At 40.8% G+C, this 121896-nt stretch overlaps 2 protein-coding genes and 1 long non-coding RNA gene across 13 annotated transcripts; 1 reads left to right on the top strand and 2 right to left on the bottom strand.

Moving 5' to 3' along the window:
* Positions 1-10931: 10931 nt before the first annotated feature.
* EPHX3 (epoxide hydrolase 3) lies at positions 10932-18904 on the bottom strand. Of its 2 annotated transcripts, none has more exons than XM_014055931.2 (8): positions 18768-18904; positions 17753-18007; positions 17342-17424; positions 16172-16347; positions 15794-15922; positions 14654-14757; positions 12393-12535; positions 10932-11859 (listed from the first exon to the last, which is right to left on the bottom strand). In XM_014055931.2, exons 2-8 carry the CDS (start codon positions 17990-17992, stop codon positions 11622-11624), a joined length of 1113 nt encoding a protein of 370 aa, XP_013911406.2. In that variant the 5' UTR covers positions 17993-18007; positions 18768-18904; the 3' UTR covers positions 10932-11621. The 2 variants fall into 2 exon arrangements, with proteins under 2 accessions (XP_013911406.2, XP_013911405.2); XM_014055930.2 differs by lacking the exon at positions 18768-18904 and adding an exon at positions 18473-18761.
* A 2-nt stretch (positions 18905-18906) lies between these two features.
* LOC148048113 (uncharacterized) lies at positions 18907-31422 on the top strand. The gene is made up of 3 exons (XR_015695979.1): positions 18907-19978; positions 25441-25480; positions 31243-31422. It is a non-coding gene; the product is annotated as an uncharacterized LOC148048113 (long non-coding RNA).
* BRD4 (bromodomain containing 4) lies at positions 29017-121075 on the bottom strand. 10 transcript variants are annotated; one of them, XM_014055918.2, is made up of 22 exons: positions 120868-121075; positions 95699-95784; positions 86980-87086; positions 70442-70796; positions 67414-67551; positions 65453-65588; positions 64557-64831; positions 62129-62491; positions 60563-60691; positions 59679-59888; positions 58224-58423; positions 54864-55165; positions 53521-53631; positions 41669-41721; positions 39869-40181; positions 37788-38321; positions 35372-35484; positions 35026-35182; positions 34735-34862; positions 33502-33713; positions 31421-31649; positions 29017-30434 (listed from the first exon to the last, which is right to left on the bottom strand). In XM_014055918.2, exons 3-22 carry the CDS (start codon positions 87066-87068, stop codon positions 30366-30368), a joined length of 4116 nt encoding a protein of 1371 aa, XP_013911393.2. In that variant the 5' UTR covers positions 87069-87086; positions 95699-95784; positions 120868-121075; the 3' UTR covers positions 29017-30365. The 10 variants fall into 10 exon arrangements, with proteins under 10 accessions (XP_013911393.2, XP_013911398.2, XP_013911394.2 ...); XM_014055923.2 differs by having other exon boundaries at positions 70478-70796; positions 120868-121074; XM_014055919.2 differs by lacking the exon at positions 120868-121075 and adding an exon at positions 120548-120638.
* Positions 121076-121896: the final 821 nt, after the last annotated feature.

Raw genomic sequence — 121896 nt, forward strand, 5'->3', positions numbered from 1 at the left:
GTTTGTTTCAGCCCACTCCATCACCAGCAGGTGACCCTCAGAACATTATATTCAAGGGAGTAGGCTACAATAACAAAAAATGGCCAACCCTGTTCTAAAGCAGGGACGTGCAGTCAGGGGAGGCAAAGCCTCACTATTGTCATCATGAAAAGAAAAAAAATGTAAAATGAAAAAGGCAAGAGCTGAGGTCAGGCTGACCTAGTTGCTGCCAAAGTCACCATGGATGCCTCTGCTTAGTGCTTAACTGTTTAAAAAAGCCTCTAAAAAAGTGCTCTCTATAGGAGGCGGCAGGAGAATGTGCCTCATCTAGTTTGACTTTTTATGATCACTCGAACAGAGTTAAGCAAGGGTTAAAAGCCGAAAAATTCCTGACATAGATGAGGCACCTCGTTCTCCTGCTTCCTGCAGAGGGTGTTTTTTTAGAGGCTTTTTTAAACAGTTAAGCAGAGTCATCCACGATGAACCTGACAGCAACTAGCTCAGCCTGACCTCAGCTCTTGCCTTTTTCCTTTTACATTTTTTTTCTTTTCATGATGGCAGGCAAGAGCAGAGTTGAAATCCTCTCTGAAACAGTTGGAAAAGGTACGTGTAGGTCGGAGGGAGGGGGAGGAATTCAAACTTCATCCTCCTGGTGCAACTTTGTGTGTGTGTGTGTGTATGTGTGTGTGTGTGAGTATGTGCGTGTTTGAGAGAGGGGGGAGGGAGCATATTGAGACAGTTCTTTAGTTTATGCACTATGTAACTCTCTAATACTATGCCTTTAGAGCCGAGGTGGCGCAGTGGTTAAATGCAGCACTGCAGGCTACTGCTAGATCAGCAGTTCAGCGGTTCAAATCTCACCGGCTCAGGGTTGACTCAGCCTTCCATCCTTCCGAGGTGGGTAAAATGAGGACCCAGATTGTTGGGGGCAATATGCTGACTCTCTGTAAACCGCTTAGAGAGGGCTGAAAGCCCTATGAAGCGGTATATAAGTCTACTGCTATTGCTATTGCTATTGCTTTGGATCTTCTGAAATTTTAATTATCCAATCATAAGCAAAAATTATGTTTTCAGTAGAATGAATTTCCACTTCCACTTCCACCTGCCAGCCAAAATGCTACTAGTGGTATTGCTAACATGGGTTGAGGAAAAAAACCTAAATTTTCTGAATCCTGGTGCAAATTTGTGTGTGTGTGTGTGTGAGGGGGGAGGGAGGGGGAGAGGGAGGAAGGAGGGGAAGGGAGAAGAAAAAGAAAGAAGGAAACTTATTTAGCAAAGGACAAAAACAAATGCTATCACTTTAAATTGGAACTGAGCATGCCTGGCTATGGAATTCTGGGAGTTGAGTCCACAAGTCTAAAAAAATTGCTGCCTCACCAGTCATAAATCTCATTGCATGTCACTGCTTGACTGCATGGGTGGACCATTGATGGCCTTATGTCTGATCATTTTCTTAGTTACCTGGTAAGTGCACCCACCTCTTGGACTAGCTACCTGGCCTCTATTTGCAAGGCACACTGTGTATCCAGCAAGGGATCACCCTTACCACTCCCTGACTAAAGCCCAATGGTCAGGAGTGGTGTGGGATCTGCTTTCTCTTGCTAACAAGATGGTAACAAGGTAGGGAAAAAATCCTGCCTGTTTTTCACACACTGGCAAATGTAGAAAAGGCACATTGGGCATAGCTGGGTGAATTGCACAACCCAGCTGGATCCTGTAAAGCAAAGATGGCTGACTAAACCTTCTAGTAACACCATAATATTGTGTTTCCCCCAAAATAAGACCGTGTCTTGTTTTCTTTTTGGCTTGAAAATAAGCATTTGGGCTTATTTTTCTGGAGGCCTTTTGTTTTTAGTTGCAGGAGGCGGCAATGGTCACTCCATGGCTGCTGAGCCCCTTAACCGCGGCCTGCAGATCAGCTGATCCAGTGAGGGCTGGGAGTTCTGTCTCTCTAGGTGTCTGGAGATATTTCAGCACACTCTTGCTAGCCCATGGCGCCAGGCAACACAGCTGAGGGCCCCTCTGTTCCGCACCTCACCTTGTGGCTATGTAGTAGGCAGCGAGCATGGTTTACGCTCTGCCAGGCCTGGAGATTGGGTGTTGCTTAGGCAGCTGCTGAGGTAAAAAGCCATGCGGCCTGTCGGAATTGGCTTTCCCTCGTCTCTACCCTGCTGCTGCTTGAGAAAAGGGCAGGCAATTGTGGAAGATTGTGGGAAGTGTGTCCCTACCATAGAAGCAAAGCCCAACCTGTCCCTTTCAAGCGATCAAATATCTCGGTATTTGTGAGTGAGAATGAGGGAGAGAAAGAGAAATGACAGATGGGAATTGCAGGCAACACTGTTTGAAAGGATTTCCTCTCCACCATTTTTCTTCTCCGGTCCACCCGCCTGCCTGCCCACTGCCCCTGAGCCTGCCAGGGAGGGGCAGGCACTGTCTGCCCCAAACCAAGTGAAGGAGAGGCTTCGGGACAGCACCCTTCTGATCCCCATCACCCTGGCAAAGGCAAATCTGAAGCAGGCAGGGGCTGCGTGGGCTTCTCCGATGGCCCAACCAGCCCAGCCCCATTGGGCGTGGCCCATACAAGAGGTATGAGTACGGGTTGAGTTTGGCATTTCACCTTCCTGCCTTTTGCGAACTTTGGCTGCATGAAACGAAAGCAGCAGAAGCAGCAGAAGTGTCTCTTTCTCACCTGCACTCCACCAGAAATTAGTCTTTGTGAGACTCATTGCGCCGCCGCAGCCTCTCAGAGCAGGACGCTGCAAGACTTGTTGTGCTGTTGCGTGAACGGCAGCACCACCGCGAGGTTCAACATACCGGCACAGGTGAGAGCAGCAGGACAACGGCTGCGCCAGTGTGCTGCTGTTTAGCTGATCTGTGGGCCACAGTTAAGGGGCCCAGCAGCCATGAGGTGACCTGGGAAGGGAAGGGCTACCTCCTGTGCTCACCACACCCACCCTTTTCACCATGGCTTATTTTTGGGGTAGGGCGTATTGTCAGGAAAACACAGTAGAAGAAAGAGGAATGGTGTGTATCTCACGGGGTAGAGACTATATGGTTTGTTTGCTTATTATGGAGCTTGGCAGGATGCAAAAATAAGAGTTGAAGCTGGCAACTCGGGAACAGCAGATTTCAGGCCTGACATAATCTAAACATTAAACAAACTGACATAATTGCTACCTAAATGTTAAAAAAATCCAGATGTCTCCTATTCTCAAAGCTGTGAAAATAACAGTCAAAAGTTCATTCATTCATGAAGATAGAAGGCAAAGCCCAGACCTTAAATCTTGCAGGGGAGACACACAAACACAGAATGTTTTCTTTGTTTTTCAGCGGGCAGATCTTATGATTCATTTGTTTTCTGTAGCAAAAAGTGATGGAGGCATTAGTTGGAACCTGACACCCACTTACCGAACTGTAATTTCTTCCGTAAGGAAGTTGCTGAGCAGAGACCCTCAACTGATAAAAGTAGATCCTACAGGTAGAAACCAGTGGTGAGATTCAAATTTTTTTACTACCAGTTCTGTGGGCATGGCATGGCTTTGTAGCCGTGGCTTTGTGGGCATGGCAGGGGAAGGATACTGCAAAATCCTCATTTCCTCCCCATCCCACTAACCTGCTTTCCAGCTCCATTCTCCTGTTCAGGGCAATAAAAGATCAATTGGGAGGCAGTGAGGGCGGGGCCAGCCTACTTGCCGGTTCTCCGAATGACTCAAAATTTCCGCTACCGGTTCTCCAGAAGCTGTCAGAACTGGCTGAATACCACCTCTGGTAAAAATCCTGTAGAAATATGTCAGAAGGTGATAAAACAGGTCGAAGAAGTACTACCAGCTTCCCCCATGAAACCATGGTTAGTCTGTGCTGGTATACAGCTAATTTTTGTTTTTAAATTCCCTTCAATGCCTTCTGAAAGAGTGTTAGAGTAGAGGCCAGTCTAATGTCTAACGTAATATAAATATATTAATAGTATTTAAGAGATTGTTTTTAATTGTTGCTGTGCATATTTATTGTTTATTTGTATTTTTTAATGTTTCTTTGGGAGAATAGCAGTTTAAAATGATAAAACTTTAATTTTTATATACTTCTTCCAAAAGAAAACATTTAATATTCATCTGGACTTCAAAATATAATATAAAGTTGAATAAAGCAGATTATTTCCACATCTAATGCCATGAAATTATATATTTAACTAATCCTGAGGTAAATGCTCCCCCTACTGGACAAAATGTATCATTGTCCAGCCAAACACCATTGTTGGTAAACTGATCTTGTCTGAACTCCAAAAACTAGCTAGGATCAAATTGGCTTAGTACACGGATTGGAGACCACCAAGGCTTACTAGGTCTCTAAACTAACTTGGAAAATTTTAAAAACATAATGTTGAATCATTTCTGTATTAACACTCAATAAATTACATAATGTGCCCATGAGGAAAAAAAAAACATGGAGCAAAATAGCTGTAGTGGAAGTAGAAAATAGAAACTGGTTGTTTGCTTGTCATTAACCATGGTTGATTGAATCACATAGCACTCAGCCCAATTTCTGTACACCTTGAACTCTAAATTATTTGCATTAATTAATTCATGTAATTGAAAATGATGCTAGACTTGGTTAATCAGTTTGCAGTTCAGAGTGCAGTTACTATATTGTGGTTGCAAAAACATTGAGTTTTTTTAGATGTTTGCAGCCAAGGATGGTAACAGATACGTAAAGAACAAATTCTTTGCTATCATTTCATGGTTGTGTAGCATTTGAGCAGCCCAGATATATGTGTGCCTAGTTCAGGAAACATGACTGTGTATTCATTTTGTTTATTTGTTATATTATTTTCTTCCAGATAACACCCTTTCCAACTGCTGTTTCTTGTCTTAAAGACAAATTTCCGTGGTTTTCTATATTTGGACAAAATATGGGAGCCACTGAGTTAACAGACCAATGCATCAATAGAGTCAGTGACTTTTTCTCCCTTGTTTTCTTATATATTTTAAATGGCTTGCTAGCCTTGGGAAGAGTATGGTTTCCTAGGATTTTAGACTTAATCTTGGTTTCCATATCCTACTAAGCAGTAGTCTATGTGATTATGGTATATAATAAAGCACAACTGACTAGGTGTGAGCAAGTAAACTCTAAACCCTAATAGCTATGTTTATGTAACATGGTCATATTGTCTGTTTGAGCAATATGGGACAAAGTCTTAGAGGTTGCTGTGCTGTCCTCCCAAAATTAGTTGATAACAAATCTAATATCTGATGCCATTTGACTCTAGAAGGTCCTCAGTCTTTCAAAGAAGCCTGGAAGAGAGAGACATACATCCTAGGATTGAAGCTCTAGAAATTTCTTCATCTGTAAGGTAGATCCTGCACCTCTCAGTTATCCAACTTTTGGTCATGCTGGTTGGCATTAATAACAATGGAAACCCAGCAAACATTTGTAGGGAGTATACAAATACCATTTTTTTTGAAAACTAAAGAGGTCTGTAAAAGAAAAAAAAACCTCATCTGGAAATTCCAAGCAACTGCTTCACAGGCTGTCCCCCATTGTCGGTGTATTGGGTTTACACAGCTGCCTCATTGGAGTCCAGTTATCAGTACACACAATTAATATCAACTCAGAAAAGTCACTTTCATCACAATTCTGTTCCACTTTTTTTTTCTATGCTCCTGGCTTCTCTCTTCAATCTAATTGTGTTATACCATATATCTACTTACAACATAACACAACACAAGCCCAGGTGTTATTGTTAATGCAATCTGTTTCTTAGGTCACAATCTGATTCAACAGTAGAACCAGGGGTGAAATTCAACAGGTGGAGAACCAGTAGCGGAAATTTTGAGTAAATCAGAGAGCCAGCAAATACCACCTCTGGCTGGCCCCAGAAGTGGGTTGGGAATGGAGATTTTGCAGTATCCTTCCCCTGCCACACATCCCAAGCCATGCCCATGGAACTTGTAGTAAAAAAAAAAAATGAATTTCACCACTGAATAGAACCCTCCACTGAGGAAAACAGAGCTGAAAATAAGAAAGTAGGGAGTCCACTTGGGTCCTGGAGATTCCCTTGGCAGCCAGAGTGTGTTGGGCCATTTTGGAATAATATTGACTAGGATTACAACTGAAGAAAAGAGTGTGCTTTTCTTGTTGTGTCTTTATAAGGACCAGAGTCCTGAATAACACCGCTGAGTTGAAAAACAAGTGTCCATTACTTCAAAGGCCTGAGATGCGAGGATCAGTTGAAACTAAGCTACATTTTCCTCTGGTTTCCACCTTGAACTCAGACTGATTCCTGCATTTAATGCCTTGCATTGTAGCAAAAAGCCTTATGCAGATAACACATTTTTCTCATTCTGAAACCCTTCCACAGAGCTAGGCCTTTGAACAATGCTGTTTGTAGGCAAATATTTCCTTCTTGAAAAATGTACATCTCCAGTCACCGAGCTAACACAAGCTTCTTTTAGGCCTCCGGGCAATGGGTATGCCTCCTGCAAACCAAGTTACTCTCCCCTCTCTCAGTTTAAAAGGGAGGGTGGCTTTTCTCATACAAGATCAGGCCTAAGTGATCCATTCCTAAGGCTAGGCCCTCCTGCCATATGCTAAGTGTTAGAGCCAAGCATTTCCGGTGCCTGAGGAAGATTGCATTCCCACAGTGGAACAAACTGGGGGGGAGGGAGCTGGCAAAGAGCCAAGCAAGCAGAGATATGGCTCTGTCTTCCAGGAGTTTAATTCACAGCATCCTCTTTGAAACAAGCGCACAATTTTGACCATCATTTTATTTATAGAGAGGGGTGAAGCTGCCCCTGCTCCTTCACCATCTCCAGGGAGCCTTTGGCAATACTGCTTCCTGAGCAGTCCTCTTTTACCTAATTCTCAGGGCTCCGACTTGTCCTTGGCCCAGTCAGCAGAGGTGGGTTGTTGCTGGTTCGGCTGAATCAGTAGTAGCGGTGGCAGGAGGCTCCACCCACCTGCCCGGATGCTTCTGCGCATGCGCAGAAGTGTCATACGTGCATGCAAATGTGCGCAGGAGCACACCTGAACCAGTAGTTAAAAAGTTAACAACCCACCTCTGCCTATCAGTGCTCCTTTCAAAGTCCCGGATGAAAAAGTGCATATTAGGAGCTTTAGGGGATGGTTTGACGTGGAATTCGGCATTAATTAGATCCTCCTTGATAGTATGATCAGGCTTTCCACTTCTTCAGGGAAGCCAAAAAGCCAAAGGGGCTTGTAGGAGAACAACTGCTTGGGGAATACCCCTTTTGCCCATATGTATGGGACATACTCAATTTCTGCCCCAGGTGTTATCTCTTATCCCTGCAATTGGGGTAAGAATACCAGATAGCTGAACAGGCAAAAGAGGACATGGTGAATTGGAATGGAGGACAAACGGGGGCAAAAAGGGGACACTCATTGTTTAACTTTCTTGACACCCGCAACCAAAAATACAGCAAAGAGCTGCAAAAAATGTACTTGGGGCTACATGTATTTGAGATTACTTTTTCCAGCATCAGAAAGACATCTGGTTTTTAATTTGCAATATTTTTCCCATAAGTCTTTACTTTTCAGAAAATGTGCTAGAGATAATATAAAATCAACATGCTTTTCAAACTTTGCCGTAGAAACATATGATAAGTCAATATGATCTCCAGACTACAGGGATAGTAGATTTGAAGGGGGTGGATTGTACTTGAATATTGGAAACAGGAAATGAATTAAACAACATAAATATTGGGCTGCGAAATCTGTCAAGGGATAAGGGAAGGAAAGAAGCAAACTATTTTAAAAGTCACAAAACATGAAAGTTTCCATGATTGCTGATGTGAAAACACTCCAGAAAAGTAACCAAGACTCTGAAAAAGATGGACAATACTTGATTTTAAGATTGTGTCTGCGAGATGGAGGACATGAGGACAATTTGGCTGGACATCTCATAACCCTAAATGAGGCCATTGCTGCACTGTGTGCCTATTCCTCTGATGCAGGAGCTGTGCCTGCTCCAAAAAACAGAAGAGTAGCTCAGTTTCACTTCTCACTTTAATCTACAAGGCAACCTAAGCAGTTTTCCTACATCTGACATGAATATCAGTGCCACTCTTGCAAAAAGTGTTATATCCCCCTCATAAGACTCAAAGCTACTTGGTAGACACAACCAGATGGCACTGTCCTCTCATGTTGTTGTTAGTTGAGAAGTCGTGTCCGACCCATTAGGACCCCATGGACAACGTTCCTCCAGGCCTTCCTTTCCTCTACCATCTTCTGGAGTACATTTAAGTCGTGTCCGACCCATTAGGACCCCATGGACAACGTTCCTCCAGGCCTTCCTTTCCTCTACCATCTTCTGGAGTCCATTTAAGAACAAGCCTTCTGCTTCGGTGACTCCATCCAGCCAGCTCATTCTCTGTCGTCCCCTTCTTCTTTTGCCCTCAATCTTTCCCAGCATTAGGCTCTTCTCCAGTGAGTCCTTCCTTCTCATTAGGTGGCCAAAGTACTTGAGTTTCCCTCTTCAGGAACTAGCCTTCTAAAGAGCAGTCGGGGTTGATCTCCTTTCATACCAATTGTAAAATATGGTCCAAAATCAGATGTGAAGAAGTTACAGGAAAACATAGACATACCAAGACATTGGTATACAGTTTGGAATTGACAAATGTGCAACAATGGCAACCAAAGCAGGCAAGGTCATAGAAGATGATGGAATAGAACTTGAGAATGAAAAAATGATAAAGGCAGTAAAACCAGAAGAAAGCTACATGTACTTGGGGATTTTAGAGGCCTCTGACTTAATGCATAATAAAGTCAAGGAATTAACTTCAGCCAAGTACATTCAACGAATTCGCAGGATATTAAAGTCCAAACTGAATGGAAGAAACATCATAAAAGCCATAAACACCTGGGCTATACCTGTGATTCGATACTCTGCAGGAATAATTGACTGGACTCAGATGGAGTTGGACAATTTGGACAGAAAAACAAGGAAGCGTATGACAATGAATCACGCTTTGCACCCTAAAAGTGATGTTGACCGATTATGTCTACCAAAAGCAGAGGGTGGTCGAGGACTCCTACAAGTAAAATTGTGGAAGAAGAAAAACACAGCCTGAATGATTACATCCAGAAAAGCAAAGAACCAATGATTAAGGAAATAAATAAAGGAGGCCTTTTAAAGAAAACTAAGTCAAAAAGTTGAATATAAGAAAGAAGTAATTGAGAAGTGAGCTGAAAATTGGAAAAACAAAGTTATGCATAGTCAATACTTGAAAAGTATTGAAGGCAAAGCTGACCAAAAGCTAACTTGGAACTGGTTAAGATCAGGAGCACTGAAAAAAGAAACAGAAGGCTTTATTTTGGCAGCTCAGGAACAAGCCTTAGCCACAAACTGCATGAAGGCAGAAATTCAACATGTTACCACCAACAGCAAATGTCGCTTCTGTAATGAGAAAGACGAGACAGTCGACCACTTGATCAGTGGGTGCACCAAAATTTCACAAACTGACTACCTACAATGCCATGACCGTATTGCTAACATCATTCACTGGAAATTGTGGCAAAAATTTGGATTTGAGTACAGCAAAAACCACTGGGAACATCAGGTTCAGAAGGTTTTAGAGAATGAGAAAGTCAAGATCTTGTGGGACTTCAGAATCCAGACTGACAGGCACTTGGCCCACAACACACCTGACATAACAATAGTTGAAAAGAAAAAAGTATGGGTCATTGACATTGCAATACCTGGAGATGCACGAATTGAAGATAAACAGCAAGAAAAAAATCACAAAATACCGGGACTTGCAAATTGAAGTTGAGCAACTGTGGAAAAAGAAATCGTGTGTTTTCCCAATTGTAATTGGAGCCCTTGGAGCAATACCTAAAGGGCTACCTCGCTATTTGGAAATTTTAAATTTATCAGACTTGAACATTCTGATTCTACAAAAAACCGCCCTACTTGGAACAGCTTATATCCTCCAACGTTACCTTAACAGTTCTTAGGTCCTTGGTTAGGACTCGAGCTGTTGAGCTACCAACCAGCCCCAAAGGCTGTGAATCTCACCAAAGATTAACCACATAATAATAAAAGTAATAAAAAGGGTATTGTTCTTTATGCCTTATTGTCTCTGGCATTTATATTCTCTATGCAGTGTGTGCAAATTGTGTCTCTTATGCAACATGGACTTACTTTCCAGCACAGTTCCTCTAACTTAAGGGGGATCAACATCAATTGGGCCTGGAGACTACTTTGTGCTTTGCTGTTCTTTTATGTGAGATTTTTTAAAGTTGCAATCTGTGATTTGAAAGTTATTTCCCCATTATCTCACCCAAACCTTTAAATGCAACTGCCTAAAGCTGAAGAGGGTTGTTATATGTTCTTTCCTTTTTTAAAACGACTAAGTCTTATTTCTTGTGACATTGGTCTATCAATCTATCCAAGAAGTTGCTCAAGAGCAGTGTTTTTCAACCTTTTTTGTGCAAAGGCACACTTTTTTCATGAAAAAAATCACGAGGCACACCACCATTAGAAAATGTTTAAAAAATTTAACTCTGTGCCTATATTGACTATAGGCGGGTGTTTTTCCCACGGCACACCTTACACTATGTCACGGCACACTAGTATGCCGCGGCACAGTGGTTGAAAAACACTGCTCAAGAGGAGCCATATAGCCTTAGCTGTCTGCACTGTCTACAGTATGTCAGCAGGTGGCAGCATAAGGAAGGATCATAGGCTGTATGTCTTTTCTTATCTGCCTTGACAAGGAAGAAATGCTAAGCAAGGCACTCCCTAAAAAAAATACTACTAAGCCACAATGTGGAATTAGTATGTGTCAATCTCAAAAGCTTCTGGGAAAGAAAGATTGGGGCTTCCAACCTTGCATTCTCCACATTCAGCCCTGCACCAGAGCCTGCTGACCCAAACAATCTATCAACTCAACCTTTTAAATAAATATCAGGTCCAAAATATGAGGATAAATGAAATCTCAACAACCCAAAAATCTTTTATCACAATTGCAGGCAACAATTATATTACCCAAATCTTGCAAAGGGAGCATTTATATTACACTAAAATACACACATCATCATCCTTTTACATACTGAATAGTCTCTTTCCCGCAATTTATCATATATACATACAGTATATTTGACATTTCCTGCTACAGAAAGTCTTTGCTTTTTCTCTGTTTAGATTAATGGAGTGTTCAATATTTTTGCAAATAAGCTCTCAGGTAATTTTATGATATCTGCCAGCATAGTCATTCTTCCAAGTCCTTCATGGATCGTGAAACAAATTCTTCATGAGGAATAGATAGTACATCCCAGGTTCATAGTTCAACAAGAGGCTGACTTCGTCATGAGAACTTTGATTTCAATATGATTCAAGCCAACAACTTCTTGTCTTTCAATCTTAGGCAGTAAGGAAGAGTTCAAGACTCAGCCACAGCAAGGCATGTCAACAAATATAGCTGAGACTTGCTTTTCTATTGTATTTTAATCCCATGGCGGTGCAAAATAGGAAGTGGAATCTGGGGAAATGCCAATTAAACGTTACCTGAGACTGGATTCCAATACAATGCAGACATCTCACACAAAACAAGGATCAGAAATCCAGAGCCAAGTGGCTGCTATTTCTTCACGCCAAGTAGTACAGATGCCTTTACTTTATAGAACAGTTACTTTAGCTCCTTATCACTTTTCTTCCCTTGAAGGAAATCCCATATCACTTTATTGACCTTGTCAGGCTGCTCCTCAGGTAGCCAATGGCTCGCGTCTGGGAAGAAATGTATGTGATAGCTGCCTTGGAGATAGGGCAGTATCTGATTCACCAGTCCTTCTTCCATGTATGCATCCTTCTGGCCCCAGAGCAGCAGAGTGGGCACCAAAATATCTTTGTGCTTTGGCGGTATCCAGCTGTAAAGGCAGGCACATGTTGATAATCATTAAAATGAGCCCCGTCTAATTAATAGCTTGCTGCTTTTACATGCTAAAATGCTTTTACATGCTTACAACACCCCCCTCCCCCAGGTTTCATGCACACCAATCACTAAGAAGAAGCTAGGAGGATTTGTTAAGGACAGCATGTTCATATTTTAGCATCACGAATGAAGGGAAATATACATGTCCCGGGATAATGTTATAGGATCCAAACTGGGTCAGTCACTGGGACCAGAAGTTTGTTCTTTTGAGCTTTTGGACTCGTGCTGGAGCCCATCCTCAGGAAACTTCTCTCTCACCAGAATGTGTACTTTAGCATCAGCCTACCACCCAATACCTCCCAATTTTACTAGAAATAAAGGTCTGTCAGACTGCCTTTCAGAAAACTAGCAGGATTTTCTCTGGCCTGACATATTAAAAGAAACTGGGTTTTAGTTCAGACAATCCCAAGGGAAGGAAGAAAGGCTGATAGTACCCAAGACCAGAGCCAAGGTGGAGTGTTCTCCCACCTGAGAATATTCCTGTAGTAGTTAATAGGTGGAGTCAAGGCGTTAGGCCTTGAGAAATTATACAAAGTAAGGCTGCAATTCATCTGCTCTGAATCAACACTCTGGATTCTTGTCTTCTCACATGGTGTGCCCACTTTTATCATCTAGAAATAAGACAAAACATGTAGATAAAGTCAGACACATATCCCTCTTGTATAACACCAGGTCTTTTGAGACAGAGCAAACCGTTGAAAATCCTTTTGAGAGTTTAAACATTTATGCATAACATTTATAGCCCTTTTTTCTTTCTGCAAGGAGTGTATGTAGCATTTGCACATCCATTTGTCCCATGATGTAATTTAACTGAGAGATAATGACTGGCCCAAAGTGAGCTTCTATGATTGAAGGTACTGTTGATTTGAACCTGAAACTTCCTGCAGCCCTAGTCCAACACCTTCATGATTAATACCCCACTGGAACTCTTGAAGCAATACGAACTTGTCTGATGTGTTTATCCTCCTGGATTCTGATTTAAAGGGACTAGATACCTGACAAAGTTGCTTCACTTAATCCAGAAGTATGGCTGCGTTGGTTGCAATTAAAGATTTATTAACACCCAATAAATCAAGGAAAGAATGCAATCTTGCTTCTAGAATGGTTCTACTATAAGCCTTCTACCCATAGCAGCCACAGGCTTCCATGAAATAAAACTATGTGTTACCTGCATTTCTGTCTTCCCCACCTGTACTATCTGTACGTGTCTGTACACTGGGAAGCACAGAGGAAGCTGTGTATACTCTTCAATGGGTTGCATGACCAGCAAGGATCAGACAAGGGGACTGAACAGAATGAGGATTTTTTTTCCTCTGGATCTTTTGCATTTTGAACTCAAACTTCCTTTTGCCAGCTTCCCCCTTTATTTGTTGTGGCTCAGCAACAGAGCTGGCAGCAGACTCAGACAGTGAGAAGGTTGGGGAAGAACATGAGCCAGTCCTGGAGTCTGGGGAAGGCTCTGATGAGGGCTCTGTGTCAGAGGCAGAGACGGGGCCAGGGCCATCTGACAGTTATCGGCTACCTTCAGAATGGGAGATAAGTGGGACTGAAGAACAGTTGGAGCCTGTTCCCGATGTGCTCGTGGGAAGAGCTGTCAGGAGGAGGGAACAATTAAGGAACAGAGGTCAACTCAGGAGTAAAGGCACAAGGGGACGCCAAATGGCCCCTCCCATAGGGAATAAATAGGAACAAAAGGCAAGTAGTGTTTGCAGGAGACAATTAGTTCGTTAGTGTGAAGATTTGCTTATCTGAGAGACTTCTTGCCAAATATTTCCTTGTACAGCATTGCATCTGGAAGCTACTGGCATGGCAACTATCCAAGGACTGATAAGGTCAGTGGTTGCAATTGATCCTTGAAAGACTGTTTGCCACGACTTTGCTGGATGTGAATGGTAGGAATTCACATAAGCCAAATAAAAAGGGGTTTTTTTTCACGACAAGGAGTCTGTTTTGTGATTTGGGTGAAGCCTAGATCAGAACACTTTTTATCCCCACCAAACCTGGTCCCATCCTGTTCAGTTTCTAGAGCAGTGTTTCTCAACTTTGGCAACTTGAAGAACTTGGCTGGGGAATTCTGGGAGTTGAAGTCCAGACATCTTCAAGTTGCCAAGGTTGAGAAACACTGCTCTAGAGTCTTCCTGCTGACAGATGGACAGGCAGGCCTGTCCATCTAACATTCTGTTGGGTTGGAAAGACTATTGAGGATCAGAGCAACACAACTCTAGGCAGAAATGCAGGAAAATACACAGCAGGCTCCTCCTTCTCTTTCTAAACATATCAGAATCTAAGCATTTCATAACATCTTTCAGGTAATTAGAGCTGTTCTTTGTTTATCCCCAAGTCCTTCATGAAACAAATTCACCTTTGCCTCACATTCCATGGAGTTCTTTTACCCCTGAAAAATCCACTCGTCTGTTCCGCGGAGACAAACTGAAAACATGGAACAGCTTCACGGGAAGCACTATGGAGGGAAAGAGTCTGATTTTCTTTTTTAAAAAGTAGACAGCATCAAAGGGTTCAGATAAAACCAGGAAACCTGGCAGAGGGACCAAAAGAAGAAAACTACCACCAATGCAGTATGACAAACCCAACCTTAAAGAAATTACCCATAATTCCTCCCAGCAATTACTATATGTATAATTTAAGATTACTCTTTTAGGAGAGTAAGATCAATGCTCTTTAGACCAAGAGGTTACAGATTTTCAGGCTATTCCCTAATCTTTACTCACATGGAAGTCATCCAAGGAACACAGGCATTCTGGTATCTTTGGTAGTTGGAACAGGAATATGTACTTGGATTTAATAATTTGGGAGAGATTTTTGGGGAAATAATCTGCAAGATTGAAAAGGAAAATAATCTGAGGCAAACAAGCAATGCTGCATATATATGAAACATCTAAAAAAGGCCTCTTTGAAGAGCTAAGAAGCCTCACTGGAGTTATTTAAGCTAATTTTCAGATTATGTTTCTCTTGACGCCCTCTTGATACAAACATCTTTAAAATAGTCGAAAATTCAAATATTCAGTTTGGATTTCTATTCTCAGCATTTGGATCAGCTGCCAGCCCAAGCAAGGGAAGCAACTGATATTTTACAATGAATTCTGGGCCAACGTGCTATGCAATTAAAGCTTCCATCAAGACTGAGAATCTTTTTTTTCATGCCCAGAAACACAACTCGATGTTGAAGAAGCACAAGTCACTTTAAAGAGGGTGGCTGACCCACAGGGTCAGGATTTTTATCCTTTTTGGGTGGATTGTTCTCTTTTTTGGTACAGAAGAATTTTCATCATTTTAAACAGGCCCATCCTATTTTAGGGCTCACTCTATAAAATCCCGTGCTGGAGATGACAGTCAGCAAACCTCAAAACGTCCTCCTTCTTCTTACTCCAAGTTCTTTGCCAAGAAAGATTGGCATTCCTGAATGTGATGGCATTGCTATTTGGCCTCCACTTCACTTCCCCTTGGCCTTTATTCTCATTCTAAAACAGGGTTTAGCACTGCCTCAAATCCCTCATACCCGGTTCTTGAATTCAAGTGTTGCCAAGGTGAACCAATATCGGTATCTATTGTCTCCTAGCTACTTACTCTGAGCTACAGCTACTTTCTCACATGTAAATGTGCCACACTCATCTGATGCATTTTTAATAACTTGGGCCAGAGACCTCTCTAGAAACGATAAACAGAGTGGTCTGGGCTCTCAGGTTGCCCAGCTCTAGCTTACTGAGATAGAATATCTGATTTAGAAAAGGCTTCCTTCCTCTATAAACAGTCAGATCCCAAAACCACTCACTATACAATTCCAATGGCCACTGAACCCTGAATAAGGAATCCCTTATGGTGAGCCCAAAGACACAGAAGATTGGACTTACCGAAGAGAACATGTGTTGGAATACCATTCATAAAAATCAGCTTCTCCACCATGTTAGGATAATTGGCTGCAAATTCACACGCAATTGCTGCTCCCCAGTCATGACCTACCAGGATGCACTTGGGACCCCCTAAAGAACAAAAGAGGAAAAACTTCCAGGAGGAAAGAAATCCTGAACAAGTATCTTCGCCATCAATTCACTCAGTCACAAGAAGCTCCCTGGAGTAGTTTTGAAATATTTTTGAAAGCTTAGCCAGGAAAGCAACAGCAAGCGTGCCCTTCCCACTCCCACACCCAAGAATAAAGGGCTACTATAGCCACTATTATAGCAGATCGGATTGTCCAATCGGGGGGAAAAAAACCTTCTTACTGAACTCACCATCTTTTTCACTGGAGCCCAGGGCTTTGATGACATCTTGTATGTCTTCCAGAATAATATCCCTTTGATAGCACTCCCAAGCCAGTGGTGCATCTGAAAGGCCATAGCCCTTCAAATCAAGTGCCACTACCTTAAAGGCTTGGCTGAACTCCTTCAGTTGATGGCGCCATGTAAACCTGTATAATATATACCGAAACCACATAGAGGTAAGGAAAAAGGACAGGGAAAGGCTCCCTTGCCATAACGTATTTTCTTAGCATAAGTTGATATCATTCATATTGACCTCCTAGTTCACTTGATTAGGAGTCATTATATTCCACCGGACATATATTTTACATTTCATTTGACATGTAGCTAACACTAAATAAATGGTGTATTTTGCAATTGTAATTAAAATTGAATGCCTGACAATGATTTAACTGCCAATCACCTCCCTACGACCAATTAGATCCCACAGATTAGGCCTCCTCCGGATTCCATCAACTAGCCAGTGTCGATTGTTGACCCCCCGGGGGAGGGCCTTCTCTGTGGCTGCTCCGGCCCTCTGGAACGATCTCCCCGTAGAGATTCGGACCCTCACCACCCTTCAGGCTTTCCGCAAAGCCATTAAAACCTGGCTGTTCCGGCAGGCCTGGGGCTGATGAGTTCCCAACCCCACTCGAAAGGTTGTGGCTGTTGATGAGTTTTTAATTTGTTTTTTTGTGTGTCTTCTTTGTCTTTTGTACTTCCCCTTTCCCTATTTGGTTTGTTAGCCGCCCAGAGTCCCCTGGGGGAATAGGGCGGCATACAAGTTTAATCAAATCAAATCAAATCAAATTTATAGTGTCTTTTAGAAATGTAATTCCAATTAGCTGAATATCAGTTCTCTCTGGGTAATTTCCTGTCCCAATTATGTCATGCATCTCTCCTACATTTGTAATATACCATGTGTATGATATCTTTGGATTTTTTTGTAGCTATGGACATGATTGGACACTTATTCATTTCCTGAGTACAGATGTGTTACCTTATCATATGCTTAAATCTAAATTTGAAGTTCATTATTGTTCAAATCCAAGATGATTGCAATTTTGGATTCCTGCACATTGGGTTGTTAACTTATGCCAACCCTCAGTTTAAAACTGTCTGCATGACCATGTTCTACCACTACCACACCAAAGTAAGACTTACCAGCTCTGGGGAAATCCATGCAAAAAAAGCATCAGGCAGGCCCCTTCTTCACCAGCTGTAACGTAGTGGAGCCGTATCCCCGACTTCTCAAATGTGCCAAGACAGAGAAAGATGTAAATAACACACCGTTATGCAAGAATCATGTGAGAAAGCACATTTTGCCTGCAAGAGATTTGATCTACAGCTAGAAAACTGGGTAAGAAGTCCTCTTCCTGCATTCTTGACAGCAGCTGCCATTCAGAACAGAAATTATTATGCTAAACAGGCAGGTAATCAAGGCTTAAGACATGCCCCTCCCAGCCTTTCAAATATATTTCTTCGCACTATGCTCCAAGATCTTATCTTCACATCTGAAGTGAACTTTGATTAATGTGATCTCAGTAAACTCTACCTTTACTTAAACAGGCTCACCTTGAGGGTCAGATACTTGTGTTCACCATAAGAGGAATCAGTGAGGATCTTTGGTGGGAGCCTCTTAATTTTCCGGAACACCCGTCTTGGGCCCTTAGTTAGTATCAGCTTGAACACCCACATAAAGTAGAAAACAGCAGCAATACAACCAGCACCATAGAAGGTCAACTGCATCACAATGTTGGAGGCCTTCAGCATTATGCGAGTGGGCACCAGTAAGGAGCGATAGAGAGATACCATTTTTTGGATATAATCCTGGGCAAAAGGGAAGATTTTTTTTCTTTTAGTTAAAACAACACAGTTTTAATTCCAAATAGCATTAGACACCAACAAATACTTCAAGCTACATCAATTGCAACAACTCCCAGAGAAGAAGGGATTCCTGTTTGCCTCTGTGGCTTAGGATGTGCAGGATGCAGAAACAACTGAGGAATAGAAAATGAAAATCCATATCCAAACTCAGTCTGATCAGGCCCAACCCTTCGTTTGAATGCTATGCAGCTTCATAAATGGCAGCCAGGATAATAAGAATATACTTTAGATAAATTTGCAGATAACACCTCTAAAAGGGAATAGAGAGCATCACCTGGCTGGCAGGAGAAATACATTTACATTAATTGACATTTTCCACAAGGACCCTAGTTGCTTTCTTTCAGAAAAGGGGAGAGCTGGAAATTCAAAAGTTAATAACGTTTCTATTTAGGTTTTGCAAAATGATACCTCTTATTCAGCTTTGCAAAAGCCTTCTCGCTTTCCTAAATTCTTTCCTTTTCCTTCTCCACCTCGAAACGATCTGACAGATTTGCCGAAATTGCTTCTCTCGAACCTCTTTACCCACAGGGTAAAACCAGGGTTCCCCCGGGGAGCTAAATCCACAGCACCGGTTGCATTCACATGAACTCCGACGTTAAAACGCGATTGGCTACAACGCGGGCGTCCAGACTACCGAATGCCAGCCGGTGTCAAAGAGCTTGGGAGCTTGGCATGCCCCGACCCCAATCTACGAGACAGTTACCCGCACAAACCGCAGCACGAATCAACGAGGGTCAAACGGCCAAAGCTCAAACGTCGCCCCAAATCCCAGCTCCGACCTTCAGAGAAGCGGAAGGACCGCGCTTCCTCCGTTTAAAGCCAACTTCGCAGCTCCGCCCCACCAAGCGAAGGCTGGCGCTATTCCTGCGCGCTGGCGAGGGCGGTGAGAGCGCCCACCGGCGGGCATCCTCCGCCGCCGGGGTTGGCAAAGGCGGCGAGTTGGTCGCTGCTCCGGGGAAGATTGGAGGTGGCGGCCGGGCCTGGATCTCGTCTCCAGAGCCCAATTGGGAGGGGTGGTGGGGGAGTGTGGGGATCGGCTGCTGCAAGATCGGAGGCGTTTTGTTTTTAAGGCGGAAGAAAACAACCAAGCTCAGGGAGCAGCAAGGACCCCCACAGCCTCTGGCAGGTTTGGGGTAGACTCCAAAATATTCTTGACTCGGGACAGGTCAGGATTTTTTTAAAATACTGGAATAACAGAATAACATAATAGCAGAGATGGACCTTGGAGGTCTTCTCTAATAGCATAACCGTGAGCTATTTATTTACTGCTACTGGAGAGAGCAGCAGCTTTGAGCTTTGCTCTCCTTTTCTCTCTACATTTATCCTTTAAAAAAAATATTCTTTCTACTTTTAAATCATTTTTTAAAGGCGCAGGCTCGCCCTTCCAAGAACCCCAGGAAGGCCCAGCTTCAAAATTCAACTAACGCAGCCAATGTAATCGAGTCTCTGGCATGCTGGGCGGTCGAGGCCTGTTTATTTTTGAAGGGGCAGCAAGCCGAGCAGGGCCAGATCTGCTACTGGTACGAGGAAGCCTCCGGGAGAAGGCAGCGATAAGCTGCTTCAGAAAACGGAGTCCAAGCCCACAGGCAGGTGATTTTTGGGGCCCTCTGGCTGCACTTTCTTAACAACAGCCAAGGAAGATGCGGCTCGGGGGATGCCCACAACATTAAGGCTCCCCCTCTCCGCTTAATGGGAGAGCCATTCCAGAGGTTTCCCCTGCTGACCTCCGCATCCACCCCGTGTAACTATAGGTAGTCCTCATCTTATGTTTGTGAAGGTTAAGAGCAGTGCAAAGAATAGTGGCGGAAGACTGAACTTCATCTCAAGGGTAAAGGGAAAAAAATACAATACAGCCAACCCTTGACTTGCGACCACAATTGAGCCCAAAATTTCAGTTGTTAAGTGAAACATTTGGTAAGTGAGTTTGCCTCATTTTATGAGCCTTCTAGCCACAATTGTTAAGTGAACTGCTGTAGTTGTTAAATTAGTCAAACTGTTGTTAAGTGAGTCTGACTTCCCCAATTACTTTGCCTGTCAGAAGGTCGCAAAAGGGGATCACATGATCCCGGGACACTGCAACGGTCATAAATATGAGTCAGTTACCAAGTGTCTGGATTTTGATCCTATGACCATGAAGATGCTACTATGGTCATAAGTGTGTGAAAACTGGTCATAAGTCACTTTTTCAGTGCTGTTGTAACTTTGAATGGTCACTAAATGAAGTGTTGTAAGTGGAGGACTTCCTGTACAGGGTTAGTACAGGGTTAGTTAGCTACCTGTATAGGGTTAGTTAGCTAAGATCTATTTTGACTTTGCACTGGACTATATAAACTATAGAATGAAGGCAGATATATGTGTTCCAGGATAATGTTGCAAGATCCAATCTGAGTGGGTCACCAGAACCAGAGGAATGGATCTCCACATCCTGGTGATTGAGAAGTTCCCTGAGGATAGGCTCCAGCATGAGTCCGAAAGCTTGGAAGAACAAGCTGCTGGTCCCACTGACTGACTCAGATTGGATCCTGCTATTTAAACTACGTTTGGAGCCTTCTTCAATTATGAGATCCGTGGCTAAGCACAATGTATGAACTCAATCCTTGTGTGCATTGTTTATGGGATAGTAAGCCACTAGGCTCCAAACAAGTCACTTTTAGTTTCCTGGAAGAGAACCATCTACCTTTCAGTTGTTGCAAAAACAGAGAGAGGCAGCTGATGTTGGATAAAATGCAATTCCAACAGTAATGTAGAAATAAACTCTATAAAGTATGCACATGACTGATTGAAATTCCAACTGCTTTACAGTACATAAAACTGCAAGGATCTTGTTTGATTCATACTCCAGCTACTTCCTAGGCAGCTGACCCTGGGGCCTAGTGCAAGCATGAAATCCTCTTTACTACCGGTTCAGAACCAGGAGCATGTTTGTTTGCATGCATGCTTCACTCATGCACGGTGCTTCTGCGCATGTGCAGAGCGTCTGATGATGTCTGGGCAGGTGGGCAGAGTCTCCCACCATCGCCACTACCGGTTTGCCCAAACTGGGGCGAACCAGCAGAATACCACTTCTGGCCTGCAAAAGAACTTATTTATTACACAGGTCTGATTGATTAATTAATCTGATTTGATTATTTTCATCTAATTTCCATGTATTTTGGTGTGCTAAAAACCAATAAAATATTGAAAAAACTCCTAGACGTCATGATTTGCCACTACATGCAAAATTGTCTTCAAATTTATCAATTTTTGGCATTTTTTTATATTATGGGTTTTTAACCAAATTTAAAGTCCAAATTACTATTAATTAATTCACATAAGTGCATTTAAGATATAAAATGCCCAAAAAACCCTTAAAGGGTTTGTCCGAGTTATGTAAAAAAAATATAGCACTGTAAATTTGATGGCCAGCAATATATACATAAGCTAAGTAAGTTTTAAGCAAGTTTAAAGCAAGAACTGATATGTTTCCAACCCAGAACTAGTAGAATTTCACTTCCATTCAGGGCAACATATTTTTTTTAAAAAAAATCTCAGATAATCTTAACTAAGGATGTATGAGTTTGTTTATTCAACTGCTTTCACTCCCATCGCAAAGAGGTTAAATACAGTGTACTCGGAATGCCACACAGTTGGCTAAGTTTATGTCGTATGTTTTGCCTCTGGGAAGCAGTGTTCCTATTCCTATCCTTCAAATCCCGCTCCCCCCGAGTGGCCAAACAATGGATGTGGTGAAAATACAGGTAGCCCTCCACTTACGACCATAATTGAGCCCAGAATTTCTGTTAAGTGAGACATTGCTAAGTGAGTGTTGCCCCATTTTACGACTCTGCTTGCTTCAGTTGTTAAGTGAATCACTGCAGTTGATAAGTTAGTAACTTGTTAAGTGAATCTGGCTTCCCCATTGTTTGTTAGAAAGTCATAAAAAGTGATTGTGTGACCTCAGGACACAGCAACGGTCATAGATATCAACTAGTTGCCAAGCCACTGAATTTTGATCACATGATCATGGAACTGCTTCAAAGGTTGTAACTGCGAAAACGTCAGAAGCCCCCCCCTTTTTTTCCAGGGCTGTTGTAACTGTGAACGGTCACTAAATGAACTGTTATGTTGAGGATTGCTTGTAGGCTATAGCTATTTTAGTGAGGCCACATTTTCAACAATGGTTTCCTGTGGTCTTTGAGATCGGAAACAATCAAAATCCAAATTACACTACAGTTTAACATGATGTATCAATTGACATAGTAGTTCTGTATGTGTAGCTCAAGATGGGCAATCAGTGACTCCCCACCACTACCAAAAATCGGAATGGTCTCTTCTTTTGTTTATTTCCCCGTGAGCACAAATCCAAAACATGAAATCCAATGAGGAAATAGTTTTTTTGACATCCTCCCACACAGGGAGATCTCTACAGAATCAGAACTAAGTCAGCTATTAGTGACTTCCTTGATGTGATATCATTAGGATTAGTGGAAGGTGTACACTAAAAGATTATGCAAAACAGTGCTGCCCTGCTGGGAAGGCCAGCCAGGATGCAAGGTGGCCGGGAAAAAGGAAAAAGCTGGAAGCACAAGTTTATGTATACAGGCAGTCCTCAATTTACAGCTGTTCATTTAATGACTGTTCAAAGTTACAATGGCACTGAAAAAAGTGACATGATCGTTTCTCACTCTTACGACCGTTGAACCATCCCCATGGCACATGATCAAAATTCAAATGCTTGGCGTGGTTCATATTTATGACCATTGCAGTGTCCCAAGGGTCATGTGATCACCTTTTGCCACCTTTTGACAAAGTCAATGTGGAACCATGTATTACTAACAATTTCACTTAACTACTGTGGCAAGGAAGTTCATAAAATGGGGCAAACTCATTTGACCAATTTTTCACTCAGCATCCTAAATTTTGGGCTCAATTGTGGCCATAAGTCAAGGACTACCTGTAATCAGGAACTCCTGATATCAATAAATGGTGAAAGTGTCATGTTGAAGGAAGTGAGGGACCAGCTGAATGTGTTTAAAGTAATAACTGAAAATGTTAATTCTGCTCTCTCCTGTAATCTCACTATTGTCATAGATTTGTGTCCCTCAAAGACCTAACATTACAAAAATCCTTCAGTCCTTCAACTCATCCCTGTTTTAGATTATCTTTCTTTTGCAATGTGCTTCAGACTGGAATCAGACAGTACAATAAAATAAAACATGGTTTGTCTAATGTAGATACGTTGTGTGAATCCAGTTGCTGATGAGCATATAAGATTCAGAATGTGCACTAAATTCACAGCTGTGCTTATTCAAAGAATCAGTATAGTAAATGATAACACAGCATGCTATGTGAGTATTCAAGGCATTGTGTCGATGCAACCCATTTTCAGCTACACAGAATGCACTGTTATTTGTTTGGATTTAAAATGTTGCCTGAATCCAGTCATTGGGGTTTGTAAGGGAGGACAAAGTATAGATCAGTGATGGGTAACCTTTTTGCCATTGTATGCCAAAAGCGGGAGAAGCGCAGGGGGGTCATGCGCAGGCGTGGCCACCCATAATTCTATGCGCATGACCCTTCACATGCTACCCCCGCCCTCCCCCGCTTTTGGCGTGCGATGGACCCATTTTTCGCCTTCCCCAGGCTCCAGAGGCTTTCTAGGAGCCTGGGGAGGGCGAAAACGGCCTCCCTCACCCCCCTGAGGCCCTCCAGAAGCTTTAGGAGGCTTCACTGAAGCCTCCGGAGGGAGAGAAATGGCCCTACAGGCAACCCAGAAGTCCGTTCCTGAACCTCCGGTTTGCGTGTTGGGTTGTTTTTTGCCCTCCTGCGGCTTCAGGGAAAAACGGCCCAACACACAAACCAGAAGTTTGGGAACAGAGTTCCGGGTTGCCTGTAGGGCCATTTTTCTCCCTCTGGAGGCTTTCCTAAAGCCTCTGGAGGGATAAAAACGGCCTAACGCACTAACTGGAAGTCTGTTCCCGAACTTCCAGTTTGCACGTTGGGTGGTTTTTTGCCCTCTGGAGGCTTCAAGGAAGCTGCTGGAGGGCAAAACACATCCGGAAATGAAGGCCGGAGTCAGCTGGCCAGTGCACACATGAGCGCTGGAGCTGACAGGACAAGGCCTCGCATGCCCTAGCAAATGGCTCCGCATGCCACTTGTGGCATGCTTGCCATAGGTTTGCCATAGATAGTCTTCAACTACAACCGCAATTAGAACCAGAGTTTCAAATGATAAGCAAGGTTGTTAGGTGAGTTGTGTCCAATTTTACAATTTTTTTTTGCTACAGTTGTTAAGCCAATCACTCCAGTTAAGTTACAATCATTAAGTGAATTTGGCTTTTCCCATTGACTTTGCTTCTCAGAAGCCAGATGGGAAGATCACAATTGATAATCATAGGATTCCTGGGATGCTGCAACTGTCATAAATACATGCCAGTTGCCAAGCGCCCAAATTTGATCGTGTGACTGCAGAGATGCCACGACAGTTGTAAGTCACTATATTCACTGCCATTGCAATTTTGAACAATCCTTAAGCGAATAGTTGTAAGTTAAGAACCACCGGTAAAAGTTTTTCTAAGTTAAATTGACCACTCTTACCAATTACATCAATAATGATATGCTTTTATACAATGGCTAATATAAGCCACGCAGCGTATTAATTCTGCAACATATAATTGATGCAATCACATTAATCATTGTATTTTACTTTCCTAATGTCATATCAGTCATATTGTTAGTTTGTTTATCTCTCTGTACTGTTACTCATTCACCATTTGAAAGACTTGGATTTGAATAGAATGTACTGTTAATGCATTAGCCTAGCATTTCCATTTTGCATATTGAAGGGCCCCAGACTTTAGTTTTGAAATGTGTGGCATTCCTAATGCAAATGAATCTGAGCCTAGAATTGCAAATTTTGCCTACAGACTTATAAGATATTTTGATGGCCAATAAGCACTGCAATAGTTATCATACAATGCCAGTACATTTTGTGCAGATGAAAGTGAACTGGGATTTTCACCTATTTTTTTGATGGGCTTTATTTCCCCTGCAGCTTTCTCATTTCCTATTTTTCAAGGAAGGAAAAACACAAGTTTTTAATGAATGGGAAGACTTGCAGCTTCAGGGCCTAAGTTTCACCACTTGAGACTAGAACCCAAGATATTTCAGGCAAATTGCAGATACTTTTTTATTCAATTTAGCCAGAAAGCCAACATATTAAATGGCATGATAGAAAAGTTTAGAGGGTTTATGGCTACATTTTACATTTTGTCACATGATACGGATTATTTTATTTTGTGTATCAATTGATTGATACACCATGTTGCATCAAACACTAGATGCTATCTTTAAATTTAGTAGTATTGTTGCGTTCATCTGCTAATTTTCTCATACAGGTACTCTATTGTTACTGTTTGGAATTTTGGATTTGGCCAGGTAGGTTTCTCATTTAAATTAATTCTCAGTATGGCAAGACCTGAAATGTTAGAAAAAGCTTCTGCAGCTTGACTTCCATCGCACTTTTAGAATAGAAGCTGGGATTAAAGCCTCTGGAAATGTTGGGACCCATAACTCAATGCAGTCTTATCCAAAACTTGCTACTAAAGAGTGAAAGATGAAAGGGAAAAAGTTTACTTCATATATTCAGTACAAATGTTTATTTTTGCAATGAGAACTGCACAAAAAACCTTTAGTATATAAGTGAAAACTCTATGAATTCCCTTCTACAAATGTCTAAAGTGTTTAATACAAGTTTCAAATTCACTGACATAATTATTTGCCAAGCGTTCCGTGCGTTAAGTACAGTGGAATTGTACATTTCATTTATTTATTTGTACAGGACTGGAGGGAGAAAAAAAATAACCAAGGTTACATCATTTAGGCTAGACCCCTACACTTAAAACTCTGTAGTTATTAAACTTATACATGGAGGAGGGGGAAGAAGGAGAAATTAAATAGATGTCAGTCTGAATGATAACCATATTATAAATTCAAAACATTTTATAAAAACAAAAATAAACCACACATATAGCCAAAAGAAAGAAAGAAAGAAAGAAAGAAAGAAAGAAAGAAAGAAAGAAAGAAAGAGAATAGCAATCCTTTGGCAGAAAAAAATGTCTCCAATTTAATGATACCATCCATGTTCATCATGTAGAAATATATAAAAATCAAAGACCAAGTACAGTTTAAAAAAAGAAAATTAAAGTAAATAAGTGAAGGCCTGTAAACATTTCAAAAAAGTTGTAAAACACAGAAATGATCAGAAGAGGAAAGCGAGGAAGAACAAGACAACGGAGAAAGCCACCAAGCTAAAAAAACTTGCTATCACAGTTTGAAACTCTCAACTACAGACAAGAAAGTTTGGCAAATGTTCAATGCAAAAAGAAGGTTAAACATTAAAATAAAAAACAACTAATCTCGCTATTGACTAGATACAGGGAATGGGGTGTTGTTCATTGCATACATATAAATTATTTATTTTAAATTTTTTACAACAGAGGGTGCTCTCTTGATAGAAGTTCCAGCATCTCCACTTCATTACGTTTTCATTTTTGTCAGTGTGGTGCGGTTTTGTTATGTACAATTGCAGTGAGTCATATGTGATCAACTTTCACAGCGGATGTGCACTTAAAGTACCCCAAAAACCCTGAGCATAAAATTAATAAAGGAGGGAGATGTTCATCCAAAGTGCTTTGTAAAAGAGGTGACTGGGGAGAGGGGATGGATAGATGGAAGGCCAAGGAATACTGTGAGAAATGACTGGCAATGAAAATGAAAGAATGGGAACATGTTCAGAGGAAAACCAACATTCCTACTTCCTCATCAAGGATCTAAACAAGAGCTAAGAGAAGATTAAGGCTAGTTAATTAGCTCATGGTAAAAAGACATGTGCAGTAACACAAGGACAACAAGAAGGGGATGCAAGGGACTTATTTTCATTCAAGTCTGAGCCGTTGCCAGAGATAGAAGCCCCCTTTCCTGACAATTCCTGGGATTAAGTAGAAGACTATAAGGGCTAATCCAACCATTAAGCCTTCACGAAGAAATTGTGTGAGCTGGTGATCTAACATTTCACCGATTCGGAAGTGTTAACACCCACACATAAGCAGATCAAGGGAGGAAACTAGTGTCCTATACAATCCAGCATATGGTAACTACCTTTATGTTGGTCCGGAAACAGAACATTTAGATGTTCTGTACGAGAGGTAATCTGAGGCCCAAGCGTGGTCCTCAGGAATTCAGATTTTCCGACCACTCAACTGCATTTTAATGTTAGATGTGGTTACTGGCCATGAGCCTAAGCCACTCCAGACACAAAAGTACTGCTTGGAGGCAAAGCACAACACTTCATGGCCTTCTCAAGACTGGCAACTCCCTGATAGAAGGAAAGCACAGTCAACTTTTTGTAATAGAAAACCTGATCAGCACTTAATTGCACATTCTTTTCAGCAAGAAGCCTTCAGAAAAAGCTGTCTGAGGGGTAATATTGCCCCTTCTAAACCTTCCTATTTATCTTTTTCAACAATTGAATACTTGATGGAGAAAGGCAGAGATCTTCTAATGTTGTAGAGTTAAAAGGCACCTTTAGGTAAAAATTCAGCGTGAGAACTGGCTGTTCACAAGACTGTCAAAGAAACAACTGCCTCTAGACCCAGTCTCATTTCTTCTGTACATGGCTACTAACCTGAGTTACCTATATTAATATGTGTGACCGTGCACTTCCAACTGCTTAAAGGCCTGGAAATTTTAACTGCACATTGGAAAGCCAAGGCCAAATTAGATTGAAAATAGGCAACAAATGACCTATCACTTGATCTTGGTGTTGTATAGCAGGTCCTATTATTCAACTCCTACAAAAAGACCTGAGAATGATGTTGAAGCAAATCGCAAGGTTAAGGGCAATACTATTTGGAGACAATAAATGTTTTCTTAGATGCCCCATTTCTCCTGATACATAACTATAATCATTTCAGGAGGGACAATTCAGGTTTCCCCCCCACCAGATGTAGGGGCCTGGAAGTCGACTAACAGAAATAGCTACCTTCTTTTACTCCATCTGGGATCTCTGCTCTCTTAACGTGAGTGTCTCTCCATATTAGATTAGTCATAATTAAATTGGGCAGATGGTGTAGCTGTTGAAATCAGTAGTCCAATATGATAAAAATGAAGGGTTGAGACATTGGCAGGACAAGAAGTTCTGTCATCAGGAAAAACAGAGGTGTCTTTGGCCGAGGGTGCAAGTACAAAGTTGGTGGAGCTACCCAAAGAACAGTTGCCTTCTCTACAGCTGCTAACCATACCATTCTTGACCAAAATAAGCACTCTGAATAACTTTAATTCACAGTCCAAACCCACTACTTAGGCCAATTAAAGTTTTGAAGCAAGCAGTCGTGTTTTTTCAAAAGAAGTAGCAACAGAATGGCAATTTGCAAGCTCTGAACTAGAAAATCCATGTCCAGCAATTCATATTGGAACACTAATTTTGACCAACAGTGCAGAAAAGTGAAGTACTATTATCTTCCTCTGGATCCTCACAGGGTCAACTACAATAGTTCAAGCGCTCTTAATTTAGCACAATACAGGAAGCTGGGCTAAATTTTATTGCTGGAAATTATGTTACATGTTGAGATTCGCCCCAAATGGGAACAAGACTGAAAACAATCAGTGTGCTGTTCTCCTACTTTTGGCTTGATGCTACAGTGTGAAACCAGCCATGCTGAGAAAACACTAACTGCTTGATATTTGGTGTTCATCTTTCTACCATTTCTACAGAATGCTGTTGCTCCACTAGTACGACTCCCAGGGTAAATATTAGCTAGCTTGCTGATAAGATGAAAATTGTATGAATTGGCTGGAGATTTCCCTGCCTGCTAGAGCAAGACAGATGAATGGAACAAGTCTCCTTACAGCCTTTCTCACTTAAGCCATTTTACCATAAGCAAGATTAAAAGAAATGTCAGTACGACACCAACTTTAAAAAAAAAGAGATGAGTTTATTCCATGATCAGTACAGACCAAATGCATATTCACCGTATTAAAGTAAAACCAATTAATTACTCCAGAGATTGGCCAATACTGACACACCAGTATTGTACTGTATAGTGGGTATTTATGGCACATAAACGTGGAACATTTGAAAGAGTAAAATGAAAAGAATATGCTAAAAGTGCTGAGAAAATGATTACTGCTAAAATGTGAAAGGACTTAATGGAAGACAACAGGAACAGGTCTTCCTTCCTGCCAATCCAAATCCATTCCCACCTCCCTCCCCAGAGCTGCTCTGTTGTGTATAAAAACTAATTTTAACAGACTTCATGACATTTAAAACCCAAAATGTAGTTTTCTGGTATTACAGTTAAAAATATAGACTAAAAGTCTGGAACTGAGCAAAATAGAAGCAGTGTCTTTACAGAGTATGGTGAGCTCACCATAAAACTCAAACAAATATATGCCAACTATATTCACTATACAATACAGCCACAGTCAAACACTATTGACAGGGTGGGAGCTTCCCCTGGTGTTAAGTTTTCCCCACTCCACTCCACTCTGTAATGAAGAGACAAGAATACCTACTCAAAGAGTTGAGCAGTGCCAATGTATCTGGAGGAAAAGAAACAGATTGAAAGAAACTGACTTTGGTTGGTAGTCTAGCTCAGATTCCTGTCATCCACACAATGCTAAAACAAAAACCTCACTCAAATGGCCAGTTACACTTACTTGACACCTCCACTAAATTATTCCCTTTTTCACAAGCAAACACTTACAGAGAATGGCTCCCAGCTAAAGGCTTGTGGGAAGTTTAGTTAAAGGCAAAGCCAGTGATGAAAGGACCCAAAACAGCTTGTGTGTCTTCCCTGTTAAAGCCCAGGCAGGGTCTTTCTGTACACAGCCTCTCAATGCAGAGTGTCTGGTGCTGCCAGCATACAGCACGGTAGCATCAAAGACATTCTGGAATTCAGAATGCTTTTGAATAGAAAAAGGGTAAACAGCATCAAGTTCTGGATATACTGCAAGTAGGTTTGGCATAGAGAATATCAAGTGATAGGGGGCACCCTTCCCAGCAACTGCATGTCCACTGATGCAAACCTAGTACAAAGTTGACTCATCTTGGTCTCGCTTTCTTCAGTGAGGTTGGGGGATGGGGTGGGGGTGGGAATTAAGTCAAATCGTAAGGCAGACTCTGCTGATCCTTCTGAGGCCACAACCGTCACACATGCAGAAAGGCTGCAGGAATGCTCTCCTCCCAGCTGCCAACAACATTATGGAGAGTCAAAAATTTGCTGGGAAATTAAGGAGTTCAGGTGAAGAAAACCAGGTGCTATTAGAAAAGATTCTCTTCAAATATTGCCAACAAATCACTCTGGAAATTCATGTCGATAGTAGATGCCATCTAAAGGGAAAGAGAAAAAGAATGCAGCAGTCATCCTGGTTCACAGGAAAAAAAAAAACCTCAATAGATTAACAGCAACTACCTGATCTAGAACTCTAGTCTATAAAAGTTTATCATGCAGATTAACATTAGCAGAGACCGAGGGGAAGCCATATTCACTTATCAGAAACCATTTCCCTGTCTTATAAAAAAAAAGCCCAACAATACCAAAAACATTATACACTGAGGAATTTCCTGTGAAGGGGTGAAAAAAAAGAAAAAGAAGGTAAAGGAAAGAAACTGGAATGAGATTATAAAGTGATGGCGGCAGAGGATCTAACTTGCGAGAACTGATGGTCCAGATATGTGAGACAGAGTTAAAAGAAAAAGGGAGGGGAGGAAGGTCAACATTTTGGGAGAAAGAACTGACAGACTTCAAAGTATATATGTGGAAGATATATATGTATTTATAGCATGAACAGCACAAGTTTTTCATGGAAGGCAAGTAGTTAAAAGAAATAAGAAACAGGGGAAGGTGGGAGAGAGAAAAGGTAGATATCTGGAGAGGAAAAAAATCAGAGGTGTAAAAAAGGTCTTTCAAATGAACAGTACAATGTACAAGTATTCTAATTTCCTCAGTATCAACTGGCCCTGCTTCACAATGATTATTTCTTCCTAAATTCAATAGAATCAAATTCTAATCTCCAAATACACACTGTGATCTTTCTTCAAAAGGATCGAGGTACTCATTTTACTTTGCCTAATTTACATTAGGGATGGCATGGGTATTTTGTTTTCCTGCAAAATTCCAATAATATTTCTTTTACAGAAAAGTTAAGTGCCATTCAGGTATGTTTACTGGAGACTAGCGTCACACTTGGGCGAAAGGCTGGCATTTCTGGCACTTTGAAAAAGACTTCAAAACTAAATTTCCAAGCACAGCCTCTTGCGCTACGGGAACTGTGAACCTTTTCAAAGCCCAGAGGGCACCGTTATCCTTCACTTACTGCCTCTCTGCGCCTTCGTTCCTGTTCCTGTTTTCTGAGTTCCTCTCTCTGTTGGTCCAGCATGGACTGCGAAGCCTGTGGCTGAGAGCTCTGTGACGGGGGAGCAGAGGCTGCCGCTGACACCTGTTGCTGAGCCTGGGGATGATGCTGGGGCTGCTGTTCCTGACGCCGCCGTGCTTCCTCGTGAACTCGACGTGCCTGCTCCAGAGCCTCCTCTTCTTCACGACTCCTATTCATGGATCAGGAATAACAGCGGAAATGATGATCTGGCCTCCGTTTCACAGCATTAGGGAAACTAGACATCCCACCTAGCCACAGGACATTGATTGGAAGGTACTGGAAGACCCGACATCCCAGAGAAACCTTGAACACATTGGCAGGAACTGTAGCCTGCAATACAGGTAGGCTTCATTTAGCTTTCACAATTGAGATTGACAACTTGGTTGCTAAATGGAACACTTGTGTCCACAACTGTGCTTATTATTTTATTTCAGCTTTGATTTGCTTTATAGTGACAGGACATGGCCCCAAATGGCTGGGTGAGCCCAAACAGTGGGAACATTTCCAAAACCTGACTCATGACGAAGAGGTGTAAACGGGCAAATCTCCAAGCCCCTTTTCCCCACTTCTCCAAACCCTGGCATTGAGATAATTCCCAAGAAGAGAATTAATGGATTACAAGAAAGGAAGCAGGCACACCATGGGGCATACACGTACAAGGGAATGCCCTGCCACTAGTTGTACACCTAGCTGCTCATTGAACAATGTAGGAGTTAAACAAAAAGCTGATGATGTGAACCTAGTTAAAGTCTTGTCTGTTACAGGCAGCAGCTGGGAGTCAACTAATTAAGATGAAAGAGCTGAGCTTGTTAACTTACAATTAGCATTTTGGGGGGAGGTTACAGCAGCTCAGGAAGAGATTGGTTGTTTAGGCAGTTTCTTCATTAACAGTGCAACATGTACTGTCTGACTGTAATGGTGAACAATGGGACTGAAAATGATGCCATGAAGGCCATAAATGCCAATATTTAGGTGGCAAAGTTACTTTTCCATCATCACTGTAACTGCTGAGGCAGTCATTAAGTGAAGTCTACTTTTATGAAATTTCCCGTATGGGACTGAAAAGAAATAAGGCATGGAGGGCCAGCAGAAAAGTGAAATGAACAAAATAAATAAATAAAGGAAAAGTACCAGTTGCCAATGATTTAACCAGTAGTAAATACAAGTGCTTATGTTGTTGGCTGCCTTGTCTTTGAGTAACATACTTTTCAAAAAGGATGAGGTCATGGCCAGAATATTTTGAGATTTTTTTAAAAAAATTAAATTCATATGCAACCTGACTCCCAGAGACTCTGGTATTTTACAAATGATTTAAATTAAAAAGTTAAAAAAAAACTGGACAATAAAAACAATTAAGCAACAATAGAAGGGTAAAGATGGCAGGACAACAAACTGGATGGGGGAAAAAAATAAAGCAAAGCAACCAAAATAAAAACAATCTAGGTTGAAAGGAAGTCTACAGTCACCCCCATCAAAGCCCTAATGAAAAGCTAGGTCTTCAGGCTCCTTTAAAATTCCAGCAGAGATATGTTTATATTAAAGTACTGTTTTAGTTTTTAATGTAACTGGCAATGTTTTTAAAATTAAATTAATAAGAAAATAAGTATTGTAATCCTTAAGATCAATAGTTTCCCTTGATTCCTCCTTGCTGCACTGTCTTCTTCCAGTTATGCCTTTTAATTTTTATCACCAAACTTCAAAAGCTATTAGCTATAGTCCCTGTCCAATGACAAGGAAAGAATGAATTCTGTTCCAAACCTTCACATGTGTTAAATTAAATTGATATGCTGACTGACTCCCAGCTACTCTGGGTAAAACATTTAAAAATGAGTTTCCTTATTTATTAGTTTTCTAGAGGGAAGGCTCAGAATTAATCTTGAAATCTTCCCAAATGCTTTCCTCCCATAATATGAGTTTGCAGAGACTTTAAGGATAACATAAAGTACTTTCTCTGTCACACAAACACAATGGAAGAATATAAATACACACACACACCTATCTCAACTAATTATGTTTCTCACCTCATTCTTTCCTGTTCCCTCCTTTGTCTCTCCTTTTCCTTCTCTGCTTGTTCAGCTTGAGCTTTCAAGGCTTTCTCACGCTCTTCCTTTTCCCGGGCGGCCCTCTTGAAGTGCTCAAAGCTGTCACTGCTGGATTTTACTGTTGAAGATGGTGTGGTGGGATGTTTCTGCACTAAGCTTGCCCAAGATCCCATATTTTTTATTTTCAAATCCTGTGGAGAAAAGAAGTGCAGGATCAATAACTAACTTGTAACATGATGTAATTGGTGCACATGAAAAACCAGAATCTTCCCTTGCCTTCAAGTAAGAGATGACTGAGATGATCCTAATGACTTACAATATCCATAGAAATTTAGCTGGTAACTAACAGGAAAAAAACCCTCCAAGCTAACCTAGGCTAATAATACCCATTTCTAAGGCACACAATAAAGGAGCTTGAATGCCAGTGGATTTTTCTGGATGTCTTTTGCATCAAAAATTGTGTGGTAGAGTTAAATTAGCTATTTCTTATGGGTGGTGAGGTTGGGAATATATTCACTACAGACAATCCTAGCCTTTTTGTACACCAAAGGCTAAACTAAAATTGTAAGTGAATATAAGCAAGGAAAGAAATATCCTCTGATTTCCCCAACTATTAAAATCAAGTTTGGTGATTCTTGAGACAGTATTTAGAAAATCAAAGATAGAAGTCAAATTGAAGCAAATATTTTCTTAGCTGATCCTCAAATACAACTTGGAATTAATCTAAGTATTATAAAATTGTACTTTAAGCAATGAATAATGAATGAAAGTCAATGAAAAGAAAACTAACTACTGCTACTATTGTGTACTGTTGTACACCCAACTGATTGCAGTTAATCAATAGATAAATAGTAAGTCTAACCTATAACTCAGAGAAATTATAAATAAGATGGGTTGGTAAAATGAGGACCCAGATTGTTGGTGGCAATATGCTGACTGTGTAAACTGCTTGAGAGGGTTGTAAAGTACTATGAAGTGCTGCTGTTATTACTAATATTTCTGTATAAACACTTCAAACAATAACATCCTCTTACAGATTATCATAATTTAATTAAAGATTTAATATTGATCACTAGAGTTCTAAAGCCACACTAGAAATTTAGAAATACTAAAGCTGCTATGAGGGTTCATTATAACACAAAGTGAGCAAATCTTATCAACCATTTCTGCTTTTTTTTCCCTATCGAGGAAAACAATATATAATTCAGTTACTTTTTTAGGTGCTACTGGTGTTTTTGGTTCTTGCTTCTGTCTCTCTTTGTCCTGGACTCCTGGTGGTGCATTTTGTTCTGAAGGTCTTATAACAGGCCGTCCACTGTCCACTGTCTTCATTTCTGTTCCTGAAATAAGAATTACAACTTTAACAATCTTTCTGTCTAGTCGGCATTATTGAAACAAACTTCCTGAAAATAAACTAAATTGAAGAATTGGGCTGTCCCCCTTAATGTAAACTAAATCCAACAAAACACATGGGGTTTCTAGACAAAGTGATAAATCACTTACGTTGTTGGATATGTACAGGTGGCTTGATGCTCTCTGGGTGTTTGGTAGGATCTTGCCGCAAGGCAGGGCTAAAGGTCTCATTTCGAATGACTGGGGACTGCATCTTCTCCTCTTTGACCATAGGCTGCGACTGAACTACGGATGCTGCTCTCAGTTCCTGGCAAAGAAAGATAGACAAACAAAAGACCATAGTAATAATAATGTCTTTTCATGGCTTTCCCTGTATTGTCTGAGCCTCCCCACCAATAATAAAAGTTCTTGAAGGAATCTGCTTTCTAATGGATGCTGGAAAAATGTTTATGGAAACAAACATCTGAATAAACTTTTGTTTATAAGATGCCTTTACCTGCTTTTTTGGCTGAACATTTGATTGTGGTGGAGACTGGTGCGGCAACCCCTGGAACGGTGGCATCTGAGGGGAATGCATCATGAGAGGGGAAGGTGCTTCTCTCAAGTGGCCTGGAATAAGTCAGCACCAATGTTTTCAGAAAATAATAAAAAAAACTTTGGAAAATGCACTTATGATATTCAGCTGACAACTTGGAGAAAAAAAAGCTTTTGAGTTATCTGAGATTTGCTCATTTAAACACCTATTTACGTTCAGTAAATTTTAATTTGCAAAACTGTAAATGAGGAAATGTCAGTTTTACAGTTATTTGAAAAATAGTGGTATAGAAATGACTATAATAGAATGCAAGGTCAAAAAGGCTATAGTCACTTTTGAATGGGACAAATTCCATCAAAAATATTCATGCATGGCATAAAAACAGGACTATATTGTGGCAGGCCTGGACTAAAATTCTAGTGTTCCAGGCAGTTGACTGGGCAAGAATTGGGTAGACAGAGAGCAAGCTGACAACACAGACAGTAGAGGCTTGGGGGTACAGCAAAAGAAACTGGGAAAATCTGGGGTGGACTACCTTGTTTCCCTGAAAATAAGACTTCCCCAGATAATAAGCTCAACCGGGCTTTTGAGCGCATGTGCTAAAATAAGCCCTCCCTGAAAATACTGCAACACAGCAGCAGCCATGAGGTGACCACACTTGCCGCCTCCTGCACCTCAAAAATAATAAGACCTCCCAGAAAATAAGGCCAAGCGCTTCTTTCGAGGGTCAAAAGAAAATGAGACCCTGTCTTATTTTTGGGGAAACACGGTAAGCTGGTGGAACAAACCATTCTGGGAATCACACTTTACTGTGAAGATTACTGCAGTCACGAATAAATGCACAGGATAGTACATTAACAGTGGGAGGGAGGTAAGAGCCTAGAAAGGTCAGGGTAGGGAGAATACATTGCATTGCCACATTAGCATTGGATCAGAAGTGAAGGAAAGGGAAAGTGTTAGGACAGTGGAGACAGCAGGGGCTGAAGCCAAGCAAGTAATTGGAAATACCACTTGTGGATCAGAGAAGTGGAATGTTCCCACACTAGGGAGCGCCTAAGAGGAGGAAGAATGCACACCAGAATTTTCTACTTGACAAATAAAATCATTCTAAGTTTTCTCTAGATTCTGCTTCATTTGAAACTTAGAAGAATTTAAAAGTTCTGGGGTTTCTCTCTGCCAAAATGTGCCTGACCCCAAAAAAATTCAGCAGAAATTTCATACACCAAAGGCCTCAGAACAGAAATAAAACATGTTACATGAATATCCCTATTCTATTTGAATATTAAAAAAAAACCAAGTTGTTTGACAATGGAATCAATTACTCGAAGATGTAGTAAAGTCTCTTTCATCAGAGATGTTTATTAAATGCTGAATCATTTTGAATTGGACTACAGAATGAGGGGTAGACTTAGTAGCCTAAACGGCCCCTTCCAGCAATTCAATTCTGTAATACCAGAGAGCAGGCAATGAAGAGGCAAAAATATCATTTGTGTATTCTGCAGTAATCTTTGACAGGTAGCTTTTCCAAATAAAGCGAGTCCACAAAGAGGGACATGGCACTGAAATGAAATCTAAAAATCTAAGCCACTAAAGAGTATTCTATTGTTCTACAAACATAACTGGATGTAGACCTGCCATTTTTGGAATTTGTAAAGCAAGACCAAATGAAGGATAGGGGAGAAACAAATGAAGGATATTTCACTGGACAAAGAACAGCAAGCACATTATTCCTCTTCGGGGATTTAGCTGAATGCATGGAAAACTAGAATAGAAAAGAGAATGGGGAGGAAAAGCTGCCCTGTCTTTTTCTGTCTCCAACTCCACCTCCAACTGAAGGTCTGAAACAAAAATAATGTTGCATTGGCTTGAATGCAAATGCAACTTTGTGCAAATCTGTACATCTCTTATTTTGGACTCTGGATTGCTTGTTGAACTCTATTTCTAGGAGGTTATGGAGAGGTAGAAAATAAAATGCATGTTAGCAAAATTTCAAATTTTTGGTTAAAATGAAATCAGCACAGAAAAAAATATTGAAAACCATGCCTTCAGCAAGTTTTTAGGTTTTGTATTTTATGAAGTCAGCCATCTTGAGTGTTCCCTCTGAATACGGAAGTGGGACATAAACTGAATAAGCAAGCAAACAAGCAAACAAACAAATAGATGATCTTAAGAGAAAAGGGAGTAATTTCCATCAGAAAAACCCAGGTTCCTTTAACTTGCTTTACTATATTTCCTCTTTACAGAACTCTCTTAAAGGCAACAAGCAAATTTTTCACAAGTGTTAAATCACTGTTATGACTTTCCTGCACCTATCCAGATGGCAAGCATTTATAGACCCATCCGTTCAGCTGCCATGTTTCAGGCTCAAACAACTCACCTGCTGCGTAGGGGTCTGGCTTGTGATGTCTTGGTGAAGAGTGGTGCTGGATGACTTGCTGGGGTTTTGACGACTGCTGTGGGACTTGAGGCTGCTGAGGGGGCAGATGCGGCTGGGGCGGTGGAGGAGGCTGTGGGATATGGGGTGGAAATTGCATGGACTGCATATGCACTGGCCTCTGCTGGGACTGATGTGGTAATTGTTGCCCTGGAGGATGAGGAGGAGGTTGCAAGGAGGGCTGAGGCTGCGACTGTACTTTCACTGAAGGGAGGAGAGAAGTCTGTGGCTGCGCCTTCTGCAACTGTTGCAAGTAGATCTGCATCTGACTATTACTCAGCGACAGGGTGTGGTGAGGAGCAGGAGGCTCTTCATCCTCCAGAAGCACCTGGGGAGGTTGGGGGAGTGGGGGCTGGGGAAGCAGAGGCTGCTGGTTAAGAGCTGGTGACACAGCTGGAGGCCGAGAAGGTTTGGGGGGGAGTGCTGCAGCTCGATTACTGGGTCTTGACGGTTGCTGAGGCAGGGCATTGTGCAAAGCTGAAGAGAAAAGAGTAATGTTATGTTAAATACTGCACAACAGGACCTGTGATATTATTATTATTATTATTATTATTATTATTATTATTAATGTATTTTTAATTGTTCAATTAATCAGTTAAGATTATTGTTGCCTATTTCAAAAGAGTCAAGACAAAATCTATACAAGCAGCTGAGAACTAGATAACTCATTCTGGAGTAAAACTGTAGGAAATATTATAAACTATTTCAAAGAAGGAAACTCCTCCTTCCCCCCATCCCCAACTACTTCCTTCAAACTACTTTTCTAATTGAGTACATTTAACATAAAGTGACATTAACTAGATGTTAGTCTCCATTTGGAATAATGCAGTCCATTCTATCATCTCAAAATTTTGTCTTTGCTCCATTAATAGAATTGCAAACATAGGAATGATAGTCTTTATAACATTAGTTATGATTGTAAAACATGCAACCCTGGTTGGCAAATTCCACCCTTTCCATCTAGTCTCTGTTTATGTGCTATTCTATGTAAGATAAATTACAATTACTGTAATTTATCTTATATAGAATTATTATTATTAATAAGAATTATTATTATTATACAATTGTATCACAGCGGCCAGTTGTTTCGCCGGATTTGGCATTGGTTACTAGTTGGGCCGCACCCAGGGGCCTAGGACGTCGTAACGTATTTTCGTAATATGCGTGCAGATCCAAGCAGTGATTTTGTCAATTTTTAACTGTTTTAAATGTAATTCCAGTGCTTTTGGAATAGCACCCAGTGTGCCGATTACCACTGGAATTACCACTGCTGGTTTGTGCCATAATCGTTGAATTTTGATTTTTAAGTCCTGGTATTTCGCGATTTTTTCATATTCCTTCTCGTTGACCCTGCTATCACCTGGTATTGCGATGTCTATGATAGTAATCTTGTTTTTCCCAACCAGTGTGATGTCTGGTGTATTATGCACCAGTATTTTGTCCATTTGTATGTGAAAATCCCACAAGATCTTGACCAAGATCTTGATTAACAACAACAATAATAATAGTAATAATAATAATAATTATTATTACTGGGATTTTAGTAGGCATATGCAAAACCTAATATTCTGGGAATAGAATTTTCCAGACTAACTATGGAATTTCAGCAGCAATTGGGCTCTCTTCAGTACCAGGAAGAGACATAACATTATATAATCTGCAGAGAAATTGAAGCATTCTAGAGTTCTCTGGAATGTTCTTTTCTTTGAAGGAAGATTTTCCACATCCCCAGAGTTTGGTTTCAGTTAAACCAAGATTTAAATCAGTTCTCTTTCCCAGGTAACAGGCAAATGTAGCCTCACAATCAAATCTGATATTACAATGGACTTAGTCAGCTGGAAATATTTACAACTAAAATTGTAGTGTGTCTCACTTTGAACTGCTACTTCGTTTATAGTATCCTGGGTTGATCTGATGCTCATTTACTGCAAAACTCAACTGGGAAAGAATGATGTAAGAAGAGGTAGATTGCCAGTTCTCACAAACTCAACGTATATGTTCTAATGCATCTAAAAATGGTTTACCTGGAGGGGACACTACTGCATGTTGATTTAAATGAGGAGGAGTGCTGTGCTCAGGCTGCTGAGGGAGATGAGGTGGCATCTCAGGTTGGGGAAGGTGCAGAATAGGCGTAGTGAAATGTGAAATAGTGTCAAACATGTTCCCTGGAAGTGGATGCTCCATAACCGGGATCTGCGTTGGAACAAAAGCTGGAGGAGAAGTCTTGATTGCAGGGACTGCTTGCTGAGGGACAGGTGGAGGTGGCGGGGGTGGTAGCTGTGGTGGTTGCACCTGCTGCTGCTGCTGCTGCACCTGTAGATGGTGATGATGATGATGCTGCAAGAAAAAAGCCAGTCCTTCAATCAATGCAAAGCAGTTTTGGAACGAGCCATTTTTGCACAGGAAATTAATAGTGGAACTTCTCCCTTTTGACAGGGGCTTTTTTTCCTGTACATTTCCTCAACCTCTGCTGTTTTTTTTGTAAATATGAATACTTAACCAATTCTTTGCAACCATAGAAAGTGAACTTGCTGGGGACTGGTAGAAAACCATGCCGTGTCAGCCCCTACACATTTTGTAAACATTTAGGAGGAAAACATCGAGGTTCATATATAAATGATAGTATAAGTTGTTGGAAGCAACAAAACAACAGATGGATTCTGCTATGAAAGGCAAGACACATGCAATAATTAAATATTTAACTTCTTGTCCCATCCAAGCAGCTATTTTATTAACTGAGTTAACTGAGTAATTACTTTTATTCAAGAAAATCATATTAGTAGTTCTTGGGAAAAACTCAATGTATAGGAAAGCCAACACCAGCTAAAGAACTGGCAATTGTGACTTCACATTGTTGTGAATAGATGATAATGATAATGATGATGATAATAAGTTTCATGTTTAGCTGAGTTTCATGTTTACTGAATAAAGTAAATAATAATAATAATAATAATAATAATAATAATAATAATAATAATAATAATGCCACACTTCTTGGCTCTGCAAATATGCTACACTGATTCATTGGAATATCCTAGGTTATCTAGGGAAGAATTTTATGAAAGCAAAGGGCAACACCAGTTAAAGAACTAGCAGGTGGGAAGGCATATTGTGTATATATAATAAACAAATAGAACACCCTTGAACACTTTTCACACTGATCAAATGACCATCAGTCTATTGCAAAAGGCAGCCTTACTTGGAACAGCTTGCATGCTGAGACAATACCTTTAACACCATCAAACGGCAACATCTGCCTATCTTGGATCCTCAGGAGTGACTCAATAGATGGGAAAAAATGCCAAATCCAGTTTAAACATCTGACTGACTGTGCGACCAGCTTTAATAAGAATACACCAACTGACTTTCAACTCTAGGCTGCTTATAACAAGTAAAAGAAATTACAGCAAAATCAATGAAAATAAAAGATGGCAGGAGTGATGAAGCAAGGTGGTTCAATCTCCTTTGGCACAAAGGTGAACACCCAGATATTTGCAGGTCTTCTAAATGGCAGATGTTGCATTTAAAAAATAATAATAATATTCCCGTTGTCTATTCTGCCAACTTAGTTAGTTAGTTCCAACAGTAAGCAAATTCTTGTCTGTGACCATGGCTAAGAGCAGAAATAATTAGAATAATTTGAAATTATTTAGAGCCAAAGCCCTGAATATAATGAAGGTAAACTATTCCTAATACCAGGAACCCTAAATAATTAAAACTCTTCCTTTTCCTTTCAGTAGGGCCTAAAAATAAATTGTTTAGCAAACAATTATCATTAATCAATGTGTTAATTTACCCCCTTAAAAATCTGTATTATAACATACCTTCTTTTGTTCTCGACCAGGATGTCCTTTTTTCTTAATTTTGGGAGGAATTTCTGTAGGAAAAAAACAATAAAAGATTACTGAATGGCAATGTTTTTGAACATGAATCATTTTATGATCAAGACACTAAAATCCAAAGGCACAACACTGATACTTCTAACATATACTGAACATTTGAATCTATTTGCTTACTTATTTTACAAAATATATATATTTTATAATGAACTTTATTAATTAGTGTAAGTTGTTTAGGCAATGCCTCAATAGTTCATTTCCCAGCATACCTCTCATTGTGTCTACCTTCCATGTAATTTTAAAGGCAGTAAAAAAAACCTGATTTTTTTGCATTTAATGGGTAACACCTGAATTTACTACATTATTTGCTCAGGTTTGTGCTTCATATAAATCATCCAAGGTGTTTTCACTCACACAAAAATTACATGTTGCTTTCATAACTTTGGCTGCTCTTTGGTACGTTATATACCAAAGTTTATATCGAAAAGGTATTTTTTCCTTTGGGGGAAAATTAGAAAGCTGAGGTAACATAACTGTTATCTGTTTCTGGAACGATAGTTAGGGCTATTCTGCTTAAATTCTTAAGTAGATATGAATAACCTGATAAAGCTGCACTGTATATGTCTCTTTTTCACCAGAAAATTTTACACAATACTATTATAAAATGATAAGAAAAATGTGGTCTAATAAAAGATAGTAATACTTGAAATTCATTTTGAAGATAAATGTTTGTGAGAGAAGAAAAGCAAAATTTCCATCTCTACTCTCACAAACTAAAGACAGTAAATATAGCAAAATATTTTATTTATAGTTTATTTTAAAATAGCAGTCACTCTTTTTCTACAAACAGAAAGCATTAAACCAAAACACAAGAATTTGATAATTCAAACTATATTATTACTTTGCATATTGTGCTTCCAGTCCTTCTGTTTTAATTTCTCTTCAGGTGAATTTAACTCATTATTCACAACTTATTTCAGTTTATTTTTTTAAAATATAGTGGCTAATTATATGAACTCAAAATATAGCATTAAGGTATTTTTTTTGGCACTAATGACAGCAACTTGCCAAAACTAACGGATTATTAATCTATTGTTACCAATTTGCTTCACTACAGAAAATTTACTATTATCTCCCTTTACTCCTTCAATATCCTTGCAATTTGTACAGATGCTAAAAATTGTACTATTTGTCAAATCTTTATTGTGTCACATTTAGATAATTTATATGTGCGCAAAAAAATGTGAAAAGTCACCACTGAAACAATTTATCCAGGAGGCAACAGCTATCTATGCACTGTGAGCCACAAAGTAAATTGAACAAAAGAATGATAGAGACTCAACACTGAAAACCTGAAACTGAGGGGAAAATAGTGTCACTAATTCTGACGAGACACCTTAAAAAAAGTAATACTTGGGCTATTTGTTAAATTTTAAAATATGCCCAATACACAATAAACAGTAACGTTTTGACACACTAACACTATGAACATTAAGAAAATATTATGTTATACATTTTGTTGGAAGAGAGTGTATATGTTAAAAACATAAATATATGAGCAGCCTCTCCAAAATATATGCTTTGCTGGCACTATATATTCACCCAAACATAAGAGCTAAGCAAAGAGCTATACGGCAATCCCATTTTATGTAAGAGAACAAAGAGGAATAAAGATATAAAATAATGATTATGGTTTTGATACCAAAATATTGAATCTGTATTTGCATGGATGAATAGCTTTATTATTGTATTTGGCAAGAATACTAATTGGCAACCCAATTAGTTCATATAAATAAAAAGTTTAAAAAAACTTGCCAAGAACTTTAAACTCACAAGACTTATATCAAGATTTTCATAATCTAGTTCATGACATATTTAATACGTAATATAATCAAATCTAGGTTAATTTCCCATCTAAAAACTCTACTCCTGTAAGAATGATACAGACTGCTTTTATCATTTTAATTATGAGATGATTTCTAAATATAGAATTACCTTGTTTAAAAAAGAAAACCTAATTTAAAAATAGTTGATGCTACTGTTCTATTGTATTGGGCAGACAAAATTAGGAAAAGCTTGGTGATGTGTTCAGCTTTTAAAAAGCAAAACGGCAGGCTCCTGATTTCTTCACAGAAATATCCAACAAGTTTTCTTGGCAACAAACATGGATAGATGGTTTGCTGCTATCTTCTTCAAGTATTTTACCACCACTCCCATTTTTAAAAATCCTGATCTAAATTATAACCGTGCTTCCTCAAAAGTCTCCTATTCAAATACTTATTTTGAGCCCGACGTGGAAGTAGCTTTAGGGGGTAAACAAGTTCGGACATGTGCTGCCATCACTTGAGACATTAGGCATAGATGTACACATTTAGTTTAAAATAAGAAAACATTATTGTAATGTAAGGCATTTTCAAGGTCAGTTTGGCAGTATGCCTTCCCTGAAAAATCACTCTGCTGAGATTAAATCACCAGAGACTATTCCAATGTCTTCATAAATGGGAAGCTTTTAGTAGTATATACTTTTATGTTTTTCCTTTAGGAGCTTCAAGAGGAAACATAGGGGATAGTAACTGCTTATCCAGTGAGCTCTCTCTGGTAAAGTAAGAATTTGACCTAGATTTCTCAGGTCCTCAGTGCCATATCTTAATCTCAACATTTGCTTTCGCTGCATTTTATGTTCTCTAGTGCTGTATTTTACAATAGGGCACTATATTACTTTACATTATGTTATGTATTATTTGTTAGCATTTCAGATTTACTGTGCATTCTCAATTGGTTAAACCTCAGTAGAGGTACACAATAATATAGTCAAGATACATTAGTGCTGCATAAAACCTCTAGAAGATTAAAAAAATCATATGGTAGTACAGGTACCTTGGTACTCAACTGCTTTGAAACTCATCGAATTTAATACTCAAAGCATTTTGACCTGAACATTTTCTCCTGGTACTCATTGTTTGTTTGGTATTCAATGCATGAGCTAGAATTTGACAGTCTCAGCTGCCTTATGACTCACTACATTATTCCTTATGAGAAAAATTTGTTTGGTACTTATTTTTTGTGCTCATCGCAACTCCCGGAACCAATTAAGGATGAGTAGTGAGATACCACTGTATATTGGTTGAACAAAAATGTAGTTTGGGGTGGAGACAGTTGTTTGGTTTACAAGAATTGCATTAAAACATAAACCAAAGTAAAGTTAGACATAGCTGTTCTATGGGAAATTGGACAGCACTATATATTTTTTTGTGATTGCGTAACTCTGAAAAGTTGCAAAATAACTTTTGCACAAAAGGGTACAAAAGATTTTTTTAAATATAAGTTTATATAAAACTTATATAAGTTAACTTTGGTAGGGGCAAATCAAATGAATAGTTTTCAAACAAAATATTTTGGTTCTTCTCCTTCCCCTCCTCTAGTTGCACTCAATGTGCATGTCCATATTTGTTTTAGATGATCCATCCTGTAATCTTCCACAGAAGATTTGGAGAGGGGATTAATTTCCCTAGCAAACACCACTGGATTTAATTCTTAAAATATTTCTGGCATCATTTGACTGTAGTTCATTTCTTGTAATGTGTGGTCATGCATTGCCTGAACTATTTCTCTTATATCCAAAGTATATTCCCCAAAGAATGCAACATAAGCCAGAATTTCACATTTTAGTGCAATCTAAATTACCATACACTAAATTTAATTGTAACAATTTAATAAAACTATCTACAACAGTGGTTCTCAACCTTCCCAATGCTGCGACCCTTTAATACAGTTCCTCATGTTGTGGTGACCCCCAACCATAGAGTGGCGTTTCGGTTCCTAAGACCATCGAAAATATGTGTTTTCCGATGGTCTTAGGCGACCTCTGTGAAAGGGTCATTCGACCCCCAAAGGGGTCGCGATCCACAGGTTGAGAACCGCTGATCTACCAGATCCTAAGTTGTTCTTCATTATAGGAACATGTAGCAACACTACCTAAACACAAGTTCTGAAATTAAGGAGTAGGCCAAAACTGAAGTGTGTATTTTGTTTTAATTGTCTCAATAGAAATCTTACTAAATACAGTTTCTCTCAATTTATGACCAAAATTGAGCTCAAAACTTCCACTCATAAGCAACATGGTTGTTGTGAATTTTGCCCCATTTTATGACTTTTCTCGCCACAATTGTTAAAAGAATCACTGCAGTTGTTAAGTTAGCAACATGGTTTTTAGTGGATTTGGCTTCCCTACCACTGACTTTGCTTTTCAGACGGAACACTGCAAGTGTCAATATATGCCAGTTGCCAAGTGTCCAATTAATGATCATGTGACCATGGGGATGCTACAATGGTGAAGTGTGAAAAGGGGTCTTAAATCACTTTTTTTCAGTGCCACTGTAACTTCAAATAGTTAATAAATGAATGGTTGTAAGTTGATAAGTATCCGTAGCATAGGAGTTTAGACAAAGTAAAAAAGAACATTTCAGAAATCTTCAAATCTGCTTAATCTCTGTTTTAAAGTAACATTTAATTAACATAACATTATTGAACACCTGTCACTGAGTGATTCAAGAATCCCATTTATCACGTGTTTGCCAATCCTTAACAACCCATTCTCAAGTGGGTTGCCTTGAAAGTAGTGTATGGCTGCTCCTGTTTATATAGGTGAATCCTTCTACCAGCCGCCTAACTATTATTCATAAGATACCTACAAAGACTGAAGATCTCTGTGAAATGCCTTTCCAGGGGGCATAAAATAGTCTTCCCTCAGCTGTTTATGCAGAAGTACTCTCTACACATAAATAGGGAGGATGATCCAAGTTTTGTTTTTCCTGCACACTTCAAACAAGGAAAATAAAATTTTGAATTCCTATTTGATAATCACACAATAGAATATTTATGATGTAATGTTTAAATAATTGTTTATTTCCTGTTGAACGTTTAAAGATAGAGAGAGACTACTGTCTTATTTTAAAATGGGGACATAAATATTCATTTTCAGATGTCAAAATTAAGTGTTATTACAATGTTAGTTATCATAGAAAAAGTAGGTACATTTTTTCCAGAAAAAATAAATTCTTTATTTTTATTATTCAAACAAAAATATAGTAACTGTACAATGACAGCAGATACTCAATTCATGATTAATGCATTTTGAACAGTCAAGGGAAAGAGGAATTACAGCTTTACTTAAACATGCAATTTATACATTCCAATCAAAAAAGGTCAATTTTTATCCCATCCCTTAATAAAAATTAAAAAACAAATGGTAGAAACAAATGCAAATGGAGAAAAAAATTAACAATATTAATAAAGACATTTATTTTAAATCCCCAAATACATATTTTTGTTTATAAATAACCTTCCCAAGTAAACTATATTTTTATGATGGATTTAGAGAATCAATATCTGGGTTTTTGAGTGACTAATTTCTTTGGAAGTTCTGTGTTTTCTTGAAACTGGAAGAATATAGCCACTACTCTCTCCAATATCAAAATTTATTATTATTAGATATGTAACCCAGTAAAACCGTGAAAGTTTGGATAGTAACAATTCATATATTATTCTTTTCACTGACTGTCAAGATTACTGTATGATTCTGCTCCGAACGATCATTAAATGTGGAACTTAATATTCAGATTCTTCTTACATGTTTATTTGGGTGTGTACAAAAAGGGCAGCCACATATTTCCATAAGTTTTGATATATATCACAGATTCATTTTATAAAGTTGTGTAGCATAAAAACTCATTCGTTTTTTTTTAAAAAAATACCTATTTAGAAACACATTTAATGCTATACCAAAATTTTGTAGATAATTGACTAAATGCTTCAAATCATGGCTATCTTTATATGATTTTCCATAAGCTGACACATCCTGTTAGCATTGTTATTTTCTAGTGTAACTTTTCTGTTTCTTTCATGTTCTGATTACTGAGCTGCTTTTAATGGAAGAAAATTTTAAAAGTTTCCCCATATAACAATAAAAGCAACTTTTGTATATAACAATAAAGTTTCTGAGTATATGCACACATACACAAGGTGGGGGAGGGAGAGAGAGATAAAATTTCTGTAAAAGCCTCCTCAGTCTGGATAATTCTTAATCAGGATAAAAAGGATTGATCTTTCCCCCCCCCCCAGGTCAGAAGTAATTAATAGGTTACAATACAAATTAAGATACAGAGACAGTAAATAAAAGAATAACAGATCAAGCACTAAATTATGCCATGCATTTAATATACAACAGAAGCGAGTTGCTAAGAAACTTTTTTTAAATATACAGTTTGTTTGCCATATATTAAAGCAGAGACAACGTTTTGAAGTGCACATTGTAACAGGTTGCCTTGCCTTGTGAAACAAGCCAGCTGATTTCTAGTCATTATTTAAAATTTCACAGCTGAATCATATTTCAACGAAAATGTTCCTCAGTGAATGCAATACACTAAGTTATGATGTAGATCTCAGGAGTAAGAGAGAATTTGAGAAAAAACATCATAGTTTTTCAAAAAGGCCTTAGTTTTATTCAAATAAAAATATGAACTAGATATAGTCAAGGCCGGGGCATGAACTTCCTGAAGGGAGAATTATGCAAGAATATAAATATAATGCAGGAAAGCACAGCCTCATTTATTCACCTGACACTGTATATAAGTTCACAACTGATTCTCCTCCTTACTAAGTCACTATTAATTGTAGTTTGAAAAAACTGTGAAAGACTTATTTATGTCACCTGCTTCTGGTGCAATCTATATTCCATGCAAACCAAAGGTAAAAAAAGCTTCTATAGGAGATCACCGACTTTAGGATTATTGGGACCAGAATTTTGGTTGCTAAGCAATGCAGTTGTAAAGCATAATGTTATGTGTCTGCATTGCTTAGCGACGGCAATCCTGACTCCTAATTTGCTATCCTAACTCCAGATGTGCAGGTTGTTAAGTGAGAAGTGGAGGTGGTCCAGGGGTAGCAATACAGAGGATGAGGACTGTGTAGGCTTCCTTCAAGGGGGTGCTGCAGTGTGGCATAAGCTCAGGAAGGCTGGGGCACACACATGCATGTGTACAAATGCAGGGAGGCCAGAAAAAGAATATGCTATAGCTCAGGGGCTTCTTGGAGCATTGCGTTTCTGGGTTTTCAAGAAATCCCTGAGCTGTATCAAACTGCAGCTGCCATTGAAAGCCTCAACCTGTCTCAACACCATGGTATACAGGGGCTTCTTGTTGCCCCAGAGCTGTTTTATTTATTTATTTATTTATTTATTTATTAATTATTAAAATTTATATGCCGCCCAATCCCGAAGGACTCCGGGCGGCTTACAAAAGAAGAAAAAAATAAGAAAAAAAGACAGTTTAAAATCACAAATCCACGTGCAGTCATTCTAATCGGGGCTGGACCTCAACAGCCCATGGCCTGCCGGAACAGCCAGGTTTTAACAGCTTTCCTGAAGGCCATGAGAGTGAATATGGTCCGGATCTCTGGGGGTAGCTGATTCCAAAGAGTTGGAGCAGCCACTGAGAAGGCTCTCCTCCGGGGGCCCGCCAGCCAACACTGTCTGGCTGACGGCATCTGAAGGAGGCCCAATCTGTGGGATCTTACTGTTGCAATTCAAGAAGCCTCTTTCTGCCAAGCTGCTGGGCCAGGCCTGTAGTTCTGGGCCTGAAAGAACCCCTAAACCACAGTGCAAAGCCTAACACCAGCCCTGTCCAGCAACGTGGTATAAAGAAGCTTCTTGGCGCACCACGGGTCTGGTATACTAAGAAGCCCCTAAGCATCATGCTGCTGAGCTAGGTCTCAACTCTGGGTTGCAAGAAGCTCTGAGCAACATAGTGCAAAACCTTTCACACAAAAAGCTCAGCTTCATCCGAAGCACAAAGGGGCTTCTGGTGTGCCATGGCTCTGGGGCTGCAAGAAGCCTGGGTACAAGTCCAGCCCTAGCCGGGCCCACTACTGGCCACACTGAGAAGCCACAGCTGCAGTTGTTCTGGCCACCTTGCATTTCATGGCTCCTGCTACCCTGCACTCTGCTGCCCCCACTTGACCTTTCTCCAGCGGCTAATGAGGCGTTCCAAGCCTGGTCCCCAGCAGCTGCTGACCGCGTGAGGCCATTTTCCACAATTCTCACAAGGAAGCCATTGTGCACAACCTGGGGAAAAAGTCTCATGTGTTCAGCAGCTGCCTTGCAAAGGGTCAGACTGGCATGCTTGGTCAGCTATGGAAGAAAGATGGTGAAGGTCAGCTAGGGCTGCAGAGGCTGCATAATGCAGAGAACCAAAAGGACATAGATGGGGTGGGGTGAAAAGATAAGTGGCTGAAGGGAATTGAAGCAATCCTGCAGGCGTTTAATTGTGGGCAAGCTGCCAAATGTCTGAATTTGGATGACATGACAGCAGGGGCATTGCCACAGCTGTAAGTTTGGGGACCAGTCTTAAGCCCCTTCATTCAGCACGGACATATTTGTGAATGGTCCCTGAATGAAGGGTCATAAATCAAGAACTAACTGTATTCAAGCAGGTATGCAATACAGGTAAAATATACAAAGTTACTGCATTATCATATTAATTAATTTGTTGAACTTCATTAACTGAATATTACTAATTTAAAATAAAAGGGTGAAGGTAAAGGTAAAGGTTTCCCAGCCAGTCGTATCACTCTAGAACACAATGCCAAGGGAGCCAGCATTGCCTAACGACATTTTTTGTGGTATTTTACCAGCATGTCTACACACCAAAGGCGCACATAACACTGTTACCTTCCCACCTAAGTGGTACCTACTAATCTACTCACATTTGCATGCTTTTAAACTACTCTGTGGGAAGAAACTGGGGCAGGACTGGAGTTCATCCTGTTGCACAGTGCTCGGGTCTCTAATCTGAGTTATCAGCTTTGCAGCTGACAAGCTCAGCGCCTCTAACCACTAATATACAAAACAACTTGTATTCAAACTGGTTCAATTATTTTTGGAGAGTTTTAATTATCAAACAACAACATAGTGTACTGTTTCAAGCTTAAAACACTCCCAAAGGAATTGAAATAACCATTTTGCAACCGAAATGGCACATTTCAAATTGGAGACAATTTAGACTCAAAACATACTGTACATTCATATATACAAGATACACTTTCTATGTTATGTGAAAAAACAGAAATGGATGAACAATTAAACTCTCTTTCTGCTTTATGCCCGACTATCTAGAGATGTGACATTGGGCATAGTTTAATAATATATCTTTTTTAATATTCAATCCATGAAGCCACGTTTGCATTTTAAAGTGAAATTTTATCCAACCATAGTTTTACCTATTGAAAACATACTTAGACCATGTGTGGAATGATCATTAGTACCCTTAACTACAAGCCCAGTTAAAACACAGAACAAGAGAAAGATCTCATTAAAAACCAATACTGACAAAAGACCAATATATTATCAGCTATAAGGTGGCATAAAATTTTATTTAAGCTGCTATCTGCCTGGTAAATACTACTGTCTTCTTTATAGTCCACTTCTAGAATAAACCTCTTTAAGACACTTTATCAAAATACAATCCATGCTAAACCATCTAATAAACAAGCATATCAAGCCAATAATTAAAAATAAGTAAAAAAATACCATTTTACATTGATAAAAAACAATAAAAACCTATTAGGAGATACTGTAAAAATGCCCTTAAGGAATGCCATGAACAAGGTAAGTCAACAGTCTAGTCATTTATGAAATAAATGAATAAACTCAATTGCTAACAAGAATATTAAGGTCTGATAATAAAGTAAAGAGCAAGCCCTCCCTTTCCCCTTTTTCTAAACAACAACAACAACAACAAAATCCTATGATAAAAATGAATACTAAAGGAAAAGGCAAGGCACATCATCAGAGCTATCTTCTGTGCTGCTGATGTTTTAGAAGGAAGACAAAATTAAAATGAGATTTTTCATTACACCAGTCTATGTAGACTATGTAAGGATTTGTGTCTCAGATCTGGTCAAAAACTGGTAATTTTTGTCTAGTATCAGGGTTTCAATCAAGATGACTTCAAAATTTATAAACAGCGGTTTAGTGCAGAAATATAATCAAAGTCAGCACTATTAATAAAAAATAAAAGCAGCATATAATATTGTTATACTCCTCTACACAGAAAGCTTCATTGCAGAATTGTGATTCTAAAGAACCTGTTTTTGAAATATATGGTAGCTTGAAGAAAGGAAACATGAAATGATACTGTGTTTCCCCGAAAATAAGACAAGGTCTTATTTTCTTTTGATCCCTGGAATAAGCGCTTTCCTTTATTTTCAGGGAAGTCTTATTATTTTTGAGGTGCAGGAGGTGGCGAGCATGGTGACCTCATGGCTGTTTATGTGTTGCAAGGGCTTATTTTCAGGGAAACAGGGTATCTATATCTGAAATTAATTTTAAAACAAAAAAAGCCTTTGTAAATTCCCTATCGCTTCAGCCAATATAATTTTTAAAAGTCTACTTGTATTATTTCCTTTTCCCTTTTATGAACCAACACCAACAGAAGTCTTTTTACAAGCAATATAAATAAAAAGAAATAAAGCTGCTTGTTTTCTTACATGAAATCCCAATATATTATACAGATTATTTTTTAAGTAAAAATTGAGCATACTGTACAGCAAAATTCCAGCTATTAATTCCACTAATTTTAGATCTATTTCCTTTCATGCAGCTGTTTTATTCTGACATAGTGTATATTGTGCTGAAAAGCAGCCAATTCCTCAACCTTCTGGAGAAAGTTCAGGCAATGAAAAAGAGGTAAAGATGAAAAATGGTTGTTTGAACAGCCTTCCATTTTAAAAATTCAGACTCAATTAAATATGTCTATTCAGAAAACTAGTTTGGTATAATGTTTAAGGCACCATTGTAGAAACTGGGAGTCTTTTGAGTTCTAGTCCCATTTAGGCATGAAGCTAACTCAATAACCTTGGGGCCAGTCACTCTTACTTAGCATTGGAAAGAAGCAATGGCAGGACACTTCTGAACATTGCCAAGAGAATTGCAGAGACTTGTGCAGATAGTCACCAGGAGTCAAAAATGGACTTGAAGGCACAATCACATTTGGAATAGTAGCTTAATGGATAAAACTATTCTTTGAATTGGCCAATACTTAAAAATGCTGTAAATGCCAAACATCTACAAAATTAACTGTGTATAAAATTTTATGCATTGTAAATACTTGTTCATTAAATTGTAAAAACTGTTGCCTCTAAGAGGATTAAATAACCATGTATGTTCTGAATTATACAAATATCAAACTTTCAATTTAAAAAAAATTACACATACAAGTATAATCCTAACGTTATTTTACAATGTTTGTATATTGAATTATGTGAAACTGGTAAAACCTCTCATAGCTAATATAAGTTAATATAAAGATTCTATCTGGCAAAACAAATATAATTGCCCTGCTTCACCTATTTTCCTCAAAAATCTTATTTTCTCTACATTATTTTTCTTACACAGACACACATGCAGGCTTTTATCTATTTGTTTTTTCTTTAAAACTAGTTTGACGTTCTGTACAAAAAGTGTTATTTTAGGCAATAAATCATTGTTTCTCTTAGCTTGTGAATTTAATTCATTACATATAAAACTGTATTGGCATAAATTATAAAAAGGTTCTGTCAAATTAAATTAATTACAATGTATAATGTAGTTTATATCAATTATATGGCACTTGTTCAACATATTATTTGATCCAAACTGGATGATTCCACATACATATACATACATATTACTTTAAATACAAATACCAAAATTAAAAATTAAAAGACCAAGCCAGTACTAAAAATACATTTATTTATACAGGAAACAGGTATGGGACTGAGTCTTTAAATAATCTGCATCTAACCTGTTTCTGAATCTTCACTGTCGGAGGAGCTGGACTCACTGGTGCTCTCAGACTCTGAAGAGGAGAATCCCTTCATTTTAGAGGAACCAGCAATTACATCCACTTTCTCTGCTGCAACAAGGTAATAGCATTGTCATTGGATCAGACAATAATCCAGAATCTATTCTTGTGCCGCGAAATATTCCTATTAAATATCAGACGTTTCAGTATCTGTTCATACAGTGGGACTTTATCTTGTTTATCTCCCCCTACCCCTGCTTTAGAAAATAAGGGAACAGGAGTTTGAAATTCTCAAATAATGTAGCATTTTCATGCTCTTACTATTTTGAAATCTGGCTCACCCAGTTCTGGTCATCAACTGATCGCACAAGTCATTAAATGGAGAATTAGGGTGAGGACCCTCTGCCCTGGTATGCCTGGGAAGTCCTTTCCCCATCCCGCCCAGGACTGTCCCCCCTCACCATACCCATGTCCACTTACCTTCGATCTTTTCTGGCTTCATTCTCGCCATTGCTGGAAGGTTTCTCCTCCAAACTACACAGTTTGGAGAAGGGGCTTCCAAAGTATTACGGGGAAAGATTAGAAAAATATTTCTAGTCTTTAGAACAATGGCATTTGCTAGTTTTCCAGCACTCTTCCATGTGCAGAAGAGGACCCTTCTGCCAAGCTGCAGAAATGGATGCTCAGATCTTTAAGATCCGAGCACCATTTCTGCAGCTCAGCAGAGGGGCTGTGCAAATCACCGTGCGTGGAAAGGAACTCCTCTGCCAGGCTGCTGAAATGGGATCAGATCTTCAAATTCTGAGCAATGTTTCCACAAACTAGCAGAGGGAGTGAACTCCATTTGGCAGGCAGTACTTTCCAGTCATCCTCCAAGAGACTAGTTGTCTCAGCAGGTGATGGTAACTTGCAATCTTCCCTGCTGGTTTCCCATTGACTTTCTGGAGAAGACAGGAGAGAAGATTGCAAATGATAATCACCTGATTGCAGGGCACTTGGCAACCTGTCATAAATGTGAACAGGTTGCGAAGCACCCAGAGTTCAGTCATGTGATCATGTGAGAGTGCACAACTTACAATAGCCAGAAGTGCTTTACAGATCATAAAGCGACCTTTCTGAGGCCGTTGTAACAACAACCTGTTATATGTTGAAAACTACTGTTTACTGTTCTGGAATAAAAATAATGTATTAATTGTTGGAAAGAGTACAATTTCAAAATGACTGACTCTTGCATAAAGTTTAGCATGCTCCAATATTAGTATATTTTCTATCTCTGCACCATAGAAAGTGATTTAGTACATACGGCTGGTATTTGAAACAACTATTCTGAACTTGAAAAATACCTTGAGGTTTCCTTTTTTTCCGTAAACAAGATGTTACATATCGCTCCAGCTCCCGCAAAGTGGATGCCTTTAATGTTTCAAAGTCAATTTCAATCTCATCAGGATTGGAGTTTTTGAGTGAGGGTTCTCTTGATTGGATGATATGGACAACCCGGCCTAATTTTTCACCAGGGAGCTTGTTAATGTCCAGGCTCAATTGTCTTTTTTCTTCATAAGACATTGGCTTACATTTCTCCTCCTCCTCAGACTCATAAACTGGAGGCGGCTTGGTATTCTTCACAGTCACAGGCTCCTTCTTATTACTTTAAAGAACAATTATAATACATTATTATATGGAACAAAATGATTCCCTAGTTTCATACAAAGATGTTATTCTAGAATGTATTTAAATTTTATTAGCATGATGTTCAACATTTGCAGAGCCACGGTAATGTCTATTTCAATGAGCTATAGCTTAAAAATCCAAAGTTTAATTTTCAAAAATTATTAGGTAGCCCTTCATAAGCAATTATAACAGCAATGCAAATCATATAGAAGGCAATCCATATTTAAATATCTTCTGAGCATTGATACAGATATACTTAAGAGGATCAGAAAAGACTTTGAAGTAGCTGAACTGAAGTTGTAAGGATTGTGCTCGCTTTTATATTTCAAACTGCAGATTCAGAAGGTTCTTTTTTGAAATTCCTGTATAAATGACTAGGCTGAGCCCAAGGGCAGGGTCAAATGACTAATCAAGGCAAATTGGCGTTACATAAAAGCCAACTGAATTCAAGCAGTGGGGACACAATGAACTTTGGGTCTCTTGTGGAAACATAGTGACTCCAAACTGATGGAATTTCCTGACAGTGATAACAATTAATCAGTGGAACAACTTGTCTTCAGACATTCTGGGTTCTCCAACACTGGATGTTCATAAGAAGAGCTGGGACAAATATCTGAGATGGTATAGGCCAAGTCTCCTGCTTCAGCAGAGGGTTGGACTAGAAAACCTCTAAGGTCCCTTCCAACTCTGTTATTCTGTTATTAAATTTGACCCTGCCCTTTAGCTCAGTCTGGTCATCTCCTACAATTTCCTTCTAAAACCCTCTGGCAACTCTACCTATTTAACAGACATACAATTTAAAAATACTGGTTTCATCTACACAGCTTTGGTGAGATGCTACAGCACCTTTAAATGTAAAATCTTTAATATGACTTCCATTTTCTAGAAGCACAAAAAGTGAATAGAGCTACCTGAATTAAAACAGAATTCCTGTTTCTTATGCAATACCCTGTATTTTGTATACATTATTATACTTTAAATTTGTTTGTAAAGCCAATGTAAAACCTGCTTTTTGTGTTGTGATGTTCTAAGCACTGAATTAGGATGTGGATGGCTGGATAGAAAGGAATAACCACAATAATTTTCCTGCATATATTTCTATTTCTTAAACAGGCAGAAGAATATTCCCTATTTATAGAGAATCCCCTAACAGGGTAACCCCATCCAATAGGGTTTGTCCCTTGAACCTCTTTAAAATGAATGAAACATTCATGGATAAACCTTCCAGACTACAACTTTTAGAAAGTGGTGTTGCTGAGGTAAAACTAACACTGAGATTGTAATTCCCAAAGGTATGCAATAGACCAGTGATGGCTAACCTTTTTTGGATCCCGTGCCAAAAGGGGGAGAGTGCAGAGGGGCGTCTTGCATGGGCATGCCCACACTCATAATGCTGTGGGTGTGACCCACCACGTATGTGTGCTCGACCCAGCGCACATGCACGCTTGACCAGCACTCCCCCCCTGCTTTCGGTGCAGTTTTTTCGCCCTCCCAAGGCTCCAGAGGCTTTCTAGGAGCCGGGGGAGGGCGAAAACAGCCTCTTCCACCCCACTGGAGGCTTCAGGAACTTTCCTGAAGTCTCTGGAGGGCGAAAAACAGCCCTATGGGCAACCTGGAAGTTTGGGAACTGTGACTTTCAGTTTATCTGTAGGGCTGTTTTTTGCCAAAACGTCCCTAAGGACAAATCGGAAGTCTGTTCCTGAATTTCTGGCTTGCCCGTAGGGCCGATTTTGCCTGTACAGCCTTAAAAGATGGCCAAAATCAGATGGGCAGCGCGCGCATGCATGCTGGAGCTGACAGGACAACACCTCGTGTGCCCTAACAAATGGCTCCACGTGGCACATGTGACACGCGTGCCATAGGATCGCCATCAAGGCAATAGACAATCTTTATTCTGAGAATGTTTTGAAGAATGGACTGCAAATTGTAAGACAACAACAATGTAGTGAGAAAAGCCTCCTATGACTGTAATTTTGCTTCTTGATTGGGGTGGTCCCAGTTTTTTTTAACCTAACAGGTTCTGAGGCCTACAGGAATTTTTTTGGGGGGGCGGGGGGGAAGTGTTCTAGAATAATTAAAGGACTGCTTGAAATTGGACTCTCTGAGAACAGAAGAACGGAGTACAGCCAGAATCAATTTATATAACAAATAAATTACCCAATTATATTACAAATAAATTGCAAAAATGGAGTTGCTGAAATGGTTTCTTTAAAATGTTGTCCTGTATGTGCCTCTTTCAGATGCTATTCACTATTGTACTACATTGAATTGACTTAGGGATAGAAACCTTAACTATCTCTCAAAAAGTGGAAACAGAACTTCTACCTGAAGTGAGGCAATGGGCACTATCCAGATAGCTTTAAAGGAAGTCCCATCATTCACAAAGAAAGACTGGTTATTTTAAAAATATATTCTAAGTCTTAAGAAATTAAAATAGTTTATCAGTTTTGGAAATTTCAATACTATAAGCAAAGAATATTCAATTCCAGAGAGAACACTACTGTAGAATTAGACCTTTAATATTATAGAACACATCTGCTAAAACCAAAACTGTACTTACACCTCAGTTAGCTGAAAACCAAGAAAGCATACAGTATATAATTTTGGAATCTTAAAGGTCAAATGCATGGCAACATCCTGATTTAAATTACACTGTTTCTAACCATATAATAATTACCCTTATTATATGGTTAGAAACAGTTGTATGCAAAATGTTCAAACTTGTAATGTCCTGCATTCAAAAATCTAGGTTTTAATAGCAGTTCTGATTTGACCAAAGATACCAATATTCCAGGAGTGATCCAAATTGGAAACATTTGCTAAGGTCAGAATAACTGGTTTGTAAGTGTTTTAAGCCTGAAAATTTTTGCACACTTTGTTTAAAATTATGTAACTTCTACCAGGAATTTAGATAGATAAAATATAGAAGTTCTATATTTCTACACAAAAAAGGCCTCATACTACACATAAAACTGTAAAAAAAAAACCACCACCCTACAGATTAGCATATACATGGATATAAAGACGGAACTGACCTTGAGCTATTGCTATTGCCATTATTCTTCTTAACCTTCTTAGTTGGTGGGTCCTTGGCTTTATTTTTTTTATTTTCTTCTACTTCTTCTTTCTTTTTGTGCTTCTCTTTTTTCTTTTCTTTCTTGTCTTTCTCTTTTTTCTTTGGTTTATTCTGTTGTGGCTGTGACAGGGCAGCCAACTGTTCATGCACTGCTTTAAGCTAAGGAGCAGACACACAGATCAATACAATTTTGTTTTTTAAAAAAAATATTGTTTTACCCCCTGTCCTATGATGTGATGACCCCACACTCACTTTGGTGTGCAACACCTGAACTATATGTTCCTTAGTGCTGTGCATGCTTCAAAATGATCTGCAGTTGATTTGGACCCACACCAAGCAGCAAAAGTGTTTCCAGTTTCTATGCAAGCCTACAAAATTTCCCCACCTTCAAGTGTTACACAAATTTCAATATGTCCATACTTTTAAAGCAGTGCCGTTTTTTCCAGTCAAAAACCTGAAAAATGGCCTGCTTTAAATGAAACAGGTGCTGTGTTCATATAAGACCAAAGGTCTTTTTTCCAAATCATTTTCCAAGAATGCACACCTCCGTGTGTGCGTGTGCATACATACAGACATATGAGAGAAAGAAGAAAAAGTGCAAAACAGCACAGATGAGCAGGAATATATTCAAACAGCTATCAATAATGCTGCTTAATTATCAAACGGCAGTAATTTGCTGTCCTTTCCTAAGACTGGAAGCAACAGAGTCAAGCTTCTATGATAGATTGAAAGGCAGAAATTGTATTGCTGCCAAGAAACGAAATATACATATCCGTATTATCACTAGTGACTTCAGCTTGGCTTAAGGGCATCTTTATCTTTTTCTGAGTGGGTTATGATACTGAAAGTTTTCCTTAGCATTGTTAAATGTTGAAAGGAGAGCCTAGTGGCTACTATGTCCCCAGCACAGGCAATAAAGAAGCTTCTGCTAGTCTAATACTATCTGGTGAGCTTCTGTCTTGGAATTTCTCCCCTTACCCAATCAAGATAGGATAGATAAAAAAAGACTCAGGCACAGGCCCAACCAACTCCTCTTGTTATTCATGTATGTAGTGAAATATTAAAAACTGGAAGATGTGGGCTAGAACAGGGGTCACCAGCCCCTGGTCCGTGGACCGGCACTGGTCCGCATCATGTCAGAAACTGGGCCGCACAAACAAGTGAAGCCCCTTCTGCAGGATGTCGACAGCACAAAAAACTATGTCCCTCCCCCAGCTCCATGGAAAACCTCTCTCCATGGAACCATCCCTGGTGCCCAAAAGGTTGGGGGCCACTGGGCTAGAACTGTACATGTGTAGTGGGTATGGAGGAAACCAAGCAAAACCTGATTCCCATCTAAAAACTAGAATTAAGAAAGTAACTGTAGAAAAGAGGATACAGTCAGAATCAAAAGCAGGATACACAAACGTTTTACCTGTTCCTGGAGCTCTGCTAGCCGCTGAGCTCGTTCTTCTTCAGAATCATCTGATGAACTGTCACTATCAGAAGAACTATCACTGCTGCTGTCACTGGATGATGGTGGGGGCACTTTGGGTTGTGGCTGCACTACTACTGGAGAGGAAGCTGGAATCACAGGTTCTTCAGGTTCATCTGGCATTTTAGCAAACCGCATTTCAAAGACATCCTGGCAAAATACAGTGGGCATATGAATGCTATGCTTGTAAAAACATATCCCAGCATTATTCTGAAGAAGTCTTCTTGTGGTACACACCAAAATATTGGTATCTTCAAACAGAATTAATTCATAAAAATACTCTGATTTGTTCTTATCCTGAATATCCCCTTTCCTGGAGTTTATCAACCTAGACACTTTCTGATCAAAATCAACTTAATCTTGAGGTCCCGTTATATGTAAGAATAGGTGAAAGGTGTTATCCTATTCATTTGGCCATGGCGGAATGCAAGATGCATGATCAGCAACATAATAACATAATTGCAGGTGGGATTTCAAGGATTTCAGAAGTGTTGTTTGGATATTAAACAGGCTTATTAATGCTGACACAAGTTTAATTTTTTCATGACTATTCCTATTAAAAAATTAGGCCAAAGTATATGAGTGTTTTGCTTCTACATTTCATTTGTGTTTGAGGAGGGGAATCAGTAAACATCAAAATAAGGTACAAAGGCATTTACCCGATATTTGGGATACATATTTTAAAGATTGAGTAACAAATGAATTGAAACCCCCCCAAATATAAAACATTTATAAGTTACTCTGAAAATTACTCTATGACTTATTAAAAATCATACATTTATGCATTTAAAGTGGGACATGGTTTTAAATAAATTTTAAGTTACCTGTAGTTTCCGTGCCATGGCCACTACCTCATGATCTGGAGGGTTATATTTGTAACAATTGGAAAACATCAATCGGACATCAGCTGAAAATTCCTGAGCATCTCTATAATCCCGGTTCTCCAATTTCGACTGAAGATTAAACAAAGAACTTTAATTATAAATAAATTTTAGATCATTTTAAAATACCATGGGTATTGTTTCCTATAAATAGAGCAAAATATTTTGGCATTTCAGAGATAAGATTATCAATTCTCTATAGAAATACTCTGCATGTTTTCTGAATGTATATAAAAATAACATTATTTTCAAACCAAATAATATTTTAAAAATGACAGGGTATCTCATTTGTTGATAATCCTGTTGGTTTTCTGTTTTAGTTTGTATATTCCATAAGATTACAAAGAAACAGAAGTATCTACCCATGGAAATTAGCTCCACTTTTCAAATTGCTTTATTTTGTAAGAACAGAATGTGAACAATAAACTAATATAAAATATATATTTGAAACGAGAAATATTGCTTTAACAATAATTCTAACACAGAACGTTACAATTTGTGCAACTGCTTTCTTAACAGTTGATCCCTGATTTACCACTATTGTCTCAAAACTTTAGGTACATGACTAATTATTTACTAAATAATTCTAAAGTGTTTTTGATGAGAAATAATGTCTAGAAACTATATTTACCCAATTTGGGATAATTTACTCAGGTTTGGGAAACACTGCTATAAAGATAAATGAGAATCCCTGCGAGGAAATGACTGTTAATACTTCCGCAAAATAAAGAATAAAATACTCTGCAAATATATTGTCAAACTTGTATGTTAGATTTCTACCATCTGTCAATGTTTTAAATCTGCCTAAAAGGGTTTCTGTTTTATATTATCCTCTATAAATTAAATCAAATCAAATCAAATTAGAAGTACAACTAAAGCCATCCTATTGTATAAGGCAAGGAAGACGCAGAAAAGACAGAGTAAGCATTGCCACAGATATTGATACTCTGTTTCAGGCTTGCACAATTCAGAGGGGAAAGGCCCATATTAATAATTAAAAACAATTGCCATAAAGACTAACTGCACACAGATCAGCTGTTTGGCAGCTAGCAGCTTGGCAACAGTGATGGAGCTGACAGTGTCAATGAGGTTTGGAGGCTCTCAACCATACAACTTCAGGACCACAAGTGTTCCTTCCTGGCAGTGGCAACATTTGGCAGAAGTAGATCTATGGTGGGCCACAGAGAAGGCTACTTTTCAGAATGTAAGAGATCCATGGATGTTGTGTAGACTTGCTCTATTTGGTGCTGTAACAGAGTAGATCCAAAGTTTTATTTCCAAAAGGAAACTGGACTTTGGTATTTTTTTTCTTTGAAAACATTTCTTCAATGAACTGAAGAAACTTCCTCAAATGAAGTAAAGAAGCTTCTTGGATGAGAAATGAAATATTTTCAAAGAAAAAACCAAAAAAGTCTAATTGTCTTGAAAAAAGGACCTTTGGGACAACCATATTTTTAACATATGTATTTATTACCACATGAGAGTTAAAAAAAATACACCCACACTTACTTTAATTGTACTCAGGTCCATGGGATGCTTAATGATCTCACGATAATCATGAAGTCCAAGAGCGTCCACATCCACAGGTTTGTAGAAGGGCCACGCATATGCAGCATGTTTCTTAGCAAACATCTCCTTTATGATGCCACCACAATACTTTAATTGCTCTGACACTTTGCTACTGTTACTTTTTTCTATTACATGTTGCTGAGAATCCGGAACATCCTTCTTTGGAGGTTTCACAGGTCGGCTTTCCCTTCGTGGACCTGTCTTGACAGACTTGGGTTCAGCTGGCAATGATGATGATTCATGAACTGGGTCTATTGTAGTAGGAGTTGTAGTGTCTGCTTTCCTCTTCACTCCCTTTTTTGTCTACCAAAGCAAACAGACATTCTATGTAGCCTTCTGTTCTTTATTTGCCACAATGTATACGTGTACATGAGGTTATGATTCCTTGACATAGGAATATGTTATTATCTATATTTTTAATTGTTGATTACTTTTGTTATCTTAACCTTGTTTATGCATGGTGGGAATGTAAGCCGCATGGAATCAGTTGACAATTGTAGCGGCATATAAGCCTATTAAAATAAATAAAATAAATGAATGTACCATGGAATTCTCATAACTAAGCAAACACTCCATATATATGAAAATAACCAGACATCACGTATAAGTATCTAAAACACTATATAAGGAACAGAAAACAATCAGAAAATCTGGCATGGAATTTGTAGTGAAGCTGAATTTGATGAAAAATCTGAGTCATGACTTCACTTAATAGTTTAATAAATTCAGAATATTTGCAATTTTTTTTGCTGCTATTACTTTTGTATTATTGTTGGTTGTGTTATTATTATTTCAGGGATGATGATGATAATGATTAATATTATTATTATGCATCTCAATGAATAGAAGGATTCCTTCCCCTGGTAAAGAAAGCAAAGACCAATAGGAAATCTTGCTGAGGGAAGAACTTGGAATAGTTACCGTATTTTTCAGAGCATAAGACGCATCAAGATTTTGAAGAGGCAAATTAAAAAAAAAAGTTTTTGCACTTTGCAGCCCTCACGAAAGCGGGCCCATTTTTTTGGTCAAAAAAGGGCATGTATAGCCTTTAGGAGGCTTGTAAAGTGCTCCTGGGGACAAAAACCAGTCTGTTTTTCGTTCATTTTTGCCCTCCCCAGCCCCCAGGAGCACTCTGGAAGCCTCCTAAAGGGTATCCACGGCCATTTTGGTGAAGGGGCGGGGTTTCAGACCAAAAATGCTGTGTTCAGTGTATAAGACGCACCCAGATTTTCAGCCTCTTTTTTTGAAGGAAAAAGGTGTCTTATACTCCAAAAAATACGGTATTTCTGTCAATTCTTTTTATAGCCTTTCTCAGACATTATTTCATGATCGTTCTACTATTCAAAGTAGATTTTCCACAGATTTTCCATATTCCACAGAAGACAAATAATTTAAAATGTGTAAATAGGAGTGGAATTCCAAAATTGAAATGTTTTACATATCTATTATATCAATGCTATATGTCTTTATTTCAAGCAGGTTAAAATTGGATGTTTGCAATGACTCTCTCAACAAAAATGTAATATAGAAAAACTTCAGATTTAAGAATAAAGGGTATTTTAACTTCAGCCAAATAAATTTGGTGATCCTTACATCCTATACATTTAAATGTTCATATCCTAATAAGGAACACATTATTCATCCATATAATTCAGTTTTATCTACCATGTCTCCCTGAAAATAAGACAGGGTCTCATTTCCTTTACCCCCCCCCCAAAATAAGCGCTTGGCCTTAGTTTCGGGGAGGTCTTATTATCTTTGAGGTGGAGGATGCGGCAAGTGTGGTCACCTCATGACTGCTGCTGTGTTGCAACATTCTCAGGGAGGGCTTATTTTGGGGGAGAGCTTATTTTAGCGCATGCGCTCAATAGTCCGATTGGGTTATTATCCAGGGAGGTCTTATTTTCAGGGAAACAGCAACTATACCTAATTTCAACACTTTTTCTTATCTACCTAGAAGTTATAACAGTGAATCTTATAATTTTATAAGCTAGGATCTCTTGTCCAAGGGTTTCTGCAATAATAATTAATCTTAATAAACCCCTGGTGTTAAGAGTCCCTAAAATAATAAATGTCTTGCTGAGTTAACGTTTTCATTTAAGATTTTCTTTGAGCAACATTTAAAAATTGAATTTCTTGACAGCATACAAACTGTGCTAGTTATTGGGAGCCCTGCAGAAATAGACCATTGCAGTGTCATAACATATTCCTGCTTCCTAACTTTCAAAAACAGAAGAATAAAAGCTAAGAATTTAATGAAGCAGTCTTAAGGAAAGCTATAAAGTACCTGAGCACTGTTTTGTATGACTTACGGCAAGTTTTTCCCTTAGGTGAACAATTAATAGAAGAGGAGTTCTAATGTACGCACCTTCATGGGTTGTGCAGATGTTGGGATAATCGGGGTGTGTGTCTGAGAGGGCTGAGGAGCTGAGGCTGAAGGTGGGAGGGGAGGAGGCAGTGCTGCAGGAGGCTGGGGTGGCACCACTGTCATTACTGGTGTCTGAACAATTAGGTCAGGGGCTAGAGAGGGAAAGGAATGAGTTGTTTGCACCGGCTGAGAATTTTGGGGTGGAGCCTGCGTCTGTGGTGGGGATGATGCTTGAGTTGCATTCTGTACCGCTGATGCTCCTGGCTTTGATGTCACTGTAAGAGAGTCAATGTATATCAAGTCTCTAAAAATACAAAAGGACATTTTATTTTATTTTTTCATTTCAGACTTTTTCGTCTGAGAACTCATATTTGTATTTGAATTACAACACCATTTCTCAATGACTACATACTAATAAACTCTGTTATTCCATTAGACCATCCATTTGAAAATACGTATTCTTTCTTTTTTCCTTTCTCCATTCTATTTTTGTTAATTATGCCCATTTCCCAACTTTCAAACTAAACTGTCAGGGTAAAGCTTTACTTTCTGGAAATATATACCGTTTCCCTAGATTTAATAATGAGCCAGCTTTCAGGCTGCACTAATCTATGGGTTACTTGAACATGACTTATACAATATAAAATATAATTGGCTGGATTCACATATGCAGAGCAGTAAACTACAGTTTATACTCACAATGCTTGGATTCACGCTACACATTAAATCAAAACCAAACAAATTGTATTACAACTGAGTACAATGTACAAAATTATCTTTTATCTGAAATATTATTTTTCAAGTACAATTACAAACATACATACACATAATATTTGCTAGTTCAAACAAAGTACAAAAACTGAAATTACAGAATGCAGCAAATGAAATATCAATACCTGTTTCCTTTCTACCACGTCCTCTCCCTTTTGTTTGGACTACAACGATTTCTGTTTCTTCCTGGGTCATTTCAGAGATTTTTTGTAGGAAGAGTTTTTCTAGAGCTTCTGCCATCAAAACAATATCATCCCCTGGCTGAACAAACATATGTATATAAAAATAATCACACATATTAGGAGTCATCAATCTGAAGACAAACCAGCCATATTTTTGCTATTATATGACATTGTAGAAATATACCATGAAATATAGAGTTACAATGTAATCTGCATATGATCTTTGTAAGTAACTTAGAACTCACAGTGCGATGCAGTTGTTGCTTAATTCATATGTCCTCTGCATTAAGTGACTAAAGTTTTATTATGTTGCTCTTTTATGCATTGCATCTTAAGCTGTATATTATATTTTGATTTTTTCATTTATATGTACTATGTTAGTTCCTCTTTTGTCATTAACAGATAAAAAACTGCAATCATTTTAGCTATCAACCATAGAGGAGGACTATTCAACATACAGCTTTATACATTTACTCTATTTCATGGTTACAATTACTAAAAGAGATATATTTTGTGTGTGACCGAGTGAGAGACAGATACCCCGCACAATTAATTTACTAAGGTTTTTTGTTGTTGTTATCAAATGTAACAGTGTTCTGGATAGAAATTTAGGAGACTTCAAAGCACCTTTTCCCATTATAATCTCTAAGTATGAAAAACTGTGGAGGACAGATTCATGAAAAACTTATGGAAAAAACTTGGATCTGACCCTTTTTTTAAAACTCACAACTCTACAAATTCTTTGTTTCTTGGTTATATGTCACTCTTTCTTTGTATTAATTTTTGCAAGGAGAAAACTATGGTCTTCTGGATGATCATCCCCACTCACAAGGAAAACTGATGCCCCTGACTGATAGCTTTCCTAATGTAATGCTGAAGAACATAGCATTTTAAATATAACAAAATAATGATTCAGCAATCACGAAAAGTTTCAAACCATTTTCATTCTACTATCAGACTGCAAAATATGCATTCGTAATTGGCTCTTTCAGGGAAATAGTGTGAAATCAAAATTTGGAGGCATTATTTTCTATTTTTCATCAGTACAGCATATTAATATTATACTCTTGAAAGGTTTATTTAAAATATTTAAGATTTGTATTAAGGAAAACTATTGTTTTAAAAATGCTTACAATAATAAACTACAGTTGTAAAGTAACAGAAGTCATGGCTAGTGAAACTCTTAAACAAAGTAGCATTGATAAGTGTGGAATTCTTAGGTTTTGTCTAAAGTTTGAATTTTAAAATAAATTATATTTATGTAAACTAAGAAGTGTGTAACCTGTTATCCAGGGTTACATAAGAAACTTTTGTTACATTCATGCATCTGTCATCAATTTCAGACCTCCTCTGGAAGAGTCTGTTTCAAATATCAGGCAAGAACAATCTGTTTCCTTCCTGTAACCTGCTCTCAACAGAGGAGGTACATTCAAGGTTGTTAGACAGAAAAACACAACTTTTCTCATTTCAGTCCAACAGGTCATCCCTTAGACATTATGGCCTTTTGAGTGAGTGAGTGAGAGGGGTGGTGGTGGAAAAAGAAAACTGTCCACATCTGAAATAAATACACCAAGAAAGGAAAGAAGGAAAAGAACAACTAATATACCCAGATTTAAGTCCATTCTTAACCACAAAACTCACTACAAAATTTAATTATTTATTTATTTAAGTGATGATGAGCCAGTCACACACTATTAGTCCAATATAGGTCACATGATTGCTGCTGGAGAAAATGGGGGGGGGAAGAGGAGCAGCATGCACCAACTTCAGCTCCTTTAATTTAATAAATGTATTTAAAATTTAAATTTAATAAATACATATGTACAAACTAAAAAACTGAAATCTCAAATTGGAAATACATAGATGATATATCATTTGAAAGTCCAATTTATGAGAAAACTAACCTTATTATAGATGTAACAATTTGTAAACATTGTATTGAAGTCCTGGATACATTCTTGAGCATTCCAGTAGTAGTTATTCTCCAAACGTTTCTTTATTGTTCCCATGTCCATAGGAGTTTTAATAATTTTGTAATAATCCTATGGGAAAATAAATATAGCCAATAAAAATTCCTTCAAGCAGCAACATATTTTCAAAAAATAAAATTTAAAACATTTTTCATATCTATTATGAGTTGTTGATGCAAATTATTTCATGACTGAGAAGCAAGCAGCTAGTCCTCAATTTGCAACCATAATTTGAGACCAAAATCTCTGGTCATTGAGTGAAACGGTTGTAACAAATAACAGTGTGACTGCTTCATTCAATAACTGCAATCTCGGCACTCCAACTTGTAGTTGTTAAGTGATCTCCTGTGTTGTTAAAAATGACAAAGCACAAAAGTTGTATGCTAGAGGAACACGGAAACCCTCAAGCAGGCAGCCTTTTCACTCTCAAAGAGCTTGGCTAAAAAAGATCCATCTCAATATTCAAGCAGGATTTTGGTACACAGTGCTTGTAGCATGGGGTATTTACAACCAGTCTGGAAAGACAAGAGGAAATTCTCTTGTTTATAGATATAGCATGCCATGTAAACAAAACGTGTGTTTAATAATGAAGGTTTATGATATAAATTACATTAATCTAGCCACTGTTGCATTTAACTGGGTGAAGGAAGGATTTAGTGAGTTGTGCAAATTCATCCAATCATCCTGACAATTATTGTAATTGAGGGGGAGTCAATTTTAGTTTAAAAACATTTTTAGCACTGTCTGAAGCTAAACACACAGTCAGCTACATCACATAATCAACCAGTATCAATATAAACCAAAGGAAATCCTTTTGGCAGGTGGCAGCGGCTTCTGACATTCTCTGGTAGTGTCCCTTGGGGAAGATGGAGAGAAGATCACAAATGGAGATCACATTTGTGAAGTGCTTGGAACTTATTGTACCACATTTTCCCGAAAATAAGACCTGCCCTGAAAATAAACCTTAGCCTGATTTTTAAGGCCTACTCAAAAAATAAACCATAGTGAAGATCGTCATCAGCCTGGGGGTGGGGTGTTTGTGACCAGCACCAGAGGCAGTGAGGGTGCAGAGGCCGACAGAGTCGGGCAAGAGCCACAGCCTGCACTGCACAGCAATGAGTTGATTACCTGTCCAAGCAGCAGACAAAGGCAGAGGGGGGGGGGGGAAGGCAGGTGATCCAATGCACCATGCGGGCCACAGGCAAGCCAAGAGATGAGAAGATGAGTCTCCCATGATTGGCTGCCCCCTGCATCCCATCATCTCTTGGTTTGCCTGCTCATTGCAGCCGCAAGCAGCAGTGGGTCGGCAGCCATGTGGGGTTCTGCTGGATAGGGCTGCTGGAGCCACTGCTGCAAGGATGGCTTGGCTGCAGGGCTCTCATATGGGGCAGTGCCACATCCCCATTTTGCAGTAGCAGTACTGGCACGCCGTGTGGCCTCTTGGGCGATTAAGATCACGAGCAAACAGAAGTGGGCCTCCCCATACATGGGGAAAAAATAAGGCATCCCTGAAAATAAGCCCTAGTGCTTATTTTGGAGCCACCCAAATATAAGACAGGGTCTTATTTTGGGGAAAACATGGGTGAAGTGTGAATAGGTTGCCAAGGGCTCAGATCACAATCAGGTGATCTTGGGAGATTGCAATGGCTGTAATTTCTGGCACTGCTCTAAATGCCTTCAGTCAGTGTCACTGTAATTGTGAACAATCACTGAACAAATGGTTGTTAGGCAACAACTGCCTCTATCTTGATCATCCGATAGTCCTACTTAGACAAAGTATGGAATCTGTATCTAAAGTGCCATCAAACCAGAATTTTAATTATACTGACTAGACTGGGCGTTGCCAAAAGTTTCAGCTCTTCTCCTAAACCAATAGTTGAAAATTGGCTGTTGGCCAATTCTTTTTTATTACTTCTACCTTACTATATCTACCTTAGGGTATGTGTGTATATATGTATATACATAATTTTAATTCACTAATTTAAGAAAGATAAAGAAGCAAAGAAAAGTAAAGAAGGTATCTTTTTCAAAACTTCAAAAACACATAAATGGTCCCTTTTCCAAGTAAAGAGCAGGTAGTCCTTGCTTAGTGATTGCCTGGACAGCAGTTACTATGGTGATGAAGAAGTAACTCTGCAACCAATGTCCTCATTTACAACTTTTTCACCATCTCTTTCGGTCACATGTCAATCATTAATCAATTAATGCGTATTGGCCTGAGTAAGATCATAAGCATAGTTGCAGTCATGATTTTTCACTTAGCAAATGCTTCACTTAACAATTTGTGTTCTTGGCCCCAATTGCAATTGCTAAATAAGGATTACCTGTATTCACATCAAAAACTTTTCATTTGTCTAGAATTGGACAATGACTAAATCAAATGCATTTTCCCTCTGCAGTAAACTTCAGTAAGAACACAGCTTGAGCAGGACAAGGAAAAAGAATGGTCATGTCCAGTCAAGTCATAATAGAAACAGATTTCTAGTTGGAGAATACAAATCACATATGGCTGTTACTATGACTTTAAATACACTTTACACATCTTTCTGTTAAGACAATATTGTCCTTATAATAAATACTTATTTAACACTATTAATTCAGAGTGTAGAATGATATAACTTCTACTCAAGAAATTATGTATCTAAATTAGACAGACACGGTCGAAGAACTGAGGAATTGCATATCCCTGTACCTATTATGGCAACTAATATAATCTATCTATATTATTATCCTTATTTTACTATAATCCTCTTTTGCTTCATATTCATATTTTTAAAAAGTAGCCCACAGCATGTTTTTGATGGTTTCCAATTTATCAGGGACTCTGAAGAAAAACTAACACATATTTTGCTTTTTCATCCTCATAAAACAGCATATTTATAGTTTGTGGTTGTTATATCTTCCAAAACAAACCCATTCTTTGTTTGCTGTCCACAAATGGTTTTTTTAAAAATTCACTTACGTTTAAATTTCCTTTCCTCATGTTAGGTGTACTTACAGGGAGGTTTAGCTTGACAGCATCCACAGGCTGCTGGAAAGGCCATGAAAACTGATGTTTCCATAGTGTCCTGAGCACCACTTTGAGTAGGTACTGTAGTTGGTTGGTCATGCGCTTGGGTTTACTAGGATTTGAGGTCTCAGGTGGAGATGGGTTAATGGATGAAGGATTGCCTTGTTGGGGTTGGGTCTGTGCCTGTGTTGTAGACATTTGTGTAGCTTCTAGTCCATCCCCCATTACTGACAAATTTCTCAGTCTTGTCCCAGGGCCACTCTCTGAAGACATGCTATCGATCCCATTGCATTCTGTACCAGTCACTCTGCAAAGCAAATTCATAAATTAATTAATTGTATATTCTGCCCAACTCCCAATGATGTTACAAATTATTAATACATTTTAAACAGTGAACAATATAAAAAGCACACAAAATAAACAATGGTAGCAGAGAAAACAAAGGTAGATAGGAATAAAGAAAATATGGCTTTAATCACCTTTGCCTGGGGAAATAAGGGAAAATTGATGAGTGGCTGACAGGCTCTAATACTAAGCAATAATATGGCTGAGTGCAATTTTGAACCAAGGTGAAGTCAATCACTAAACTGAGATTCCCCAAGGATGTTAAGTACTATATCACTTAGAACACGTCACAAAAAATATTAATATAAGAAAAGTGCTCTGGTTTTCAATAAAAAGAAAACCAGAGCAAGCCAATATGCATTCATTTTTCTTCTAAAGAATATGAAGATAGCTGATGGTCCAACACTCATAAAGGTACATTTAAAAGTTAAATCCTGACTGTTTTCTCTAGAATTATTAGTATATCCTTAACTTCATTCTTGCCCTCCCCCCCCCACCCCAGTGTCCCTTTCAGAAACATACCGGAACCTAAGATTCTTTTTAATAATTCACCAAACTGAAAATATTATTTAATAGTAGAATAATAAATATACTTTGGGGGAAAAAAGCAGAGACATCAGTTGTGTTGTGGCTATCCTAAATTCCACATTTATTCATTTTACATCCCTCTAATCCAGTGGTTCTCAACCTTCCAAAGCCGCGACCCTTTAATAGTTTCTCATGTTGTGGTGACCCCCAACCATAAAATTATTTTCGTTGCTACTTCAAACTGTAATTTTGCTACTGTTATGATTCATAATGTAAATATCTGATATGCATGATGTATTTTCATTATTACAAATGGACATAATTAAAGCATAGTGATTAATCACAAAAAGAATATGTAAGTATATATTGTGAAATGGTTTGCTAATGAAAATAATATATATGATATAACCTCTAACCTTGTTACAAAAAGTCCATGAAAATTTCAGTTGGTAACAAAATAAAAATAAAACGGAGCAGACAGACAGTAAAAAAAATGGGTCAAAAAGAAATACAGTACTAGGTTGGATATTCCCTCCTATTTTTCATCTTGTTCTACTGGTTCTTTATGATTTATCAATTGTTGTTTGTAACTATTGATTGTAACTATTATTATGACCTATGACCTATTGCTGTTTATATGTACACTGTGATTTGGTGCACTGGAGACAAATTCCTTGTGTGTCTTATCACACTTCACCAATAAACATTTCTATTTCATTCTATTCCTATTTCATTCTATTCTATTCTATCCTATTCCTATTTCATTCCTATTCCCATCCCATCCCATTCCATTTTCCTATTCCATTTCATTCTATTCTAAGCATGGAAGCTTAAAACCTAAAACTAAAAAGATGTAGTGCTTTATTTTTTTTTCAAAGCGGCTGCTGAAGATGTTTTGGGACTGCTACCTTTTTCCCCCTCCGCCCCTAAACTCCTGGAATCCTCTTGCTCCCAAGTTTTCCAACCACTCATTAATTCATAGATATCGCGGGAAGGAAACGAAGGTGGGTCTTCTTGTGAATGGACAGAAGTTTTTACAGAAAAGGGAAAACCCGAATGTCTGGAGCCAGCTGTTGCAGAGCACCCGCGTAAACTTCCGAGCCTCCGAGGAGGTGGAAGGGACATCGTCACCATCCTTCCCGCTTCGGTTCTCAGCTCCTTCTTCTCAGCGTCCCCTCCTCTCCCTTCACTGCTGGGAGACCGAACTCAGCCTGGCCACCTCTCAGGGCGCTGCCTCGCTGGTGCTCAGGCACTCCATTCTCCCCCTCCCCTCATCAAGCCCAGCCGTCCGATCCGCCCACCGGTGCCTCTCGTGTCACAATTGGCTGGGTGCCGGTTGTCCTCGTGCCGCGGCTCCTGTCAGGTAGCCCCACTCTTTCTCAAGGCAGCGCTTGCCGCCGCCACTCCCCTGGCTCCAAACACTGGCACGCAGGTGTCTCGGTTCCTAAGACCATCAAAAATATATCTTTTCCAATGGTCTTAGGCGACCCCTGTGAAAGGGTCTTTCGACCCCCAAAGGGGTCGCGACCCACAGGTTGAGAACTGCTGCTCTAATCCCTTTTATCAGTGGAGTCAGGGTGACTGAAAAGAGCTGAGTGCTTACTGCCTGGATGCCCTTCTTGACACCTATGCAGAGTTCGCAGCAGATATTTACTCTTTGTTCCCTGATAGAAAAACATCAGTTGCTGCCTAGGATTGAACTCTCAGCCTCCTGAGTGTGAGGCGACATCTTCACCTCTAGGCCACTGCGCCGCTCATCCTGAATTTAACTTATATCTAAAATACAATTTTTAGAAAACAAAACTACAGTGATCTGCAATTCAGTATGAAGTTTTATTCATAAATGCATGGCACAACATAGAAAAAGAAACCCATCAGGACTAGATTCAGCAGTCCATCTGCATTTAAAAAATAGGGCCACTGGTTTAAAAGAGGGGTCAAAGAGGCCATATATGTCAAAATTGAACAACCCTCTCTCAATATAGGGGGAGGCATAATGACATCAGCTGTCTCCCGTCTAAAACACAGTCCGCTCAACAGTTCCGAGAATGCTCCACACTCATTTGCATCACTCAGGTGACCCTGAGGACACAGATAAACCTCCTGGTGGCCTTAATCAGTGGTCCCCAACCTTTTTATCTCCACGGACCAGTCAGCCTTTGATAATTTTACCGTGGCCCGCTGAGCGCGCGCAGGGGTGGAGGGGCATTGTTCGCGACGACACATTGATTGTCGTGGGGAAAATAGTGGGTGGGAGTATTAGGTATCTTCACTACCATATATAAAAGGAGATACTATCTTAAATAACAAAGTGGGCCCCCACCTTCAAAATATACTAAAAGAAAAAAGATTCCATGTGCTCAACTAATTTTTTTTTAAATCATCACTATATTATGGACTACAGATATATATATATATATATATATATATATATATATATATATATATATATATATACACACACACACACACACACACACACACACACACACACACACACACACACAATGTCCAAATAACAGGAAAAGCGCTTCAAGGACCAAAGTATATTCCTTTTTTGCAGCCTTAAGAGAACTCTCGTTTTTTGAGGCTCAGAACCAGGCATTCTCGTGGGCTGCAAAAAGGAAACGCGACCCGGGAGCGCAGCCTCCAAGAGTCCATATCGCCAATAACTACGCGTGGGGGGAAAGGAAATGTGTTTTGTGAGGAAGAGAAAGAGCACGCTTCACCGATGCCCGTTGGCGAAATTTTAGAAGAGAGGCAAGAGACTTCAGGCACCGAGCCCCCACCCCTGGCTGCGGCAACTGCAGCGGGCGGGAGGCAGGGAAGGGGTGGGCAAGACCGCCGCTTTTTCACCGTGCGCTGCCCCCCATCTCCCCTCAAAAGACCCCCCCCGCCCTCGGCTGCCCGACGTTCTCTCTCTCTCTCTCTCTCTACCTCTCCCGCCGTTCCTTCTCACAAGCCAAGGCCGGGCGGGGAAGCTGCCAGGGCCTCCAAGGGCTCCGCTTCCAGCGCATGGTCCGCCCCCTCCTCGCCTCGCTTCCAGGCGAGCCGACTCAGGCGAGAAAGGAGAAAGAGGCGGAGGCGTTCACTGAGGGGATGGCTGACTCGGGGAGGGGGCGGAGGTGGTGTAGTAGCGGGGGATTCTTCCTCCTCGCCTCACTTGCTCCTGTGCTTCCGCGTAGCTCCCCCCCTCCGGCAACGGCGCTGCATGAGTGAAGAGTCGGCCGTTGCATGGCCCCCGGCCGCTGCGCGGCCCGGTGCCAGGTACTCCGCGGACCGGGGGTTGGGGACCACTGGCCTTAATGGCTCTCTAAAAAGAATGCAAATTTCCAGCTGTCTGCAAGGAGTATAAATCATTCCGTTCCCCACCATCCAGTCAGCGCTGAAGAAGCTTCTTGGATGAGAAGCTAAACGTTTTCAAAGAAAAACCAGAAAGTTCAGTTGTCTCTTGAAAAAGCACCTTTGGAATACTTTGATAAGCGATGCAGTGGGTTTTTAAAAAATGTTATACTCAACTTTCAATGAGAAAACTAAACAATTCAATGCTTTTAATATTGCCATCCTAAAATAAACATTGATAGAATTTGAGTATTTTATTTTTATAATCTCAATAATCTATGCTACTTAATAATAGATGTTAATACATTTTAAACATATTATACAAACATACTTTTAGAGATACATTACTGGTATGACTAGTATATTGATTTTTATTCATTAGTCATTTTATTCATTATTTTGTTATAAGTCCTAATTGGTCATGTTTTAAAAGCTGGGGGGAAAATTATGAAATGCTAAAATCATGAACTTAAATTTGTTAGCAGTTAATGGAAAGTGAATTTTTTTCTCTTTCCTATGCTTTAGTCTTGCATCCCAAAACAATATTTTGTACTATAAGAAACTGCAGTGAATACTCTTCTTACAAAGCACTGCAGTATAGAAGACACCCAGGAGAGGGTGCCAAAAGAATAGAAAATATTACCAAGGACATTCAAGTTCACAGTTCAGAATTCTGTGTCTGCTAGCTACAATTTACAGATACCCATTTTAAATGTTTCACTATATCGTTGGGCCTTAACAATAAAGCAATAAAACAATAAGCAATAAAACAAAATCAAACTAGTGTTTAGGCTTTAAGAGAGCCAATTTCAAGGAATTTAGGATTGGGAAGGATTCCGTGAATGAAAATCTTAAAGGAGAAAATAAATGAAAAGGCTTGGGAGACTCTGAAAAATGGGATTATAAAAGCCCTGAAAAAATAAAAGAGATTCAAGAAAAAAACCAGGCTGGTGGCATAAACAACACCCAATAAACTGAAAGTCAAAATGGATAAGTACAAAAAATGGGAGAGAGGGGCACATAACTAAGGCAGAATACCAACAAAGAGGCAGAACTTGCAAAGATAAAGCCAGGAAACCTAAGGGTCAAAACAAAGTAAGACTTGCAACAAATGTCAAATAATAATAATAATAATAATAATAATAATAATAATAATAATAATAATAATAATATCACATATTAATATTAATATCACATACTCAGCTGCTGTAAAAAAATCGCGCAGACTGATTATAAATTGCGGCACAATTCAGTAGCACAAATGATCCATTGGAATTTGTGCAAAAATTATAATATTAAAACAGCAACAAACTGGTGGGAACATCAGCCTGAAAAAGTCACAGAAAATCAGATGGTCAAGATCTTGTGGGATTTCCGTATACAAACCGACAAAATACTGGCGCATAATACACCAGACATCACACTGGTTGAGAAAAATAAGGTCACAATCATAGACATCGCAATACCAGGTGATAGCAGGGTCGCCGAGAAGGAACATGAAAAAATCGCAAGATACCAGGACTTAAAAATCGAAATTCAACGACTATGGCACAAACCAGCAGTGGTAATTCCAGTGGTAATTGGCACACTGGGTGCTATTCCAAAAGCACTGGAATTACATTTAAAACAGTTAAAAATTGACAAAATCACCATCAGTCAAATGCAAAAAGCCGCACTGCTTGGATCTGCACGCATATTACGAAAATACGTTACGACGTCCTAGGCCCCTGGGTGGGGCCCGACTAGTAACCAATGCCAAATCCGGCGAAACAACTGGCCGCTGTGATACAATTGTACAACAACAACAACAACAACAACAACAACAACAATGGTTTCTTTCAACTTGTAAAAAACAAGAAAAAAGAAAGGAAATGTCCACAGCAGGAAGAAAGTAGAATTGCTTAATTCATTCTTTGCATCAGACTAGAAATATAAATTAAAATAGGCAAGAAAATGGTAAAATAATACCTGCCTATCCTAAAGAACTTCAAATAACCAGGACCAGATGGATTACATCCCAGAGTTCTCAAAGAGATGGCAGATGTAATCCCGAAATCACTGAATAATATATTTCAAATATCTAGGAGCAATGGGAACTACTAGAGGTCTGGAAAAGAGCTGATGTGGTTCCTATCTTTTTAAAAAACGGAGAATAAAATGGATCCAGGAAACAGATCTATCAGTTTGACATCAATCCCTGGGAAGATTCTGGAAAAGATAATCAAGCAATGGATCTGTGAACACCTGGAACCATAGCTATTACTAGAAGCCAACATGGGTTCTAGTAACAGATCACATCAAACAGATCTTATTACAAGGCTCCCTTCCTAAAACTGGGACTGAGTTTATAAGGTATAGTCAAATGTGCTTAAGTAAAGCTTAATGATTAGATTTGTTTAACTATGGAGGGTAGGCAAACATTCCAATCACAACCACAAAAATGATGGCATGATTTTCCAGCATTTTGGCTGAAAAATATCTTAACACTGTACTGTACCATAGATTTAATATACATTAAAAGTGAACAAACAAAACACCCCTCCTTTTTCAAGAGGAAAAAATGAAAATCGTATCTTCCAGAAAGTCTTCTGGTCTCAATTTCAATTATAAAAAAAAATATCAACGAAAACTAAACTGTACTACCATATTAAAAGATAACTGATTTGATTTGTTTGAGCACAGCATATTGTAGGAGTTGTGTAATTATAGTTGGGTGAAAAGTTTCTTACTATACAAGTGAATAATTAATCTATGAACATTCCTATGCCTCCCACCAGTTCTAGTAAAAAAAATAAAAAGCTGTATTGCCAGCTCATGCAAGAGAAATTCAGCAACACAAGTAAAATATAAATGTTCTTAAGCTAGGAAGTGGGTAATGGGGAAGAGAAATGAATATGTTTTAATAGTTCTGCAAAACCATGGCTTTGTTGTTTTCTATTGCATCATGTCATGGCTTAGAAGTACCAATATGTGTGCGGGAAGGGAAACCTTCCCAGAAATAATGCATATTTGTAGTGTTAAACATGTGAAGAAGTCACAGAAATAAATGAATTAAAGATCATGCCTAACATTCAACTAAAACACTTTGGAGGTTAATGCATTTTGTGCATTTACCCAACTGCATAACTTGTTAAACAAGGCATGGTTTAAATAGATGTGTTTTACAAAAACAACAATTACCACAGTTCATTGTTTGGCTTAAAAATATGAACATTTACCCAGAAAAACAATGCATTTTAAACATTACAAATAACTGTATCCTGGAGACTAAAGATGGAAAAGGGAAATATCCTCATTAGTTTGCTGTTCTGGTACAACAATCCATATCATGTTAAGTGCCAACAATATGCTCTTAAGGCAGGGGTCACCAACCTATGGCCCACAGCCCACTAGTGCCATGAGGAAATTGCAACTGGGCCACAGAAACGACCAGCAAACACAGGCAATCTCACTTGTGTTAGTAGTGATCACATGCTGCATTTGAGTGAGCAGCAGGCGGGTGTGCAAACGCTCGTGTAAATGGAGCGGCCTGCATGTGTGTTTGTCGTCCACTTGCATGAAACAATCCACTTCCCCAACAGTCTGAAAAACTGGAAACATTGGGGAACACTGTCTTAAAGTGTTAAACATAGTCCAGAGTGCAAAACACTTGAGGATTCCTAGTCCTGGTATTTCTCTCATGTAAATACAAACCACTTCCAACATTAATGATTGTAGGGTTTGAAAAATATTCAATTCGTTTCAACAGATATAGCATGAAAATTGATTTATCAAAATATATTATTCTGAATCTACTCTCTGCACTTGGCAATGCTCCAAAGGAGAATGGATGGTGTGGCTCCTGTTTATCAGAGCAACGTGCAACCTACCCTGCTGTCCTTCCACAAGCAAAGTCAATGTGGAAGCCAGCAGAGAAGGGTGAAAATGGCTATCACATAAACGTGGGGTGCTGCAACAGTCCTAAGTGTAAGTCAGTTGCCAAGTGTTGCAACTATGTAATCATGGGGGTGGCGTGGCATGAGGGTTGAAATTTTGTTAGGCAGTGAGATGGGGTACTCTAGCTACACCATCATTCTGCTTCCTCTGCCAGCTCTATCACTCTGCTGCATGCATCCTGAGGCTCTGTCTTCACCCAGCATCTTTATCCTGGGCCAGCATCAGGAGCAAGAAAGTTGGTGGCAGGGGGTGACAAAGTAGGCAGTGGAGTGTGAGGCACTCAAAGGACAAGATGGGGAAAGAAAGGTGAAGTAGAGCCAGTTAGCACAGGGAAGAAAACATGACTATGGGATGCTGCAACAGGTTGTAAATGTGGATCATCACCAAATACCCAAATTATGCAGGGGTACTGCAACACCAGGAATTTTTTGAGAAGTTGTAACTACCATTTGTCCCGTGAGGTTGTAACCCTGAATTGTTACTGAACAGATGGTTGTAACTCAATGACTACTTTTAAGTTGTCTAGTAACATAAATAAACCATGCAGAACTGAGAAGGAGAACAAAGCAAAAGAAAAACAATAGATAGCCACTGGAGTGGCTAAGGTGCTGGCCTAAACACCAGGAAACTGTTGATTGTAAGCTTCTCTTAAGCATAAAAGGCAGCTGAGTGACCTTGGACCAGTCATTCACTCTTGGCCTATACATACATACATACATACATACATACATACATACATACATACATACATACATACATACATCTAATAATAATTAGAATGGCTGAAGCAGGAAAAAAATTCACATTTTGGAATGATTGAGCGAAAACTCCTAACCTTAGTCTGAACTGGCTGCTATGGCATGAGCTGAACAGAGCAGTTCATACAAGACAGCTAAAATACCGTATTTTTCAGAGTATAAGACGCATCTTTTTTTCCTCAAAAGAGGCTGAAAATCTGGATGCGTCTTATACATCGAATACAGCATTTTTTTGCCTCCCAAAGCCCCGCCTCCTTCACCAAAACGGAAAACGGCCGTGCATACCCCGATGAAGGCTTTCAGAGAGCTCCTGGGGGCTGGGGAGGGCAGAAATGAGCAAAAAATGGACCATTTTGCCCCCCCCCAGCAGTAAAACGGGCTGTTTTTCGGAGGTTTGCAGAGTGCAAAAACTTTTTTTTCCTTTTGGAAAGCTCTTTAACTGATGAGAATTACAATGATCAAGAGCTGTGCCAGCAGAAAAAAAGTCTTAAGGTATGTCAGTGATTTCCTTCTCCAGCACATGGATAAATACACCTGGAAACATCTACCTACCTACTCACTCTCTCCCTCCCTCCCTACTGTATTTCTCTCTCCGTCTATCCCTCTATCTACCTACCTACCCACACACCCTCTCTCCCTCCTGTATTTCTCTCTATCGCTTTACCTGCCTACCTACCTACCTATTCTCTCTCTCTCTCTCCCTATCTACTGTATTTCTTTTTCTATTTCTCTCTATCCCTCTACCTATCCCTACCTACCTACTTACCCACTCTCTCCCTACCTATCTACTGTATTTCTCTCTCTCTTTCTATTTCTCTCTCTCTATCCCTCTACCTACCTACCTACACACTCTCTCTCCCTACCTACCTACTGTATTTCTCTCTCTCTCTATCTCTTTATCTACCTACCTACCTACTCTCTCTCTACCTACCTACCTACTGTATTTCTCTTTCTTTCTCTCCCTCTCCATCCCTCTATCTATCTACCTACTTTTTTAAAATTTGCCTCTTCAAAACCTTGGTGCGTCTTATACTCCGGTGCATCTTATACTCCGAAAAATATGGAATATCAATGAAGATGCAGTTCTGTAGAGCAATTGGCCAAAATGCTTCCTAATCAATATGTGAAACTGATGAGGTAAAGGAAACATCTGATTGAAATTGCTCATTAAAGGAGGTACTAAATCTTATGAAAACACTAATAGTACTTTGAAAGTAATGCCACAATTTTCAAATCTGGTTTAGTTCTTTTGCTTATTTATCTAGTCTGATTGTGAGAACGTATGTAGAATAATCATGCAGAGTGCATTAAACATTTGTAAAAGATATCCCATGATTTCTTAACTTAAAGATATTTATAGTTGGTTCTTTTTTACTGACTATTCATTCAATAACTGTTTGAATGGTACTGAAAAAATAACTCTACGGCTCATTTACAACCTTCAATCCTTCAGAGAAAATCTCAGTGGCACCTGGGGCTAGGAACTGCAGCAATTACGAAAATAGCTTACTCTTCTGAAATCACTTTCTCTTCAATCTCTCTGCTCTGCAGAGGCAATGGGAGAGAAAAAGCAAGCAATTTCTGTAGACAATCTCTCCTTTGCATGACCTTTTTCCACTATCAGCATGATCACAATGCTTTCACTGTGCAGAAGAGCAAACAGCTTACTCATTCTCCAATCTCCCTGCTCTGCAAGGGAGATGGAAGATAAAGCAAGAGAGAGATTCTCTACAAAAATCTCCTGGTATTCCATCCACCCCTGCAGAGTACAGATATTTGAGAGAAAGAAATTTCAAGAAAATAAGCTATTTGCTCTTCTATGCATTTAAAGCAATGTGATCATGTCACATCAGTTAGGAAAGGATCAAAGAAAGGATTCTTCCTACTCTCTTGCAGAGCAGAGAGACTGGAGAAAACAGACTGCAAGTGTCTATGGAGATTCTTAGTCATCCAGGTCATGTTGTCGCAAAGGTGCTTTTTCAAGAGGCAACTGGACTTTCTGATTTTTCTTTGAAGATGTTTCACTTCTCATTCAAGAAGCTTCTTCAAGATTTCAAGAGAGTAAAACACATGCTCTTTTAAACTTTGAGAGGATGTGTTTATGCTGACAGTAGAAAAGTCAAGCAAAGGAAAGATTATCTATTAAAATTGCTTGTTTTTTTCTTCCCAAACTCCTTGCAAAGTGGATTGGAGAGCAAAAGATTTCAAGAGAGTACTGTAGCTATTTACGTAGCATGCCCATGGCTCCCAGCTGCAATATGATTGCATTGCTTTAGTTTAAGACAGTAAACAGATACTCAAGTATCAAAAGGGTGGGGGAGTGGTTAGGAGGCAGACTTAAATCTGACTAACTTTGTCTCTTTAGGAATGGAAAACACAGATTTTCCAATTAGCAACTGCTTCACGTTGCAGCGGAATTGCCAGTCCAAATTAGGGTCATTAAGAGAGGACTATGTGTACATAAATTTAGTTATGAAAACCTTATGGGGTGTGAATTAGTTTTCCCTGTTTTAAATTTTGTAGTCATCATATATGCTCTTATACTTCTCCCAATGACTATAACAAATGGCTATGTATGATGTTACAAACTTAAATGCCTTTATCTATGCAGGTATTCCATGAACAAGAATATGTATTGTTACAAACCCCAATAAGTAGGGAGAGAAGCTGTTGACTAAACAAAATTTGTTCATATTCATCTTGGAATAATCCTCATATTTTGTATTGTCACTTAGTGCTCCATGTATCCCCACCCGAAACCCTAACTTTAAGAATGAGATAATTATTTGTACATACTTGTCTAATTCTGGCATTCCAGCAGTATGAAATAATGGAGTGGCATACAGAAGTAGCAGCATGAAGTTGAAGAAAGGATATATGCATTAAATAAATATAAGTTGCTATTATGAAAAGGCAAAATAATTGAACAATATTTAGCTGATGTGTTTAACTTGAATTATATTTTGGTCAATTCTAAGAAGTATGCAGATACAAATTGGTAATGTGCTTTTAAAGCAATTAATGACATCTATTGATAATCAAAATGAAGAGTTGAACAAATGTAAAAATCGTTCTGAAGATAGTTTTTTCCTTACAATAATTAAATTATTGAAATAATTCTAATAATTTAACATAAAACTGTTGATGATGCATCAGTCTCACTTGATGTAAACAGTAAATGGCCATATCTATGCAATTAACCCACTTCCAAAGGTTCCACCACAAAACCACGTTCAACTAAACCGCGCTCGACAAAACCACGTAGCTGACGTCATCAACAGGGCGACAACAGCACGGAGACAGAAGCTAAACCTAAAATTAACCCCTAAACCTAAACCTAACCCCCCTAAACCTAATCCTAATCCTAACCCTTAACCTAACCCTAAACCTAACCCTAAACCTAACCCTAACCCTTACCATAAGTTGAATCGGCTTGCTTTCAAAGCGCTATTTAAAGCGCCCTTCTTTCTCTGCGCTGGCTGTTGTCGCCCTGTTGATGACGTCAGCGACGTGGTTTAATCGGGCACGGCTTAGTCGAGCGCGGTTTTGACGGGTCACGACTTCCAAAATCAATTCCAAAATTAAATTGATATTTCTACAGACTACTGCATGATCAAATCGCCAGAATGATCTTATTATCTGGGTGGATAATGCATAAGTCCTCCCTTACTGATAACGCTGCTAACTCTGAAATTCTCCTGGCCGATGTGATAGCTATGAGAAAGGTGGTCTTAAAAGTCAGATGCCGGAGGCTAGAGTATCTCAATGGTTCAAACGGAGCAGAAGTGAGTGCTTGTAAAACAATGGAAAGCTCCCAGGTTGGCTATCGATGAACTGCCTGGGCCAATGGGGAGTGACTAGAAGAACGTCTACCCCTTCTGCTGAGATCTTTCTGATCACCCTGGGGAGAAGAGGGAGTGGCAGAAAGGCGTACAGGAGACCCCAAGGCCAAGGGCAGCAGCGGGCATTGACACCCTCTGCTCTGGGTGACTAGAACCTGGAAAAAAACCAGGGAAAATGGGTGTTCTCCGGCCACGTAAATTGGTTGACTGTTGGTTGGCCGAACCTCAACGACAGCTGCTGGAAAAGGTCTGGAATGCAGGCGCAACTCTGAGTGATTGATGGTGGTCCTGCTCAGCCAATCCGCTTGGGTATTATCTATTCCGGAGATGTGCTGGATCTGACATACGCTCTCTGCCCACAGTCCTAGAGCCTCTGCCTCCTCCATGAGGGACTTTGATCGAGTGCCCCCTTGATGATTGACATGAACTTTGGTTGCTACATTGTCTGTCAATAAAAGAACATGGCAATCTTGTATTTCCTTCAGGAAGTGGCGGAGGGCCAGCCACGCTGCCCTCAGTTCCAGCCAATCGATGTTGGGGGACAGGTCCTCTGAAGACCACCTGCCCTGAGTTACTCGAGTCTGTAGGTGGGCACCCCAGTTAAATAGGCTGGCATCTGATGCAATGATCAGGTGGTTGGGCTCTTTGAAGAGGCAGCCCTTCTTCATGGCCAGAGACAGCAACCATCTGAGGGAGCGGATGACCTTTGGTGGAACACAAACTGTTGCAGTGGAGCTGCTGGTGCTGACTCTCTGCTGTGGTGGGAGGAACCACTGGAGGGTTCTTGCGTGCAGCCAAAGAACTACTGTGATACACGAGATCATCTTCCCCAGAAGATGAGAAAGAAGGATCACTGTCAACAGTTTGCGACCTCCGAACTAGGGTCACAAGAGTTTTGATACTTACGTTCCTGGGAGAGAAAAACCTTGCAGCCCAAGGTGTATATCACTGCTCCCAGGTGGAACAGTCTGGTGGTGGAAGTCAGGTGACTTTTCTCCAGGTTTATGGAGAAACCGTGGGCTTGCAGTGGTTGCATTGTAATCCGGGAGGTCTTGTGATGCTTGTGGTAGGGACGACGATTGGATGATGATGTCATCCAAGTAACATTGAAATCTTACTGGCCTTGCCCTGAGGTGAGCTGCCACTGCGGCTAACAATTTAATGAAGGTCCTGGGCGCTGATGACAGGCCGAATAGCAGGACCTTGTATTGATAATGGTGCCCTGTGTAGTAGAACCTCAGGAATCTTCTTTGGGACAGGTGAATTGGAATAATAGAGATAACATTTTAGATCTATTGATGTCAAGAGGTTGCCCTCTCAGATGCATCCCAGGATCGTTTGAAGGAATTGCATTTTGAAACATTTGTACGCCAGGTGGACGTTGAGCTTTTTCAGATCTAGGATTGCTCTACACACACTCACACAGACACCAAATTATTTGGCCCTAGAAAGAAGATGGAGTAGAAGCCCCTCCTGTCCTGCCCTACAGGAATTGGTTTTATGGCCCTGATCTCTAGCAGATGCCACATTTTGGTTCCCATGAGGCTGTTTTTGGAGAGGCAGGTGGGGGTGGGACAACAGAAAAAGTGCCTTGAGGGCAAGGAGTTGAACTCCAAGGTAAGACCCAGCTTTATTGTCTGTAAATCCCACACGTTTGTGGTGATCATCTCACATTGGACAGCGAAAAGCTGTAACTGCCCTCCAATGAGAAGAGACAGTTGGTGGTCACTTATTTTTATGGAAGGGTCTGTTGCCTAACCATCCACGAAATGGCTGTCTTGTGGCAGGCTACTGCCTGCCTCTGTCTCAAAATGGCTGTCTGTCCTGAGGACGATCAGTTCCCTGGGGGTAGGATCCATTGAAATGAAGGGGAATTATTATTTGTGTCAGGTACCCAAAAGGATTGCTACAAAAGTAAGTTGGAGTTCTGCGCTTCACCCCACTCCACTCCATCATGTAAGGCAAAGCCTTCCTCTTTTCCTTGGTCTCGATTAGAATGGGATCAAGTGAGTCCCCAAAGAGGTTACCTCCCTTGAAGGGAGCAGAGTCAAACTTCCATTTTGACTTCATGTCCACGTGCCAATGGTGAACGACAGAAGGTGATGTGAAATAACGTTGGACACTAGGGCCCTGGATGTGAACTTAGGGTAGCATCTGCAGAAAACTCTGCTGCAGCTATCAACTTGTTAATGTCCTGGCACAGCCTGGTAACCTCTGGGGGCAACCTAGCCTGCATTTGGCGAAGCCAGAGAAGGAAACTATTGAAAAATGAGGCAGCAGTGGTAACCTTGATGCCCCAGGCAGCTGCCTGATGTGTTTTATGGAATGATTTTTCTTCCTTCTTATCCTCTGCTTCAAACCCTCCATCAGATCTGAAGGGAGAATAGATACTGAAGTCAAAGATGCCACAGGAGCATCTACAGAGGGCAATTGCAGAAGCTCTTCTAGGCTAGGACTGACTGTATAGAGCTTCTTATCACTGTCACGGGGGGCTGCTAGGGAGCAGGGCTGTGACCACTGAGGCTGGATCACGTCTTCAAACATCTTAGGAGATGGAATAATCTGCTGTGCCTAACAGGTTTGTTAAATAGTCCCTCACTGGGATCCTGAAGATCCGTGGTTATCTGTTCAGGGGTGACCCCATATGAGTGGTGGTCTTAGCCTTGTACAAAAGAGACTTGAAAGAGCCCGGCTTAAGGAGCCCCGTGAAGGCAGACTTGTCCAGAGTAAGACCTTTGTCCTCCAATAGGTCTTGGTCAGCCTGGTCTTCCTACCCCACATGGATTCCTCACTGCATAAGGAGGGACGAGGCCTTGTGGAAGTGGCCATTTTGGAGCTAGTCTGGCAGGACGCTGGTCCCTTTGTTGGAGCCCCTCAGCGATTCATTGGGAAATGGCCTGAGAGATGACATTGCACATCTCCTCAGAAAGGGCAGGTCCCTGGTCTTCTAATTGACGCAGCCCCGCTGCAGTGGGAGTGAATGTGGCCTATGGGGGTGACCATCTGATTGGGCCTGTTGCCTCCCTATCTGCAGGGACATTGCAGTCAAAGGGTACAAACTCCTCAATGGAGGGAGCTGGGGAACCTAGGGCTCCTGTGGTGCCATATAGCGACCAATCTCGATGTTCCTCTTCTAAAATGGGGGGGGGGAATGTTCCAGTTGCAAGAGAACTTCTATATCCACCTCTCCAGGTAGGCTGTTACCTTGGGCTCCAGCTGAGATCTGTATCTGCACCTTAGCAAATTGTTTCTCTAACGCCCTCTGGCGTCTAGCAGCATCCTTGTCTGAGCCCCTGGCTCCCTTCCAAATGGGGGAACGTTGTAGCCTAACTCCCCTCAAGGCCTCTCTCACTGAAGCGCTAGCCTTCCTAGGGCCGGGCCTGCATTGGTGGCTAATTGAGAGCTCTGCCTGGTTGCTGTTCCCTACTAGGTCTTTCTCTCTGCAATCCTGGAATAAGTCCAACTGTTTCACTATCTGACTGAGGGAAAAGTGGCTGAATACAGCACGTCTTAATGTCCAGAAGGGTCCTGCGCCAACCGTCAAGGGGCAGAGTCCGCAGAAAGAGAGGTCCTGGAGGTCGAGGACCACTCACCGATGGCTGCAAAACTGGATACTAAAATTGCACAAACCTCAATGGCTCTGCGGCACTCAGGTTAATCAGTGGGCTGACTGCAATAGAGAAAAAGAGTGCAAATCACCAACAGCAAAGATCTGCGCCAAAGCAGATCTGTAACTCACAGAGTATGACCAGTGTTGGCCAAGAATCCGACGCTGCTGCGGTGATAAAAGGTGGTGGCGATCCACTCAGCGACCCGAACAGGATCCATCCACTCACCCGTGGCGATCTGCAAGGGAAAACAGGTGAGCGACAATCTGGCAGCCAAAAGCGCATGAAGGAAAAAGTTTTGAATTTGTCGCTCTCAGTGCAAGGGAAAAGCCTGCCACTGCATCTGCAACGTGGTCCGAAGTTCAGAACCAACACCAAGGCTACCTGACCAAATTGGCGGTCGGCGATGGTGACGGTCCACTGGCAACCCAATTGGGCCAGTCACACCCCAGCAGCTGAGGTAGTTTTGCCCAAACCACACACAGCAGAAGGGTTAGGGCTGCATTGATGGAGAACCCATGTGACTAGAGAGCTTGAATTGTGAGGGAAAGATCAAGGCCTGCCCGTTCCCTCGGGACTGATTGTACCAAGATGTCAGGATTGGTATGTATGACCTTAGCAGTCACCTTCAAGCTCTTTTGGGGCTTAGAGGTCTTGCTGGCCTTGGAAGCCTTATTGTGGGCTCTGGTTCCCTCTCCACCCTGAGAAGTAGAGGGTCTCGCTGGAGAGAAGGGAGCCTGTGCTGTTGCTATGAAACCTGGACTAGCTTCGAATGGCCCAGACATGCTGCTGTCTGCCATTGTGGGGAGACTCAGAGCGCTTGACAAAATGACGGGCACATGTCTCTTGCTGCTTAAAATAGTGTTTTGTGTTTTTTCCGACCGTCTCTTATTGTGCCTTGAGGTGCAGAGAACAATATGGTGCCCCCCTCTCTCTGCCGCCCGACCGCAGTCAAAAATAGCACTTTGCGCCATTTTAATTTCCCGTCGCTGTTAGAAGCCTCAGAAGCGAGGCAAAGGACTGCCTGGGTGAAGGTGTGCTGTGCACTGGCTGTGGTGCTCCTCCGGCAGCATAATCAGGCTGATAAGCCCTATCGTGCTACGTGACTGCAAGGGATCCGGTGGAGAGGGATCGAGCTGTACGCACCTCCGCTCATCTTCTCATGAGCGGCCACGACTCAAAACACTTGATAGAAGACAGCTTGCTCCACGCTTGCAGAAAGGTCTCGTAGCTATTGCTACAGCAGCAGCCATCAAAGAAGACTGTGGGGGAGCAGGTCACTCGTTACTGCCAATGATCGTCTGAGGCTGTCAAAACTCCGTTTTCCCCCCACCGATAGACCCAAAGCTGGTGCCTCAGCGAGGCGTGGATCTGACAGGCCTAGGCCTTTGTGGCCCAACATGGCCAGAAGGACCGCCAGAGTTATTAGACCTTTATGATAAGATATATCAGCTGTACCCACAGAAGATTTACTGCAATTTTGAAATAATTGAGATAATTTTGAATAAATTGAGGTGAAGACAAATCATACTAGAGCAATAGGATAACACAACCATCCTCATAGTGGACTGAGTCGAAAGCTGGGTGGAGCTACCCATAGGGATGGGTTATAAAGGGTATTAATTAATTATTAATCACACTCAGAGTGTGGACAGTGTTAACCCATGCATGGATGCTATCTCCACTGTATTGAGAATTCTTTGGATAGATCCTTACTGGGCTAGACTGAGATGAAAACTAGATGCAGTAGAGAACAGGAGGTATAGCCAAAGAATTTACACTCAGTCTCTGGGCAGATAGACAGAAGTTAACCCATGCTTGGACTCTCCAAGCAGCACACAGGAGGTGGCCAAATAGCTCTCCCTTCCACAGATGAAGAAAAACTATAAATTTTTGATACTACCGTGTTTCCCTGAAATTATGACATGTCCTGATAATAAGGCCATGCCATATTTTTCCTGTGGGCAAAAATATACGCCCTCCCCCAATAATAAAGCCTCTGGACACCCCCTCCAGCCAGGCAGAGCGCCACTCGCCAACCTAGCGATATCTTGAAGGCGCAAAGCCACAGGAACTAGGGAGCAAAGGTGCTCACATTGCTTGACGCCTTTGGTATACCGCCAGGTTGGTGGGTGACACTGTGCCCAGCTGGAGCGGGGAGTTGCCAGGCAGCTGCTCTCATGAGCAACCGCCCGGCAATGCCCCTTTCCAGCCGAGCAGAGCGCCATTCATTGACCCAGTAATATCCCAAAGATGCTAAGCCGCATGGTGCTCTGTCCAGCTGGAGAGGTTGCGCGATCACTTGTTCTGCCCCCAGCTCGCGTGCCTCCCAGCCTCAACATGCCCAGCTCTCCCTGCATGGTGGCCCCACTGCCTGGCTTCCAAACTCCCGAGATTCACTGCCGAGTCTTCCGGCAGCGGCCGCTCAGGGACTACGCTTCCCACAGCCAGCCCACAACCATAGAGCTCTAGGCAGCGGATCTCCGGAGTTTGGAAGCAGATTATGCTTGGTGCATGGCGGCGGTGGCGGCAGCAGCAGCGGGGCTGCGGCACCCTGGCCTGGCCCTGCAGGGAGAGCTGGGCATGTTGAGTCTGGGAGCCACGTGAGCTGGAGGCAGAACAAGTGCTTGCACACCCTCTCTTTCCAGCCGGGCAGAGAGCTATGCGGCTTAGCGCATTTGGGATATTACTGAGTTGGTGAGTGGTGCTCTACCTGGCTGGAAAGGCGCGTTGCCGGGTGGCTGCTCATGAGCGTAGTCACCTCATGGCAGCTTTATTGCGTTGTTGTGACAACGCAACACAGCTGTTTGCCCCTGAGGCTGCGCCCAGCTCTTCGGGCGCCCGCTCGCAAGAGAGCAGCCACCTGGCAACCCCAAACCAATAAGACACCCCCCGCCCGATAATAAGGCCCAAGCAAAATTTGGGGGGGTCAAAAGAAAATAAGACCCTGTCTTATTCTCAGGGAAACACGATATGAATATCTGGTTCCAGATTTTAGAGACACCCTCTGCCCACCCATGCGGCATAGTTTCAGTCCTCTGATGGAATTACTACTTGAAGCAGCAAAATAGATAAATGGTGCAGAAACATTAGCTTGCAAAGTTGCCTTCAAAATATCTACAATTCATTTCTACTTGCCATCTCATTAACAAGGGGATGCTGGGAACTTGTATATTGCGTGAGTCATCTATTTTCTCTGTACTTACTACAGTCCAATTAAAGGCAGTGACAGGACTGGAGGAGGGAATCAACTGGGCACAAGTATTTGCCTGATCATAATATGAACTGGCAACAAACCTGACTGAACTGGAACTCTTCTAAATAACTACACTAACCAGAAATACACACAAACAGATAGGTATTCTATTGTGATATGATGCACATCACAATTAAAAAAATGTGCTACTTAATACACGTAGACCTCTATTTACAACCACAATTGAGCCCAAAATTTCTGTTGCTACCGTGTTTTCCTGAAAATATGACGTGTCCTGATAATAACGCCATGTCACATTTTTCTGGTGGAAAAAAATATAAGCTCTCCCCCGTAAATAAGCCCTCTGGACAACCCCCCCTTCCGGCCAGGCAGAGCGCCGCTCACCAACCTAGTGGTATCCCAAAGGTGCCAAGCCACGGGAATCAAGGAGGGAGGTGATTGCGTTGCTTGATGCCTTCGGGATACAGGCGCTCACGCGGCTTGGTGATACCTGTAGGTCAGTGAATGGTGCTGTGCCCGGCTGGAAATGGGTTTTGAAGGTGGCTGCTCGTGAGTGTGGTTGCTTCAGCGCCACACAGCTATTTGCCCCTGAGGCTGTCCCCGGATCTTTGGGATCTTGCTCATAAGGGAGCAGCCACCCAGCAACCCCAAAACAATAAGCCCTCCCCTGAAAATAAGGCCCAAGCCATATTTTGTGGGCCAAAAGAAAATAAGACCCTGTCTTATTTTTAGAGAAACACAGTAAGTCAGACATTTGTAAGTGAATTTTGCCCCATTTTATGACCTTTCTTGCCAGTTAAATGCAATACGAATTATACTAGTTAAGTTAGTGACGTTGTTAAGTGATTCTGGCTTTCCAATTGTCTTTGCTTGTCAGAAGGTCATAAAAAGTGGCCATATGCCCTGCAACCCTCACAAATATGAGTAAGTTGCCAAATGGCCAAATTTTGATCATGTGACCATGGTGAGACTACAACTGTTAGATGAAAAACTTTTCAGTCCTGTTGTAACTTTGAACTGTCACTATGCACATTTTGTAAGCTGAAGACTCTTTACTGTTGAAGTGTTTGCAGACATGAACAAATAAACAAAAGAATCCTGATTTACTGTACATCATGCAACTTTTACATAAACCCCTGATAATAATTTTTTTCCAAAGCATTTGAGTCCAGATGAAAGTATTAAGGAGATCTGGATATGTTATTTCCTATTACTTTTCTCAATGGAAACTTTCATCAAATGCAGAAGTTTTTGACCAGTTAAGCATTACCAAGTAAGAAAGACATCTAGCAAATAAGGGTACAAATATCATTCAGATAAAAGTTATCTTATATGCCAGCATTACTTCGGTGTGCATTATTGTCACATGAATGACCATTTTGCACACATTGGTTGCAAAATTTGGTATTTGGTATTTTGGTATTTTATTATTTGTATGCCACCCTTCTCCGGGAGGACTCAGGGCGGCGAACAATTCAAAGGGGAAAAAAGGGGGAACATAAAAGACAAAATACAAATAATAAAAGTAGACAACAGTCGCACAACCATACATGTCGAGAGGGGAGGGAATTCATCACCCCCAGGTCTGCCGGCAAAGCCAGGTTTTGACGGCTTTTCAGAAGGCCTGGAGAGAGGTGAGGGTCCGAATCCCTGCGGGGAATTCATTCCAGAGGGCCAGAGCTGCCACAGAGAAGGCCCTCCCCCGGGTAATAGCCAGGTGGCATTGGCTGGTAGATGGCACCCGGAGGAGGCCAACCCTGTGAGATCTAATGGGTCTGTGGGAGGTAATTGGCAGCAGGCGGTCTCTCAAGTACCCAGATCCAATACCATGAAGGGCTTTATAAGTTACAACTAGCACCTTGAAGCGTATCCGGAGACTGATCGGTAACCAGTGCAGCTCGCGGAGGATAGGTGTAACGTGGGTGTACCGAGGTGCACCCACAATCGCTCGCGCGGCTGTGTTCTGGACGAGTTGAAGTCTCCGAATACTCTTCAAGGGCTGCCCCATGTAGAGCGCATTGCAGTAGTCCAGTCTTGAGGTCACGAAAATTAATACTTACCATCGTATTCGCAAATAGTTGCTAACGGAGGTACTGTAATTGTTAAATAAGAGCAGGTGTACTTCATTTAAAAGTGTATCCATAGGAAAAATAAAGCAGAAGAAAGCTGACATTTTGACAAGTATTCTAGAATTCTAAAGATAATGGTAGTAAGTAATTGCACTACTGCAGTCTGGCCACATTCATTAGGTCAGTCATTTAGTCCAAATCTCAAACATGCCTATTAGTTAATTCATGCTATTTATTTAAAGTATGGGTGGCCAACTCTAGGCCACAATGATTGAAAAGGAATTATCTTGGGCTACATATAAATATATACAAATAATCCATGGGTTACGAGCATTCCTTTGGTGACTGTTCGAAATTACGCGATAAGCATCCCTTTAGGCTTGCGGCTTTCTCAGCGCCATTACAAATCGTGCAGGGACTGCGGCCCTGATGCCCAGCACCTTCCACCCACATCAGCTGCCTTTGGAGGCAACAGAAGCAACTGCTTTTCTTGGTGGGGTGGCTTGTGACCTCCCCTTCTGCTGGGCCAAAAGCAGCTGACCTGCGAGGGTGCCCTTCCTCGCCATCATTTGCGGGGCTAAAAAGCTGCATGAAACAGTCTCTCCCACCCCGGCTCGCCTGTCTCTTTAATTCGCACCTCTTTGTCTCCCCCTGAAATGACCTCATCCTCAATAGAAAGCAATTGGGAAAGATATGTGTGTGTGTTTATGTGTGTGTTTGGGAGTGGGGAAATAAGGTAAGGAGGAAGAACAGAGGCTTCTCAGCTCGCTCTGACCTCCCAAATAGCAGAAGTTCCTGTGTTGGGATGCCCCGCCTTTTCCTCCCTTTCCCATGTTGGGGGGAGGGTGCTGGAGGGTGGGAATCTGATGTCTGTAAGGAGGCAGATGAGCCCAGAAGCAGTGCACCCATGAACCCCAGCTGGGCGGAGGGATACAGGGTCTGGGAGAGAAGAGAGCGCCAAAATGCCTCCCTTCTTCCTCCTTATCTTATTCTCCCCCCTCCACATCACATAAACATACAAATCCTTTCCCAATTGCTTTGTCCCGCTCTGACCCTTTAGGCAAAGAGGCACGATTTAAAGAGACAGGCAAGCGGGGGGGGGGGGAGGAGGGAGGGAAGCGACAACAGCCCCGGCACATATTCCTCCTCGCCCACACATATTCCTCCTCGCCCATCGTGGCTGCCAGGGCTTCTCCTTCATAATGGGCTCCAGGAGGAGGAGGGAACCCCATCTCCCCCATTGGGAGCTCTGCCAGAAAAGCCATCTGGGAGGTGAGAGCGAGCACACACTCTCCCTCCCTCTTTCTCAAGTCCATGGAGGGAGATTTCAGAGAAGTTCTACGGCCAGTGGGGCGCCTCAGCCCAGCGCTGCTCCCTCAGTGGGCTTGAAGGGAAAATAAGCCCCCCCGCGATGTCAAAAATGTTCACCATCACTGCCCTAGCATTTATGAACAAGTCCTGAAACTACAAATTTTACAGCAACACGGCAGTTGTTCGCCTTTACGAACAACTGCAGAAGCTCTTCAGCATTCATCCAGCATGTTGCATGTCAAAATGGAGCTTCCAAGCCCCCCCCCCCCCTGGCCCATTGCAGGCTGAAATGGAGCTTCTGGGGGTGTATTTCCCCCTCCAATACTCCATTCAGGCCTGTGTGGATCGCCTGAAAGCTCCATTTCGGCCTGCAACGGGACAGGGGATGCCTCCAGAAGCCCAAACAGCGCATCGGAGGGGTGCATACAGCTGTGATGCTAGAGAGGAGATTGCTTGCTAGATCTTCACAAGGTCAGTGACCCGGCACAGTAAGTTGGGTGGGTGGGTGAAGCAATTGTGGGGAGCATGAAGTATTTCAGTGGGTTGGGGAAACCTTGAATGGCCTTAGGCAGGTGCCCTGTTCCATCACTAGGTTCCCCCATGGCCTTCCCCACCCTGAAATACCTCATGTGCACTTAACAAGCCTCACATTTGATTAGAGAATGCGTGCGCGAAAGGACGGAGTGATCCCATTCAAGGTACGAGATTCACTCCCAAGAATCTTCGGGTTACAAATGGAATGGTCATTCCATCCGTAACTCAAGGACTACCTGTACAATATAATCAGGGGTGGGTTGCTGCCGGTGTTACTGTCGGTTTGGTGCGCGCTCTACATGTGTGCACAGTTGCCTGTAAATAGGTCTGCACATGCGCAGAACATTAAAAAACGGCAAAACAAATGCTGCGGCAACCTGGGAACCAATTCAGAGGCGTGGCCAGCCTGGATTGCCGCTAGTTCTGCGACCCAGGCCAACATTCCACTACTTGTTCACCCAAACCAGTGCGAACCGGTAGCAACCCATCTCTGAATATAATTAATAGTATATAAATAACTTCCTTTATTTTAAAATATTTTTAATGATCTTGTGGAGCCAGATTACTAGCTATCCAGGGCCGCATGCCCCCATTGGCCATGAATTGGACATGCCTAATTTAAATTACAAGTAGTCAATGTAAAGTCCAGAAGATGGTTTGAATGGTCATCTAAGTAAGTAGTACGTAGTCCTTGCTTAAATCATTCAGCAACCATTCAAACTTCTGATGGCACCCCACAGTTACATGATCAAAATTGACAAGCAGCTCACTTTTATAACTACAGTGTGCACTTCATCTGCTCCATCCCTCATCTTAGTCCTTTTGGGTACCCTGCCTTTTAGGCCAAAAATCTCTAGGTCATGCAATGGTTTTGTTTCAGAAACTATATCATACCACATGAGTAAAAAAGCAATTATGTAGTCTAAATTATATAAGTTGGAACCTGAGCTTGTTTTAACCATCTAAAACAGGGATTGATAGGCCACATGTCTCCTCTGGCCACCAGCTATCTCTGTTAGTGCCTACCAAATACCCTAACATGATTTTTTTTTAAAGTTGAAAATAGATTTGTTACAAACTTGAGCCCCATCTATTTACAAAGGGGATGGACAGTATGTGATTTCAAACTGCTCAAGCTGTAACTTCCATTATTCTTTATCACTGGTCATAGTGATTGAAACTTATAAATCTCAAAAACATCAACATCTAGAAGACCCCATGTTTTCCATCTTTGATTTACCATACTGCCCCAGCCCTGAAGGAACATCATATAACTTCAAACAAAATGTGCACCTACAACAGAGAATGTTGACTGCAATGTTTCCACCGTCACTACTCCAAAATCAAAGATATAATGTAAAATATGAAATGTTTAGGCTGGAGGAAAATTATATATCCTTGGAAGGAAGCCAAACAAACTATTATTTGGTAAAAAGTTTCTTTTTGATTAATCCTAACCATCACATTATTTATCAAATGTTTATACCACTCTTCTCATTATCTAAGTGACTCTGGGCAGTTAATAGATTAGAACTATAAAACTTTATTAAAAAGACATAATGAAAGATATTTGGAACAGGAAACTTATGGAACTAAAACTTATTTTCAAATGTGCTTTCTCTGATAAAAGACTAGATATAGTCGATCAACACAAAAAAGCCCAAGATACACAGAATTAGCAAGCCAAACCTTCCAATGCAAAAAAGAAAGAAATATTACCTTGAAGCAGAGCTTATCGCTGATTACTTCCCTCTAGTAATTATGCTCTAATATCCATTTCTGGCATAGAACAATGAAGTACAACTCTGTAAAAACAATGAATTAGATCAGTATCAAAATAAAGGTGTGAAAAAGAAAAATATTCTATTCCTAACATTTAAATTTGGATAATGAATCTAAACTTGATTTTTCAGCCCTAATTCCAGTTTTGCTAAATACATGCCTTAAAAGCCCTGATTTTTTTAAAGGTGAAGGTTTATGATAAACTAGTAATTTATTTAGACCAAAGATTTATCTATTCTCAACAAATACTTCTTAAAGCTTACAAGCAGGTATTAATAAATTGTTAAACTCACAAGCATTGAAATACAACCTTAGTAGCTAATTCAAGTAATCTGACTATAGCTGTAGATAGTCCTCTTCATGACTTTTGTCTTTTAAGCTCCTTCCTTGTTTATTTATTTATGGCATTTGGGTCATTCCATATCAAGTGGTCTGGGGGTCCCTGCTCGACAATCATGGATTTCGATGAAATTTTGTGTGAACATCCACACATATTCCCAATGAACATTGGTAAAGTGTTACATGTGCCAATGCAATACTTGCGGAGATGAAAGTAACCGTCCCCTTCATCCCAGGAATTGAAAATAATTTTAATAGCTTATTACCATCTCTTAATACAACAGATACTATCTTCTCCTCATAATTCATCACTTAGTTAAAAAGCAAAAAGCATAATGCTTTTCATTTGTTCTTTATTAGCAAAAGTCTTTCAACAAAATATTGCCAGAGATATTATGTCTCAAAGTTGCTGGAGCCTCAGAGTCATACTGTAGAAGGCTGTGGTATGCGGTCAAACAAATGACTATTTCTCCCTCCCCTTTGAAACTTGCTTTCTTTTTCTCCTATTTTTTTGTAGTTTGTATAACTACATTTGTAAAGTGTAAAAGTATCTGGAAAAAGAATAAACCAGTAAATCTGACATAAAATAAGGCACTGTAATTACTGTTAGCTGTTTCCGATAATGCTGAAACAGGGCTATGAATAAAAGAAGTAAAATGAGTCAATTAAAAACTCATGCCCTAGTCATCTGGCAGCTCTCTATGCTTCTGCACACAGAAGTAGCACTTCTGCTTCATGAGCTGCACTAGCTGCCAATTTATTCCAAGTGTGGTTTTAAGATTCTGGTTGTTACCTATAAAGCCTACATGACATAGGGCTGTCTCCCATAACCTAGTTGATTCAATCCTGCAGCACTGGTGCATTCAGGTTCCTTCAATTAAAGAGTGTCATTTTTTAGGACCCTAGAAGCACATCTTCTCTGTAGTAGCACCTGCACTCTGGAACTAGGTTCACCCCAAGATCTGGATAGCTTCCACTCTACTGTTATTTAGAAGAGTCGTGAAGATTTGGCTCTTCAGAGAAGTCTTAGACAAAAGAGAGTGAGACTCCTTACTTCATGCTTGCCATTTAAAAAAAAATGCATATATTGATTGTTGTGAGCTGCCCAGAGCCATTGAGAGTTAATACAAGCTTCATATATCACTATTATTATTCTAGCAAAGCCAGCCCATAGAAATTAAAAGAAAATTATTACCCAGCATATTTGCATATAATGTGTGATAAAGTATACAACTTCCTTCATGCTATGTAGTAAGGAGTTATATAATCTTTTTGACTATTTCTGATCCCTAAAGCACAACAGAAATCATCATACATTTGTTCCAATCTTAATTAAGAGTTAATTTTATTTTTATGTACATGACTTGTTCACATATTACCTAAATTTTCATGATAAAGCAAGTTTGATACATATCATCTGATTATTCCAGCTTTTCCTCTTTTTTCATACTGGTGTATTGAATAAGCAGCTGAACTAGGTGTTTCCTAGTTTGTTACTCTTAATGCAACAAGAAACAGCTCAAAGGAACCATCCAGAGTACAGTACTAATCTCATAAAAAAATCTTTTCCTGATCTTTTCAAACAAGAATTATATTAAGAATTCTTAGGTCACATTCAGTGCTCAATAAAAAGATGTACTTAATGCGAAACCACAAGTGCTTCTCAAATCTGCTTTGTAAGATTGAGAGAGTCCATGGATCAAATTTAAAAATAAAAATTTAAATACTATGAAAATATTTCATGATTTCCATTATCAATGATCAATACCAGAAATTATAAAATAGGCTATAAAAATTAACTACAGTACCAACATTAAACTTTTAAAACTGCAAGTGATTTTTTTCTACTCTATCTCCTTATATTGAAAGACTGTATCAGAACAAAAAACTCCTAAAAATTACTGCCTAACAAAAATATATTACAACCCAACAACATTTATTCCATTTATCACATATATAATAAATCATTTAAAAATAAAATTGATCCTTTAAAGATTTTAAAATAATTTACAGAATGACATTTTGGTGCATGAGACACAATAAAGCATTGTTTGTTGTTGCAGACTTTAAGCAAAACTTGCATCAAATGTCTGATGTTACTATTAACATTATATCATTTATTAAGTTTTAATAAACTTACAAACCGCAGGATGATAAATTGGGCTTGTTGCAAAACCATGTTTTTATTGCATAGAGATCTTCAATCCTACTGGTAAAGACTGAATGCTATGCAACTTGTTTTCCATACTAATACTATTGCTGTGTATTTCATCATCTCAGTACCAATTCGTAGTGTTAAAAGGACAATTGAGGATCCCAAGATATCTCTGCTTTGTTAAATGGGAAAAAACTAAATGAAAGCATTCTGTGTGAATCTCTAAAACCAGAGAAAACTGTACTTCAGAGTTCCCATGGCAGAATCACCATAGCCCATATTTTTTTGAATTATGAACCATCTAGAGTCAACCTAGAGTTTGATGGAACCAAAATAGAAATGAATAGTTCTCTTTTACATATATACTATTATATGATTTGAGATAGCCTATTCAGCTGAATTAGCCCACAACAGCACACAATTTCCAACTACGTTGGAATGTTTTAACCTTTCTTCTTTTATGTCAGCTCTGTCTGTAATAAAGGTTTCCTCATCCATGATTTTGATTATAGATAACAGGGCAAACCAGGTATATGTAACTGATTACCTCCAGCTGTAGAACTGGTGTAGCTTAGAATAACAAATGCTGCTGACAAGTCTATTAAGATTTCTTAAATGAAATGAAGAATCAAATAGAACTTCACAAAACACAAATTTGTGGGTGTGAATCAGAAAAGCTAGAATGCAAAAATTATGCCAGAATGCTAATTATTTTCTATTCTGGCAAATTTTCTTCAGTTTCTCCAGTATACTGCATTGGTCCTTATTTGAGACTTCAATGATTGACATTTTTTTTACAACCACAACAGATGGTAACATAATAAAATGCCAAATTTATACCGTTTGGAAAGACTCATCTCTATGATTACATCATCTCATTTCAGCAGAGTTGCAACAGGCCAAACCATATCAGCATCATCCCTTTACTGATACTTTCTTTCTGCCTCTTCTTCAAGCATAAAAAGAAATCACTCAAGTAAGAAAAGGTGGTAGTTATTACTCCTCTCCTATTGAGTTGAGTCTTGGATTTATGTTGACATTGCTGAGGAAAGCCTGGTTTGGGTTACCAACATTAGAAAAGTGCCTTCAGAGCATTGGAAGGGGTGTTGGTCTTACCTGATACGCTCCTTCTTCTCGCTGTTCTGAGAGAGAATCCAAGGAATGGGTTAACTTTCTGCTCGGAAACTGAGTCTATCTAACTTCTGGCCATGTCTCCTTTGCCTGTGCGTATCTCCAGTTTCGATGAAGGTGTAGTGATAGACTTGATGCGTTTGTGTCTAGATTTTGGTCACTCCTGTACTTTGGACTAGATGGTCACCAGGGTGGGGTTGAATTATCCCTCAGCACACTGAGAAGGAGCGTATCAGGTAAGACCAACACCCCCTTCTCCAGTGTGCTGAGTGCAGAATCCAAGGAATGAGACATACCAAAGCCATCTGTCCTAAGGGTGGGTAGCAGTCGGTCCTGGGTCCCCAAGTCCGTATGCACTCTCTAGAATACCCCTCTTCCAAAGGTCGCTTCAGCAGAGGTGAATGTGTCCAGCTTGTAGTGTTTTACTAATGGGGATGGAGGACCATGTTGCTGCTCTACAGATTCTCTTGATAAGAGGCCCATGTCGCCCACGCAGCTGTTGTGGCCACTCTTCTGGTGGAATGGGCTGTCACCCTACTAGGTAATGGGAGAGCCTGAAGCTCAGAGACTTTGGCGATGCATGCCCGTATCCATCAGCCTATGGTCAGTACTGTAATTTTGTTGCCCAGTAAAGAGCTGAAAGGAAACAAGCAGGGACTCTGCTTTTCTAAGATAGGTCACCCTCTTAACGCAGGTGCGTAGGATCCTCCTAATATTCAGGGTGTGCCACTTTTTCTCCAGGGCATGGGTCGGGTCTGGACAGAGTCAGGCAAGATTATTTCCTGTGCTCTGGGGAACTAGGAATTCATTTTGGGAAGGAAGGAGGAATCCAATCACAGCATCATACTGTTTGAATGGAATATGCATAGGTGCTCTCTCACAGAGAGGGTCACTAACTCACCTGGCCTAGGTGATGGCCATTAGGAAGGCTACCTTAAGAATAAGGAAGCATAGGCTGATTGACCGTGATGGCTCAAACGGACTGAGTACAGTATTGGGGGACAGTGGATGGCTTTCTAGTGGCTTGATCGTCCATATGACTGTTGGAAAAATTGACCTCTGCTCAAGTACCAAGTAGTCAGTTGGAGCCATTGCGGCTCTGCATGAACTATGGCCTCCTGGCTGAGGGAGATTCTGTCCTGCAGAATCCTCAAGGGCCTGGACATCAACAAGTTTACTAGGTCAGCAAATTATGGTCATCTGGGCCAGTGCAGAGTCAGAAGGATGACCTCTGCTCTTTCTGCCAGCACTTTCCTGATTACCCCTGAGATGAGGGGAAGAGGAGGGAAGGCATAAAGTAGCTCTTGGGGCCATGGACTGCAGAGTGCATTGACCCCTTCTGCCCCCGATGTTGTGAATCTGGAAAAAAAACCTGGGCAACTGGATGTACGATGGAGTGGCAAACAGATCCAGGATTGGAGAGCTGAACTGCTCTGAGATTTCCCTGAATAAGGCAGGATGTAGATGCCACTCTGAGTGGTCAATTGTGATTCTGCTGAGCCAGTATGCCTGCATAATCTTCACTCTCAAGAAGTATTCTTTCTTGAGGGACAGATGTTTTTCTGCCCAGAGGCCCAACTGTTCAGCCTCTTGCATGGGGGACCTGAGATGGGAGCCCCCTTGGCGGTTAATATGTGCTTTGGTGGCCACATTGTCTATCAGGATGAGTGTATGTCAGCCACATTCCTTGCATGGAACCTGTTGAAGGCCAGGTAGGCTGCCCTGAGCACCAGTCAATTGATGTTGTGTTCCAGGTCTGCAAGAGTCCACTGACCTTGTGTCATCAGGGACTGGTGGGGCGCACCCCAGCCAAAGAGGCTGGCATCTATGGTGATGGTTAGGCGTCTGTGGTCCCTGAAGGAGTATCCCCTGGCAATCGCCTGGGACATCTTTCTGGTTAATATTTGGCTGTACTGGGCCCACCTTCTCTTCCCCACTCAGATAAGCACCTCATGGTTCTCTGAGGCAGCAGCATCCTCCATCCTTTGTTTCTCCTGCTGTATTGGAGGCTTTTTGGTGCCTTGCTGGGGAGGCACCAGGGTATCTGCCACAGAAAAGCGTGCCAAACGCTGGCTCTGTTTGAATGAGTTGGAAGATGGCGGTGGTGCTAGGTGGAACAAAGACACCAGCTATGTTGCTCTATCAGCTATCCCGGTCACAGAGCTTAGTCATTGCATAGGCTGTTCCGATCAAACAGGAAGTCAGCTGAGTAGTCACAGCAGCTATATCAATTGAACGGGAAGCCAGCCGGGCCATGGCAATGACTGTGCCGTTCAGATCGGGGTAGTCACCTGAGTCGTTGGGTGGCTCATTTCCCAAAAATTAGCTGATAACTACGGCGACAATATTGCTTGCTTGCTTGCTCTGTTAAGATACGGTTCGCCAGGGCCTGTAAGCTTGTTTGGCATTCCTGCAGCAGGGAGACCTCACAAAACATAATATCTATGACCGCCCCCAGGTATTGCAATCTGTCAGTCGGAGCCAAGTGGCTCTTTTCAAAGTTGATGGACAACCCTTGATCCAGAAGGACCTGGACTGTGACTTGCAGATTCCATCACCTGGAGGGGAGAAGAGGACTGTATCTATATATCGTCCAGGTAAAATTGAACGAGCACTAAAATCGTCCTGAGGACAGTTTGGTGAGTCCTGGGCCCTGAGGATAAGCCAAATGGTGGGGCCTTGTACTGATAATGTTAGCCCGTGTAGTGGAACCATAGGAACCGCCGATGGGATGGCAGGGTAGACGTGGAGGTATGCCTCTGTCAGATCTACAGATGGAATCCTTTTTGGATGCTCTACAATATTGACTGGAGAGACTGCATATTGAATCTTCTGTAATTAGAGGTCTGTTCAATCTTTTCAGGTTCAGAATTGCTTTCTACCCGCACCCTCTTGAGGTCTTTGGGACTACAAATAGGATGGAGTAGAACCCGTCCCTGTTGGCCCTTTGGGACCGGTTTAATGGCTTGGATGACGAGCAAGTGTTGGGTTGCTGTCTCCATGAGGCCTCTTTTTGCCTTGTCCTTTGATATGGAGAAATGTATGAAGAAACTCTGGGTGTGGAGAGTAATTTAGGGGTGAGGCCTAGTCTCACCATATTTAGGACTCAGGTATCCTTCGTGGTTCCCTCCCACTGATGGGCGAATAGGCTTAGTCAGCTACCAATGGGATGGTTGGATCTGTCGTCACTTGAAGTGGTGGAAGGGGCAACTACTTGTGTCCTGAAATGGCCGCTTGCCTTGGAATTGTTGTCTACTTCTAACCCTGAATCCGGATCTGTCCGGTTGTTGATCTTGTCTGCAGGACTACACCCTCTGGGGGTGAGGGGTGTAAATCCCCATGTCTGTAGACCAAAAGGAAGGCCTATGGAAATAGAGTGAGGGACGATGGTCAGCTCGCCTGTATAAGGAAGGCAGGACCTTTCTCCTGTCCTTAAGTCTCCACCAGAATAGGATCGAGGGCTATTAACTTGTTAAAGTCCTGGTTGGAGCGGAGGTCACCAGGCGGAACCTTTGCTTGCATCTAACAAAGCCAGAGCAAGGAGGCTCTATTGAAGAACGAGGCAGCTGTTGCTGCCTTGACTGCCCAGGCAGCTCCGCCTTTCTATCTTCTGTTTTCAGGGTGTCATTCTTGCTTGGGGAAGGGCAAACCCCTGGTTGGACCATTATCTTTGGATTATTTCCCGGCATAGAGGAGGGGATTCCTCACTCTCTGAGGTTGGCGCTGAAAGAGCAACTCACTTGGCTCCACTAGATCTAATGCTGGCTCCATTGTAGCTGGTCAGTTCCAAGTGCACTGTGGCTTTGGCGACTCCACTTGAGAGTCTATTGCGTGGCAATAAATTGTCTGACTTACCTGCTGGGCTGGTAAGAGTGGGAAATTTGAGCCATTTCCACTTCCGGGGGATTTCCTCCTCTTCGCTCTGCTTCCCTCTCAGCCCTGACAATTCTTTTGTCTAGGGCCTTCTGACGCCATCAGGTGTCCTTCTCCTTGGCTCTTGAAGCTCTTGGGGGGGGGGAGGCTTTCACATTTAGTCTCCCCGCCACTCCTTAAGTGGCCGATTTTGGCTCTGCAGAGCTTTTCGGGTGAGTCTGCGGCTGGTCCTCCCAACATACTTCTGGGATTCCTGGAGTTACAGGATCCACCATTTTTGGCTTACTACCCTTCTGGCCAAGGCAGGCTTGTTCCTAAAAGGAACCCTGCTGCTGGGGTTTTTTCCCCTCAGCTGCTTTTGAGTATGCATCAGGATTAGCTGGGCAGTGACTCCAGTCCCCTCCGCTGCTCCGGGTCTTAGTGAGGGACCTCGGCTTCATCCTGGAGCAGGAACAAGGATGTTATGCTGGACGGACCAGGGGAACCAGTCTAGCTATTCGCTCCTTTGCGAAGGTTTACACAGAGCCGGAGACCTTAATTGAAACTTCCAGAATCTAAGGAAAAATTCTGTTCTTCTGTTCTAAGAGCACTTTTCCACACATCTCTTCTGGGTGCAGACTGAATCGAAAACTGGGGATACACACAAGCAAAGGAGGCATGGCTGGAAGTTTGTTAGACACAGTCTCCAAGCAGAAAGGCAGAATTAACCCATACCTTGGATTCTCTACTCAGGACACTGGAGAAATTCTCATTCCTGGAATCAGCTGTGCCAAGAAATAGTGTTATGAAAATCTGCAAAGCATACTATAATCTGCCTCACTTAAGTCAGAAAATCATTTTTATATCCTAGAGATTAACTGTAAAAAATTTCCTGCCAATCCTTTTGTTTGTGTGTGTCTTTTTGTGTGTCTTTGTGTGTGCACGCTTGCGCATAGTTCCAATGTTCTGAAGGTAATTTTTAAGGTAATTTTTTAATGTTAGTAACCAAAAGCAGGCTTTCTTCGAAAGTGTTACATTATTCTGATAGTTATATGTTTACCCTTCTTTTCATTTCTCTATTTTATTGCTGTAAGCTGCCCAAAAGATGGTAGTAAATAAACAACCAATGATAGAATGAAAAATTAAATATTTCCATTTGTAAGACATGCTAATCAAAATTAATAAGCAATATAAAAATATTATAAATTAATTACCAGAAGACTCAAAATTAATAGGAATCAGTGCAACATTAATTTAACCTAAAAATTTCTTTGATTAATAATCAGAAATTAAAAATAATGTATAGACTGATATTTAAAATAATCAGTCTTAGAATAATTCAGAAATAAATACACAAAATGAAGTTATGAAGCAAATCATTAAAATCATACAAAAGCTAACACATTCAGGAATAGCTAATACATCAAGTAGAATAAGTAAATATGACATATATGAATTAACCACCTGGAGAAAATCACCTCCAAACTGTATTTCTAAAGGCAGGTAAGCCCCCCCCCCAGCATTGTAATCACAATGAATTTGTCCCCACTTGAGATTTCAAATAAGAAAATGTTTTTATATTTACAAGTTATTTCATTAAAAACAATATCTAAATGCTTTCTTTTTTGTTCAAGATAAAATCTATAGTTAATACACTTTTTAAAATCAATTTCAGCTATTTTAAAGACACTCAGAAATGTATAGATTTAACATGATATTTGAGGAACAAAGGTGAAAGTCAGAAAAGCATATACTATATACTAAATAATATCCCAGTTGAGGTATAACAACAACAAACCAATGTTTTTTTTAAATCAAATACAAGTTTATGATGCCATTAAAATTGCAATAATCAAGATTTAAAGCATTAGTAAAATATATTAAAATTTTATACAAAACAAGAAAAGATAAACAAAAACAGAAAATGAAAATGAAAACAGTAATAAAAATCAGAGCAACATAAACTACAAAAAAATTATCTCTGCCTGGAGCAAAAAAGTCAATTAAGGACAGCAACTGGTACACTTCACTGACTTTCTGAAGTTAAAGGGCTACCTCTGAAAATGCCCGCTCTATATGTTGCACAGATCAATTCAGGGTTTAAGCTGGAACATGGGGAAAGTTGTGGTCTATTAGATACTGTTATCCAAGCTGTGAAGAATTCTATATATTAACAACAGAACTTCTATGTTAAATTGGAACCCAAAATTACTGGGAACCAGGAAAGATAATTATGAATTGGTGAGATGTATTCCTGTCACCCAGTGGCAGTCAAATACTCTTCCTGCAGCATTCTGTCCCAAATAAAAGTTTCTAAACTACATTCAAGCGCAGTCCCACATTTTGCAACAGTAATATAAACGAAATTATATCATGGCATAGATTATTACAATAACGGTATGCAGAATGTGAGCGAAGGTGATGCATGCACGCAGCCACCGCCCGATGGTGGCTGAAGAGACCTTGCGGCCCTGGGATGCTGGTTGAAGGGATGCGAAGAGCGATTTGGCCATACGTCTTTCGTAATACGTCTTTTTGTATTTTCGTAGTGCCCTATGAATGTCGAGCATGTGCCATTTTTTTCTCTTGGATATTTGGGGCGCGGAGAAAAATCCGGAAAGATGACCTCCTGGGCCCGGTGAAACCAGGAGTTGATCTTGGGAATAAAGGCCAGGTCCAAACGAAGGATCACTCTGTCAGGATGAATGAGGCATAGATCCTCCCTAACCGACAGGGCCAACTCCGAGATTCAGCGCGCAGTGGTGATGGCAATTAAGAAGGCATTTTTGATACTGGCGGATCGCAAAGGTTCAAATGGTGAACCGATAAGCACTCATAGAATGACTTCAAGCTCCCATGTTGGCTATCTGTGGACAACAGGGGGCCTCAAGTTGATGACTCCTCTGAGAAAACTATGAATAGTTGGATGACATTTTAGGGATGAGTGCTCTTCAGGGTACAGGATCGTGGACAAGGCCACCACTTGGCGTCTGAGCATGTTGGGCGCCAAGCCCTGATCCAGTCCGTCCTGCAAATAGTACAAGATTTGAAGAACAGTAGTCGAAATCACCTCCACTTGGTTCCTTGTGCACCATTTTGAAAAGGACCCCAGGTGGAGTCCTGGATGGCTTTCTGGAAAGCCGTCTGGATGGTCTGGATGACCTTGTTGGGGAGCCTGGCCCTCTTCAGGAGGTCCCTCTCAAGTGCCAGATGGCCAACTGTAGCCACTGGGGCTCCAGGTGGTGGAGAGCCCCCTGGCTGAAAGAGACCTTATTCTGTGGAATTTGCCAGGGTGGGTCAACTGAGAGGCTCCCAAGGTCGGTGAACGAGGCTCGTCTGGGCCAGAAGGGAGCCACAAGTAGGATATCCATTTCCTCCATCAAGATCATCCGAATTACCCTGGGGAGAAAAGGCACTGGAGGAAATGCATATAGCAGACCTTGTGGCCAATGACAGTGAAGTGTGTCGTCCCCTTCCACTTGTGGGGTTTGAAATCTGGAAAAGAACGTGGGAAGGTGTGTGTTCTCTGGGGTGGTGAATAGATCGATTAGCAGTCGGCCTAACCTCTACAACAGTTGGTGGAACAGATCCAGATGCAGGGGCCACTCCGAATGGTTGACTGTGCCCCTGCTTAGCCAATCTGCTTGGATATTGTTTACCCCGGAGATGTGCTCAGCTTGAATTGAGCACAGGTGTTTTTCTGCCCACCTTCCAAGGGAATCCGCTTCCACCATCAGGGACCTGGAACGGGTTCCTCCTTGGCTGTTTATCTGTGCTTTGGTCGCTACATTGTCCTTGAGAATCATCACGTGGTGTCCCTGTATGCTACTTTGGAAGTGAAGAAGGGCAAGTCTCGCTGCTCTCAACTCTAGCCAGTTGATGCTGTATGTTACTTTGGATGCTGACCACCTGCCCTGTGCTATTTGGTTGTGCAGATGCGCCTGACAGCCAAAGAGGCTGGCATCCGTCATGATGGTCAGACGATCTGGTTTCTTGAAGAGACTGCCTTTCGCCAGAGCGGGGGAGAGCCACCACCTGAGGGATTGACGAACCTGTGGGGGAACCAGAATCAAGACGAGTGAGGTCCTTGCGTTGGCACGTTGATGTGGTAAGAGATGCCACTGGAGCTGGCGAGAGTGAAGCCTTCCCCAAGGTATGATGTAGAGACAGGATATCATTTTGCCTAAGAGCTGGGACAACTGCACAATTGAGGCTTGATGTGACTGCTGAACCAGGCCCTTGATGCTTGCTATCCGTTCCGGAGACAGGGAGACCTGACAGTTCACAGTGTCTATGATGGCACCAAGATGTAGTAACCTGGTGGTTGGGACCAGATGACTTTTCTCCAGGTTGACAGAGAACCCGTGAAGGGTTGAATCTTGAAGGGTTCTCATTGTGTATTGAAGATCTTGCATCACGTTTAGGCAGAACGACTGGATGAGTATGTCGTCCAGGTAGCATTGAAGCCGCACTGGACGAGATCTGAGGAAGGGCTACTACCACTGCAAAGATCTTTGTAAATGTCCTGGGGGCCGATGACAGGCCAAATGGCAGGGCCCTGTACTGATAATGTTGGCCCACATAGAACCTCAGAAATCTGCATTGAGCCTTATGGATTGGAATGTGGAGATATGCTTCCCTGAGATCTATAGATGTTTTGGGCCTGCTGCAGCCCAAAATTGACTGGAGGGACTGCATCTTGAATCTCTTGTATGCTAGGTGGCAATTTAGCTTTTTTAAGTCTAGTATTCCCCTCCAGCCCCCAGAGTTCTTTGGGATGAGGAATAGTATGGAGCAAAATCCTGTCCCTTCCAGACCGGACGGTACTGATCTATGGCCCTGATGTTCCTTAGATCAAGGATCTCCTGTTCCATGAATGCCTTCTTGACTGGGCAGGAGGGGGTGGGGCAATGAATGAAGTGGTGAGGTGAAGGTGAGATGAATTCGAGGGTCAGACCTATGCGAATCGTTTGCAGAACCCACTGGTCTGATGTAATTCGCTTCCACTGGGCATGTAATTCGCTTCCATTGGGCATGGAACAGTTGAAGACGCCTTCCAATGGGAGCCGTCCGATGATGGTCACTTATAGCACCGGAATGGTCTGGAGCCAGACAACACACACACCCCGCGCGAAAAGGATGTGTGGAAAAGGCCTGTTGGTGGCCTCTGTTGTGAAAGGGCTGACGGTCCTGGGACCTGTCCGTACTCTGAGAGTAGAGGCGCTGAAAGAACACTGTGTTAGAGGTCGGCTCTATGGCCCGAAAGGATTGCTTCCTGTAGAAGGTGGGACACCTACGTTCAGGTTTCTTAGTGACCAAAGGCATGACTTTTTTCTTGTCCTTATTTTCAATAAGGACCAGGTCTAGGGCCTCCCCAAAGAGCTTGCCTCCCTTAAACGGGGCAGAGGCCAGCTTATACTTGGACCTAATGTCAGCGTTCCAATGTCTAAGCCACAAGAGGTGACTGGTGGTGACGTTGGAAGCTAAGGCTCTGGATGCAAACTTAGCAGTGTTTAAAGTGGCATCAGCTGTGTATTCTGTTGCCGCTATAATCTTATTGACATCCTGTCATAATCTGCCTTCCCCAGCCGGGGGTTTGGTAAGCAACTGTCTAAGCCATAGGAAAGAGGCTCTGGAAAGGAAGGATGCAGAGACGGACATCTTAATCGTCCAAACCGCCGCCTGATGTGTTTTGTGGCAGGCTTTGTCTGCTCTATTGTCCTCTGCCTCCAGGAAATTAGGGGGAAGCACTGAGGATGATGTGAGCGCACTGAGAACAGACGCGCCCACAGGAGGTAACTTCAGTAAGTCCTCCAAACTTGCATCTACGGTATACAGCTTCCTGTCGCTACCACTGGGAGTGGCCAGGGTGCCTGGCTGTGCCCATTGCCTCTGCACTACATTGAGGAATAGTTTGGGAATAGTAACAATTTCTTGAGCCTGGACCGGTTCCTCTAAGAGGCCATCACTGAGATCTGAGAGATCAGGAACTGCCTGTTCGGGGGTGGATGAACCCAAATGAGTAGAGGCCTTTGCTTTATTTAAGATAGTCTTGAAGGCGGCATGTTTGAACAACCCAGCAAGGGCGGATTTGTCTGGAATAGTCCATTCATCCCCTGAGAAATCAGGCTCAGGTAGAATGTCCTCCTCCCAGGCGGAATCCTCACTGTCCAGTGAGGAATGGGGAGAGGAGGGGCGTTTGGCCTGAGGAGCCTCCCTGGAGGGAGCATGGGCCAGGGTGGGCTGGGACTTGCGCGGGTGCTTAGCATGCTGTGGCATACCCTTCAATCCCCTGAGAAATGGCCCTGGCAATGACTTCCTGCATTTCAGCGGAGAAATTGGGTACCCGATCCTCTCCAGGGCGGGTCCTGGCGGAGAGTTGAATTAAAGGCTGTTGGGGTGCTAGGGGTCCTACAGGAGTTAGCTCCTCCTCCGCCTCTAATTGATATTCGAAAAGGTCAACATGGTCAGCCATTGAGGGCCCAGGAGAACCTGCCACAGCCAGCGAAGCATCAGGGGACAGTTCCTGCCCTTCTCCTTCACTTTCAGAAATGGGATGTCTTTGCCTGGCTGGGACCTTGGGCGAAAAATCCCTAGGGGAAACCTGCCTGGTAACCTGGGCCTGTTGTTGGGCCTTGTTAAATTGCTTCTCCAGTACCTTCTGGTGACTGAGAGCATCCCTATCCAGGCCTGACCCCTGCTTCTTTCCCTGCCTAGAATAGCCTGGAAAAAGCCCTGCTGGTGGAGAGGCCTGGCTATATCAGCTCTTCAGGGGCCTGGTCTGCCATCCCAGCGATCCTTGTGGAATACTTGAATGAGTCTGGGACTCCTCCACTTACCACCTTCACAGCTGTGAAGACATATGGCGTAGCGCTCCCAAGGCAGAGACAGTGAGGGCAGCAGGAGATTGAGACTTGCCAAGTTGATGAGAAAAATTCTGGTGTAAGCCGGATCGCTTCCCAGCACCCATGCAGATCTAATCACCAGGAGTATGACCCAGGGAAGCCAAAGACTCTGCTGCCATTATCCCTGATGACAAGGAAAAGCCAAGGAGCAGACCCCCCGGAAGACCAAACAGGAGGCTTCAAGCGGCGATCTGTGGAGAGGAAGGCAGTTCCGGGCAGCTGCAGGTAAGAAATCATGGGAAAATGCAAAAGCAAAATGGCCGCTGTGACAACGATCTTCATAAAATAGCTGCTGGAATGCAAAACGATGCCTGCTGAGGGTCTGCACCAGCCGTCGGTGCTTCCTGACAGACACAGAGACTGCAGAGTCCTCAACCATGAGTCCGATCGCAGTGGGGATCACTGCGATTGCGTGGGCATCGGCACTCCAATCCACATGCCTCAACTTACAGCTACCTCCAACCTCTGAGACACCCGGGCGAGCCCAGAACACCGTGGAGGCTAAAGAGGTGAAAGAAGGGGAAAAGACAAAAAATGTGGAAAAGCTCACCAAGCCTGCTCTCTGAGAGAAAAAAGGGAGGAAAAAAGGTTAAAAAAAGCAATGGAGAGTCAAAGCTAGCTGTCCAAAGACTATAGGAAAAAACCGGAGTCAAGTTAGCATCAGAGGTGTGGCTAATATTTCAATTCAGTCCTGGGCAGATAGGCTGAGTTTAACCCATGTTTGGACTCTCTAAGCAATGCAAAAGAGAACTAATATGGAATGGCCTACATTGTAACCAGCTCGCAATCTGTTCCAGAATCAGCCCTTTGCCATGTTTTTGTCATTATATCTAAAATTCTTTGCTTCCTTCTATCAATTAGATTTCTATGCATTCATCTGGAGTTTATGTATCTACTGGCTTCATTCTGAAGACTGAGTTAGCAGTGAAAAAATCACTGGTTTGGCAGAAATTGGTACAGAATTCTACTGCTTCATTTCTGTTTCCTAGGTCATACAATCTTACTAGGTTTTCCTTCCTACTATTTCCAATTTGGCATTTCAATCTCCAGCCATAAGCAGACTATCTTGCTGGCGTGTTAGTTTGTATTGAACTTGATCATAAAACTCATCAACCTCTTCTTCTTGATCAATAGCTAAAGCATTAATTTGTGTAATTGTCATAGTAAACAACTATCTATGAAGTACAATTGATTTGCCCAGTCATTGATTGACTGTATTATATTCAGGTAGTGATTCTATTATATCTTTCATGACTAAGCACAGCTGCTCTTTGCTTTTCTTGTCTTAAATAGTAAATATGTATGATCGTCTCACTGAAAGTGTCCAATTTAGTTGCACCAATAACACCATTCCAGGTAGTCCTGACTTATGACCATACTGGAGTCTGCCCATTACAATTTAAGTCATTGACAGTCATAAAGCAAGTCATGTCATAACCAGACCTATTTTTACAAGCTTTTTTGTGGTAGTCATTAAGCGAACACCATGGTTAAGCAAAGATTCTAGTTGCTAGGTTTGTTTTGGGTAATTTCTTGCCAAAAAACCTAAATGTGGGCCAGATGCCAAGTGCCCAAAATAATAGTGTGGCTATTATAACTTCAGAACTGGATCATAACTTCCTTTTGGGTGGTCTGTCATAAGTCTGAATGGTAGTTGTTAAGCGAACACCACAGTTAAGCAAAGACTCTAGTTGCTAGGTTTGTTTTGGGTAATTTCTTGCCAAAAAAATTAAATGTGGGCCGGATGCTAAGTGCCCAAAATAATAGTGTGGCTATTATAACTTCAGAACTGGATCATAACTTCCTTTTGGGTGGTCTGTCATAAGTCTGAATGGCTGCTAAAGCAACTAGTCATAAGTCAAAGATACCATAGGTTCTCTGAAAGCTTCTCAGCTCTCCCTCAATAGTATGTTGAATGTCACCTGACTTGAGGGGATTCATCATCCAGCACTGTATTAACAATTATTATCAAGGCTATATACATGGTTTACTTGGGAAAATACAGGGGTAATCTACCATTGTGTTCTGTTATGTACAAGTGGGTCTTGCTTAACAACTATTTCAACAACCATCCGAAGTTACAACAGTGCAAACAAGTTGGTATTCATGATCAGTCTTTGAAGTCCCAGCCATCCCAGTGTTCCCAATCATATGTTTAGAATACAGCCAATTAGCAACCAGCCTGCAATTACAGCATCAGGGCCCTGTAGTCACAATTGCCATTTATGACCTTCACTGCAAGCAAAGTCATTGGAGAAGCTGGTGGGAGGTTGCAAATGGCAATCACATGATGTTACACTTAATCACAGAAACTCGCTGAGCAGTGCAGTCACTAAGCAATGCAGTCATGTGACATCATACTTTATGATCTGGTCAGTAATCTGCACAATTCCAGTCCCAATTACCAGCATAAATTGAGGATTGCCTATATGAAATGATGCCTTTGTCATTAATGTGATAACCTGACTCTATTATCCCCCATATTGATGCTGCCCAGTAGAGATATGCCTGCTTGTTTTAGTTGAAATTTGTGATGATCTTCCTATGTAGATGACTCTCATGAGAGTACATACTTTTGCCATATGTTCCTGGCATTCTTTGTTCCTTCCCAGGAACACTACCCACCACTACTCTATAATGAAGCAGCACTGCGGTTACCAAGGTTGATCTAAAATTAATTTTTCCCCAGTTTAAAACAAATCTTGTTTCTGCTTTGTGCACTTATATTGTGAAGTGAAAATGAAATATGAAGTGTGATACAGTAATAATTCTATAAAAAATGTTGCATCTTGACTACATTTAAGAAACTGAGAATTGTATCCTACCCCTAAACTATCCTCAACGTATCAACTATACTCATAGTAAAGGCCATGAAAGGAATTCAGATTGGAGATTCAGAGGGAATCCAATTAAGTTTAGACAGTTAATTTTAGACAAATCTAATTAAACCTGCTGGTGGTGTGGTCATTTCTGTTCTGAAAGCAAATAGTGGAAGCATATGGAACCATGTACAGGTAGCCCTTGATTTATGACCAGCTGCGTAGTGACTACTCAGTTACAATGGCCCCTGAAAATGGGACATGGTCGGGATGTGGAGTTCTGATATCTTGCAATTACCTGACCACAACTTATGTTTTTGCCAGAAATCAGTGTTTACTTCCAGTCTCCAGGAAAAAAAAACTCATCATAACAAACAATAGGTTTACTTAATGACCACAGTGTTTGCTTAAAATATGATAAGCAGGCACAGTCACATGATAATCCACTATATCACCATCATAACTTATTACCAAAATTGTGCGCTCAATTACGGTCATAGTACTACCTGTAACTACAAGGTTAAGTAATGAACAATGTATTGACATGTTATGTATTAGCTACTTCTTAAGGAAAACAGAAAGCAGTTTGTCAATATTTTTCAATGGAAAGTCAAATTCTAGTACATTGAATGATATTATGAATATTAAGACCACTCATTCAAGGGCCGAATGATTCAATCTAGTGAGGGAAGATGCATATGTGCAAGTATAAAATACTCAAGTACCTAGCTGTAAAAATATTTGCACGCTAATAGCAGAGAAGTTTCTATGAGCACATTTGATTACCGTATTTTTCGGAGTACAAGACGCACCTTTTTCACTCAAAAGAGGCTGAAAATCTGGGTGTGTCTTATACACTGAATACAGTATTTTTGCCTCCTGAAACCCCACCCCCTTCACCAAAATGGCTATGCATAGCTTTTAGGAACTTTGCAGAGTGCTGCTGGAGGGCAGAAATGAGCAAAAAACAGCCCATTTTTAATCAATTTTGCCCCCCCTCCCCCTGGAGCATTCTGCAAGCTTCCTAATGCCCTTTTTTTGACTAAAAACGGGCTATTTTTTGCTCGTTTTTGCCCCCCCTTCCCCAGGAACACTCTACAAGCTTCCTAAGGGCTATTCATGCCCCTTTTGGGGGGGAAAAGGGGGGGCTGTTTTGGGAGGTTTGCAGAATAATAAAATAAAAAAATTATTCTAACAGAATATTTTTTTTTAAATTAGACTCTTCCAAACTTTTGTGCGTCTTATACTCCCATGCATCTTATACTCTGAAAAATACGGTAACTAAAATTTTCTGCTCCCCAAAGTTTGAAATGAGAGACAAGGAATTTCTCCACATTACCATACTCATTTTTAGTTTTTATTTGATAACATTTTATCACCAAGCCCTCTCTTGTATTTCAATATATTTCTCTTTTTCAGCCAAGAACTTCACTCAAGCAGAGTGGACAATTATTGTTTAAAAATTGAGAGAAGCAAGCATTAAGTATATTTAGAAAGTCAGAGGTCGTTCAAATCAAAGGAGTCTCTAAATATTCATCTTCAAAACCTAATGGATATAAACTTTTAGATAACTGAATCACAAGAACTCATTTTTTTAACCAAATGTTGAAAAAGTAGCCTATTTTGTATTGAATAATCTATTTATTCTAACTTGACTTTCTTCCTCTGAGAAGAGATAAAAGAACTGATAATTAATTTAAATAAGAGTAATAAAGTATCAACTGTCATCTAGAAAACTTTAAATTGGTAAGATTTACAGCACTCCTTTTTCTTCTGCAAGCACCCCAAATTAAATACAAAAAAGTTTTAATCCTGCTGATTCTGTCAGCAGCAAATGGATGATAGGAGCCACCTATATTACATAGTCAAGAAATCTATGTTAAAATCTTTGTTCTAGCACAGGTTAACTGTACTGACCTACATTCCAGTAGACTATATGTATAGCAAACTGAAAACAATGAGAAATGCAATCTGAGATTTTCTTAAAGAATATCACTGTCCAGAAAGCCCTTGGAGGTGTGGAGGAGCAACTACTGTGGGAACCTCTTAAACTCATGCTTTTTGATCAAATGGACAGGTGGAGATCATAGTCAAGGAGGCTTTTGCACAGATAAGGTTATGCTGATGTGCCTACAGCAACCTATCTTGAGTGAAAGGTTTTTATGATTGTAGCTCATGTCCTCATAAGCATTTACCCAATTTACTGCAATACCTTTTAGATGGTGCTGCATTTGAGGACTACTGAGAAATTTCAATTGATCCAAAATGTAGCAGCGTAATTCTTGGCAAGTACTTGTTGACATGACATCCATGTTTCACACCCTATAATATGTATCATTTTACTTGTTGAAGAGTTCTCAAACTCAAAAACACTGCATGTTATTAATGCTAGTTTGGTTGGATAGAATGGTGGCAGGGTCTTCTACGGAAGCTGGCAGCTGGACCAAAGCAGCCACCACCTGGTTTTCTCCTGCAATGTAAGCATTAATCAGGGACACTGAGATCTAAAGTAAACAATTCCCACAGACTAAATATAATTAAAAACCACAATACTAGCTGCTGTAATCAATTAACTATAGAACCTAGACTGATATTAACAGATACTAGAGGCATTTGCTATAGCATCAGCTACACTTCGTACAATAATCCACTTGCCTCTTAAATACAGAATTGCTTAGAAAAACAGGCAGAGGTCTTTCCAATTATTTGTTCTGAGTCAATAATACAAATACATTATATAAGGCACGTTCATATGACAATTTAAAAATGTCCCTAAGATATTTTCAATGCAATACCTATAATCTTGGGCAAATACAGCCAATCCAGAATAATAGCTGTAATTTTAAACAATAGGAACAATATTGTTTCTATTTGGTGCTCTTAAGCCATAATGAATAATGAAACATAATAAATGAAGCCATTCCTAGCTTTGAATTTTCTTGAAAAAGCATGGGGGAAAACTACAGGCACTTGAAGACATGTGTAGAATAATGAATTTTTAAACAAAAGATTAAAAGGGAAAAACTTGCAGACCAAAGTCACATTAACATATGTATCTGTAAAATGGCACTTTTATTAACAGTAAACTACAGTATCTTTCTTAGCTACATTTTTGATGGCTGATTTGAGTGCAATAAACAGTTCATATTCAGGTAAGATCAGAACTTTAATTAAAAAGGGCATTTCAGTTAATAATCACAGGTATGAACTCCAAAATTCTACCTCACATATTACTTGTATTGGGTCATCCAATAGAAGTGACACAGTTTCTTAAAAAAACTTTTCACTTTTAAAATCCTAGAACTGCAAACTTTCCATATTGCCACAACTGCCAGGGCTACCTACTTTTCATCCTGAACAAGAGAAATTGATATGTCTATTAAAAGATATACTGTTTGGACATGAATTGGAATGAGTATCTCTGGGAATTTCAAAGATAACTTCTCATAGTATTAGAAGACTCAAGACATTTTAAAATCTGATTCATAAGACAGGAATGGGGAAAAAATCTATGCACTTCAGCATCTGAAATATTGGCAACTGAAAAAATGATGCCCTTCACCAGCCGAGAATGAGCAAGAGCAGCCACAATGAAAGGGGAGGGGGATGACACCATAAAAGCATGTCCTGAATCATCTTCATATTCTACGATAAGGATAGGAAAGTTGATGGATGTAAAATGTGTTGGACTACATGCATCATGTGTTGGCTCCACCTCCGCCCAGTTTAGTGAAGAGGGGAAAAAATCACGATGTCACATGATGCTGCCATAATGATGTGAGTTTGTTACCCGTGTTGTACAATAACAGCAACAATCCCCGATCATCTGTCATACTGCTTGGAGGACAGCAGGTTCTACACTGCTGCTCTTAGGAACAATTGGCTCAAAACATATATATGGATCTAAGTCTAAGATCTCAAATCAGCAAATCAAATTTGTAAAACCACTACTAAATCTTTCCATTTATGTAAGAATCAAAATGTGAAATAAATTCGAATTTTACTGCAAGAGATTCCTATATTTCCAAAAAATCAAGCAGAAACTTCCAGAGCAAATTGTCATTGTAAAGACATATTCTAGACCAGTGTTTCTTAATCATGGCAACTTTAAGATGGGTTGATTTCAACTGCCAGAAGCCCTAACTCAGGGGGTTCCCAACCTTTTCTATACCCCACATCCCTAAAATGCTTTTGATATATTCTTGCACTCCTTACAAAAGTAAATAATTATATACATATAATTATGAATATACATTATAATTTTGAAACTTCTAAATCCAAGTTTTCGCACCCCCTGGAATATCCTCTCGCACCCTGGTTGGGAACCCCTGCCCTAACTAGTGTGTCAGCTGGGTAATTTTTAAGAATTGAAGTCCATGTGTCTTAAAGTTGCCATGGTTGAGAAACCGTGTCCTAGGTTTTCTTCTCATTTTCCATCTATTCCCCCATACAAACAACTGTAATACTGTAAACTTCCAAGTATTGATCCCAGAGTTCTAAATATAGTGAAATCATTATTAGCACCAATTACATCACTGCTACTTCTTTTACTACAGGTAGTCCTCAACTTATAACCCTTTATTTAACATCTATTCAAAGTTACAATGACACTGAAAAAAATGATTTACCACTGATCCTTGCTCTAACTACCATGGCCATGTGATCAAAATTGAGGTGCTTAGTAACCAGCATGTATTTACAACTGTTGCATGACCCCATGGTCATATGAACATCATCTGCCACCTTCCAAGTTTGTTTCTGTTGATGAGGAAAACTGGATTCACTTAGCAACGGCAATAATTCATTTAACAACCATGGAGAAAAGTTGTAGCATCAGGCAAGACTCATTTAACCACAGCTTTCCTTAACAACAGAAATTGTAATCTCAATTTGTGTTTGTAAGTCAAGGACTTTCTGTTGCTAAGCTCCTGAATTTTGATGACTTATTTGACAGGTTGGATTTTAACTCTCATCTGTTGCCACATAACAATATATTTTAAGAACTGCATATTGTAGGCCCACCTCCTTTAGAATGTAATTCATATAGACATCAGATATATTCGTGAATATTGACTACTTAATGCTAAGCAGTCGACCTTATAATGATAAGTGCTTAGGGCACTTAGGAATTGATTATTAATTTGAGGAAAAGAATACTCCACTGATACCAGATATGACTCATATATTTCATATGTGCAGTCTCATATATTGCCCTGTGTAAATCTCATTAAGGGTTTAGTATACTTTTCAAAAATATAATGCAAAGGAAATTTTAACCTATACTCAAAGCAAATGAATGGCAGAATTCTCTCCCCAAATATCAGCTTTGCCTACATGACCCATACAGTCTTTGTGACTTTTTTTGCCCAGAAAAAATCCTAGAGAAGGGTAGCTATGATACAGGCAAATCTGCAATGAAAATGGAAAATGTTCATGTATGATAAGCTAAATTGTAATTGTAACACCTCTGCCAATCCTAAAAGTTTCTGATGACAATTTTAATAGTTTATATTTTTCAATTATGCACAACTGAACTATCTAAACACTTCTAATTGAATTAATCTTTTCATCAAAAAAGGGTATTTCCTTGAGTAGCAGCTCCTTTTTTAGTAATCTGCAACTATTTATCCTTCAATATAGTATACAAACTACTGTATCAGATAGTATTGATGACAGAAAGTTAATTTAAGTAAAACTCTCTAATCTCTACTATTATCTTTGCTTGGGGTGATGTAATTGAGAAAGGGAAAAAAAACAAAGTACTTTCTTCTGCAGAAATATTTACTTCAAGAACATATCTGAATTCAATTTCACAACTATCACATATCAGCTGCTGGAATCAAACAAAATTCCTAAAATAGCATGACATAAGGTGAGTTGTCCATTTCTAAGTCTTCTAAATAAGTTGCAAACAAGTTCTTACATTTATAATGTACTAAGAATCAAGATGAAAAAAGTAAATTAACTACTTTCATACAAGGTGAGTAACTGCACAGTCAGGGAGATACCTGATTAGGTCACTATAAGTATATATATATATATATATAAAATCAGTGAAAGCTTGAGTGATTTTAATACAAACGTACATATAATAATGAACTGAATCACTTTGATAGTTGACCAGGATTTCCAACTTTTATTTTATTACTTACAAGAAAAAAACACTGTTTACTCCAAACCAACCTGTCAGTTTAGAGGCTGATTAATAATACGGAACAAAATCTTTGGTATTGTAAATTTTATTAGCCACCTAAACTTGCAACATACCTCTAAACAAAAAACAGGAGCTGATTATGCCATAGCATAGTGAGCATCATGCGGTTTACAGAATCCAATGATATGTTAAATAAAAGTATTTCTAACTATCTAGGTAACTATTTATACAAGAATTAGTGGCAGTAATCTCCGGTTTATTAAAATGGGAATATTTCAGGTTTTGAAACGGCTGTCGAAGGTGAGACAGCTTATTAAGAATCCCATTCATGGAAATTTTATTTTGAAAGCCCTACTAGGAAAGGTATCCTTCAGAAATTAAGTAACAAGATGCAATAGTCCCTTCTACTTTTTCCAAATATTTGGATTGCAATCCATGCTTACATTTAAGACCACACAGAACCTTTCGCCTCGTACTAGGCGTTTTATTTGGCCGCCTGGGAAAAGGACGGGAAAAGAGAGAAGGGTAAGGCGTAAGAGAACATTTGAAGGGAAGAGAAAGTTTAGGGGAATCACCAGGTAGGCAGCTGAGTTTTAAAAGCAGCCGTTAAAGGGTCAACGGTCGGCAGCGCGGACCACCCGGTCACAAGCTGCTACCGAGCTCGACACGGAGACCAATTGCGGCCTGGCTAGTCAGGATGCCGCTCCCCCCCGCGCCACTTCAGCCTTCCCGGTCAGGTTACAAAACACGAGAAAGGCTGTGCCCTGGGAGCCAAGAAAGGCGCCAGTCCCCAGCCAAAGGAAACAGCCAGCAAAGGCCTCCGCTCTTGGGGAGTCTCTGCGAGCCAAGGCACACAACCCCCGAGCTCTCCTGAAATGCCAGGTGGGGGCGGCGCTAGGAGAGGAGCAGCGCCAGGCCGGGCCTACGGGAACCACCGCCTTCAGCAGGCGGGCACGGCGCGAAAGGCGGAGCGGCCCAGAGGCGCTCCTTCCTCCAGAGCCAGCCAGCCTTCCCGTTCCCCCTCCACCAACTATCGCTGCCTACCAGCCGGCTGCCCTTCAGGCCCGGGCCGCAGCCGCTACCACCACCGCCGCTTCCCCCTGCTCGACGACAAAATGGCGGCGGCAGGAAGTATCATCAGCACCCGCCCCGCCCAGGCTCCCTCACTGCGCCACCCGCGCACTAAGACCGGACTCCCCGGGCGCCGAGAGTCTCCTCTCTTTCGGCGCACGGACGGAGATCTACCCCGGCGCGCAGCCATCCAGATCAGCCGGCAAAGGCGGGAAGCGCCCTGGAAACGGGAGTCCGACTTCCTAGCGGTACGCGCTGAGGACACAGACACGCTTACGACAATCACGTATCCTACAGGGGGGAAACGACGACGCTTTTACGCAAACTCCGCATCCTCTCCAAGCCCTCCTCAGCACCTACCGCAATCCGCGTAACCGTGCAAAATACCAAATCGACTACCACGCAATAGCTCCCGCAGATAATATGTCCGGTAGCTGCGAAATATGCATAAAGCCAGATGGAGAAAATGCTCCTTCCACTCTCGGAAAAACTAGGAAAACCCCCATCAACCAACGGCGCAGATTCAAAAGACCTTTGCGCAATAGGCCCCGGCGCAAAATACGTAATCCGCCTGACGCAACGGTCACATTACGCAATGCGGGTTACGCCGGCAAGGCAACGTAATTACCCAAGGAGAATACCAACCTCCGCAGCCTCTCCCGGCCCGGCCCAGCTCTTACCTGATAGCAAACGATAAACCGCAAGCAGGCTGTGTTGCCAGCAATCTTCTTATCGGGGCAAATACCGTATAACCCCGGCCGCAGACAAAGCTCCACACTCCTCCTGGAGGGCCGAGTACCTCAAGAAAAAAACGACTAAAGCAGACCGAGCGACGGGCAGCGGGACCAGCAACGGCGGCACTACGCTGACCTCACCGCGCAGCGCGTTACGTCATCACGCAGCAAGCCCCGCCTCGCGTAAAACAGAGGACTTCGAATTCTCAGCCACGCCTCTTGAATCGAACGGCGGTGGGACTGGCGAGGAGAGTGAAATTGCCTTCATTTCTGCGACAGGACTCGGGAGCGAGCGGGAAGTGGAGTGGATGACGCCTCCGTATTTAAGAGATCCCTATTGCTAAGGACGCTGCCTTTCCTTCAATAATGCCGCAGTTTCGAGAGGGTTTTTCCTCCCCTGTCATTGCCTCTTAGCTTTCTCTCCAGCACGACACCAGCACCAAGAAGCCAGGTGATCAAGGTCCCTCTCCCTCTTGCCAAGATACAGCATTCCAGATCGGTCCATTAGTGAGGGCCACTGTCAGATCGATCTCCGAATTCACGTGCCGCCGCTTTGTCTGAAGGGTTTTAACGTGACACCACACCTACTTTATCAGCTCTCTGCTGCTCCCGAACTCAAAAAACGGTGGCTTCTTCGATTGAGTTCTCCGTGATGATTCACTTTCTTCCCATAAAGCGGGGCTCCCAGATCCGACCTGCCAAAAAAAAATCAGGATCACCGCTAGATGGATTCGCGGGTGTTTATTTTTTTAATATCTGTGATGCCTTCAATTTTTTTTTCCTCTCCACCTCTGAAGATCAGACCGAATATAAGCAACGGAAGGCATCGCTAATGCACATAGACCCAAACAAGCTTTCCCGCCGTGCAAATGTACTGATTTGAAAATTCTGAATCTGTCCCCAAAGTGCTTTTTCAAGAGGCAATTCGGCTTTCTCGATTTTCTCTGTGAAGACGTTTCGCTTCTCATCTAAGAA

This window comes from Thamnophis sirtalis, unplaced genomic scaffold (genome assembly GCF_051295495.1).
Source record: "Thamnophis sirtalis isolate CommonGarterSnake01/CBP01778 unplaced genomic scaffold, rThaSir2_p1.2 scaffold_3, whole genome shotgun sequence".
Classification (NCBI taxonomy): Eukaryota; Metazoa; Chordata; class Lepidosauria; order Squamata; family Natricidae; genus Thamnophis; species Thamnophis sirtalis.

Excerpts from the sequence above, each read along its gene's own strand:
- EPHX3 (XM_014055931.2), bottom strand. The coding sequence starts at position 17,992 with ATGGTATCTCTCTATCGCTCCTTACTGGTGCCCACTCGCATAATGCTG. Across the intron at positions 12,536-14,653 it reads GTTCCTTGGATGACTTCCAT|ATGATAAAAGTGGGCACACC; the intron begins GTGAGTAAAGAT and ends TCTTATTTCTAG. Across the intron at positions 11,860-12,392 it reads TACTACAGGAATATTCTCAG|CTGGATACCGCCAAAGCACA; the intron begins GTGGGAGAACAC and ends CTGCCTTTACAG.
- BRD4 (XM_014055918.2), bottom strand. The coding sequence starts at position 87,068 with ATGGATCCTGTTCGGGTCGCTGAGTGGATCGCCACCACCTTTTATCAC. Across the intron at positions 60,692-62,128 it reads TGGACCTGAGTACAATTAAA|TCGAAATTGGAGAACCGGGA; the intron begins GTAAGTGTGGGT and ends TTTAATCTTCAG. Across the intron at positions 41,722-53,520 it reads CAGTGAAGATTCAGAAACAG|AAATTCCTCCCAAAATTAAG; the intron begins GTTAGATGCAGA and ends TTTTTCCTACAG.